Genomic DNA, 139,913 nt, shown 5'->3' with positions numbered 1-139,913 from the left:
AGGGTTACGGCGAGTTAAACGTTACCGCTGGGGAGCGTGGCTCTCCACGCGAGGGTGTGCGATTAGGGGTTGTTGGTTTGTTGAGAGTGACTGTGGGTACATGCTGTGTACGTCTGAGGTCTGTGCTGGTCCTCAAGGGAGGACTGCTGGTGGGTAAGAGCAGAAATTTTTTTGTTGTTGTTGTTTCACGTGTAAATAATATTGTTGTTAAAATGTAAATACTGGGGCGTCCATCGCGGTTATTTGGGTAATTATTGGGGTTTCTTAAGCGGCCCGGAATTACATCATCTCTATCCTGGGGCCGGGGGGCTGTCGTTTACGACATGCGGATGCGCGTTGTTGTGCTTTGTGCTGTTGTTGTTCTTGTTGTTATATTATATGCTTAGTGTCCTTTAGGGGGGGAAGCTCGGTTCGCCGCATTACGATTTGCTATTGTTCAGCCGAGGTCGGCTGGGTTTTTTCTATGGGGGAGGGTGGTGTAATGCGGGCGTAAGCGACCTTCCGGATGTGACGTCACGAGGAGGCGGAGCCAGGTGACGTGGGTGAAAGGTAGGGGGTCCTTAAGCGGGTAAACCGGAAGGAGAAGGCAGTCGGGTTGTGAATGGAAAAGGGTGAGGCCACGAGGGCGAACGAGAGGAGGGAGGCACCGCCGGCGAGCGGGGGCCGACCCCAGAGTACAGCCAGGAAGGCTGTGTGTTAGAGGCAGCGGTGTGGCTGCAGAGAGTCGCAGGAGCGACGAAGAGAGAGGAGAGTACAGCCAGGAAGGCTGTGTGTTAGAGGCAGCGGTGTGGCTGCCAGGAGGAGCTGCGGAGAGAGAGAGAGAGAGCAAGAAGCTGTGAGAGCTGCGGAGGGAGAAGAGCAGCAGAGAGTACAGCCAAGGGGGGCTGTGTGAGAGAAACAGCAGCGGAGCTGCTGTTGTGGATCGGGCTGACATTGGAGTCAGCACCGTGGAGAAGCTACCGAGTCAAGACAGCCGTGTGGGTGTACAGCACGAACCGAATATTAAAGGACACTGAGCCAGACATTGTGGTCCAGAGTCGTTTATTACACATGTATAGCCTTAAATGGCTGTTGGGGCAAGTGCTGTTAGCGAGCACCTATGAAGGCCGGCACGGTACACGAGGTGGTGGGTGGCCAGCACCACGCCTGACCACTTTTGCCTCCCCAGTGGCGACGATATTACACACCGCACCAGGTATTCATTTGAGGCTCAGTCGACCTAGGGAAGGACCAGGACAGGTTCAGATAATCGTCACTGGTATTGGCCGGGAGCGGGAATTGAACTCGGGTCGTTGGTTTTGTAGCACAGTGCGCTAACCACTACACTACCGCAGACACATACACACACAGACATATGTAGTTCTGCCTGCCAAGAGTCCCAATCAAGCTCACAGTGTCCCCGTGGGGATCATGCATGGCAGCACAAGGCGGCAAATGTGGGCACGGGAAGGCATGGTGTCTGTGAAGATTGTCCCGCGAGCCGACGGGCAATTTCCATTTCCATGCACATTGGCGTTGTGAAATAGCAGATTTAGCAGCTGCACACTTGTACCAGTGAGTTGTGCAAGAGATTTTACAGCTGATGTACAATAACATTGTGGTTGCCGCTTTTAGACTATTTTTCCCATAGCTCTTGCTCTATAGCTTTGGCACAGAGCAGCATTAGTTTCGAGCAAGGCTTTATTTCATCCAGAGCGGTTCTTGTTTGTACCGTCTCGTTTATTCTGTTATTCGTTCCATTGTCCTAAATGCGGAGATTTATTTGATCTGGGGCTGTCCCAGGGCTGAGCTTTGGTGTTCGAGGAAAATATTCCATGATAAAATTAATCTCCGGATTTGGGTTCTTCACTGGTTCGGACTTAGCAGACGGATTACGGGGGGCACTAAACATATTTTTCAGCACCACAAATAACTCTTTTGATTCACGTGGATTTGACACGAGCGAGAACAACGGCTCATTAAATAATCGAAATGGGAGAAACTTGGATTTCAAAATAACGTGAGACTGATATAAGCACTTTCTGTAAAATTATGTTCTTCAGTTTTAGTTATCACGTAAACTGCAAAGTATTCCCAGGATTACTGAATCGCGGGGGCATTCCCGTGGACAATAAGCTGAGATCGCGTGCCGTACAAAGCCCACAAGCACTGTGTGTTCACGCTAATGTGTTTTGATTTTAGGAAATCCGGATTGTGTCTTGTGGATTTAAAACACATCTTCAAACGTGATTCGTCCTGCCGTTTACTGACACACATGGCGTTTCGCCTCGATGCGGCACTAATTATAAGCAAGCCAGGGAAAGACCTGAAAGTGTAGCAAAACAACAACACAACATTGTGTATTATTACGCTGCTGTATTTCATCATCACCATCAGCCGTCGTCAATCCACTGCTAAGTGAAGGCCACCCCAAGCCACCACCACCACCTATCATGTTCATGCGATGTAACCAATCCAGATAGTACTTGAACACGAGCTGATTTCCTCACTCCATCTCCTAGGTGTACATTCTCTCATACCCATTCTATTCCCTTGCTGCCACTCCATTATTGCTATTATTGACTGCCGACCATAATCCCTTTGAATACCACCTGCTTTAGTTATAGAGGTACATTGTGAATCCTTGTTTACGTAAGATTGTAGGGGCAGAAAATATTATTGGGCAAGGAAAGGCAAATGCCGCTGCTATGGTTACACACGATCTGCCTTCCGACGTATGTGACCCACCCATTGCCTCTTACTCCAAGGGTGGATTTGGATTATGCTTTGCATTACTCATTTGCACCGTTCCATGGCATGCACAGTACTCTAACAATCGAAATAGATGGCATGTTAAAAGATAAGGTGTTCAGATAAAGTGTTCACTTTATGAGAAATAAATTATCGTGCAGCATTATGGAGATCACAGATTTATTTTGCAAGGGATAATATGCATCAGCACCCAAGTTATCTGGCCTCTCTAAGTGCTGTGAAGAAGGACCATTGCCTGAAACGCTGCCTATTCTATATTTGAAAAAATCAAGCAGTGTTATTGACCAATGTATTGAGTTGTTTTGCTATTTATATGAATACCAACTGTTAAACAAATGTTTTTCACGTAACTTGTTGGCAAATGTACTCGATAATATGGCAAATGGATTGGTTGCAAATTACATGGAATAATTTTGATGTAGAAATGTGCAGACATAACTTTTCATTTGCATATTTCAGAACGTACATTCCGAGTGCGGTTTGTTTATTCTCATTATTTGTGAACTCTACCACGCCAGTGCGCTTGATGTTTTATTTCACATTTCACATCATCATCAGCCATAGTCAATGCTGGGAGAAGGCCTCCACAATCCTCCACCATCTCTCATGGTGCTGCGATATAATCATCCACCGAGCACCTGCACGCGAACTGATTTCATCGTCCCATCTCACATATCAGCTGATATCTGGACACTGGGTGAGCAGTGATGGCTGGAGGTTTTAAAACTGCCAGCGCATTGAGTGTGTTTTTCAGTGTCAGTTGGGACTGAGCTGGAGTGGGTTTAAACTTTCAACAGTGCCAAAACCAGCCACGGCTTGCTAAGTGCCAGGTCCTGACTATTTTATAATTTTGACACATTCAGTACCAATAAATGTCAGCATGCTTTAGAAATGTAAAGTTAAATCCATAAAATTAGATAATCTTGTGGTCAATGCAATTTATTACAGTCATATGCATGAGCATTTGTCTGTATCCAGACACCAAAATGGCTTGATTCATTTTGACTTAATGGCTCCGGTTGACATGCAATGTGCAGTAGTAGCAATCGTTTATGTTTACTCGTTGAATGCATATTAAAATATATACTTATATAAATAGTTTTTAAACCCAAAGTTGGAGAAATTACACACATTTTAATGTGCAGCGTTCTATAATAAAAAAAAATCCACCCACTGATGCAGAAGACAGCTGACTCAAGATTGCCCCTGCGCTGTATTTTATCTCAACGGATCAGTTAAATATTTTTCCATTATAAGATTGCTGAAAATGAACCAAAAGCCACATAAATGCACGGGGAGATACAAATCAGAGCAATTATCCTCGTTTGTGGTATTATTTCCCCGCATACTGTACTGCATTTTCTGTTGTTGTTTCAGCCAATATGTAAGCTCACTTGGACACTGGGCAATGTGAAAAGCATCTCCGAGTGCTTTGCCAAAGGCAAGAAGACCACAGTGTGTCAGGATCGATTTAATCAAGGTTCAGGCCATGTGGAAATGCCCCAGGGCTTTCACTCCAGAATTTAATCCATTTTCCGCTACGAAAAGGCACTATATAAATTCGTGCAGAGGCTGTCTGTGCCTCTGTATGTGTGGGGGGGGGGGGGAGCGCAAGTGTAGCGGTTAGCACGCTGCGCTACAAATCCGGCAACCTGAGTTCGATTCCCGCTCGCGGTCAACACCAGTTACGATTATTTGAACTGGTCTTGGGCCTCCCCTAGGTCGACTCAGCCTCAAATGAGTACCTGGTGCGATGTGTAAGCATCACCACTGGGGAGACAAAGGTGGCCGGGCGTGCCTTCATAGGTGCACGATAACAGCACTTGCCCTAGTAGTCTATCAAAGGCTATATGGGGAATCTTTGTTTTTGTTTCGTGGGATTCGTAGCACAATGGTCAACTTACTGTGCGACGAATGTGATGAATGGAGGTTTGATTCCCGGACATTGCTTGCATCAGTGGTGAGCGATATCTTAGCCGGTTATTTTTCTCCCCTAGGTCGACTCAGCCTTACACGAGTATCTTGTGCAGTGTGTAAACATCCGGACTGGGAAGACAAAGGTGACCCGGGCATGATGATGTTTACACAACACCCTCACTCCCTCTCGTACACTGTATTCATAAGTGCCCGCTAGCAACACTAGCCCCAACAGCCAGTTGCATTTGTCCTTTTGCACGTGGTTCTGTGCGTGCACGGGCATAGATGGTGATGTGACTCGTTTGACTCGGAGAAAACACGGCATGCTGTTGCGTGCGTTTGGCACAAACGACACGATCAGCATTGCGTCATGTGAGGTGATTTGAAGAATGGGGGAAATGTCATTTGAAGGGCTCGTAAAATGCGTTTCTTTTTTATTCCCCACAGTTTTTGAGCATTAATGCAGAGATCACCCGCACATGCAACCGGGAAAACACTTCTTAGCAGAATTTGTAATAAGTAATCTCAAAAGATGCACTGATTAAACGGTCACGTGAAACTAAATATTGCCACCTTCCCATAACTATCTGTCCCATAGGAGGGGGGTTGGGGGCACGGGGGGAGGGGGGGGCATGCACCCATAAACTGGGCACCTTTAGTAATTTATTTGAAATAGTTTACAATTAAGATTAAACGTAAATTAGTGAATTAATTATGCACCCGCGATTTCTAATGTGAGGGACAAAACGAACTCCTGCCCCCACCCCCCCAAATATAGAAGTCAAACTCCATATGAAACATTTAGTATAATTTACACAACTCCTTGGTGGTGCGTCCTTCTGGGAGATGCACCTCTAGCAGCATTGATTAAATTCAAGCATATTCTGGAATGATTGCGACATTCAGTGTCTCATTAGCAGGGTCAGATATGCTTGAACCAATGCTGGTGATATGCCTGGATTTCATGCGTATAACTTTCACGATCAATATAATGATTCATAATTGGTGTATTTTGGGTTAGATCGTAAGACAAAATAAACCAAATGGGAGGCAAAACTGCCCAAAGCTTATAGGCGAGGACTATTTCTAAAAAAGAATGGGCCCAAGTTCGACACACAACGACATAACATATCCCACAACGTATACAATTTTCGTTGTAGAGAACGATGACAACAGCACTAGCCCCAACAGTTAGTTCATGTGTCACATGAAAGTTAATTCGATTGTTACGTACCGATGTCGCCCGACTCAAATTGTGTACGCACGTCAATAAAAGAAAACAATCAGACTTGAAGTCCAATATCGAAGTGACAGTATTATTATTATCATCATCATTTCAAATTGGACACCGATAAATTGTGATGAGCATAAAACTACTCAAGAGCATTTGTGCGTGAATATACCGAGCCTATACAAGCGAGCATTGTTCAGGACTAAACATTTTAATATTGCGTAAATAGGTAATAAAAGGAACTACCATTAAGAACCAAGCACCAAGGCTGTATTTACAATCTACACTGCTGTAGATTTGAGTTGCGCTACAAAAACGTGGAAACAAAGCCTCGGTGTGATTGAAAGGAGGTTTAATGGAATACATTTTTCCCCGACTGAATTGACCATTACAGCTGAATGCTGAACAAACCCACGACAAAATGAAGACGGACCGTAGGCACGTGTCACACACACACACACACAGTCGTTATTCGTGAAGGCACAAAGGACCTCATTTCCAGAGGACAGGTGATCAAGCTGCCTTTGCCACAGACATCAAAGCGCGCGTATTTTTTTTTCAGACAAGATGCTTCTCCAGGCAATGTGCATTTATTATAAACCGCTCCTTTTGAAGGAATCAATGAATATCTCATGCATATTTATAACGGCACAAATTAACTTTGTTCTGGTATAATTGAACGGCTCGCTGTAGGAGGCTTTTGAGGAACAAATGAGATCCTGCACCTTTTTGGTGCCTATTTCATATTCTGAGATCGCTCATCACACGTGAATGTCATACTATAATAACTATTATCTTGAAACTTTTTTTTTGTGACATTAGCGAAATGTACATTGTTCAAACAGGAGAAAATGTATGTAATAATGTTAACAGCGTATGGCCCTTTGTCAATCCACTGCTCGATGAAGGCCTTACCACGCCGTGTGGGTCTTGGGGGTTGTCTGACCATACATGGCCACACCGGTCAGTGCGGCTGGGTAAAGGGGATGCCAAAGACCGGGTTCAGATGTTGCCCACCACTGATATTCGCTGTGGCTGGGAATCGAACTCCCCTCCCCCACCCCCACCCCCCTCCACCAGAACATGTATACGGTCTAAAATAAATTGCAGATTCGTCATAGATGTGCTTAATACCATGTAAATTAAATACTTCAACTATTAAATAAAAACTCGGCAAAACAAACGGGCCTTCATAAGGAAATCACGATGAAAGTCAGTCGCCCAAAAAGAAGAACCATTTATTGCTTCATGAAAAAAAAATGTGTATTCTATTCCTCATACATACACACTCACATTGCATACACACATGTATAATAATGCAAATGTAGTTAGACTATTAATCATAACAATTATATGCCCAGGAATGCCTCACTGAGATAAATAAAATGTTCAAGGGATGCACTAGAGCACACACACATGCACACTCTGGTTGATAATGATACAGTATTGTCAATCATTTATCCAGGAGATTCTCACTAAATATCAAGACTCTTTTTCAGATGGTTCCTGCATTGGAATGTTCACCAAATTCCATTCTTAACGTGCATTCGAAACGATAATTTAAAATGCGGTCTAAAATGTTATCGAGAAACCTTTGGGCATATGCCAAGCAGACAATTGCTCATCTCAGGCTTAAAAGGTCCTTCCAAACATGCGTTTACTCGCTGACACACTAAGTAGTGTCTTCGCAGCTTTCGTCAGGGTTGTTCTAGAAGGTATATATCTCGGGCATAGATTGTTTACATTGACACCGATGAAAAATTATGAGTTATGCTGCACATATATATCTGAACCACAAAAAAGTACAACGATGTGATATTAAACATCGCCATGTTTAACGGGAATGACTTGATATGCCCTCGATCCAAATCCCCTTCGTGAAGATATGGCGCGCATCGGATGACTCCAGGTTTCAAGCCCATCGACTCTCCTCTGACGTGCATCCCCTAGCGTCTTTTTATTATTTCCCTTCTACGTGACTTTACCGAAAGAACCCAGAAGATGAATCCCTGCAGTCACGAAAGCTTTAAATCGAAATTGCATGTGCTTGTCTTTCCGACAGACATGTTCTTCACCTGAGGACGGCTGCTTGCATTGTGGCCGAAACGTCGCGAGAATTGTATTTTATTATGTTATATTTTTATTATTTTATTATTTCCCTTCTACGTGACTTTACCGAAAGAACCAAGAAGAAGCACCTGCAAGTAAACGAGCACCTGCAACCACGGACCACGTGGGTGCAGGTGCTCGTTTGCTCATTGTTCGCGTCACGAAGCGTTATCACCGCCGCCGATGAGAGACTCACAGCAAGTTTGAGAACAGCCACTGAGCACCTTCACTGCGGGCCACAGCGGGGCATTGGCGAATGCAATGGCACTCTAAAAAATGATTATTTCCTTCCACTGCCACTCTTCGTCGTATCCATGGTCGTTGTTTTATTTTTTACCTATGCAGGACACTCTAGCTCTGATGACTTCCCAGGGGAAGGGTATTCGCGCCGTTCTACTTCTAAGTTGGGCTCGGCTGCTCTGGTATTTGTCCTCTGCGTTTTATGTGCCTTCTTCTTTAATCACATCCACTAGCCTCATAGCTCGTCACGCCGCTTCCTCCCATCGCACCCTCAGTCTCGTCTCGTGCTGCCCTGCACCAGTGACATCTCCGTCGGCCTTTAATTGTCTTTTTTGTCTCTTCTCAACGCACACCCCAACCATCGAATTATCTCTTCGTCCCTTACCTTCTCAAGAATATTATTAACCGCTGCCTAGGCTCTCACTTTTTAATTCCACCTCGTTTCCTCCCGAGATTTTCCCAACATCATTGTAGCACGATCATCTCTGACTTTGCAAAGTGCCTTTCTTTCTTCTCGCTTCCTTAGTGTGCCCAGGTCTCTGCACCGCATTACAGCACCGGTCGTGTCACGCGGGACTCTTGGATGAAGGAATTGCCTTACGAGCGAGGATAATTTAAATCATTAATTTAACCAAACAGCAGCCACACGCGGGAGATGGTGTCGCTTGCGAAAAAAAAGACACGGGTTGAAAGCGGCGGGAAAACGACATCCTTCATCCTCAAAGCCTTTAATCATCTCGATGTGTATTTGGTGTCTTGTTAAAAAAATGAGACAATTTTATAATATTTATATCTATGATTGCATTTACATTTACACATTATAAACTATAAACTAAATTATAAATATATATAGTTTATTTTACAAGGGAAGGCCCCACTGAGCTACATAGCTCTTTTTCAGAAGCGACATGGCCCCAAATGATAGCTCATCGAAGTGGCTTATCATGTGGACAAAACCGTAAGACCTGGAGGATATGGAAATTCCCAATATACAGGTATCAGGGTCGGGATAAAACCCACGACCTCCTGTGTACCAGGCGAGGTAGTTAACATCTCGCCACCGTGGCACCCAAAGGCGGGTTGTAAAGGAAATAAGGGATTAACAAAACCACGCTCTCGATTTCAGCATTGTCTTCATTAATAGCCCACGTTGAGATTATCATGTGGTCGAGTGGTGTTGCAGCAGCGTGCTTAACTAGCAACATTAAAGGTCTTGTGAGTTTGAACGTCAGGATTCAACCTACTGCTTGTGCCTCTAGGGTTGCTGAAATGAGTGCTGCTTTGTGCAAAGGTCAACAGTGTTTTGCCCTATGGAGAGAAGTGGTCACTGCCACCAAAACGTGGACGTTCGATCATCGACACAGCGTCACTAAGAGAGAGAGGAGCATTACTTCTAGATTTGAAGCTTTCGTGACTGCAAGAATTCATATTCTTAGGTTTTTTTTTCGGTAAAGTCACGTACCGAAAAAACATAAGAATAGAGAGAGGAGCACCAATAAGTATTCGACTCTCGCTTGAGCACGGTGACACTGGCTTTTGCTCGAATTCAACCCGGTCGTGTCGTCTCAACATTAGCGAACGAAAGACACGGAGACCAAAGTCCCGTGACGCGCGACGTGTAAACAGACACGCAAGGGGCATTGTGGGCTGACGCGAGCGAGGGAGCGAGCCTGCGTGTTGAGACTGATTGAGGCCATCGGGCAAAGGAGCGGCGGAGAATGGATTCCTCAGCTGTCACTCACAGGCTCCGCTTCGTTCACGGACAGTCTCCCATCCTTGTCCCGTTCGTTACCCGCGACGGCTGCTTTGTTCAACGGCGCGCCAGACACGAAGATCACATCGCGGCCTCCACCGCTGCCTGCGCGGTCACAAACAGCGGCGGCATAAATTCTCACGTTTAGCAGTGCATCAGAAGCAGTGTCGACTGGAGATGTCAATCATCATCATCATCATCAAAGCAGCATAAGCCATGATCGATTCACTGTCGGATGGAGGCCTAGAGAGTGATTATGAACGTTCTTCTTCAAGCACATTGGTGATGATGGCACATGTAGACATATGTATGTATGTACAATGCAAAACTGGGTGGAGCAGTGGGGCACGCTACTAATGAAGAAATAGGCAGAGAACCAGGGGTTAAAGCAAAGCAATTGGGGAGGACACACGTCGTGAGGACAGCTAACGAGATATGAGAGAGAAAACATCAGCTTTTGAGTGGAGGCAGAGAAGTCTATGCACTTTCAAATCTAGTTTGAAAACTAATTTCTTTAGAAGTGCTATTTGTGTTGAGTTTGTTGGCCTTCCCCCGCACCTCTCATTAGTACGGTTAGTTACGTATGGTGCGAAAGAAGTTCAACATGCATACGCAAAAGAAGCAGCACAAGACAGTGGAAGAGATAGCAGCAGCGAAACAACGTCACAGAGTTCAGAGGTCACTACTGGACAGGAGCAGCCAACGAAAGGAAGGAATGGAAAACAAAATGGGCCAGGCAGTGGGAAGTTACAGTACAAGCTGATACACGGCACAAAAACAAGCAGATAATATTCACAGCGATAGCGAAGTTGGTATTCTCTACATGAACAATTTCACATTTATACGGACCGAAGAACAAAAGACAATCAACATTTCGACTGACAACGCCACAGCACATTTGGTGACTCTGTAACCTTCCTTGCCATGATTTGCCTCATGAAAATGTTGCTTTATAACGTGCACATTTGAACGATGTCTAGCTGACTCTAAAAGCAAACAATTCTAGTGTCACGCAAAGCATCTGGCAGGCTAACATCTCCATCAGCGAGCAAGATTAGCGATGTGTCATTTTCACGGCGCGTGAAACGATTTAATAGGTGAGCGTGCAGGGAGGGAAATGTGAGCAGAAATATCCCCGGGTTCTTTTCATCATTCTTTGGTGTCATGTCTGACGTGTCCTCATTCCAGCTTAACTTGTCAGACTCAGGATTCACAGGGTAAGTGGATGGGGCAATGATAAGTGCGGGTTGGGGGCCTGGGGTGGAGGAGTGTAATGCTACAGACAACTGCATTCACTTTTAGTTCTTTCGGTAAAGTCACGTAGGTAAAAAATGAAATTAAAATTAATAAAAATAAAACAATAAAATCACGACGTTTCGGAGGCAACACAAGTCTCCCTCATCAGGTGGGACCGTCACAGCCAGATTTGCTGCATCAAGACTTGTGTTGCCTCCGAAACGTCGTGATTTTATTATTTTATTTTTATTATTAATTTTAATTTCATTTTTTACCTACGTGACTTTACCGAAAGAACTAAGAGTATGAATCCTTGCAGTCACGAAAGCTTCAAATCTAGAATGCATTCACTTTATGTTGGAGCCTGTTACGGTCACGCTGCAGAATGGCCCGTTTTATTCCGTGAATGTTGTTGCTGTTGTGGAGCCTTGCGTGATTTTCGTTTCATTTTAATATGGTACCGTGCGCTGTGTGATTTGCATACATTTATTTAAATACCTCACATCTCGTTAAAAAATACTAATCAGAAAGCGCCGCATTGATTTATGTTCGTGTTTCTTTTTGAAGTCACGGTGCGGATGCTGACCCTGGAGGTCATCGTCATTGTGATTTGAACCCCTGTGTGTATGTTTTTTTTTCTCTCTCACAATAATAATACTAACATCTTCACAGAAGAAGCACATCTTCTTGGTTTTTTCGGTAAAGTCACGTAGAAGGGAAGTAATAAAATAATAAAAATAAAACATAATAAAATTAAATTCTCACGACGTTTCGGCCACAATGCAAGCAGCCGTCCTCAGGTGAAGAACAGGTCTGTCGAAAAGACAAGCACCTGCAATTTCGATTTAAAGCTTTCGTGACTGCAGGGATTCATCTTCTGGGTTTTTTCGGTAAAGTCACGTAGAAGGGAAATAATAAAAAGACCCTGTCTTTCCGACAGACCTGTTCTTCACCTGAGGACGGCTGCTTGCATTGTGGCCGAAACGTCGTGGGAATTTTATTTTATTATGTTTTATTTTTATTATTTTATTACTTCCCTTCTACGTGATTTTGCCCGAAAAAAACCAAGAAGATGAATCCCTGCAGCCACGAAAGCTTTAAATCGAAGCAGAAGCACAGATAAGAACTTTACATAAGCTGCCATCGGCAAAGACATCGTGAACTCTATGAGATTCTAACACCAAACCTGAACATCTCTCATGTAAATAAAATATGTCCTCACATCCCACAATTACAGGGCGTAAATTAAAAATGCCTTGTGCACATTTCTCACGTGCGTACACAATATAAATACAATACCAGTAACTTTGGCGGAGCGTTCAGAGCTAGACTGTGCAAATTGCGATCAAATCTCTCGTGGCAAGACAGTTGCGAGACATTTATTTTCATTCCAACAAAGCGCGCCAATAAAGGTAATTAAGAGTGCATCGGTAAACTACCCAGCGATGTCATGCTCATCGTTGCATTGATGGAGCACGAAACATTCACCGCCGTGCGAGCCACCGGTTGCTCGTTATGTCGCCCCGCAGTAGCGTTCACGGGCAGCTAATAACTTAAATGCGCCGCACCAATGCGTTCAGGAAGCCACTTTAATTTGGATTTTAACGACATCTTAGGTAGCACTTGCACCCCCCCCCCCCCCGAAAAAAAAGGATGGACACGCGTTTGTATCTCAGATGGTGCTGCCAGAGGTGGGACAAAGTCATTGTTATGCAAGTCCAAGTCGAGTCGCAAGTCATCAAATTCATGACTCGAGTCTGACTCGAGTCCAAGTCACATGACTCGAGTCCACATCTCAGAGGTGGGACAAAGTCATTGTTATGCAAGTCCAAGTCGAGTCGCAAGTCATCAAATTCATGACTCGAGTCTGACTCGAGTCCAAGTCACATGACTCGAGTCCACATCTCATAGGTGGGACAAAGTCATTGTTATGCAAGTCCAAGTCGAGTCGCAAGTCATCAAATTCATGACTCGAGTCTGACTCGAGTCCAAGTCACATGACTCGAGTCCACATCTCAGAGGTGGGACAAAGTCATTGTTATGCAAGTCCAAGTCGAGTCGCAAGTCATCAAATTCATGACTCGAGTCTGACTCGAGTCCAAGTCACATGACTCGAGTCCACATCTCAGAGGTGGGACAAAGTCATTGTTATGCAAGTCCAAGTCGAGTCGCAAGTCATCAAATTCATGACTCGAGTCTGACTCGAGTCCAAGTCACATGACTCGAGTCCACATCTCAGAGGTGGGACAAAGTCATTGTTATGCAAGTCCAAGTCGAGTCGCAAGTCATCAAATTCATGACTCGAGTCTGACTCGAGTCCAAGTCACATGACTCGAGTCCACATCTCATAGGTGGGACAAAGTCATTGTTATGCAAGTCCAAGTCGAGTCGCAAGTCATCAAATTCATGACTCGAGTCTGACTCGAGTCCAAGTCACATGACTCGAGTCCACATCTCAGAGGTGGGACAAAGTCATTGTTATGCAAGTCCAAGTCGAGTCGCAAGTCATCAAATTCATGACTCGAGTCTGACTCGAGTCCAAGTCACATGACTCGAGTCCACATCTCAGAGGTGGGACAAAGTCATTGTTATGCAAGTCCAAGTCGAGTCGCAAGTCATCAAATTCATGACTCGAGTCTGACTCGAGTCCAAGTCACATGACTCGAGTCCACATCTCAGAGGTGGGACAAAGTCATTGTTATGCAAGTCCAAGTCGAGTCGCAAGTCATCAAATTCATGACTCGAGTCTGACTCGAGTCCAAGTCACATGACTCGAGTCCACATCTCAGAGGTGGGACAAAGTCATTGTTATGCAAGTCCAAGTCGAGTCGCAAGTCATCAAATTCATGACTCGAGTCTGACTCGAGTCCAAGTCACATGACTCGAGTCCACATCTCATAGGTGGGACAAAGTCATTGTTATGCAAGTCCAAGTCGAGTCGCAAGTCATCAAATTCATGACTCGAGTCTGACTCGAGTCCAAGTCACATGACTCGAGTCCACATCTCAGAGGTGGGACAAAGTCATTGTTATGCAAGTCCAAGTCGAGTCGCAAGTCATCAAATTCATGACTCGAGTCTGACTCGAGTCCAAGTCACATGACTCGAGTCCACATCTCAGAGGTGGGACAAAGTCATTGTTATGCAAGTCCAAGTCGAGTCGCAAGTCATCAAATTCATGACTCGAGTCTGACTCGAGTCCAAGTCACATGACTCGAGTCCACATCTCAGAGGTGGGACAAAGTCATTGTTATGCAAGTCCAAGTCGAGTCGCAAGTCATCAAATTCATGACTCGAGTCTGACTCGAGTCCAAGTCACATGACTCGAGTCCACATCTCAGAGGTGGGACAAAGTCATTGTTATGCAAGTCCAAGTCGAGTCGCAAGTCATCAAATTCATGACTCGAGTCTGACTCGAGTCCAAGTCACATGACTCGAGTCCACATCTCAGAGGTGGGACAAAGTCATTGTTATGCAAGTCCAAGTCGAGTCGCAAGTCATCAAATTCATGACTCGAGTCTGACTCGAGTCCAAGTCACATGACTCGAGTCCACACCTCTGGGTGCTGCATTCGACGTGGTTCGGAGCGTGTCGGAGCAGACTGAGCGACGCGTCTGTGACGAGCGACTCTGGGGAAACGGGCAGCACGATCTCGCGCGACGGCTATGACAAACCGGCCGCCCGGACAATCGCGGCACTGATAATCGCCCATGGGAACCCGTGCCCTTGCCCAGGTGACCCGGACTCGGGACAAACACTGAAGCGCCGTGTTCATGGCAGATAAACAGTTGTTGTTGTTGTTTTATTTTTTAGATACCTCGCAGCAATATCGTAAGATTGAGTTTGTTATGACAAAAAATGCCTCTACACATTAAATGCCTTGTCGATGTGCGTGTGTGCACGGTTGATTACGTGGAATACAAATAACATGAATAGGAAAAAAAATGTCGGAGCAGAGATTGTAATGTCTGAGCAGAAAGTACGATTTTATAACATGGTAAGAAACGTTTTTTTCTTCGCATATTCACCGGAGTTCGCGTTGTCCATGAACGCAAAAAAAAAACCAAGGGATTAAATCGGAATTAATGTAATGCTCTGCTGAAAGGAGCTATGAATGCACCAGCTTTTTGTTTAACCGATGAGTCAATGAAGCGTGGCCTTCATGTGCTCTGGCTTGCAAAAGGAGGGAGCTCGGGTTCCGTGTGAGCAATGCCTTGCACACGTGAGGAATATGAAGGACGAATGGTTTTCAACGACCAGTGGTCACTAAAAATGTATCAGAGAATATGCTGAAGTGAATTATCCATTTCATGGTTTGCAAAGACAAGGCGAATAGTAAGTAGACCTTGGGATGCAATATACATGTGTAAATTTAAATGGAAGTATATTTCTTACAACCAATTATGGCGAGAGATAATGTACATTTTAAGTATTAGCTCATCTCTTAAGACTTGTCATGACATTCAGAAGATTTGTTAGCATCCAGAATAAAATCTCCACTAAGCGAGTGACATTAATAAATTAAATACATTCATTATTCATCAGACAAGTGCAGGCTTGGAATAGAACCTCATCGCCGCATCTTTCACTGCACGGGAAGTGTGTTATTTGCTGAACAATCGGATCATTTACTGCGACTACTGAATGCTCCTGTCGGCCTTAGCTCTCCAGATCGCAAACCCCAGCCACTGTGGAACCCTAAATCAGGTACAGGTGTAACGGATGATCTGCCTGTCCTTTGCATAATCAATGACCACTCCACAGAAGACAACTCATCTTGTTCACCCCCAGATTCCTATCCCGAAGGCGGAGCGGAATGAGGTGCGAAACGCCTCCGGTTTAATACCGCCCCCTGTGACCAAGGCTGAAATATGGTGCGGCCACATCACTCCGACAACGTTCTGATTCAGCATGACTTGGTGAACTCCCCACTGGCCAAACATCAAGCAAGCAATTACAGGAGTGCAGCGTTACTCTAATGGGGTTCATGCTGGAGGTGTGGCACATTTGGACATGTGTTAAAAGACAAAAAAACGCGTGGCAATAATTGCCATATTAATGAAATGCATGAGAATCAAATTAATGGTTTGTGGGTCACTGCATGAGCACGTGATGCCAGGCCGGTGTACACATTCTAAATTCCCACTGTGATCCTGCGTGTTGCCATAGCCAGGCTGGATTCAAACATTTGTCTTTTAAAACCCTCATCCATCATGCTTTCTAGTATCCCTACTGTCCATTTGTCTGGATAGAAATCAGGATACAAATAGGATAACGTGATTCTCTTACTGAAGATGATCATTATTCATAATACTCTTGAAACCAGAGATAATTAAACATTTAAGTGCCATTCCCGAAAAGGAAAACTGTTCTCTTCTGTGGATATAATATGAACCTTATGGCGGAACCCGGGGGTCCCGAATCAACGGAAGTCAAAATCGTAATTAGTTCATGTATTTTTTGCGACTCCGTCCCACCGCGCAAATAAACGCCGCGACCCGCCTAGCGCAGATCGTTCTGTTGTCATGTCGTGTTCAAGCGCAGCAGCAGCGAGGACGAATGCGTAGAAGAGCTGAACAAGCGAATGCACTCCATGCTCGGGTATGGGCAGGATCATAAGTCTTATCCAAAGCTGCTCAAACTGCCTACACGACTTAAGTCCTTTATTTGTCATCACGGTATGCATAATACAGTGAAACTGCTCTCTTGTCTTCATTATTATTTGTGCCCCACCAATGTTTGCAGCCAGGATAAATCGATGACAATCCCATTCCCTGCAGATGTTTAACAGATGAGATGCGTTGCACCGTTAATACCTCCTGTTTGATTATAATACTTCTCTTGTCCGTATGCATCTGTGCAGATAGGTTTTTTTGCGGTTAGTCCCCACATACCAATCGTATCAATGTGGATAAGAGGAGCGGCGACCCACTACTATGTAGAGTAACATTGGTATAAACGCTTGTTACAATATGAACAGCGCATTGAAAACGCGTACTATTATTACACGCTTTCATTTAACTCACTCAGTCTGTTGTTGTCGTTGTTGTATCCTCAAATCTTGTAACTCAATTTTAACCCAATTCCCAATGTGGTATCGACTGCAAACTTGGTATACTTATGTCGTACTGATGACAATACTATATTCTATAATACAAATGTATATATATATATATATTTAAACAATATTTTTTACATGTTATGTTTCGGCTTGGGTCTAATTGTCCACGGTAAACTGACGCTGTCTTTCCGACAGCCCTGTTCTTCACCTGAGGACGGCTGCTTGCGTTGTGGCCGAAACGTCGTGAGAATTGTTTTTTATTTTATTATGTTTTATATTTGTATTATTTTATTATTTCCCTTCTACGTGACTTTACCGAAAGAACCAAGAAGATAGTGGATGTTACTAGAGAATAGGCACATGGTAGAAGTAAACAGCAAAAAGGAAATTCAACCACGTGAAATGTAATTTTTTGTCTTTTAAGAAGATGAAGGGTCTTGCCACATCTACATTTTGTTTTAACATGCACTGATGTCGGATGATCGAGCATTACACCTCTTCATAAGCAGATGTGTGTGTGTGTGTTCTCTGGTTAAACGTCTGGGAGGAGAACGCGGTTTGTGGATATTTTCAGAGACACAACGATTGAATTATAATAAATGCGAGCTCCCGTTAATCGATTAGATCAGTCAGTCAATAAATAAATAAAAGCAAGGCAATCAAGTCAATCTTTCACGTTAATCAACTGAAATGGATATAATAGCTGTCCTGCGAGTCAAACCGAGGGGTAACCAATACAGAAACGAAGAGACGCTAAACCGGACGTAAAAACATTGATATAATCACTTAAATACAATCTAAATCTCTGGTAGGCAATGCCTGCCATATAGCGCTCCACATTAATGCAAACATGATGCATATCTTTAGGAAATGAAAATAAATAAACTGAAGAATAAACACCTTGAGCAATGACATATATATTTACAAGTTACCACCTTTTCAATAAATTATAGCAATCTAGAAGCGTCTACAAGCGATGATAAATACAGCTGTCATACATTATTTGTTATCACTGCGGTGGCATTTAAGTCATCCAGGCCTTGCTTATAAAAGATTGAATCTCATGAAAGGTTTACCTGATTAAATAAAAGGCACATCATTTCTATGAAAAGAAAATTGATCTAACAGGAATGGCATTTTCATGTAAATTTAGCAATTGTTAATTATTTTTGAGGAAAAAAAAAGCGAGCATTATAAAATGATTATTAGCATCCTAAGGCAATGCAGTTGTTTATAAAACGTTGCCTTAGTTGTGTGCAATGTGCAGCAGAGACACTTGCTTCTCACAAAATAAATAAATAAAACGTCACTTCATATGTGACCTCGAGTCCCCCACCTATGCCATGGACTCGGTCTAGCAGACTGATCCTTTCGCTAAATATGCAAATTGGGTCTCTGGGCCCGTGCTCTGCAACCGTTATTCACAGCAACAAAAAAGACATGCTGAAGCGGTTTTGTTAATAATGTACATATGTTTGGCTCCTCTAAAGCACACAATTACAATGTAACCCGTGACAGCCACAATGAGCATCAGGGCCAATACTCCTCCACCCGCTCCTGTGATGGAGTGTAGCTCCACACGGTCACGTTCCAACACAACAAAAAGACAAATATCCCCCTAGAGTCTTTACCAGACTTGGGGCAAATACTGTTATCGAGCACCAATGAAGGTCAGAACGGCACACGAAGGATGGATGGCCAGCACTACGCCCAGCCGTCTTTGTCTCCCTAGTGGCGATGTTTTCAGGCACCACACCAGTTACTCATTTGAGGCTGAGTCGACCTAGAGGAGGCTCAGGACCGGTTCAAATAATCGTCACTGATGTTGGCCGTGAGCGGGAATCGAACTACCGCTCCCCACACGCACACACACGCATGCAGACGTGGCCTTTTGCATTTTGCTTGACCATCAGCAGAGGCATCCCCTGGGTGACATTGTCCCTAGCAGTGAAATAAGGAGCAACATCTGCCCGGAGCTAAGCAGTGCGCAGAGACCTCACAATTGAAGCTAACATCAGCAATAATGGCATATTTTTTTTTGTCAAAGGCACTTTCCCCACTTCCCGACCGATCTGTCCCTCCCAATCGCACCATTTCAAACGTCCTCCGACTTCCAATGGCGCGCCTCACAATAGCACATCTGAGCCACTCCTTTGAATGGACCTTCCCCGCGTCTCACCCCCTCACCTCATCACACCACGCTTCCTCCTCCTCCTCCCACCCCCCTCTAGTTTTAATTGACGTTGCCACAGTGACTCGCACCTGCGGTAAGACTGCGTCCCCTCTGCCCCGTCATTAGTTATGCTTCTGCTTCCAATCTTACTCTGGGCATAAAGGTGGGTTATTAGCCACATGGGTTTGGGTCAGTGCTGTGAAGTACAGTAACTCACTGATTGTTCCCAGAAGGGCTGCTATAACACGATAGAGCGACGTGTTTTAGCCACCTTGTATATATAAAAAAGAAAGGTGTGCCTTTATTTTTTTTTGTTATAGCGGAGCTTTTAGATGTCCCTTGCCGGAGCCAACCCCTTTAATCCTCAAGTGCTTCGCAATTATATAAACGGGAGCACGGGCAATTATAAAGTGTCCCCCTTTCACTCCTCGGTAAAATGCGTGCGTTTCTCTGCAAATATCTTTAAAAAAGTAAAAAAAAAACCTTCACGGTCAAAACACAAAGCGACGTCGCACCTGTTTAGAATTTCACAAAAAATAATTGCAGCAGAGAAGTGAACAATTCAGAACGGGCCTTTTAAAAAGTTTCTTTTTAATTAGAGTATTTTACCAGAAGGGGGCTTTTCAATCTGACAAGCGACTGTCACGCACGCTTTTTCTCACGCGCTGTTCTAAACGCAATACTTTAAACTAATGACATTCACCCACTGTCTGTAGAGTGTGTAATACAGTATGTGAAATTGAGCAATCTGTCAGGCCTGTCGGCTAAAAAGTGCCCCTCTCTGCACCGCTGATTCATATTGGGCCAGGGGGAAAATGCATTTCAGTGCATATGCATTATTTTAAAATCACTGTGATTGCTTTTATATGATTCTCTGTAGGACACACTCCGTAATTAACCTTCGCGAAAGCAATGTGTGCATGCGTGTATCGCTACGTGAAGGCAGAACGACCAGTGGCCTCGGGGTTGTACCCCAAGTGACCTCAATCAAGTTCTTACTGACCCAGAGTATTTGTCCAATCAGCCAATTCCTATACAGTACATACGGGATATATTATAGAATGCAACACAATTGAAGCAAATCGCGGCCTCTTTCATCAACTACCTCTGCCATAAATTCACAAAGGTTGTTAATCCATAATTTTGCAATGATTCGCTTTAAAATAACATCAACTTCTCTACTTTTGGATGTGAAGTTTCCGTGACTGCGAGGAATCATACTCTTTGTTTTTTTCGGTAAATTCACGTAGGTACATTTTTTTAAATAAATTAAATCACGACGTTTCGGGCGCAACACAAGCGTCCTTCTTAAGCGGTTGTGCTTTCGCTACGTTGTCCCCACCTGAAGAAGGACGCTTGTGTTGCGCCCGAAACGTCGTGATTTAATTTATTTTACATTTTTTACCTACGTGACTTTACCGACAAAACCAAAGAGTATGAGTATTATATATATTTTTTTCGTGAAACCAAACGGTGGGTGGGTGTATTTGCGCTGCTGTGCCCATGTCACTGGTAGAGATTGGTGCATCCATTTGCTGTTTCTAAACAATGTGATAACTGTCGCTTGTGCAAAGAGACTCTGGGTTGCCTCTGCAAGAATCTGAGCAGAAGTAGCAGGAGAGGTGAAGCAGCCCAGCTAAACACCATTCGTCACCATTGCTGAATTTCTGGTCGTCTTCGCGAAGATAAGGAATGTAAAGACGCAAAAGTCAAACTGATCTATTGCTCAAATGAGCATTGAAGAGGCCGTGCTCATCTTCTATTTACAGCCCTGAGCCAGTGAAGGAAAATTCCAAATTCCTCTGGTCGGGACGAAAATATAAACAGGACAACCACTGTTGACATCGCCACAAAGTGATACACCAATTTTATCAACCCGGAGAGGATGATGAAAATATCGAAACCCAAACAGAATTTTTATTTGCAACCCACCGATTTTGAACCGTTTGCTCCACCGCCGATTCACCGGGGTCAGCCGTAACTGCCGCTGGTGATGACAACACTCCTTGTTCCCTAAAGAAGCTCTCCTCGGGCACGTGGAGAGACATATCGAACAACTCAGAGTACAGCCCAAAAACACATCACAGAGCTATACAGCTCAACCGCGAAAACCGATGCAGTTAGGACACCTTCTCGCTGCTCGTCAGAATAGATCCGGTTGACTTCAGAATTTTTAAGTGAAAATCTATTTCTAAAAAGGTCCACCCAACCCACAGAGCTAAGAAGCCATTTATCAGATGTATAATTTTAGACGTCTGATCGTTGGCAGATAATACACAGCAGGTATTGGGCTATTAGGGAAATGTGAATTCCCACTGGTTAGTTGTTATAGCAACCAGTCCTGTAATTACTGTGTTTGCTCATTCCGTTACCAGGTTACCGTACCTTTAATAATTGTAATAATTTCGTACATTCGGTAATTACGCCCTTCTTATAGCGCAAGGCTATCACGAAGATGCGATGTTGCACAGACGGGTATGGTCTGCTAGTCAGGGGCGTCGCTGCTATGCGATTTCACCCATTAGGTAATAAGCAGGTACATTTTAAATTGGTCACATTTGGACGGTGATTACAGTCACACAGGATCCCACTCTCTTTCGAATTGCGTCACGGGATCTTTAACCTCCACTGTAAATCAAACGCCACGTATTTTATATTAATAGCACCTGCCGGGCTCAAACCCGCAAGCCTCTGCAACAACTGCGACGGGCGGTAATCGTCCTACGGCTCGGCAATGTCAAAGTGTTTCATGAGGGATGGGGCTGGGGGGGGGGCTATGATGCAGTGGGGAGCTGCAGTGGGTTAATGGTTAGTCCACTGCACTTGCAAACCAGAGGTCGCAGGCTTGATTATATCTTCCCGCGTGGGAAACTTTCTCCAATCCCCCGCACCACCTTTGTCCACTGAGCAGTCCAGCAGTAGATATGGGTACGCCACAGAGAGTCACTCGGCAGGTCACGTGTGGTGGCCTAATGTGTGGGTGCGTCCACCTCTCCACCACACATCTGGTCAACGTGAAAGCAAGGGTGGCACAGTCGGGTTTTTTACAATCGGGGTTAATTGTCTTTTTATATTAAACCCGATCATCTGAGATTGGGAGAAATCCGGTTTAATTGGTTCTAATTGCAGAACCGCACTTCGCCAACTTCTCAACGATGGGCTTCATCCATTCCAAGCTTAGGAACTCACTGGCGCCCACGATTGTGGAGGAGGAGCTCGTGTTCATCAAGACCAACCTGCCCGCCGCATTCTACGACTACCCCGTGCCCGATGGCCCCCCGAGTACGATAGCAGCACCGACGAGGAAGCAGCCTAAGCCTTGGATCAGAGTTTCGTATTCATTAAACCAGGTTATAACTCCCCGAAATCGGGTTTAATTGTATTAAAGAAAAAACCCGATGCTTGCCGCTGGAAAAATCGGGTTTTTTTCCACCCATGCGTGAAAGAGTAGGCCAAATACCTGCTGAGCGTTCGGTCCAGTGGAGGCCCGTCCGCCGGCTGTTGCGTGGGCAAGCTATTACAGGGCTGTGCCTTCACCATGTATTTTGGACACTATACGTCGATTATGACATGCAGCAATTCTGTGTACTCGGCAGCTTGCGGGGCACTTAGCGGTGGGATTCCAGGCGACTTGGAGTGTGTGGCAAAATGGGCACGTGAAGAATAGTCCCTTACATTTGCAGAATTACATCACGGATGGCGTAACGTAGAACGTGTATGGTGAATACACAATGGGTGGTCGAGAGGTAGAGGATTATGAATGCTCACGAAAACGTTGAGGCACACCTGCCCTGTAAGTCTAACGTTTGGACCATAGCAGGGATATCACCGGCAGCAAGGACATTGCTCTAAAATGTCCCCAGTTGTGGTATTAATGCAAATAACCCATCGAGGGGAAGGGGTGAAACAAAGGCATGTTATGGGTCACCGTGTAAGGACGATAGGATTTGGCATTTTACATTCAAATTAGATACCATCTAATTCATCGTCATTGTAAATAACCTTTATCATTATTATTAGCCGTTATCCACTGCTGGATGAAGCCTCCCCCTTACTGTTCTACAACCCCATAATCAATCGCAATGCTAAGTTTGAGCCGATCGCATTGGTCCATCTCCATGGAGGGACATCCTTTCCTGTGGTTGCCATTTCGTAAATGTTTTCCAAAAGCCTTTGTTCAAACTTGACTGGTCTCAACGTTACGAGTCTCGTCAGCAGAGTGTAGCCTATTAAATGCTGCCGGGTGTTCTCATATTACAGACAAGAGTTTGGAGGCCTCTTTACCCACAAGCCACCACAATGCAAAGCCACTGTGCTGCAGGTTTTCTGCACTGCGATAAATGGGCCCGACGATGTCCTAAGAGTGCACCTGCCAACAACATCATTCACCTTCCCGGAAACGATTAGACAAAAACTACTGAGTTGGGTAGGACGTGTTTTCAGCATGGGGGATGACTGGTTATGGAAATTGGCACTTGGATGCATGTATGTACGTGTGTATTGAATTTATTTCGCACCGTACGTAGCCAACCGTGCTGATCGGAGGTGTGGATGACTGGATGGTCTCCATGAGTCTGGCAAACAACGGGGAAGACCTAAGAGCAGACGGTGGGAAACTGTTAGTCCACATCTTGGATTTTGCATCTCTCCTATGTGGCAGCTGTAGGAACTGTGTGGTGGCATCGACGGCTTTGGCCATGATGACATCTTGATGTTGACCTAAGCAGCATTTGTTCAATAGGTCAGACTCTGCTGATGAGACTCAGAAAGTCAAAACCAGTCTGTGCTGCAAGATAACGTTGGTCCAAAAGAACCCTATGGGCTGATGGACAAAAACGTGTTTTTTTTATTTTCCCGAAGTGAAAAGTATCCTTGTTTATTATTTTATTATAGTGCATAATTTCAATAAAAAAATACATTTAAATATTTAGCTTTCACGCATAAAAGGGTTGTAAGGGTATGGTCACGAAGCATTTCCACCTCACGTGGTATAGTTAGACTCCAGACGTTTATCTATAATGGATCATTTCTGACAGTTGGAATGAAGCTGGCGATTCATGTGAAGTGTTGAATCGTCTGTTGCGAAAATAAATAACAGCTGTAATGTTTTTCTTTCTTTCTTTCAGGAAATTGCAAAGCGTTCCCAGATTTTGCATCAACTGCTGCGTGATAACAATATTACTCATTTGAACGTGCTCTGAGATGAGTTGTGCATGATATTAATGATGATGATGTAGATAATTTATTCTTCATTATAGACGAGATATGAGTGCATCAGGAATGGGGACAGCTTTGCCCACTCTTCCCCTTGCAATCGGTAAGGATAAGGATTTCCATTTACAGTGCACTTAAATGCCTCAGCAATTCTTCGCATCTCGTATCAACCATTACAATGCACTGCTGCAGTCTCGTCAAGGGGACCTCAAATGACAGCTTTCTCTGTACTACACAAAATGTATGCAGCACCATGTGCATGTCGGAAAGTAGGGACAAATGTTGCTCTGCGTGTTTTTCACAATGGCGTAAACGTGTGAGTTATTAATAACATTTGACAAATTAATGTGGACTAAGACACCAGGGAAAAAAAACGTCGCAGGATCTTTAAGTTCCTCTGTGGAGTAGACGACACGTATCAATGGTCGACACACCCGTGGTATTAACCAGGGGTTGAACCGAGAGCCTCTGCAACATGCGGCAAACATGCTACCGCTCGGCCATGAAAAAGGATTCAAATGGATTCAGTGTCTAAAGTGTGAGCTACGCCAATGCTTACCACCACCGTCACCCGTGCGACTGGATAATCCACAACTGACAGGTAATTTAAGGGTTCAATCCACATCTGATGCTCCAAATGACACTGACCTACTAATACAAAACATCGCCATGAGTCTTGCACTGGAGGCATTTCAAACAGCTCTCAATTAATTTTTCTTTAATATCAGCATTGCTTGCATTGCACAACAAGCTTGGATTGCCGGCAATTTCCTAAATACGAATAATAACAAGCTGCAAAAAGACAGCTTCCTGAGCAAGCCTTGTGAACTTATGAAAATATTCCATGCAGCCGCTTGGTCGAGAAGACAATTTTGCTGGATTTGTGCACAATCCGGCATATAGGAACTCAATGTGGATTCCTCAAATGAAGGTTGACTAGGTCACAGGTTATGATCAAGGGTTCAGCTAAAGGATAACAGCAAAACTGGATAAATATGAATTCTAAACTCAAATAAAAATGTCCATGGGAGGACATGCTCATAGTGGAATCCACGACCGGTAATTCTGCTTGGAAAATTGTCATTTGTGAATTTCAAACACTGCATCAGCTCCGTGATTATCGCTCTACTTCCATAAAAATGTCAGATAACGTTTCACGCGAAAGCAATGAAAGTGTGAGAACATTTCAATAAACGTGTTCCCAAAACAAAGACCAGAAACAGAAAAAAAACGCGCAGCTGCGTGATGACGCGCAATGCCATCTATAATCCGGTATTGTTTTAAGTCTGGTGGAGATTGTACTGCATCATATAGTTTACAAAAGAGACAAACATCTTACCGTCCGAACACGTTTTGAAGTCTGTGTACTCACTGACTGATAGTCACAGCCATAGTGAAAGGTATATTGAATGTGGCGTACCAGGGGCGGAAATATATTTAGCGGATCGCTGACACGGACAGGCCCGATTGAAATTAAGAGCTGCCTTACTCACCTTGTCCTATGCATTCAAGCATCGTGCTTAAAAAAAAAACTTGGAACAACTTCAAAGCTTCGCTTAGTTATGCAAACATGGTTGAGGTAGCCGGGCATGTGTGCCCCGTTACAAGGCCGTAGCCATGGAGTCAACATTGGGGGGACGAAATCTTACAGGCGGTCTGGGGGACTCCCCCCAGAAAAAAAATCTAAATTTGAAAACTAATTTCCTGCCTAAAATATTAAAACATTCACTAACACACAGGATGGATTTTTTTTTTACAAGAATGTCTAATAGTGTATTGTATTACATTGCTCTGTTTTTTCATTTTTACCTTTTCTTGTTTCATTGTATGTAATGGCAGAGATTAGGGATTAAACCAGAAACGGGCATTAGTGGCCAGAGCATCATGTTAACTGATAGTTTTGGACTTACATTTTTTTTATTATTTACATGAACATTTCATGGAGATGGAGCGGCGAAAATCGGTTCGTGTACATGTGACAGTCGGAGTGTTGCACGGCAGGATTGTGGAAGATGATGGTAGCTTATCGAAGCCTTCATTCAGTGTTGGATTAACCAAGGCTGATGCTGATGATGCTGAAGACCGAAATATAATGTAATATAGTAACAATAAACACACCCTTAAGTGTAAATTGCATATAGTGTAATTGGCTTCTAGGAATAAACGTATTTGCAAAGACACTTTCACATGTTGGCAATATTTTTTAAGCTGAGCTTTACAATCTGAAAACACTTAATCAGCAACAGCAATTATCAATTTATTGCTGGATGAAGTCTGCTCCACACTGTCGCCATTGCTCTGTGGTCTCACGATTGCAAAATACCATTCCCTCCCCACAAATCAGCTGATCACGTCACTCCATCTATTCGGTGAATGCGTAGATGAAATTTCACTAAATACACTAAAAAGAAAAAGTATGGCTTTCATCACCTAGGCGTTGGCAGGATTACAACGAGAACCTGTAATAGGGTGTGATTTTGGTGTGTGTGTGTATTTATGTGTATATATATTTCTGCTGTCCTCCAGTTTAGTTATTGCAAGAGCTACGAATGACATCACTGAGCTTGGAAACCACAAACCGCCATCATAGCTCGCACAGACGATTGTCATTATGTGAGTGTAACAAAGCAATAATGTGTTAAGCCACAAAAATGCGTGGGAGAGGTTGGAACAGCAAAGGGTAAAGAGAGGGAGGTTTTTATCTCCATAAAATGACCTGAAATGACATGAAACAACAATTGAAACATCAGATCAGAGCAGAACAAATTCGCAAACAGAGGTCTGGCAGTATGCAACCAAATACCCTTACTGCATGAGAATAGGTTTTCCCCTTTTGTCTGGCAACAAAACAGGTGTTTAGATGTTTAAACACCAAACTGAAACCTTTTACAAGGAATCATGTCTGCATTAACCACAATACTTGTGGTCAGAATGCAAACAAAAAACATACTCTGATAATATATGCATTGTCTTTGAAACTGATTGGTCCACTGGTCTAACACCGTTTTGAGACTCGGCTCAAAAGACAGCTGTCTATGGTGTGGGCCAATCCGTTTAAAAAACAATGTATATATTATCAGAGTACGTCTTTTGTTTGCATTCTGACCACAAGTATTGTGGTTAATGCAGACATGATTCCTTGTAAAAGGTTTCAGTTTGGATTTTAACATCTTAACACCTGTTTTGTTGCCAGAAAAAAGGGGAAAACCTATTCTCATATTTTGGTACTGGCAAAAGGAGGTCCCATGATGTACCCTTACTGGATGTTAACTGTGATTAGGTGGAATATTTCTCATTTTTATTTAACGTTTGTTTATATTAAGCATAAACTGCAAATTAAATAAATGCCTCGAATGTCCAAATTGATGGCATTTTTGGCCTTGTACCCCCAATAAATAAACAAACAGCTCCTTGTCAATCCACTGCTGTAAGAACGACTTCCCACTGTGCGTGTTGGTTATGGGGCTTTTGAGACTGTACGTCACCACACTGGTCTGTATGGGTCAGTGAAGAGGAGGCTAGGACTGGTTCAGACAATGCTTGCCACTGATGTCAGCCATGGCTGGGAATTGAACCCAGATCGCCGGGTTCATGGTACAATGCTCTAACCACGACAGCACTGCACCACCCCAAAATAAATCATTATAATCAATGTCGATGCATGATAAATTGGTATTAAACCATTTTTTTTGTAAAATTCCTTGAGGATCAAAATTCGACACCAGTTAATTTATTATAAGATAACAGAATTGATGTGTTATGGTTGGGGCTCTAAAATAATCGGAATTTTATGCCGGTGCTGTAGATTTTAACATCTTGCTGTCAACGCGGTCTGATAAACTTGATTGGTTTTCACCAACATGCGATTAAACACTTACAATCATAGCGCATACAGCTAAAGTTCTGGCAGTAAACGTTTTCAACTGAAACATGAGCACACAGTGACAGAGACACCAGCACATAAAATGACACACTGCATGCTTCGAGGGCGTAAAACTCACGACGCTTACTTTTCTGATACTAATTAAACGTTATGCCCCGTTAGAACTGTTTGTTTATTAAGCGGCAGACATACACGGACTCGTCTGTTATCCCCATCCTAAATTAAAGTGACGAAATTCCAGAGAAATCTCGCTTTGACAATCCCTTATGGAAGCCATCTCATGGCAGGATTTGTGCAGAAACATGATTGAATAATACAGTATGTACACATTTAAAGGTTAAACATTGGACATTATTCCAGACACAAACGGCATTTCTTTACAGTACGCTTAAGTTTTGAATTCAATCAGTGTGTTGTATGTTATAATAAAGGGGATGAGCAATGCAATGTTTCATTTCTTAATTTAGATTCTTAAGCCCACAAGCACGAAGCGAGTGTTAATGCTTATCAAAGGTTGAACTAATTTCGCAGTTGTGGGTCATTGTTTCCTGGTGTCAGGGTCCAAAACTGCCAAATTCCCAAATTACTCGCAAATTACTCAATTGGCATTTACATAGCAATCATCATCTCCTGCCGTGAAAACTTGGCAGGCTCCCCCTCAAAAGGTGGCACGAGACTCAATGAGGCTTCCCTAGGTAAACAATAAGGACAAAATGCATTAACCTCTGTCCATCTGTCTGTATGGGGCATGATACCACTGATGAAGATGATCCAGAAGACTGAACACACAAATCAGTTGTCTCGATATCCCAGCCCTGCCAGCCAATGTGTGTGGCACCCTCTCCAGCAGAGACAAGCAAGCCCTGCGGTCTCGAACCAAGCCCTCCGGTCTCATCATGGCTCATGAACATACCGTTTCCTTTTTCGATTTAAAGCTTTCGTGACTGCAGGGATTCATATTCTTGGTTCTTTTGGTAAAGTCACGTAGAAGGGAAATAATTAAAAACTAAAAATAAAACAATAAAATTCTCACTATTTTATAGTTAAATTTTATTATTTTTCTTCTACGTGACTTTACCGAAAGAACCAAGAATATAAATCTACCGTTTCCTGGCTACTACTGTTATAGCCGATTAGTACTTATTAGGGAAAATACGTGAAAGAATTCATGCGTGTGCATTAATTTTTATTGCAAATTTTTGTATCCATTTTAATATTGCCATCACATGGCTCCCGTAACCACTGAAGGTGCTACAATTTGCCGCAATGAAAAAATTACGTATTTATTTTTACTTGAATCGTAGTATGGAATAGTGAAAATGCATTACGGGCAGGAGCGTAAGTGGGGGTGAATCATTCCACCTTTACTATAAGAATGCATATGTACACAGACAATACAACGTTATTTGCTAGTGCCTGTCTGAATTCGCTGATAAGGCTCAGGTGCATTCTACTTATTGTGGAATGTCAAGGTAAAGGTGTGTTATGATTTTTGTCCTCGTGCCACTGCATAAGTGACACACCCTTCTGACAAGTCACACGAGCCACGTCGGGAGAGCTGAGGGTTTCCACATTTTACTCCACCTCTGGGACTCGCCACATTGACTCCCTGCAGTGCTCATTAAAAAAATGACACCGAACGATTGAGCGATACATTTCAGCGTGCCTCGGAGTTTGATCACCCAGCCACGTGATGCACGCGGTGAGCGGAGCAGGGCAGCCATAAACCAGAGGCGGTGAACGCCGTTGTTGACGAGGAACACACATTATTTCCTGGCACTGATTTCCGAGACAGAAGACGTAAATTAGCGAGATTAAAGCAATAATTGAGTGAGTGGATTTTTTAATTGCAAATTTTATTCTAAGAACACAATATATAACAGGTCCCTGCGGGGTGGGCTGGTAGGAACGAACAAATGAATGGCTATACTAAAATGAAATGGCGGGGGTACGATACGAAGGGAGAGTTTGAGGCCTAGTTCTAGGCTTTATGCCTAGCTGTAGGCTTTAGGCCTCTGTGAGTTAATTTTTAATTTGAATGTTTTTATTAAAAACTATCTCAGGGAATTATAAGGGAATGTTACACTTGTTTAGCCAGGAAAGCCTCACTGAGTCTAAAGGTTATTGTAGGGTCCTGCCAAGTGTTTGCAGTAGGGGGCGATGTTGCTACACCTAATCGGACATCAGACGGACGGACGGACGATATAATCTATTGTAGGCTGGTTCACTTCGTTCCTACCAGTAAAAGTCATATTCACTGAGACGATAAACGATTTGCTCTCACATAATTAAGCGTTATTGTTATTATCAAAATACTGAAATAATAAGCACCGTTTGAGACGAGGCTCAAAAGAAAGCTGTCTCTTGTGTGGACCAATCAGTTTCAAAGACAATGCATATATGATCAGAGTATGTTTTTTGTTTGCATTCTGACCACAAGCATTGTGGTTAATGCAGACATGATTCCTTGTAAAAGGTTTAAGTTTGGATTTTAACATCTTAACACTTGTTTTGTTGCCAGAAAAAAAGGGAAAAACCTGTTATCAGTAGCACTATGGTTACAGCGATTCACTCGGATCTGAAGGCTGGGAGTTCAAATTACGGTTGTCTATTTGGCATCACCCCTACGCTATCGTCGGAACATGGGGTTTTCCACTATTGGCTTATGCTCAACAGAAGACATGAGCACCACCTCATGCTCGTTAGTGCAAGAGCTACAGTAACTCTTTTTGAGTAAGACTCTAAAGTGCCCATTGTAGAAACCAAATCACGATGCTCATTACCACCTACTGAACAAAACACTTTTTTTATTCTACCATGTAAGGCCCACTGAGTTATACCGCTGAACAAAATGGCTTATCATGTGGAAATGTAAAGCAGCTAAATACTCTAAACGAGTGTTTATAAATGTGGAGGGGAAAACCGGAGGACCCAGAGAAAATCACAGCGACCACGGGGAGAGAGACACACACAAACTCCAAATATACAGGTGCAAAGGTCGGGATTAGGATCGAACCCACGACCATCCTGTATACCAGGTGAGGTAGTTAACATCTCACCACTGCGGCACCCGCACATCCACATCTCGCCTACTTTACACGTATTAAATCAAATTTCCTCTCATCGCTCCATCCACCCGATACAAACTAATGCTTTCATTCAGCTCTGCCACGGACACGGTGCAACACTTGTCACCGCAGAGTTAAACATCGTTGCGTGTTCACAATTCTAATGTTTACACTTAATGGGGCTCGCGTACAAAAAAAATCGTTTGTCGCATTTAAAATTAATGTCAAGGCACAACCCTCGCTACTGCATCGCGTTATGTTGTATAATTGTATAATTGTTTAATAGCTCATTGCCTGTGTATGAGTTTCATTCGAGCCGCAGCCAGAGCAATACTTAAATTTCGATTTAAAGCTTTCGTGACTGCAGGGATTGGTTCTTCTTATTATTGGTTCTTTCGGTAAAGTCACGTAGAAGGGAAATAATAAAATAGTAAAAATAAAAATAATAAAATAATTCTCTATTTTATTATGTTTTATTTGTATTATTTTATTATTTCCCTTCTACGTGACTTTACCGAAAGAACCAAGAAGAGCAATACTTGTTCATGCAAATCTGTTCGGCAGGCCTTATCGCCCAAGCTCACAACCAGCCTCGCTCTGTCGCGTCGTCTCCAGGCATTGTGTCTGCTGCACACAGCACATAATTACAAATGTACTCAAGCAGTTAAATTTAATTATGTTCCTAAAGAGAACCATGGCAACCAAACCGCTAACCATAAACGCCTTTTACCGACAAAAGGACTCCACGGGTGTGCGATGATGGGAAAGGTGCCAAAGGCTCCCCTACATTATCTGACCTTCCCATTGCTTGTTTTGTGCATGTGGGGTTTTTTTTTGCCTTCCTTGTTTATGATAATCAAAATCCGGATGTGAAATGCTGGCCAATGTGTAATGGTGCAACAGCACAAAGGGAAATGTAGAATTATTTAAATTCACCAGCAATTGTACACGACCGCGATATTGTTCATTTGAACATTGCTTGCCGGCAGCAAGAACACACCAATGTCATTGTGCTCTGTCCCACGTATTTTGTCCATTGTAACTATAAATATCAAGTTCATCAGTGAACAAAAAACACCCTTGACGTTGCTTGTTACTAAAAGCGTGGCTGCAACAACAACATAACTGATCGCGTGGAGTCGACGGTGGATTCTCGTCAGTAGCGACTGCGAGACGAAAGTAAACGGGGGGGGGGGGGGGGCAGCCAAATATGGGGGGGGGGCATGGGTGGTGTTTACGAGGGGGCACTGACCCCCCTCCCCCCACAAACTGGACATCTTCATAAATTTACTTTCAGTAGTTTACAATTAAGATTAAAAATAAAGAATGTCATTATATGCACCCGCGATTCATAATTCGAGGGACAAAGCGAAACTCTGCCCCCCCCTCCCCCCCGAAATATAAAAGTAAAACTCCGCCTATAGGGGGGCGGCACGCATCCACACTCTTCATACGCGGAATACTGTGACAGCAACCTTTTGAAGGTCAGTAAACTGAGGTCAACCGTTCACTAACTAGCCACCCAGATGTCAACTGTGCAGTTGCTGCAAGATCTAGGAGGAAGACACCGACGGTGAGGTGGTATCAACAACCGATACCACCTTTCACTTCATTGCCCGCCCCCCCCAAAAAAAACGCCAAGCGGCCAGCAACAAACGAGCGGTCAGCAATCACATTTTGGATTCTAGCACCATGTGCACCTTTTAGCCCCGCCTCCCCCCCCAATACGTTCCATTCATTGGCTACCACACTCAGATAAGCTCCTCCCCCCTCCTCCCCCCCTTCACTTGTATTTAAGAACTTGTATCTTGGACTATTTCTCTCACTTGATACAGTAAATCTAGCTGTGACGGTCCCACCTGATGACGGAGACTTGTGTTGCCTCCGAAACGTCGTGATTTATTTTTTTAAGTTTATTTCTATTATTACTTTTATTAATTTTTAATTTTATTTTTTACCTACGTGACTTTACCGAAACAACCTAAGAGTATGAATCCTTGCAGTCACGAAAGCTTCAAATCTAGAACATTTGGGAGAGATGAGACTGAACACGTTTCTTCAATTGAGGAGGGTTATCAGAACCTTGGAAAGTAAAGATTGGGAGGGAAGACGCAGAAAGAGAAAGCGTCTGACCTGCAGTGCGGCGGTTGAAAACAACGTGGGTGAGACGAAGCAGTCTGGGAGACGGAGTCCTCAACGCGGGAGGAAGAATCTGAGTGAAGTTTACAGGAAAAGTAACCATGGCAGGAGCGATTAGCACGGTTGGCTCTGTACGGTGCGAAAGAAGTTCTATATACATACATAAAAGGGGGCACTGCTGCTTGTGGGCGGGGGGGGGGGTCGGATCCGGCCCCCCGATTGGCATTGGGTGGATGTGTGCGCACTTGTCATCCACAGACAGAGCCCAGCGACAATCACTTCACGTCAAATCAGGCCCAGCCTCCTCCTTTTGACCTCACACTCACGGGTCCATTCGTTCCAGCTGAGTTTCAAAGTAAAACAGAACTGACGCGGATTATCAGTGAGTGCTTAAAGTGCTATCCAAAAAACAATCACGCTACAGACTTTGGCAAGCCTCCTTAGCTTATGAAATAAAATAAAAAAAACAGCGAGCGTTTTACATAACACACTATATGTGCACGAATAATAACGCTACTCGACGAAGCAACACGTATATATAATTAACTAATCATTAATGTTTTGGGAAATGGGCATTGTTATATTGCAACGCACTATAATAACATCTTTCGTGAACAGCATCTGCATGGATTATATGACAATTTGCTCAAGCGGAAACCGATCATTATGGTGGGCAAATTGAGATGCGTGTGCCATAGAGACACGATGAGGTAGACGGGGGAAGCTCCTGATGCATAGATTTATCGTTTGCATTATATGTACGGCACATAATTTCGGCTATAATGGTGGGCACAAAACTATACGCGTAAAAAAATACGAGCAATAACAATGAAAACGATACGAATATTTTTGAAGAGAATCGCAAATCCTCCTGTGGTGTGGCCCAGCGGCAGCGTTTCGCGGTTCGATTTCCGGCAGGCCGCCCTGGTCATAACTGCGGGTGTACCAGCAGTGAGATACGTGCCGTCAGCTTCCCAGTGGACGCGAAAGATGCCCTGGATGCCATTCGAAACGAGTGGGCCATTATGTGCCAGCGCCATGGTCCAGATTAATAGAATTCGACAAGTGACCCGCAAATTACTCAATTGGTATTATACACACAGATTAATGTTTGAATGTGCTGAAGTCAGCTTGTGCCCACAGGGGAATGGCGTTTCAAACGTTTGAGATTTGGTTCACGTCGCTTACCACGTGATAAGCGCTCTCGGGCGCCTTCGCTTAAAGGGCGCTACAGTATATCAAAAACAAATTAATATTCTAATCAGATGTAGCGAGATCTAAGAGATAGGAATACAAAAACATTGCATTGTGAGACGGGAGAAGAACGATGCAGACAAAGACATAATTTTGCATTTGAATGTAAATTAACTCGTCGTTTCTGATAAATTGAGCTGATATTTAATGCGTCCCTGTGTTTTAACTTGCTCTGCTTATGGCTGGCGGTGCCCAAGTTCCGATGAAATCTCCTCGGTTTTTTTCTGTAAATTCCCACTCCTGTGACCAAATTAACCACAAAACCTCCGAGAGTATTTATAGAGTGTCAGGTAATTTTCCACAGTGTTTATTTATTCAAATAAACTTTCCTTTCCGAGACGTGCCAATGTGCCAGATTTAACTTAGGCGAAAGAAGAAAAAAACATTCCATGATATTTTGACGAGAGGCAACTAGATTTTATTGTATTAATGAAACAGGCAGTCACAGTGCTAAGCGGTAAACCGTTGTCGAGTTACAGACACTGCTGTTTCATTCGTGCATTATTTTACAATACATTTACAGCCCTTTATCAATCCACTGCTGGATGCCGTATTGGTTGAGGCGTTGTTTCACCATACTTCACCTCGCTGGTCAGTGAGGGTTGGAAATCAGAGAATGGTCTCAGACTAATATTATTGTAATGTTGTTTTCGCCTTGTGAATGATATTCAAGCGCCATCTGCCGGGGTATCGTTTAAATGCTCCCCCCGTGTTTTTGCTGGATTTGGCTAAATATCCTCTTGGGCCTTTTGGTAAAGTCACGTAAATAAAAAATAATAGATCACGACGTTTCGATCGCAACACAAGCAATCGTCTTCAGGTGAGAGTGAAGAAATACATCAAAAGCATGGTCATGAATCATGCTAGAGTCCTGGTACTGTATTCTCCAGATTATAAGACCCTCCCCACTTATTTTAAATAAAAAAAATTGGGAGCGCATATTATAATCCGGTAGGTACGTGTGTGTGTGTGACCAGGTTTGTACATAAAGAGTTATTGACACTGGGCGTTTACGGGTTGCGTCTTACTTTCCGGAACGAATTCTCTAAGTACATTGCTGTACGGTAACTGTGTTCGATGTGACTGCAGAGCTTAATATCTGTTGGATCTGTTACCCAGAAAATATGAATTCACACGGCACATCACATCGAGCATCCATCGCGCGTGGCTACCAGTCGCACGCCGACTCCAGGCTACAAGCGACACGGAAGATAATCGTTGAAAAATGTAACCCTGCTATTTCGGTAAACCACGTCTAGCAGTACAAATGTGTAGACCAACCAGTTAGTTCCCGTGTGGTGCGGTAAAGTGTGGGAACTCGCGCCTATTCCAGGAAGTCGGACCAGCGTGGTAGAGTAGACCAACATACTCTGAAGAGCGGTTCTCTAGTCTCGAGAAGCCCGCAGTTGGAGGCCTTTCGCGTGCATCTGCGTGAAGCAAACTATTGTCGCGTGGTTGCACCATTGCCTTTTAATTTGCCTGTGCCATTGTACGCATGTATGCTGGACTTCTTTCGCACCGTACGTAGCCAACCGCGCTAATTGGTGGTGCGGGGGAAGGACGACAAACTAATGAACACGAGCCCGTAGATGCAACGTTGTTGTTTTTTCTTCTTGGTTCTTTCGGTAAAGTCACGTAGAATGGAAATAATAAAATAATCAAAATAAAACATAATAAAATAATTCTCACGACGTTTCGGCCACAACGCAAGCAGCCGTCCTCAGGTGAAGAACAGGTCTGTCGAGAAGATAGAGTCTGAATGTTGTTGTTGTTGCCGATGTGTAGCCGTTAGGGGTTCGTGGTTTGGGATCAGCGAAGAGCAACAAAATACTTTCTGGGGATCAACGGAGCGGTTCCCAGAGCAAGAGAGGGGGGGAGGTGAATTCCACTGACTGGATTCCCGGAATCTCCCGTTCCAGTCCGACACGGGACCCACGTGTCTCCCCAGCCCGATTCACGTTCCTCCTCCACTTGGCGGGCAGACGGGGTCAGATTCCACGGAGTCTTCAGCCTCCCCGCGCCCTAAGCCCCGCAGCTGACATCCCGTGCAGTTGTGGTGCAGGCGCCCGGAATTTTCCCGTGGGTAGAATTTTCCTGTTTTGAAGATTTTTTTTTATTCTTTCCACAAGCGCCACCATCCACCTCCCACACGCACTCACACACAGCAGAACGCGCATGCTCCTCTCTTCCTACGCGCCAACTCACCCATGCAGGCACACCGACGCATTTCTCGTCAGCCCCTCCTCACCTCAATATTCTAAGAGCAAGTGTTGGATGAGTGTTGGCAACTACTAAAAGTTGAAAGTCGCCAAACAAACTTTAAACAGACGCGAGGGAAACCTTTTAAAGTCGTCAAACGTCACTAGACAATTTATCAAATATTAAACTGATACTGAATCCTTAATGCGTCCATGGAATCGCTCCTAAATCTGCATCATGTGATCGCCCAAGACATTCGCTAGATTTGTGGATAGTCGCTTTGAGAAATGTTAGACGCAACGGAAATCCAAAAAGTTGTTAAATACAGAGACAAACTCGCTTGAGTTGGCAACATGAGTGCTGTTGGCGAGCACATAATAAACCTCGAGATATGACCATCACACACGCCTTTGCTCATTGTGATGTTGAAACACCGCAACCCAGCATACATCTTGGCATGCGTTAATGTAGGAGGCCAGGAACAGGTTGAGGAGACAAGGATACGTGATCTCTCATGAACGCATGCAATCGACATTCCCAATCTACCGTTCGTGTATCATCAACCGTGGTCAATCGACTGCTGGATGAATGCATCCCCATGCCGCAAGCCATCTGTCACGATCCTGTCACCTTACTGATCCGTCCATATTGGACATCTGTGAAGAAAAGTTTCGTACCTCGTCGGATTCCTCCAGGATAAATAAACATTCAGATTTTTTTTTATGTCAGCTAGCACGTGCACACGAGCTGATTTCATCGTTCCTATTCCTGCAGCCCAAATCCTGGGCTGCCATTAATTAAACCTAGGTCTGCTGCTGGTAGAAAGTTATTCGAAACGATGGAATTATTTTTTTGCATAACACAGTCAAATAATGCGTTTATTTGGGCTAGATCGCGTAAATTTAAATGTGTCGTTAAACCCGCCACCACCCGACACAGCTAATTAGTAAGGTTTGTCACGTAAACAGAACATGCCAATTCGTTACCAGTACAACACACCGGTGTGTTGGAGAGCAAATCCACAACATTTACAATCTGAGTACGACGTTTCGCCAGTAATTACAACTAGCATCATCAGGCGGACAGCCGGATTTGTAAAATAGTAATGTAAAAAAAGTGTCTCACGTGCCAGACTACAGCAGTGAGTAGCACGTGTGGACACCACGTGGATTTATAGGGGCGTGTGTATTCATTGAGCGTGATCAAAGCTACCGCCCATCCGCGATCACAGCCACCACGATTCGCGCTCTCGACAACAGTTTAACAATTTTAACAAACAATTTGGTGACGCTGCGTTAGCAGTAGATGCACGGGCACAAATAACAAACAAAAATCTCAACACATTTTTCAATAACGCTCAATTCAAAAGTAGTTAATAGGCGACGTGTCAGGCAATGTTCAAGTTTTACCCAGCCTGCAATTGAGAGTGAGACAAGAGTCGCCCAGGCAGAGTTTAAAGCGTAACTTATTTATTCCAAGTTCAACATCCCACCCAGTGCAGGAGGGAGTAAGAGGCCGTACGCTTTGCTCAAGCGCAGTTCCCAGCTGTGATTCGTAAATTATGGCGATCGGGACAAGGCCTGTGATTTCTAGAGGACAAGTCGTACTATTGGCATCTGGGAGTGAACCACATTATTCCCGATTATCTGTGGTGTGGAGTGTTTGGTTTCGTGTCGCGTGTTTTTGGTTGGGTCTCGTTGCGTTCTTAAATTTTTTGTGGTTGCGAAATTAGGAGTGCCCCCCTCCCCCTCTTTGTGGGATTGGGGTTTGCCTGAGTGGGATGGTTCGGCTTACGGGGTCTGATGAGTGGCCGGCCCCCATTTGAAGGACGAGTTTGCGGGCTCAGACGGACCCTCCGTCACAGATGGATAACATACAAAGCTACACCAACTCAGGCAGTCTGTCATCCACTGCAGAGGTGAACATATCAAACGACATTTGGATCTCTGTAACGTCCCTATACAAGTTTTCCCATCTCATCATGTTCAGTGAGATTGACAAACAAAACATATTTCCCATTAAATCCCTCTCCCTCTCTCTCTGTCAGAAATTGTTCCCGTCTCATTCAGTCCAGTCCGGTCAGAATGTTCCCGTCCCGTGCGTGAGCTTTTTAGAATGCGCGTGCAGAGTGAGATTGAGATAGGCTCCAGCAAAGCAATAATAATTAATGATTCAATAAAATGTCAGAGCAGATTTTGACATTGAACAAAATATTTGTGTCGAAGAGGAAATCAAGCACGAAGGATCTGCGTTGGCAATGTTGTAGAAGCACAACTCAAAACCTAAGAACATTTCTTAACATTGCGGAGTAACAGAGAATATGATACAGATTGACTTTTCGGACAATGGTCATTTTTCGGATGGGCTCACTTATAATTTATTATTGACATTTGGAAATGTATTTCCATTGGTAGTTACGTTCCTTCAGTTCTAATTTACTAACTCTTTCCAATTAAAGAACATCGGCCTTGTGTCAAAGGGTTGTTTAAACTTGGAGAGGAAAACAGGCACTAAAAGGTAATATGCCCCACCCCTTTCCCTCCAGATGAGGTCATTACGTGGTACGTAATCTTGGGATTTCGTTTGTCTCGCCATGTGACGTCATCTCATGCGGTTTGAAACGTACCATCACTAAATATATACGACGAAACACATTGAAAAGCTTTACAGAACCCATGCATACGCATAATATTTCTCCTTTGTATGCACGTTTAAGTTTTGTTGGCTTTGGTTGTTAATCAATATAATCATTGAAAGTTTAATTATCTCGCAACTTTGAAATATGCAAGTTTTATCTAAGCCACAGTGTAAACTTTAATCGCCGGTCTGTAATTCAGCCCATCTCCTTGAAAATAGTCATTGACCTAAACGTTAGACTATCATCTATTTTTTAAAACTTATAAGCCAGTGTCAATCGTAATTTTCTTCCTTGCGTTCCCATTGGCTCAATTTCCATACTTTGGCTCCTAAAACGTACGTATTTAAAGGTCCCGTTCATGTGAACAACTTTTCATTCCCTTCCGTTCCAATGTCTGTTTATTACCATTCCTCGAGGATTCCCACAGGGTCGGCGGGTTGTTCCGTGATAATATCCCTAACCTCCATACTTCACCACTGCCTGTCCACCCTCTGGAGCAGTCATTAGCTCCCACACCCACGTACCTCCCCCGCCCCTTAAGTAGTTGAATGGGCCGTTAGGTATGTAATGATTTTTAAATCTCGAGGATCTCCATTCCATTAGTTTCTACCTCGTTTATTCTCTATTTTGTTGGTTTAACGGTTTATTTGATTTGTTACACGGATGATTCCGTTTCGCCAGTTTTTCTCGGATATTTTAGAAGGGAGATCCATGGTGCTGAGTACAGCATCAACAAAAACAAAACCATCAATACTGTATTCCAAAGAGCGAATGCAGCACCCATAAAAAAAAAATATTGCGCAACTAACCAATGAGGCGCAATATTTAACGGTCGTAAACGAAACACACGCGAATATTAAAATAGACAGCGCCAGATACAAAAAGTTAGGTGCATGTGAAAGTGAACTAGGTGTTTTGGTGTAACAGGGACATACATCGGGGGAGTGAAGGGAGGGAACCAAGCTGGAGATAAGCGGTAATGGTATTTCAGAAACGTTGAGCACCCAAGTTTTATGGTTATAAATAAGGAATAACTTCTGAGGCTTTGGCAGGGAGTTACCAAGCCACCAATTGGTCCGTCCAATGGCAATTGGGGACTTGTTGAGGATCTTTAGAATGAAGATAGCTCAGTGATGGTCTCTCCGGATATCTTGTCTTGGTGTGGTCTGGGACTGTTTTGTTGTTTTGCTGCCTTGCCCAAGCTTGCATTTGGTGTAAAAAAAATTGGGAGTAATGTATGCAATTTGTTCATTATTGATAATTTCCTTATTTATTTGAGTGACTTGCTTACCTTATCTCTATTTTGCAATCCTATCGTTGTTTTGTATTGTTCGTTGTAACTTGTCGATCTGCCCCTACTGGATCTGCGAAAAAGAGCTTCATAGCTTATCGGATTCCTCCAGGATAAAGATTCTGATTCTGAGTTAATATAAGGTTGCAATGACGAGTGATATAGTGTGCGACATGCAGATCTGTCTAGAGCTGAGCTCCGGAAAACGTTTCCTTATCTCAGAGTTGGAAGGGGGGGCGGCGGTGCCCCGAAAATATTCCATAATAAATGAATTATTTCCTAAATGAATTTTGTATCATCTTCATCGTCGGTAATTGTCTATCCAATTCTGGCCATACATTTCATTGATATATATTCATAATATATCCATAAGTAATCGATTCTCACGATACACTTCTAATCGTGTACGGTATAAGTACTGTACCGCATCGCGTTGAGTTGTGATCGATGTGAGTGTAATTATAAAGCGACAAATCAGTCATTGCCGAGTAGCAGAAAGCGAGCTTGGAGCCACGCCCCGCCCAGTGTCTGACCACGCCCCCTCCGTGTCGACGCCACGCCCCCATACCCACTCTGCCCGCCCCCATCCCCACTCTGCCCCGCCCCCTTCCCCACTCTGCCCCGCCCCCATCCGACTCTGCCCCGCCCCCATCCCACTCTGCCCCGCCCCCCTTCCCACTCTGCCCCCCCCATCCCCACTCTGCCCCGCCCCATCTCCACTCTGCCCCGCCCCATCTCCACTCTGCCCCGCCCCTATCCCACTCTGCCCCGCCCCCCTTCCCACTCTGCCCCGCCCCCATCTCCATTCTGACCAATACAACTTCTCGCCCCGCCCCTATACGCTTATTGACGCCTCGTGCTGCCCCCCCACCCGCCACCCCTCCCCCCGTCCAGACACGCCACCCCCAAGCTCCCACACTGGCCCCTCCCCTCCAAACCCCCACTCTGTCTGGCCCCGCCCCATCTAGCAAAGCCTGATGCACCTCAACAACACAATAAGCAGACCGATGTTGTCGCCTTATTCAACGTGAAAAAAAAACAAACCCAACAAACAAACCACACTATTCTTTACCACACAGCCCATCGGCGACCACGGCCTTTCGGGGAGTGAACAATTTCAGCGGCGTTCTTAATTTCACCATTCGCAAACCCTGAAACCCGTTTCGACAAACGGCGCCTCATCAGCAGTTCAGTGTCGCTGGAATCTCCACCCCGTAGAGCCCCTCCCCCCGCCCCGCCCCCTTCCACCCTCACCCCGCCCCCCGCCTCTCGTGCAGTCCCCCGCCACGCAATCCCCTTGTGCTGAGCTTCAACGACCCCCCCACCTCGCACTCCACTTGCTCCGCCCCCTCCCCCTTTGCCACCCCACCCCCCGCGGGCCCCCCCCCCCGCTGCGCGCGCGCGGCTCGCGCTGAGCTCGGCGCCTCGGCGCGTGCGACGACGGCGGCGGCCGCCTCGGGGGTGAGCTCGGCTCGACTCGGGTCGGACTCGGGCTCAGGGGTCGGACTCGGCGCTCGGGGCTCGGGTTCGGACTCGGGGCTCGGGTCGGGGGGGGGGATTTCGCACGTTCGTTCCCCTGACGACCCAATGGGTCACCGTTATCATCCTCACCCATTGCCACTACCATCAACCATCCATCGGCATCGTCGCCGTTGTTGATAGCGTGCAATGAGTGCGTTTGTTGCCGTGGTTGTTTATGAGGCCGGGTTTGTCTCGTACGTGGTTGTTGGTTGGTTGGTCAGTGGTTGGTTGGTTGTGGGTGGGGGGATGAAGAAAGGCAACGCGGGGCTGGCGAGGCGAGGTGGCGGCGCCGCTCTTTGCGATGCGAGAGCCGTCGCGACGTGGTTATGTAACGTGGAGCGAGATTGAGGCCCCGTCGATTATTTGCAACGAGGTTTTGTGTGTGTGTGTGCGTGTGTTTTAGTGCTGAGCGTCCGTCGGCGTTTCTCGTTATTGTTTATGTATAGAAAGATTGACTTGCCGATGACTTGGAACGTATTTCCGGCGCTGTTGATTGCGTTCGCCGATTAATGTAAAGACGCCGATGAGGAAGGTGAGCACTGTACATGTGTAGTAGTATCTCTGCAGAGCAGGTCGGATTGAAGTGAGCAGAGGCCCGTTGAATGTAACACCAAAAGTGGACTTGTTTGTAATTGTTTTGTCGTTTAAACTCGTGTAAGTTAAAGAAGAGGTGGTGTCTTATTGACTTGTTTCTGTGTGAAAACCGGCTTCTGAGTAACGGACTTTAATCAAATGCCGGAATTGACAGCGTTCTTGAAGCCGTCCACTTGTGTAAACAGCAGGCGTTTTCGCCTTGTAAGTATTGGAGGGGGTCGCGTTAATTAATTGATGAAGTAGTGTAGAGCGATACGATAACTGCACACCGATAAGCGCAATGAGAAATAACAACACGGCCGAGGGCAGGAGGGGGGAGTCGAAACGCTCCGAACTTGGGTCACCACCACCACCCCCCACCACCACCCCCCCCCACCACCACCCCCCACCACCACCACCCCCCACCACCACCACCCCCCACCACCACCACCCCCCCACCACCCCCCACCACAAACCGCCACCCACCACCACCACCCCCCCCCCCACAACCACCCCCCCCACCACCACTCACCATCACCCCCCCCAACACCACCCCCCCCACCACCAACACCACCCCCCCACCACCCCCACCCACCCCCACCTCACCACCAATGCACACGTGTAGAGTACAGCAGAGCAAGTCGTTAGTACTTCATACTGGGGCACGTGAACGGTGCACGTGTATGTATATGTGTGTATGTATGTGTGTGTATGTATATGTGTGTGTGTAAATATAAGTTGGTACAGTGTTGTCGGGAATACTCTTTCGCAGTACAGTCTCGAGGCCAACAAGCTCGGGCTGGAGGGTTTGTTTCGGTGGCAATGCGATACGGCGATGCTTGTGATGTGTGGTGTTTTAAAAGCAACGCAAATAAGATAGTGTGGAAGGATTATGCATGTGTTTAAACGATGGGCTGTGTTGTATTATGCACCATGTACAGTGCTATAAAGTATACTGCACAGTACTGTGTTGCTATAGGCACACTGCATACAGTGCTGGAACTACTATAAATACCACGGGAACCTTGAATTATTTTAATCTGGCGGAGCAGCAAAACAAACTACTGTACAGTATAATCAGAATACTTAATGTAGTTCAACACAGACCTTATGTAGTGCATAACAGTGTTTAACTTTTATCGTAATTCTTCACCTTTAGAATGTTTCCAAACGCATTTCAACATTGCATTGGCTAATGCACTTATCCGAATGCATGCGTGCATTACCATCCCTTTAAACATCTCGCTATCGGTGTACCGTATACAGCGGTATATTCGTAGATAATGTATAGCAATTATGCACGTTTATATCCTGTGGCTATTCTAACGGTGGTCGGAGGGAGAGCCCCTGTGTGCCTTGCGATTGTGTAAGTCAGCTTTAATCATAGCCGCCGCTCCCTCGCCACGCGAATCTTCTTGGCTTTCCAATGGCTGAGCCTGCAGGGATTGATCGTGGTAACAGCGTGGTGGTTACTGTACTCGGTTGGAAGCCCACTTGTGTTGGTCTCTCGGCTCTCTCTTATCTGTTCTCATTTAATCTAAGGCTTCCCAGTTTTATCTGTCGTCTCTTTTTCGTATTATCCCGGCCGCTGCAGTCGTGTGCAGCAGTTGTGAATGCCTTTTGTGTGATAGTGTGTGTCGTAATAACAGGGGCTTGCTTGTCTGTTGCACAGAATGGCACTGATATGTTGAATATTTCCAGTTTTTTAAGATAGTCTCTCCTCTTTCACTGTAATCGCAACCTGATTCTTTTGTGTCTGAAATATTACAGTACGGTATCTAAGACCGCTATTTAATGGTAACAATTGAGGGCATTTAATGTTTATTAAACATACTTTTGCATTATACCTCGTTTTATGCTTCAGTTTGTATTTTTTTTTATTAAAACCCGATTAAAAAAAATATTTTTCACTAAAATCACCTCTGAATGTATTCATGTAGTTATATGGCGTGCAACCATATAAATATGCCCTTGATATTTGAAAGTAAGAGGAGAGGGTAGTACTGCAAGATAAGGCTTCTCATTCCACAATGAATATATTTTGATAACGGGCCAGGATAATTTAAAACTAGTTTAAATAACTGGGTAAAGTATATTACAATTTTTATGATTACCCAGTAAAGCCCCACTGAGTCTTAGTGATCTTTTTCAGGAGGATTCTGCATTGGGATGTATGGCCAATTTCCAGTATTTGGCATGTGAGAGTAAACCAGAGTGTTTCTTGAGAAAATCCTTGTATAGAAGGGGATAACATTCAAATGCTCTGCACAGATGAGTTCCAGAATCCATTTGCAGCCTACCATCACCTATCAATTTCGCAGTTCAAAGCCACAGCAACTCGGGCACTCTCTCATCCAAGAACTAACAAGGCTGAATCCTGCTTTTGAAATCTGATAAGATGGGGTGACTCAGTGTGGTTTGTTCGTAGACATATATTGCAGAGTTTTCAAAGTTGTGGCTGAAATAAAAATAATAAGTCCGATACATTATGCATGCAAAAGTCATGCAGAGAATTGCAAACACAAAATTAGTCAAGTCTTGGTTATCTTGTTTTAAAAAAATGGGATTTCATTACACCAAGTAAATATGAGTTTGAATTTTCTGCAATATTACATTCAGTAGACCTTATAAAAAATGATGTAAGGCACAATTTACTACAGGTTCTACTTTTAGGGAATTTGAAATTCTGACATTAACAATTTATGTTGGGTGATTGTTTTATTGCCTCAGACATATGCACAGAAACAGTCTATGAATGCAGCATGAAGGTAGAATTGACCATGGGTACACATACTTCTGATCAACTGACTCGCGAGATAACAAGTTCAATGTTATCGGCAGCATTGCAGTTGAGATGTTAATGTGTCCATTTCAATAGGTTGCTGTCTACTCTGTTTCATTCCACTGTCTTGTCTACTAAAGGCAAACACTATGCATCTTGCATGAAATGTTTACCTTTTTCCAGAAAGAAAACATACCTTCTATTATAAATACATGTGTTGTTCCAAGGTCTGTAAAACTGCTTGGTCATAGAAAGCAATGAGATGAGTGATTCGCAATAATTTTTTAAAATGCAACTTAAAATCTTGATTTGTCAACTACGAGTAACTCGGGATAAAATGCCCTGTTAGCCACTGTCTAGCTACCACCGCTCTTTGTGGTCATTCTTTTGGAATTGGTTGCTATTCTTATTTTCCCGTTGATTTCTGTTATGTACATTCAGGTCGTTGTCATCAATTTTCAGTGTGTCCCCTGAAAAGCAAAGCATGCTCAAGAGCCAAGCTAGACAGTTTCCAGGTTTTAATCACAGTGGCTGGTGTAAAACATTCAGGTTTTTTTGCTGTCTGTAAAAAAAACTGGTTTGCAAGACCTGGAATTCATTTAAGGCATTCCCATCTCTTTTCCCTTACATTCCTGACCTGAAGCCAGTTGTGCTTTTTTCTTACCCAAACCTTGAACTTTGCTCATGCACTCTCAGTTACTTTGAATAACACTGTGTAACAAAAAAAAATGTTCCTAGTTAGTAAGTGTAATTTCCTAATTGCTTATGTCTCAAAAGTACAGAAAATGGCTATTGTTCCTCACAAACTTTGCTTTTGTGACCAGGACAGTGATATTTTTAAATTTACCTATTTTCAATGAGAAAACGTGTGCATTTGTGTCTTTCGTTCAGGTAAAGTCCTGGTCACAAAAGCAAAGTTTGTGAGGAATAATAGCAATTTTATATACTTTATAGGCATAAGCAATTAAAAAATAACACTTAGTACCTAGGAACAAAAATTGTGTTACATAGTGTAATGTATACTAATTTGTCTTAATCATCATCAGGATTACCTGTCTACTGCTGGATGAAGCATCATGTCATCATCATCCTCATGGTATTGTGATGCCATAATCTGCATTGCTCCTGCACATGAACTGATCTAATCGCTCTTTCTCCATAGTGGTAATCTCGGGCATGTCTGTGTTGGCATCTTTACTCTTGGCACCAATTCCATCACCAGTCTTTTCTATCAACCATCATCCTTCTAGCAGTGTGCCTTAAATCCACTTTTCTTAATAGTCCATTTATATCTGATTTGCATTTGTTCTCTAATCCATGTATTCCTCTTTTTGTCACTCAATTTAATTCCCAGAATGCACTTTACATGCTTTGGATTAGTTTTCAGTTTTTATTTCTCTGATTCATGCGACAGTATGCACTTTTTAAAAACCTTCCTCTTTAGACACATTGGTATGTTACTCTTTTTATTATTAAATTAATTTTCCAAAAGCACTTCAGCCTACCTCTTTATTTTTACCTCTTTATTTCATAATTGTGATCCTAGTCCACCTTCAATAATCGCCTGAGATATACATGCACTGTTGTATTTTCATTTGTGTGTTATACCTTGGTTTCTCCAATTCAACTTTCGGAAATTACCTTGTCACTGTGAATAGCCTTTGTGAGAGTATATCGCCTTACCTGCCGCATCTTCTGAGACACTGCAGGACGACATGCAATACATCATCATAAAATAAGAATATAATTTAGGTGTGATCAGGACCACTCGTAAGTTGATTGTGAAAGGAAAACAAATTCAAATATCTCGTAATATTACATAAATCACTTCATTAATATGAATGTAACTTAATAATGTGAATTGCTAATTCACATGAAACAAAAATATGATTAGGTCAACCACAGACTGGCTGTAGTGCACGTTATGATGATCTGAAGCCAGCTGATGGGCTTGGTGCAGTGAGCGTTATGTAATCCTTTTCCAACCACTGTCACTCCCCAAACATTGTGATCTTATGTATACTTTCTTTGATTTTTTTCACACATTCTCTTATGGAATTTCAAATCCTACTATAATCTCAGCCTGCCGGATTTTACGAACATTTCCTGTACTCGAGCCCATAATTTGTATAAATTATATGTTGCCTTATTTGATTTAACAGCAACTGTATAGTGCAATAGCCTACCATCTGTTAGTTATGAAGGACAGATGGTAAAGTTGGGTTTCAATTGACAGGCCATGACCTGCAGCTTTCAGAAAACCTACCAGTGTTTAAAAAAAATATTAATAAAATATGATGAATGTTAACTCTGAGTTAGTGGAAAAGAGAAGCGGAGAGGGGGGGAGAGAAGTGACATGAAGAAGGGCAAGATATGTGGGGGGAATAGATGCTCGTGGGATGGCATACTTCCTGTTAATAAAGGAGAATATTTTAGAAGAGTAATATTTAAGGATAATGAAAATAATTGTATAACAGTTTAGAATTTTAGTAGTTTTCTGTAAATGTTACTTCATTTTACATGACAACACGTTGTGGCTAGAAAATCAATTGAAATCCATATTTTCATTGCATATCCACATGCTACAACTCTAAAAATGTCACTAAAGGAAAAAACATTTTTAGAGTGGTTATGAAAGCAATATTCAAATTTTATTATTGTCATTATTGGTTCAGATGAATAATGGCATTTCTTGATCATTTGTAAATGGTACATCTATATAGCTAAATGAAAATTAGATTTTTAGGGTACATTACATCAAGTTTTCCCTGTCGATTTGTGCTTTGCATGTAGGATTACCTGAGTTTAAATGCCATAATGTCTTGCAAAAGAGTTGAGTTTTGTCTCGAATTATTGCAAATCTTAATAATAAAAACAAAATTGTAATTTTTTGTTCAGAATCGTTTGTTTCTCGCCTCCCTCGACCCGAGGGTTGGCTGCGACGGGCTATCCTACACTACAGAGAACTTTCTTCGGTAATATTTGGGAGTTGAAATTAGACCTTTTCTCAAGCATGGACTTACATTTTAATTGAAATTCACGCATTTAAAGTATGTTTTACCACACAGCACATCTAATTGGAATGTAGTTAAAAGACCATCAGAAAATATAGTTACCAACCATCACTCGACATTTTCCACAGATTTTCCACATTTAATGAGAATTCTGTCTTGAGTATATTATAATTGTTTTTTCATCAGTGACTGAATGCTTTAAGAAGTGTTCATTTCTATTAAAAAACGATTAACTTTTCCATAAGTGTTACAACGTGTAGGTGCTATTTCTATTTAGTTCATATATAAAATGTTGCTGAATAATAAACTGAATGTACTCCAAAACACTAGATAGCAATAATAAAATGTACTCCAAAACACTACATATAAATGCTAATTACTACAACCAGGGATTGCTTAATGCAGATGAGTTTGCCAAATGTTTTTTAGCTTATACTGCACAGCCATTTTAATGTTAAAAGAAATAAATTATATTTTTAATGGAGGTTTATATTTTTTATTTTTATGCGTGTTTTTAAAGGCCTTCAACTTTGTGCCTTAACAATGGAAGTTGAAGGGACCAATGGACATGCACAACTTTCAGGTACTAGTCTAAAATTGCACTTTTATTGCCATCAGCAATTAAGAGTGGTCAGATTTGCAATTATAAAATCACTTTAGAAATCAACTAATTGGAATTAAGGATGTTAAAAGGGTATGATTGCCAAATATAGCTGGGATGCTATTGATTTGAAGCTTTCGTGACTGCAGGAATCCATGCTCTGGTTATTTCGGTTAAGTCATGATTTATTTTATACCTACGTGACGTAACCGAAAGAACCAAAGAGTATGGGATGCTATTCTTTGATTCACCATGGCTTCATAGCTGGGATGCTGCTCTTTGCTATTGCATCGTCCAATCTAAAGGCTCATGGGGTAGTTTTGTTAACTTGTAACAGATACATCTGCAGAGAAGCTTTGTTCTCATTTGGAATCAGTTATGTACAATCAGAACTGTTTGGTGTTGGCAGAATGAAAACGGTACACTTGTCTTTCTCTGCTGCCTTATATGATGGCCACATTTTCTTAACTATTGGAGTTGGTGATCTGAATGATAAAATGGCCACAAATTATATTATTTTTATTTGTCTTTTGTACATGCAATGCACATGTTTGTTATTACATCTACACTTGCATATATATATTTATATGGAAGTCAAATTTGGCTAAAAACTATTTACACACCAACCATTTTTCTAGTAAAATATTTTTTGAGAAAATAAGTTACTATAATTGGTAAAGTTTACTCCGGAGTCTTGTCAATGTCTCAGTCTAAATTATGTATACAGTTGGTAGGACAGTATTATATCACATTAATGCATAGAAAACCATAATGTAATGTTTTAAATATTGTAACCAGGACTAATACATGGTTCCATAGTTGGCATGCCAAAATAAAACCATTATTGATGCTGTGGAAAGTTACTCATTGCCAGATAGGATTCACACATAACCTTCCATTTTTATGGATTCATGGGGACTTTTGGTGACTAAATGCCACGTAAAATGACAGCAACAAATACACAATGTCCAACTAAAAAAAACGCATCAAAAAGAAGAATCACAATGATGTTTGGCATTCCGACATTCATAACGGTACTCCTGTATGCTAAGCACATGAAGTACAACCCACAACTAGGAAATGCAGCTTCCAAGAATACCTTACAACTTAGATACCATAGTCTAGACTCGGCTTCAAGCCACAGTTATTTTGTGGGTATATTTCTTATTGTTAAAAAAGTTATAATTAATTAGTTTATACAGTGCAACCAAGTGGAAGAGGGACATTGAAATAATAGGAAATATTTTGAGAAATAGTGAAAGTTCAATAAAACATGCACATTACTATTATAGCATTTCGTGTATGCTCATGCAAAAATTATATTGCTCAGGTTCGAAAGTGAGTGTTTTATGCTAATAGTGACAAGCACACCGAGTACAAATATGCAGCTTAAGTAAATGCTTCTAAATATAGAAATATTGTACAAGCGGTATTTCTGTTCATTTAGGCTCACATGGGAGATTTTGTTTGTGTGTTATATACAACCCTACGCATGATTTCCTTATTTGAGCATCTCAGAGAACTTATACAATCAAAATGCAGTCTATTTAATACGCCGACTTTTTTTTGTTTAGGTTCTGATTTACATGTGCAATTTTTGACTTCTGAGAACTTGTTGGGTATTTTTACAGGGAGCGGGGCATCGTCTCCAGATAAAAGTTGTCTGGAATCTGGCATGGGGACTCATGCCAGCGGTCCCATCAGCCCCAGATCATCTCCAGGACATGCCGTTCACGGTAAGAGGGCTGAGTAATGGTGGTGGCCAGTGTACTTACTACTCTTGGAATGATTACTGAATGTATGAGAATATTCCAACATTCATTACTTCTCTGTGATCATGATCAAAGCATTTTTTGGTTGATCCTGTTGCCTATTTTATGTCACACTGTTATGCAAAGTATTTTCCAAAATACTCATATGGCATCTTAGAAAAAAAACTTTATCTTTCCATTCTGGTGCTACGTTCCTTTGCTGTTCTAAGGCAATGTGAACATTTTCTATTCCTGTGGCAGTGAATACTAATTCCATAAGATAAGCTCTGACTTCAGACCAAGAGGTGGTACAGTAGTTACCAGTCCCCGAGGTATAATAGTTGAATCGACCATGACAAGGAATTGGATTGTTTGCCTTAAGAATAGGCTTCCTAATCTTTACTCGGTGAGTTTTTTCGAGACTTAATGATACAATAAATATTGATATCATAATTAATATGTTTCTGAAAAACATAAAATGCATACAATTTTCCTGATTGTCAATATAAGCACAATATAAATAAGCGGACAATGTATCCTGCCTTCCACATAAATGTAACATTATTTTTTACAAAGCTTGGAGTGTATAATTTCATCAGTATTGTTTCAGTACAAGCAAACTGGACCAGTTTTGGGATTGTATCATCAGCAAAAACCAGTTCAGAGTTGCTTGTATTGAAATAATGCTGATAAAATTAAGCACTCCCAGAAGGCCCTGTGGCTGATGTGATGTGTATAAATACTTGATATCTTACATGGAGGGATAGATATATTAAGGAGACGTATTGTCTGCTTATTTATTTTGTTATTAATGTAAACACGTGTACTGGAAAATCCTCATCAAAATAATATCTACAATTACTGCGTAATAAATATTACCCAAATTGTAATGCTTTAAGACAATACCCCGAGGTATGTGGTTGCTATGGTGCTATGTACCATATAACAAAAACAAATGTTCCCATGCCCTTTTGTGGTTTGGAGATGTCGTGTATAACACATTCTACATTTGAGTATATATGTCCCAGCAGCTGGGTGATTTGTGGGCAGATATAATTGTATAGGCATACATCTATCATGGTTAAGGATGCAAATGGAGAAGATGACTTGGTCACTAATCTGGGCGACACCATCAACTTTCAGAGGCTTGAAAAAAGTTGCTTAGACGTGTAGGTTGTATTTAAAGGTTCTCTGTATGCTAACATGTCAAATATTTTTAAGTGATTTCGATATACAGACAACCATATCCCAATAACATTTTATATAATTTAAAACGTATTCATATTCTCATAAGCAATTTAGAGAATTACAATATTGTTATAAAATCAAATTCTGCCAGGAATGGTATAATGTTGGTGTTCTTTAGCTATACAGTACATTTAACACATGGGATTATGTGGGTGCTATGTTAAGGGAATACATTTAAAGCAGCTTACCACAGTAGTTTTTACGCATAATGTTGTTTTCTTTAGCCTTCTCGTCCACTTTAAGATGCATTCCCGCAAACCGTTTCCACTTTCCCTGCAGCTCAAACTCGCTCCTCTTTTTGCTGGCACTGCGGGTTTTTTTTTCTCCAGATGGCTGGTTGTACTATTTTTGCGCACTCATGGTTTACTGTGACATGGAATAAATATCAATGTTAAATAATAGTATAGATAACTATTAGTAACATAGCCAATGCAGTTACTGATATTTGTTCTTTTGTAATGATAGAAAGTTTGAAAAGAGGAAAGAAATTTAGCTGAACTTTGTAATTATTTTAAGAATATTTTTAAACTTTCCTTTATAACCTGTCAACAAGGCATAATTGAGTCCTATGTTGTGCTAGAATTATATTTAGCTGTTGTGTAGAAAATGAGACAGTTGTCTGCAGAAACGGGTAAACATTTTTAAGAAGTCTCCATAAAATTGATTTTCACAAGGTTTGTCGTAGAAGGGCAAGTATACATTTACTAATGGATTTTTTGGTCTAAATGTGAAGATATAATGTTCTGTCTGAACCATCCTATTGCTAAAAATGTCATCAGCTCCTTTTTTTTCGAAAAAAACTAATTTTAAAGGTCCATAAAAGGGCCAATTCAGTGTTTCCTTTTGGTGAAATTTCTCTTCACTAGGGCTGTGCAGTTTATGAGTACAATCATTTTGATGCACTGCATTTATCTCAAGGCCCTAGTAAACACTAAAATATTGCTGTGAGTTTACATTTCATCCGGTGGTTATTGTTGTTAGTGGCCATAACATTTTCTGTAAAATGGTCCAGTTCTAAATAAATAACAGGCCAAAAGTTTAGGACACAAGAAGCATATCTTTCACTCTTGACCTGCCCTTAATTGGCATGCGAAGCATGATCATGGACATAAAGCACTAGTGGTGTTTCTGTGGATACTGCAGTATTTTGTGGGTTTTTGCTTGCACAGGTACTGAGATTTAGCACTTATCCAAAGGTATTGTATTTTGTAAGCAGGATGAACTTTAGTTTCTATAAAACATGTTGAGTAATAATTGTATAGTGAACCCTCAAGGTGCTGCACTTGTGTATATTGAACATAACATTTCTCAAAGTGGACACTATTAACTTGAAGATTATAAAGTAAAAAAAATCCCTTTGTCTAGCCAAGCAAGTGTACTTTTTTTAAAAATAGGCATTGCTATCATCCTTGTCCAGGAAGCTCGGTGAAAACAGAAGTTATCAGCAGTGGTGGGGAAGAGGAGGAGGAAGAAGAAGTGGAGGGTGTGCATGCGCAGGATGAACTGACCAATGGGATGGAGGATGCGGGCTGCCATGAGGATGGAAAGCCAGATGGCTACGGGTCCATGTTGGGCTGTGGCGCATTAGATGAAGGCAGCGAGGAGAGAGGGCACTTTGGGTCACCAGGGGAAACGAGACGATTTTCAAGTGGCAATGGCAGCAGCAAGTTGGCATGCGATGTGTGCGGCATGGTGTGCATTGGCCCCAATGTTCTTATGGTGCACAAGCGCAGCCACACTGGTGAGAATGGCTGAATGTGAATATGTTACACAACTTAATCATAAGCAACTGACAAGTTTTGTTTTGATTGTATGTATAGTAAAACATTTCAAAATAGAGCAATGGAAAATTTGACTTTCATGAAAATTTTATCATTGTTTGTATTCGCACAAAAACCATGTACATGCATAACCCTTTTGTAAGCCATTGCTGGACGAGCGGCCTCCCCATGCCATGCAGGTCATATTTTAACGTATTGGCGGTATATCAGTGCGCTTTATAAAATAAAATAAAATCGCTATAATTATTTATTTTCCTGCGATTCGCCACCCCGGTCAGAAAATATTATGGGGTGCGGCAAAATCAGTTGTCGTGATGTCAATGCAGTCGAAGACAAATGTTATGAGCAGCTGAACATGAAGCTTCACAGTCTGTTGGCACATAGCACTCAGCCTGATGACGATTGTCTCCGTGTTCAAAAGGCATATTTGACTCATGCTCGAGGCTTGGTCGGACGATTCCTGGATTAATTTCCGGAATAATTTCTTGGCAGACAGTGGTATCTTAAAGATTGACTCATGTCGCACATTTTAATGGGAAAGGCGCTGCTGAATCTAAGGCAACTTCTGATGCAGAGTCAGCAACTCAGTAAAGGGCAGCAGTGGCATTGTCAGACTTTTATGAGGATCGGTGTGTCACGCTGCACCGGTGTACCGCCAATTCGTCAATTTGACAATACTTTACTATAATAGTGCAGGTTGGTGAAGGCAGGGAACATAAATATTGGAGTATGGTACAATACAACAATTAATTTACCTGCACTGCCTGCAGCTGACAACATGGCCTTTAATGGTGGTCACTCAGCCAAGCACTACCCAGGCTCGACCCTACTTAGCTCCCTAGATCTGCAAGGAATAAAAACATCGAAGCAAGTATTTCATGTTAGTAGTGGTCTCATTGGAAAAAAAAAAATCTTGATTTATAATGTGGGGATGAATCGTGATCTGCATGCAGGTGAGCGTCCTTTCCAGTGCAGCCAATGTGGTGCCTCATTTACACAAAAAGGGAACCTGCTGCGCCACATCAAGCTTCATACTGACGAGAAGCCGTTCAAGTGCCACTTGTGTAGCTATGCCTGCCGTCGAAGAGATGCTCTGATGGGCCACCTTCGTACGCACTCAGGTATGACGACATATCCTTTCTTTATATATTCGCGTGTACTTTACACTCATTTCACGTCCGTTGAAGCTAATAAAGTGATATCTGAAATTTGTTTGGAAACAATATGTTTAACCATGTAATGAAAAAGGATTTGTTGAAAATTTGGTTTCAGTGAGTCTTTATCCACCCGTCATTTTAAACCTTTTTCTCCATCGTAATTTATTAAAAATTTTAGACTTATAGTTCACGAAAAAAAACGTCATCTTCATGGATGTACGTTTAACTTTCTCACCGTCCATAGCTAACGGTGCTAATCGGAAATGCGGGAACATTTTTCTGTAGTGCAGTTTTATACGTTATGGTAATTTCATGTTTATACTTTAACTAGCTTTATTACCTGACTTCGCCCGAGACTTGGTGGGGGGGGGGAGGATGTGTGACGTCAGCAGGCACACACTGCGTGACGTTGCTGTATGCGGGTGACATCACAGATGTGACGTCACCGCTCACTTGCCGTGCAAAATATATTCATTATTGCACGCCCCCCACATTGTGTCCAGTCTGGAAGCTACCCACGTGCCAAATTTCAAGTTTGTTGCATGTTGGGAAGTATGCTAAACATTTCGAACAGACACATTCACAAATTTCCCTTTTTTATATATATAGATGACACCTCAAGGTTATTTGTAATGAAACGATGCAATGGATTTTACAGGGACATTAAAAGAGGGTTGGATGTGTTTTCTCCAAAAAGATTAACCAAGTAACAAATTATATATATATTACTATAGTTTCCGTAGAATCTTGACACCTATATTCGTTCCTATATAAAGTTACTGGAAGTACTAGAAGACACCATACTGCCCCTTTTTCTCTCCACAGTTGGAAAGCCATACAAGTGCAGCCACTGTTCACGCTGCTATAAGCAGCGCAGCTCACTAGAAGAACACCTGGAGCGTTGCCCTGCATACCAGCAGCAGCTTTCTACCAGAAATCAAGAAGGTACACGATTTTACTTGGATGTGTAAATGTTTAATATTAAAGCGACAATAATTCCACGATGCCTATGCCATTTGAGTTGTATAAAGTCATTGTTAGTGACGAAATGATTTTACAAAACTGACCTATGACACTTTTGTTAACGGTCAGTTTTGTGATCTGGTTCAGCAGACGCAGACATTAGGGTCCATTTGGATCAGCCGGTTGCTGACGGGTTACTGGAGGCTGGTTCAGACAGAATACCCCTACCGGACCAGCTGCCAGGCAGCTTCTTGGCAAAACGCAAAAGCTCCACCCCACAGAAGCTCTTTAGTAAGCATGATTTTGTTTTTACTTAACATGCAATACTTGAAGTTTATATTATACATAGTGATTTGTTTACTTATGTAATAATGATTTGAGTTAAAAGCATATTCCTATTTAAAGATTTTTCTTGATGTTTATTTGCAGACCAGAAGCGTCATAATTTGGATTTATCTGATATTCGCTGTGAACAAATGGTAAGCTCGGATCAAAATGAGGCACCTCATTGTGTGGAACAAGCAATGTCTACATATCTCGGAGTCAGGCCACTGTTGTCGCAGTCACCTTCACTGCAGCCTTTGGTCTTACACAGCAGTGAAAGCAATCGCATTCAGCCTCCATCTCCAAGCCTCGCCATCCCGAACCCTCCCAACTCAATAGAAGACTATGCACCAGTAATTGGTGCGGTCTATTCTCATACAGTGGGCCAGCCAAGCCCTAGGAGCCAAGGATCACCCCTTCCAGGGCATGGGTTCCAGTCGTCCGGCAGACAGAAGGGCACATCGGAGCAACGATTGCCAAGAGACAGAGCATCTCTGGGGTTTCACGGTAGAGCAACAGCAGCAGTGGCGTCTTCGCCCAGCAATAGTTGCCCCGATTCCACAGACACTGAGAGCAGCCACGACGAGAGAGGCCGACGTCTGTTCCAAGGCCGAGCTAATTGCAGCACAGGTCAGTCAAGAACCGGAAACTCCAGTGCCACGCAAGATGCAGCAAGTACACCAGCGAGGGAAGATGTGCCCCAGCTACAAGAAGGGGGAGGACAGCCAAGGCCACCTGCCTCGGAAGGAGGGTTGGCCTATCGGGTAATGGGGCCTGATGGGGAATACATGAGGGCATACAATTGTCTGCACTGTCAGGTGATCTTTCTTGACCACGTGATGTACACTCTACACATGGGCTGCCATGGCTTCCGTGACCCTTTCGAGTGTAACGTGTGCGGCCACCGCAGTCGAGATCGATACGAGTTTTCTTCACACATTATCCGTGGAGAACATATTCGTACGATTGAGTAAGCAAGAATGGGAAATTGCACTAATATGACAAAGTGTGCACCAAGGAAAGGGTCTGGGGATTGCTCAAAGAGCATGGTGAACCTGTTTACACAGGGAATGGAGAAGTTATTGCTTTCACCCTCATGACATTTATTAAAATGCAAATTTTGGATAGCTGCTTTGTTTTGAAAGACATCTTAAGCACTTTGAAGCAGTTTCTAATGGATTGGAACTGAGATAATGTTTTTGTAAGATTTATGTGAACTTATATGGATTGTATTTGAAAACAATGGTTTAGTTGATATAATGATCAAGATTAAGAGTTTCATGAAGCTTCAATAGAAGATGTACTTTTACGTTGCAAATATAGCCTAGTTTTTAAAGTGATTATTAAGTAAAAGAAAAAAATACCACAGTAAAATCAAAATATCCCATTGTATTTGTTACCATTCTAATAATGAAACATAGTAGACTATGTCGCTTAAAGTGAGCCAAATTTTGTGTTGTATACAAAAATACTTTTAAATCCGAAGAATGAAGTGATTATTGTTATGCACATCTTTGTGGACAAACCTTTGGAGCACATTTTAAAACCTGTTTCATTGAAATTGTATTCCTTGATATATTGAGGGCAAAATGTACTTCTACTAAACATTTCGCCACTGTTTGGTTTCTAAATATTTCAGCAATGACGTGGGGCTCCATTTCTGCTTGTAATCATGTGCACATTTTGTATTCAAATACTGTACTTTGAACCATTATTTTTCTGGTTGCTCTGACAATGCTAAACTGTTAAGTTTAGCCACTGCATAAATGGTTTTGGTTTGCCACTAAAATATAATACAGTACATCCTGCTAAGAGTGATCTAAAGCATGGTGACCGTAAAAAAAAAAAAATCTTTATTTTGATTGTGAAAATGGGGATCAAACATGCCAGTCATAAACTACCAAAATATTGTGATTGGAACTGTTGTAGTTGCTGACTGGCAACAGTTGGTGCTATGACATGAATTATTGACATTTCTATAATGCCTTTGCTAACCTCTGCTGGCCTTTAAATATTGAGTAGTACCTTTCAGTGAAATGGCTGCTTAGTAAATCGCTAGCTTGCATTTTTACTTGCATGTCAACTATTTCTGGGCTGTAAGACAGTGCTATTGAAAATTAATGGTAATAAAACTGCAAAAATGCACTTTTTAGGTTCAGTAACTAAGTGTTTGTTTATTAGTTGGCTAGTGATAGCTGGCGCTTTGAATGTTGAATAGTTATTTTTACATAAAAAAGATTTCTAAGTAAAATCATCAGTTATGTTTAAAAAATGTTGATGTATCTACACACCTATTTGGGAGTTATATTCTGGCATAACATTTGCAGCAATGATGGGGGTACTTTAGACTCGTTTTGTTGACCAAAAGTACTGTGTGATTTGAAGGCACTTTATGATATTTTGAACGTTTGATGCATTCTTATGGAACATTTCCCCTTTAAAATATTGAAGTCAATACCGAATGAAGGCTCTCTATGTATGTTGTATACTGTATTTCAAACTATATTGTGCTGGGATTCTTGATTGTAGGCCTGAACGTTTTTACAGTTGTATTTTAAGTGATGTATTTAGTGAAGCTGAACGAATGATGGGGTTGTATACGATTGATTTCTACAATGCAAAAGGCTTTAGTAGAGACGTTGACTTTAAGGCGTTTTGACGGTCTTTGCTTTCCCGCCAAACATACTGCTCCAGTTCTCGCTGCTGTCGCTTGTTTTTATTATTGCAGATTTTGGTTATTTATAGGAAACATATTTTTTCAAAAAAGGCTGAAAGTGTGGTCGACTAATTATGCTAATAAACAAATCGTTGAAAAACATGTGAAAATGCCCGAAATAATGTTTGACGTTTATTGGCAATGCCAGTTTGTGCGCGGTAGGTGGCGCTGTTTAGTTTTGTAAGCGGTCGATTCAGTTGCCATTTGTGCGTACCTATCATGGTTTAACTAATAAATTTCAACGCAATCTTACATCATAAAGCACACAACTAGCTAGCAGTGGATACCTATACTTATATAAGTGTCTTTCAAAGTGCTAAATGTAAGAATCTGGAGACCTCTCAATACCTCCATGAGTGCTGATTAGTACCCCCCCCCTACTAAAGCGGTGCTTTTGGCACAAATAGTAACACTATGTAACACCATTTTTGCTCCTGGGTAGTAAGTGTTATTTTGTAATTGCTTATACCAAAAAAGTATAAAAAATGGCTATTATTCCCCACAAACTTTGCTTTTGTGACCAGGACGGTGATATTTTGAAATTTAGCTATTTTTAATGAGAACATGGGCGAATTTGTGTCTTTTCGTTCACATAAAGTCAGAAAAAACCCAACATGAATCAAAATTAACATTGATTTATACTAAAGTAATGCAAAAATGTATACAAAATATTTAGAAGTGAGTAGTTTTAAATCCTTTATATTAAGTTCACTTGCTTGCTTGCGTGCTTACGACCGTGCAAATCTTTCGGTCGTTTTTTAACCCATTTCCCGTGATCCAATCGAGCTGACATTTTGCACACAGACTCGTTGTGCGTGACAATTTCTTTTCGTGACATTTTTTTCCCCAAATTTTACACTTTTTAGGTAAAAAACAATTATATTTAATTACAAATTGCTTAATGGTGGCAGGCAATAATCTGACCCATAGGTGGCAGCCATCTCAAGCCAGAGGACGAGAGGACTCTAGCCGCCCGTTTCAAAGACCAATGTGGGCTGGGTTGTGGCCCATTGAACACGCATATAAAGGATTTATAGTGAAAAACTTTGTTTTTACGGGTTAATTTTTCGAGATTTACGATGACACTAAATCACTTTCACGAATCAGCCCCCCAAATGTAGTCTCCCATCATGTTCTGGTTATACTGTCCTTGGTAGTGGCGTTCAAAGTCCAGTATATCCTGGTGGAAGCCCTCCCTTTGCTCCTCCGAGTACGCTCCCATGTTCTCTTTGAATTTATCAAGATGAACATCAAGGATATGGACTTTGAGGGCAATCCCAGAGCCCATTGTGCCGTAGATCTTCACCAGTCTCAACCAGTTCCACATAGTTTTCGACCTTGTGATTGCCCAAGAAGCCACACATCTTAGCAGATGCTTCCACAGACATAGCAAAATGCGTCTACTGAATGCTTGCAGCCTCTCGATGCCATCTCAGAAAAATGCAGATATATATCCACGTAGGCAGCTGGAATTAAACTGAACTGGTGGGCTTAAGGCCCCTGTATTTATACTACTATTTATATTATTGGAAAGTTCTAGAAGTTACTCCAAGTTTACTCAGCACTGAATCTATCTGGAATTTTCTGGAAAATAGGGAAATTTCTAAATATCACTGTCCTGGTCACAAAAGCTAAAGTTTGTGGGGAATAATAGCCATTTTCTGTACTTTTAAGACGTAAGCAATTAGGAAATAACACTTACTCCCCAGGGACAAAAATTTAAAATAAATTGTTACACTGTCATTTATTTCCGCAAATCGTGAATGTAAATCAATGGGACACGCTTAAGTCGGCTTGTACAAAGAACGTCCAACACTCGTGACTTGTTGAGTAGCCAGAGATGAATTTCTGACTCGACGTTTCTCGGAACGCTGCGTTACCTGCTTGGTGTAGGGTATAGGGCATTACGACTTCGATACAAGCCTCCAAGGTGCGCGTATCCACAACCATCTTAAATTATGTGAACCCTATATTCGTACAATCCTATGCACAGGTTCATGTTTAGCATGTAACCAGCACTGCCCATGCACGTGCGCACAGTGACGTCATCGCGCTCAGGTGTGCGCGATGACGTCCCCACCAGTCAGCCACCAGCCAGCAAAACTAAAAATGTTTTCATCATAGGAAAGGATAAATAAAGCGAGATGGATGTGGCGTGCCATTTTCCCATGACAGCGTTCAAGACTTTGCCGGCTGAAATGAGGCAAAGTCGGTAACAATCGCCGAATCGCGACACGGTACAGTTTAGCGGGCTGCATTTTGCACATCCTATCTGATTTCATGCTCTGCTCAACGCGTGCACCATAGCGGGGCAATGGAAAGAATGCAGCCACTAATCGCCACTATCGTTCAGAAATATGCGAGGTCTCCCGTGAAATGCGCGTCGCACTTTCTCGACACAAACGGCTCCTCGTGCAGTCAGACCAACACTCCCCCCCCCCCGACTGGACATCTGCGAAAAAGGAGCTTTATAGCTCATCGGATTCCTCCATCATAAATATTGCACACCTGAGCACGTGCGCCGTAAAGGGATAGCATAAAGGTCCCACTGTGGCGTCGCCTTCCCATTGGCTGCATGACCCTCATGCATGAATAATCCCTCAATATTTCACGAAGTCTCGCGACACAGCGCCAAGTTGTGAACAACAACTTTACCACGGATTAAAATCTCACTTACGTTGTTTTTCTGGATTGCTGGTAGACGAGTAAACAGTAGCCACAGCCTTCGCGAAATGTATACCAGGTCTGGAAATGGGAATACATTCAGAGCATTATTCAGAATCAGAATATTTATTGTTGAGGAATCCGATGAGCTGTGAAGGTCTTTTTTCCGCAGAACTCGTAGATGATTCCCCCCACCACCACTCGATCTGAGGAAGAGGATGTCTGTGCGTGTCTGTGGGTCGATATAAAGCTGCTGCAAGAGGGTATTTGGCCTACTCTTCCACGTTGGCCAGGCATCTTGGAAGAGGTGGGTATTCTCGTACCCAAACTTTACCCCACTCCAAGGGAACCTGCCGAGTGCCGGATCGACTGTGGCGCTTCAATGGTGTTAATGATGGGTGGACACAGGCGAGATGGATGTCATACATGTGTCATTTTTTTCGGTTGCCGCGCCAGGAGATCGAAACGGCGAATGTCTGGATTGCAAGATTAGTGTTTCTTCCCATCACACCACGGGAAATCGTCGATTTAAATCGCGCACACGTGCATATGCAGTACGCATATCCAACGCGGTTTAAATGTTGCAATTAACTTTGAGGCCACTGCTTTGGGGGGGGAGAGCGAAGCTCCCAAGAGGTTGGGGGGCAACTCAGCACGTGGGCGTTCCTCTCCTCCGCTCGCTCGCTCCCTCTCTCTGGCGTTGGTGTTTGCCAAAGAGCGCCTCCACCACAGTTTTAACACTGACGTGCGGAGGTGGGGGGGTTGTTACGAACCCCGCAGCCTATTGGCCACGGCGCCTGGGAGCGACCGAACGTCGCTTTTCTCGCTGCAGCCTCCGAAACACAACGTACTCCTCCCCCTCTGCGTGTCCCGGCGGGGACCCTCTCTAACTTTCCACAACGCCCCCCTTCATTTCGGAGTTGCTGTTGCTCGTGTTGCCATCAGTGGTTTTGTTGCTTAACCTCGACCCTTGCGTTAACCCGGAGGATAAGTTAAACCGTCTTAACTGGTGTGTGGTCGGTGATTTATGCTGGTGTGCAACCGTCGACGAACGAAATGCGGTCGATGCTCTGGAGAATGGGAGTGCTGCATCTGGTCTGTGCATTGGCGTCTGTCGGAAAGGTGCACTCGCAGATAGGTGAGTGAGCGCGAAGTCGAGCTTGTTTTTTGTTTGTTAAAAACTTCTGCTTGTTGTGAGACTTCGCAGAAGGAAGAGCTGTCGGTTCTTCCCCATACGACGTGCGTGTACGTGTGCGTTCCCCCTCTCCTACCACACACCGCACGCAGTGTCGTGTGAAGGAGCCGAGTTGAAAGTCCGTGCAACATTCACGTATGCTGGCAGTAAGCATAGACCGCACGAGGGCTTCGTAGAGCGCTTGCGTAAATTCCACTGCGTAGGTTTGTGCCCAGAATCACGTCAAATTGGATGGCTCGCGTCAATGATTTACGAAAGAAAATCGTTCGAAACAGCGGGGTCTTATTTCTGTAAAATGTCAGGTCAGAAGAAGCCTCCTGTGTGTGATTGGTAATTGATTATTAAACCCTTAAGACAGGTACTTGCCTTGTACACCATTGACGTGATATTCTGAAGGATCATTGCCCGAAACGTCGCCTGTGTGTGCTACATGTGCTTCCCTTCCAGGCCAGTGGTATTACTACTATGTGGAGTTTTTTGTGACATGGTGAGATATTAACTACCTCGCCTGGTATACACGAGGTCATGGGTTCGATTCCGATCCTGACTGACACCTGCATATTTGGAGTTTGCATGTTCTCCCCGTTGTTGCGTGGCTTTTTCTCCCAAGTCCTGCGGGTTTTCCCTTAACATTTAGAATCAAATGCGTTTAAATTAGTATTTGGCTGCTATACATTTCCACACAGTTATTATTTGTGATAGTCAGGTATCTTCTTACAAAAAGAGCTACATGGCTCAGTGGGCCTTACCTTGTAAAATAAAATACGAACAAAAAATGTTTCATTTGTTCTGCTGCAGTATCCCTACACAACGTTATGCATCCTTCCTGTGTGTACACCTGTTGCGGTAAGCGTAACGATGGCGTGCAAACCTCTTTACCTTTGCCGTGCAAAGGTGTCAAAAAAATAAAACCCTGTCGCGTGCCCTTTTTTTGACACCGCATTCGCCTCCCTGTTGGTGTGAGACTAAAAGGGCTTGTTGTGTTGCGAGCGAGCGAACCACGTTGAAGGGAGAAGACGTGTTGTGTGGGTGGCGTAACTCTTTGGTTCTTTCACGTAGGTATGAAATAAATTAAATCACGGAGTTTCGATTGCAACACAAGCAACAACATTTTCTTGCTGTGGTTTTACCACCTGATGATGATTGCTTGTGTTGCAATCGACACGTCGTGATTTTATTTATTTTATGCCTACGTGACTTTACCGAAAGAACCAAAGAGTATATGGATCCCTGCAGTCACGAAAACTTCAAATCAAGATTGGGTGGCGTTCGTGTCACGCCTAGCGCAGGTATGGGGGCCCACTCCAGGCAAGGACTGTGACCCCCCCCCCCCCACCAGTTCTCTCAATTTGCCGGTCACGTTGACTTGCTTGGGTTACCATTACTCTTTCTCTGGAGTAAAACACGTGTGTGTGTGTGTGAATGTGATCGATTTGTATTAATTTATTGAGACCTGGTACGCGTTTCGGGGCGGGGGGGAGGGTTGCGTTTTACTTTCTGGAGCGTCTTATAATTCGGATAATATTGTCAAGCATAAACAGGCGAATCCTTTCTTCTCACGACTTTGCATGCGTGCACATTCGGTTCCCCAAAACAAAAATAACACCGGGTGTACTCAATCCTTACCGTGCGTGCGTGATGCTGGTAAAATATTTTTCGAGTGAGCTTTGGAGCTCAAATTCAAAATTCCGAACTGCGCTAGACACAGTGTCTCTCTCACTACGCCGCCGCCTATTCCTCTCTCGGAGTCTCTCCCTCTCTCTACGCCGCCTCCTCTTCCTCTCTCAGAGTAATCTCGGCTGCCTGACTAAGCGAGTCGGTTCAGTTTTTTTTATATGAGGGAACAACTTGTACGAAACCACGCCGTACCACATTCCGCTGCTGAAACGCGGCCCCGCGACGCGACTGCGGGGCCAGACAAGTTGTCATAAAGCTTTGGACGCCTCTGAACAGTGGGCATCCATTAGCCGTCTTTATTTCGACTGAGTTCCACCTGCAGTGAATGGGCGAGGGCGTGTGGGAGAGGAGGGGGGAGTGGTGACTGGGAAGGAATAATCTGTATTCACGTGAACATGTTACAGCTTTTTTGTTGTCAATCCACTATTGGATGAGGGCCGCCCCATGCCGTGCGTTATTTTGACCATTACATTGCACTTCACCAAGTCGTTCAGTGCGGGTTGGTGAAGGTGGGCAGATCTGAGGTGGGAGCATACAAGTCGAGTCCAATAAAACCATGGACATTCTGCATTCATCTCTGCTGCCCACCACGTACACCCTCCCACCCCCCGCAAGCCCCTTAACGACCTGTTTGTACAATTATTAAAAATATAATCGAATAATGGTCCAAGCATTTTTCAGGCTCAACCTGCTTAACTTCTGAGATCAGACGAGATAGGTCATATGCCTGCGAGGTGTGTACAGTGCTAGATGTAATCAAAGGCTTTGATGAGTAATTGTACTGTGTTATTACACAACGCGTTGCCTCTTGTGTCGGACAAAAAGCACGCGTATCTTTTGCCGAGGGATGTTCATGATGCAAGACTGCACGCACCTGCCCTTCATGCTTTTAATCAGAGCGGATATTGAAAATATAGTGAGGGATATTGTTTACTTTCCTTTTCTGTAACCAAATGAATCACTATCAAAGTCTCCGATGTCAGCTGCGTTCGTCCAATTTCAGTATGCTGTATTAACCGAAAAACTGAAAGTGCGCAAAGAAGCGTGGAGAGATGATTGCCTGGGATCACATTGGGAGATGGCACATGGATTAGAGCGCTGAAGCAGGTTAAATACATAACTCAAGCCGTTCAGAACAGTAAGAGGGCTTGGACATGACACATCACCACTGGAAGCGATTATGGCGGATGGGCAAGAATAATGGTGGATTGGCAGCCAATGAATGTGACGAGTCTGAGAGGATGTCTAGTTGTGAGATTGAGCCTTCATGGAATCAGCTTGTGTGCAAGTGCTCGGTGGATTATTACATTAGAGGATCATGGTAGATGGTAGCAGCTTGGGAAGGCCTTCATCCAGCAGTGGATTGGCCATCGCTGCTGATGATAACGATGACTACAGCTTTGACAATGAACTGCCTGTACATATCTAGGGAGAGAAGTAGTGTCTGTATGCGTGCATGGAATTGGTAGTGACGAAGCAGCTGTTCTTATTTAAAGTGATTAAGGAATACAGTACGGCGTCTGTTAATAATGTGCCAAGGAATTGCTGGACACTTTCCACCAATCTAATGAAAAAGAGCAGTTATTTTAGCTACGTAAACTGTTAATCTGTGAGGTAATATTGTTCCACAGGGCAGACAGCACAAACTGAACTCTCACCACAATCCCCACTTCCAGTTGCCCTCTGCTCATAGCCACGTAAACACATCCCAGTATCTCCAAGCTGTCACGTGCCATGTGCTAACCCAGCCAGTCAGAATATTGTTTGTAAAATGTTGACGACACAGGGCCGATGTCTGCCAATGTGAAAACTGCAGTGGCGAGTTTTTCTATGTTTAGTGTGTTGCCCTTAGCACGGTTGGGTACGTGCGGTGCGAAAGAGGTTCTACATACATACACACACATCAGTGTTTGTGTCAACAATACACTCATCCACAGCAATTTCAGTGACTTACACTGGGACTGCCGTGAGACTGCTACAAATGGGATGACATCGGAGTGATTAGATCATTCAAACGCCGCAGAACCGCAGGTGTTGCACTGACATCTGTTAGATTAAGCGACGTTACATTGCATAACTGTCAGAGATGGCGATGGCATGGGTAGGTCTTCATCCAGCGGTGGATTGATCAATTGCTGCTTATGATGATGATGATGATGAAGTTGACATTAGCTAGGCGAATGTCAATGGTTTTGAAAATGCAATTTAAAATCAACACGCTTTCCCAGTACTTTAACAAGAATGTTCGTAGAGTGTGAGGTGAGAATGTGACCCTTGTATAGGTAAACGAATTTGTTATAGTCATTGTTAACGTGAGCATTGTATGCAAACGGATGGAATACTGTATTTGTAAAATAGTGGACTAAGCTGTTAAATATACTAAATAAATCATGCATATTTGTTTAGCTTATTAATTCGAGGAAACAAATACCACTCTTGCTTGGTTAATGTTTGCACGTGAAAAGCTTTCTAGTATATATAATACTCAAACGGTTTGGCTTAGAAATTGAACACAATGTAGCAGTATACTATGGAATAATAGCCTGTGATAGCAGTGTACGTGCGGGGGGTTACACAGGTGTGTCCCTTCCATTCAGCTGAGTGGCACAGGTAAACAACAGCCGACCTGGAAATACCGTGATGTGATTAAACCAATAATGGGTGGTGGGGGTGAGGGTGTCTGTGTTCCGTTCCTGAGCATCGGGGGTCATTTGTTACTTTTCTGGGGTCGCACAAACGGGTTTCTGTTTGGCTGTATTTACCTGTGTTGACCCCAGACTGACCCCCGGCATGAGATGTAATGTTCCCAGCTGAAAAGCCCACAACCGTCGGCGCTGCGGAGCTGAAACGAGTCGCTGGGAGGAGAAGCTTCGTGTGTGGGGGGAAAAGGCACTCGTTTTGACAGTTTGGTTAGTCGCGTGGTATTAATGAACGCTGCTTTTTCAATGATTGATTTGAACGCACCATATTCGTGGGGCACAAAGGTGTCACAAGCAGGAGTGAGGAGGCAAACGAATGCATGGATAACTAGACGAGAACGATGTTTAATCGGTAATCATCTTGCTGACGCAATTCATTTTGCCTTCACTGCTTTATCGATAGATATGTGCTGTGAATAAGAAATATAGAACTGGTATTCGCTTTAGATACTTTCTGACTGCATAATACTGTACATTTTTATTTTTAAACATGCTCCATCACTATTAAGCCAGAAAACGACACAAGGTTGAAGATGCAGAAATGCCCATATATAAACAAAATAATTCATGGCTGTTGTAAAAATATCCCAAAAATAATAAAGCTTAATATTGGGAAGAGGAATCCATGGCCTGGTGACTAGTCACACGAAACATAATGTCTGGCTTGCAAGCATTATGTAACAATGCATCAATCCATCATGATTGATGTATCTAATTGTGTTTGTATGAATTAATGATTCATAACCTAAGCATATTAAATGCGATTGGTGTACTTGGACAGAAGGAGGCGACGAATCCCGTACAAATTGGAGAAAAAAAACAAGTAACAATATAAAGAATATAGTAAACACAGGAAAAAATAGATGTTTTTCTTAAATAGAATTGCAACCGCGAATTGTGACAATTCGTTTAAATGCTGGAAGGGTGGCGAATAAATTGTTGCACACTGCAGTCCACAAATAAGTTTAGTAACACTTAGAAGCATAGCAAAGTTAATCCGTTTATTCTATGTTTCATAGTCTTATCTGGGAAACTTGCAGCAATACTGACAATGTGATGTGTGACCCTTGACAAGTTGTATTACTGCACTTCTCTGAGTTCTGTCTAGATAAAGCCATTTCCATTATTGAGCTACACTCCAAAAAGAGCAAAGAGCAAACACAAAAAGTCAATTTATATACCACAAGTTCTCGGTAGTAAATGTCATGGCATTTTTGGAACTTGCACAAGCGTCAAACCAACACTTGCCTGAACTGTGAAACATTAAACACGCTGTAATGCAATTAAGTTTTCTTCTGAAACATGTTTCCTCGTAATTAATGATACAGATTTTTTTGCCCTATTTCAAATGAATGTAAGCACGACAGGGTTTTGGGCACCGCGCTAAGGACCTATTTATTAGATTTCGAGTCCCAGCCATAGCTTAACTCCGTGGTGCGTGATTTTCTGATATGAATCCGGGAAACTCCTTCACCAACCCGCACTGAACATCATGCCGAAGTATGGCCAATTAAACCCCATGGTTGATGTGGTGTGGGGGGAGGCTTTCATCCCGCAGTGGATTGACAAAGCCCTGTAATTGTTTTGTAATATTAAACATAGTGCACCCCCGTATTTATCTCGAAGGAAATGAGGTAATTGGAAGGTTAAGCCAAAAGGGTCTGTCTGCTCTTTTGGAAGATAACGATGGATCTGGCACGGCTTTCGGCTGTGCCTTCGCAATTCTAAAAGTGAAACGTGCCATGTGCTGTTGCTTTCCTGCTCACAATACTGCACTGTGCCCCCCTGCAAAACTTCAGTCGTAATCGACCGGTTTTGCGCACACACGAAAGTTAGGCAAGATAAAAAAAATGTTTTCATGTTTTTATGTCGAATTGGTGTGGGTGTATTAAATGAACAAGTTGCAGTTTCAGTACTGTACTTATGAAGCGCTGTGATACCTTGAAAAATAGAACACTAATTTCTTTAGAGCTACTTTTTGTGTTTAGTTTGTTGTTCTTCACCCGCACCTCCGATTGGCACGGTTGGATACGTATGGTGCGAAAGACGTTCAGCATACATACAACATACGCAGGTTAATGATGTAATTCAATCTGTTGAGAAAAGTAAAAGGATATGTCACAAAAAAGGACATGTCACAAAAAAGGACATGTCACAAAAAAGGATATTAGCTGGAAAGGAAAGGAACGCATACGAGAGGGGGTGAAGTGATTAACTCAGCTCTCATGTTCAGGTGCTGGGGTTGATTTTTAACATCGCAGGGTTGGCTTGGGGAGGAGGCCTTCATCGAGCAGTGGATTGATCATGGCTGATGATAATAATGATGACTGTTGAAGCGTTATAGAGAACATTCGGTACGTTACTACTGTGCGGCAAAGTTTGCTTGGACTTTTGTACACACAATGAGCATGTCACTTGTGTTGTTAAGGTGTTGGCGAGTTGGCCCATAAAACTGCGTGTCACGTGGCAGGATTTAACCTTTGCTCTGTACAACTTCGCAGGTATAAACTATTGCCAGTACAGTACAGTCCTCTAGTGTTCCCGTTTGTAATTTGCGTGAAAAAATAGTTTGCCCGCTTTCAGCAAAGTGAGATATATTCAGACGTCGTTGAGATATTTGTGAAAAGGTTCCTGGTTTGTTATACGGGGTAAGGTAAAACTCCTCCCTTTTGTCTTGCTGTTGCTGAGCCCAGCGGTTTATTTGTCAGTGGGTTGTGTCTTGGCATGCCCGAGATTTACGAAGCCACCAAGAATTGAGGATGTCAAATGATAACCTAGCAGCACTTGTCTTTAAGCTGGGTGACCCAGAAACAGTCTTTTTGAGGTACACACAACACTCATAACAAATGCATAAGTATGTAGTTCTCCGCACATATGGCATTGTAAGATGTTTTTCTGACTCTGATATGTCCTGTTTTTTTGTTGTACCTCAGAGGTCGCAATCCTACTTGCCCTGCCTGGGCTGAGCCCAGATGTCGTCAAGTTAAAGTAGCTACAAGCAGTTTATTTTGCAACCTGATCGATCAACGTTTATGAAAAAAGGCCATTGTCCAAAAAACGTCACCTTGTACACGTTTCATGATTTCAGGACGGCGTTCTTGATGAACGTGTTGGATACATTTACGACTTCTGCTTGCTCGCCACTGCCAACGCAGTATAACGACACATTTTTGTCGTGTAATAAAACTTGGTTTTACCCCCACGTTCATTGTTAACCTTTTGACGTGCACGGCCACATGCCTGTGCAGAGAACCAGTTTGGGTGTGAAGAAGCAGCGAACTTCCTTCTCAGTGAGTTCCTCCTGTTGGAGAGATGAGCTGGCTGACCGAAAAGCATGAGCGAGGCTGATCCTTATCAGAACTACCTCAGTTCTTTTGTGATTGAAAAATGTAGTTGAGAAACGCTTTGAGGCAATTGCCTATTTGTTTTGTTTAGAAAAAAGTCCATTGCCTGAAGGGTTAGCCTGCTATATATATCTGTTGTATGGCGGTGTTAATGACGGTGGTGGAAAGGTATATTTTGCCCAGACTGATGTGCAATAGCCAACATGGGTCACGAATGTTGACCTTTACAATCGGGGTCAGCCATTGTGGGCACAGAAAAATGTGACCCTCTTTTCTCATTGACCACTTTGCATGAGCGCAGGATTGCTTTGCGAGGTTTGCCAGCAAAGCATAACCTTGGAGAAAAACAAACCGGCATTGGAATTACACAGCTGCTGTAAAAAGAATGTCGTAAAGAAGCCACGCTTTACTGCACCACGGCAAGGTCTGTGTTTGATGGTAGTGCAGTCTGAAAGATAAAACTTCCCATAATCTAGCTTCACAGCAATCTTACATGTTTAACGGCTCAGTGCACAAAGATCGAATGCAGTGAATATGAGAGCTGAATCCTTTATTGTTCAACCTCCATTGCTGTTTTACACCGAGATACAGACAGACCGATGGTTTCTCAGGGCACTGCGCTGCACTTTACTGCGCTTCACTGGGGTCAACAGTCCAATTGAAGCCATTGGAATTTAGGGCCACATAGCCAGAGGTTGTGTGGTCATGCCACCTTGCTGTGGAACATACAAGCCTACACGGGCTAGTTATAAATAAGCCTTGTGCTGTGCACCCTGCTCTGCTCGGCTCTCAGGCGACGGCACGGAAGCTGGCGCTGGAGAGGCTGACGAAGGGGAAGAATTTAGGGTGACCTGTGACCGGTGTCGAGGAGGTGTGTGAACGCTCCTGCCCGTATCTCTGCCTGCCCCCCCCCCCTACCCGGTCGGTGCCAACCGGTGTGTCCAAGCTCCTTCTGTGTGATGAGCGCTGTGGGGCTGAGCCGACAGTGCCCTGCGAAATGCCGCATCCTCCACATGTGTTTCAAGTTTCATTTATTCGGTATAGCCCTGTGTGCCAGCGCTCACCCTCCGTGACATCATGGCATTTCACCCGAGACCTTTAATTATTATTTGTGTTACTCTGTCCTCATGTGTTGCTGCGTGGAGTGGCTGGTAAATTCCTCACTAAGTGCAGGACGCTGTCAATTGTAATTTATGGATGAGCACTGAAATTAATTTGCACTTCATGTTCATAACTGAATGAAAACTTTCATCGTGCTTGCATACCATCAATTTGTTTCTTCTTTTTACACTTTGAAATGAGACGTACTACTGGGTGCGTTAAACAAGTGTGCAGTGCACTGAAGGCATCAATAACCTCCGTGGGGACAAACGTGTAGGCAAGTGCAGGGGAACATTTAACAGGTCATTAATTTGCAATAAAGCGGCCTACAAAGTGTGTGTTTGTGTGGACTAATTTAAAGCCTCTTGTCAATCAATTATTAGGGGAAGACCTCCCCCATACCATGTCAGTCATAGAGATTTCATTTGACCCTACTTCACCACGTTGGTCAGTGCGGGTAAGTCTAAATAAAGTCGTGATATTCTTTGGTTCTAGACTCTGGAGTCACGTAGATAGAATAATAATAATAAAAGTAAATAAAATCAAAACTACGACGTTTTGATCACAACACAAGCGATTTTTTCCTCCTGAAGACGGTCGCTTGTGTTGTGATCGAAACGTCGTAGTTTTTATTTTATTTACTTTTATTACTTTTTTTTCTACGTGACTTTATCGAAAGAACAAATAATATGAATTCCTGCAGTCAAGCAAGTTTTAAGCCAAAATGTAAAGTCGTGATGTTTGAGAGTGGTAGGATATATTTCTGTGTGGTCTGTCGTTACATTTTTCTTTTGCTTTTATAAGTTTGCACGAAGAAAAGAAGTGCCAAATCTGGTCTGCGTCCTAACATAAACAGTCGGATGGAGGTGCATTCTGTAGACTCTGGAGAGCAGTGGGAGCCAATTCTCATCTGCGTTTTACATCCCGCAAACTCATTCAAGGCATACAGTGTCGAGAATAAGGAAAATAATTCAGTAAGATTGCTTGATGCGTGAAGATAAACTGAATTTGAGTCGGAGAGCTTTAATCTGCAAGCTCCTGCTTTATGAATATCTGTTTCAGGGTTATCCACGAGGTATGATGTAAAACTGCATGGGTTGATGGTGTCACCTTAAAAAAAACACACTTGAGGAAGGCATGAGGAAGCCATTTCCAAGGGTTTTATAACCTTGCTCAGTTCAAGAAATATATAAACTCTTTATCTACTGAGAGGAATAGGGGTTTTCCCCTTTTTATCTGGCAACAAAACTGAAACATTTTTAAAGGAATCATGTCTGCATTAACTACAATAGTTGTGGTCAAAATACAAAAAAAAACCAGTGATAATATATGCATTGTGCTTGAAACTGATTGGTCAACACCAGAGACGGCTTTCTTTTGAGCCTGGTCTCAATTGGTGCTAGACCAGATGACGCCAAAAGGCATACAGCTTAACGACAATGCAATATTAAAGTAATGAGGGCTCGGGGTAAGCATCTACATCATTAGACCTCCTTTGCCAGTAGCAATATATAAGAATAGGGTTTTTCCCCTTTTTTCTGGCAACAAAACTGAAACCTTTTTACAAGGAATCATGTCTGCAATATTTGTGGTCAAAATGCAAACAAAAACCAAAGTGATAATATATTAGATAATATATTAGAAAATATAATAGATAATATATTAGATAATATATTATCACTGTGTTTGTAAAAAAATGATTCCTTGTAAAAAGGTTTCAGTTTTGTGGCCAGAAAAAAGGGGAAAAACCCTATTCATATATATTGCTACTGGCAAAGGAGGTCTAATGATGTAGATCTTTATCTATTACAGATTCAAGAGTGTAGTTAAATATTGCCCACTAGTTATGGCTCAAGAACTCTGATGCAGTATTTTGAGAGATGGGGGAAGTGGGAATGGATGGGATGGAGGGAGCTTGAGTCATGGAACTGCCCTTGAACTGATAACTTGAGACAGACATTCCAGGGTAAGGGAACACACCATGCCAGACACCACGACGTGCATCTTGTTTGACAGGTACATGCATTGACTAGCTTTATTCAATTCGTCAATCGGCAGGTCGCATACAGTGGGCTAAAGTGTGGGTACTCCCATGTATTCCAAGATGCTTGGCCAGTGTTGAAGAGGAGGCGAAATTTTCCACTAGAAGGGCTTTCTCTCGTGGAGACAGTTCTGCTGGCAGTGGCATTGGCAACAAATTGCACTGCTGCACATTTACTTTGCTAAATTAAATGTGTTGAATAATTGGTGAAAGAGCATGGAGGAGGCTGCTTGTGATGAAATGGCCATGGCATTGCACACACGGTACATTCCATTTGAGAAAGACTCCCTGCCTAGCTTTGTGCCAGGCGGTGGTGTAAAATGTTACACAATTATTTATTTAATGTGCCCGATGACTTTTTGTAGCCTTCTTCTCACAGAGCAGCATTGGTTTGTGTAGCATGCTGCACTTTTGCACGTTTTTTTCACCCTGGCCTGATGATATTCCAACGGCTTTCTTTGTTAGCTACTTTCAAAAAGCCTTCTGCTATAAATCAAATATCATGACATTGTAAAATAAGTTCCACTGATAATTATTGGACGAAAACCTTTGCTTCAGTACTCTATTGTGACCTGTCTGTGCTTTGTGAATAATTTACCAACAGAAAATAAAAAAAATGTAGTTATAGTGCATTTTTATGAGATACGTTTTAATACTGTTATGTCATTGAATATCATGTATGCACTTACTCTATATTACTGGTAGGAACCTCCTGGTTACACCAGCCCACAGGGGATTATTGTGCCCGTCCGTCGTGCAGGATGGGGCTGGGTGGGGAGGGGAGGGGCTGGGTGGGGAGGGGAGGGGCCGGGTGGGGAGGGGAGGGTGGGGAGGGGCTGGGTGTGGAGGGTGGGGAGGGGCTGGGTGGGGGGTGGGAGGGGTGGGGCTGGGTGGGGAGGGGCTGGTCACCCCATGGTGCCCTTATAAAACTCAACGTTTAACCTACTCACGCCGGCTTGTGCCCGCCCTCACAGTCGGGCATATTTGCGGAATACATCACGCTGCCGTTGACCCTGGCCATTGACCGAGCAACCCAACGTTCCTACCAGCTCCTTCCGCAGAAATGTGTTCATTTAATAAGAAAAAAATTGGTTTAGACTGCTTAAATATGTTTGCAGCTATGATTTATGAATTATATGCCGGTTTCTGCTGGGGGGTGATCCATCGGCATTAATGTCGATAATCCCAGATTTGTTGTTGTGGTCTTAAATCACAATTTAACAAATGCATAATCACATTCATATCTTAATTTTAATAAATTACTCGCAATGACTTATGCATTTTTAAAAATGTTAAACAAAAAAAAAATCGGTGCAGTAAATGGAAGTTCGATACTTAATTCTCGCAAAGAAGTTGAAAGTATTTGTTTGTTTGAGCAGAATTTGTTATGTATACAATCTAAGATGTTTTTTTATTATTAAAAAAATATGATCATTATTTTAGCCAAGTTGAGTCAGGACTGGTATGTAGTACTGTAGGAGGAGGCGTTGTGGGTTGCTCTGAGTTACACGCCGAGTCCTCCCCTCATCGCTGTACTCGCTTCACCCTGCTCAGCAGATAACAGCAAGGATTGAAATGGCATCAACTTGTTTTAATTTCAAATGCGGTTACGCGGCAAATTTTTCACCCATTACATGCTGGCACATCTTGACGGACGGAAGTTGTTCCCAGAATATAATTTCTTTTGGTTATGTTTGCACAATTTTCCATGCTTTTTTGAGCATATTTAACTGCAACCAACCAAACAAATAAATAAATCCCAAAGCATGTCTATGAACAGATTAAGTACCACCATTAACTGGGAAAAAAGGAATGTTCGATTGTACAGTGTGTTTTAGCAGTTCTGGTTATTTCCTGTTCTCTCTCTTGGGGTCGATGTCAAGTAGTTTTTCAACAATTCTAAACGTTTTTACTCGGCACACCACTGAAGAGCAAAGTGCGAAACGAGTGAGAATCGTGGAAAGATAAAAAAAAATCATGCAAAACTTAATTGGAAATTTCGTACGACTTGATGGACACTCGTAAGCTTTTAAAAAATCAATCTCAGAATAATAAAAATTCCCTCTGTCAATGAAGCTCATGACAGGTAGGTATCTTGTAAAGCTAATCTGGGTTACTACTACGATGTGCGATCTCACGATTGCGCTACAACTCTGAAGTGTTTTCGTATTGTGCTCCGTGTACAATAACACATTCCTGCGGAGGGAGCTGGTAGGAACGTTGGGTTGCTCGGTCAATGGCCAGGGTCAACGGCGGCGTGGTGTATTCCGCAAATATGGCCGACTGTGAGGGCGGGCACAAGCCGGCGTGAGTAGGTTAAACGTTGAGTTTTTTAAGGGCACCACGGGGTGACCAGCCCCTCCCCACCCAGCCCCACCCTCCCCACCCAGCCCCTCTACACCCTCCCCTCCCCACCCAGCCCCTCCCCACCCTCCCCACCCAGCCCCTCCCCACTCTCTCCTCTCCACCCAGCCCCACCCCTCCCATTTTTGGATTCACGACGGACGGACGGACACAATAATCCCCTGTGGGTTGGTGGAACCAGGTGGTTCCTACCAATATTAATGTCATGAAGAAGCTTTAAGCACGTCATGCAAAGCGTCGGACAGCATGCCTCACAACACGCAGAACTACCTGAAAACACATCAGAAAGCTGGACAGCACAACCGCAAACGCATCCGTGTAGTAACTCTTTGGCGGATGTTATTTAGTATTTTATGTACCGTGCATGTTGTTACCTGAACACTTACTTGACTCAGCAAGGGGAATTTTTTTTAAAGGCAAACGGTGTCTATCAAGTAACCGCAATATTTACGCGATCGAAAACAACCTCATATGGATAATATTGGTCGCGAAAGGCCGACGTGTTAAACCAGGTATCTCTCAGCTTCTACCAACAAGTGTTTGTGTCTAACACCAGGATTGCACACAGGTCACGGTTAAAGGTGGAATTCACAAGGTGAGTCAAGTCTGATCGCTTCACCGTGTCTGGCTGCATTTCCTGTCGTCATAGCAGATGACGAATATCGGGGAGTAATTTACCAATTGACGCACGACGCTCGCTGCGAGGTGGGGCAGATCGCCCCGTGGCCCGCGGCTGCGGTGGCAGTACAGCAAAGGTGTTCGTGTGTTCAAGATAAACATCCGGCGTGACGTCGGCAGCCGTATGAACACATTTTTTTTGCCCAGATGCACTTATTTATTTGCTTAAACAAACGGAAATACCGTTGTCACAAGCATAATTGTCTATTCGGCAACAGATATGTTTCATTTTCAATTTTTTTTGCCCGCCACCCTCCCCCATTGAATCACTGATGTGTCCATTTTTGAATGTTTATTTGTCCAATCGTTAATGTTTATACGCTTATCTATGCTCATGGATTATTTTCAAAGATGGAATGCAAAGCCTCAGGCAATGCATAAATGTGTAATAGAGACAGTGCACGACGGTTTATTGCTGCGAGGGGCATTTCAGTTGGAGGCATTTGCTGCTATCTGCACATCCTTTTCCAGATTGTCGGACCTGGGTAGCTACTAACTTGACACCAAGACACATTGCCAGAAATTGAACCTTCCTCAAGATATGGTTCATGGCGGCACGTAAAAAAAGAAACCCACTGCAAATATATCAAGGCTTTGTCATAAAATGCGTGGTAAAATAAACCATGCACGTCCATATCGGAAAGTATTACCTATCGTCGATTAAATGTTTTCTAAGGAACTAGGAACTTCATAGTGGCATAAGCATGAAGCTTTTTGCTAAAGCCGGATCCTTGGTGCCACACATGCGAAGTACAGATAGTCCACTCCATTACCTCACCGCTCCGTTAAGACCTTTCACGACTGTGAAACAACTTGTGTTAAAAGATTATCTCCAAATATCATATCCACATGTTTCACAAGGGACGCAGGTATGAGCTTAATTAATTTAAAAAATATCAAACATTAATATCCTCGTTTAAGGTCACGAACATGGTAAAAGCTCGCAGATCAACGGCAAGATATATTCATTGTAATGAATAAGGCACAGGTAGCCTTTCTGACATGCTTTATTGCGCATTTAGCGTTAAAGAAGCAGTCCGTTTCTCTTGGCTGATACCTGGCTGGAACTGTACATGTGATGTACGTGCCTCTTTATGCTTTGCTAATTGTTTTGCCACCTGCCACCACCTGTTCCAAATGACGTGTAATTTCCTGAAATTTTGCGAATGTTGATCTAAACCAAGCACCTGACCTTTAAGTGTATCTGTGGCAGCCTAACGCCACGTGATAGTTTAAACAAACATGCGCTATAGACTTCCCATTAGTATTCGTTAACATTCCCTGCTTGCAGGCTTAGTGTAGTCAACACGGTTCCCGTGCTCATTGACCTGTAACATTTATTATTAAACAAAATAAATAAGCGGACAATACGCCTCATTGTCATATTTGTCTTTCCGCTCGAATATATATTGTTTTTAAAAGTATGTTTACACATCCAATTGGCTTCACGGCCTTCTGTGAGATCGTTTTTGTTAGCAGCCATTGGGTTCGTTACGAGAAAAGTCTTGACCGATTTTGGCTTTCTTCTGCTCATCAGCTGAGGCAGGGCTTGCTTAAGCCCGTGGCGTGCCTGGTGTGTCTCGGAGCGGACTATTTTTGTTAGTTTTACACAAGACTATAAACAAAAAGGCAGTCCAGTACTGTAAATAAAGGTTACTTTTATTGGTTCTGTCAATGCAAAGTGTTGAGATTCATGGCTCTAGTGTCTCTTTGATTCAGTCTGCTGGTGGTCAGAGGCATAAGGTGTGCATTTTCTTTAGTGTAGAGCATTTTTGAAAGTAATTATTGTGCGGTCTGTAAGCCTGCATGCCCTTCTGCACAATGAAGTCCATTTTGCTACGGAGTCAGCTTGGGTGACTAATTAACAGACGTATGCACCATGCTTTAAAGGCGAAATTCAGCTGAGAGATTAAACTGTGTGCAGGCCATTAGGTATGCCTTTTTGAACACAAAGAATACAAATGATAAACACCGTTTCACTGGCATTTGTGTGTTTGGAACGAACTATGATTGTTGTTGTTGGGCAAAGCTAGTTGCTTTTTTTGGCGTACCCTCTCCAGTATTTGGCGTTGGGACTGTACTTGTGGGTTTTTCTGGCTTCAGTTCATCAAAAATTCGTCCGCATGTGGTGGCCTAAAATCCTCTTCTGGCCTTCATTGGCCCCAAGAGGTGATGTCACCTAAATGTGGTGTTCCATTCACGAGGAGGCACACCCAGGGATGATTAAAATATTTCGATGCTATGACTTCATTCGACACTTATCTGCTGCTAAAGGTACGCTGTTATATGGACAAATGTAATTATATCTTACAATTAAAGGTCCACCATTGTTCTACATTCTATATTCCCCTCCCGGTCACAAACTATACGCCGCGCTCATGTGCTCTGTCACCGCCATTAAGCCATTACACTTTTCTCAGATGCAATTTTGTGGGCGCACGGATTAGCGGACACGCATCGTTATACGCATGAGAGGGAGGTGCAAGAGGCACCTTCTCCGCACGTGTTCTGTAACGATCCACTGATAAATTTGTGTTTGAAGCTGTTGGCGCAACCGTCGCGTTGGCGGTGACGCGACTAAGATGCCCGTAACGCAGCCCCGTGAGCACATCTGCAAACACCCACCAGGGCGACTTTTATTACGGGAAGCGGGGTTTTATCCTTAGTCTATTAAGCACAAATGACCCACGTAAATTCTTTGTGTTAAACCCTGCTGTGGGAGACACGCATTTATATGACACGGTGAATCAGATTTCGCTGAATAGAGTTTCACCAACTTAAATTAAGTAAACGAGCTTAGCAATGCACATCGTACCGCAATGCAATCAGAAATTGTATTTCTCCATTGACCTATTGCTCGTGGATTAAGATTTAACATTTTCAACAACCGAGAGTTATGTATTTTTACTTTGTCTCCCTAGGGGAGGGGGACTAATACAATACTACTCTTTAGACAGCCAATTACAAATAATCTTTCGTATTTTGGTCTTACGTAACATGTTGTGTTCAACCACCACACTGTAGGTCGAAACACTCATTCTGCTTGTTTCCTCCCACTGCTTGACTTTGGACTTCCCTCCCATCGTCTCCTTTCCCGAGTTCTCACAACAACCTTTGCTCAATTCAAGAAACGAGCGAATTCTCGTCCATTGCAACTTCAATGTTGCTGCTGTTCGTTGTTGGCCGCTTCTTTCGCACCGTACGTAACCAACCGTGCTAATCGGAGGTGCGTGCAAGGGGTGGGGGGGGGGACTACAAGCTAAAATCAAAAAGTAGTTTCATGAAGAAATTAGTTTTCATTCTCGACACAGAGGGAGAGAAAAAGCAGTGACGTGTGTGCAAGCCCTACCTGGAAGTCTCGCTCGCGTGTACGCCTTCACGTTCCATCAGACTATGTACTTGAGTACCGTGTACTGGGTGTGACTTTGTTTGCATTTTGCGGGCAGCATTAAAAAAAATACTCCTCTCCACAATTTCATCGTTGCTCTGTTGTTCATAACAGGTAATGCCATCTGTCTGCATGAGCATGCCAATGAAGTGTCATCGAGCACTGTTTACTTTGTGGCTTTCTAACCAAATGCATGCCTTGATTAGCAACGTAGAGGTGTTTTGGAAGATATGTGTACATGCACCATACCTGTCAGCAAACTGGTTGAAGGGTCAGTCCCCTCTTCTTCTGAATCCTAGAGTCAATTTTAAAAAATCGTAAAATATTCTAACATTTTAACGGCTGCTCGCACACACGGACTGGTCCGCTGCAAATGTTTTTTTTTTAATTTGCGAGCTTTGTTTGATAATATACAAACCGAGAGCAAAGTTGGAGGTGGCTGGACAAAATACAAATGCGTGATTGGTGATGCAGCCTCTCTCCACGTGCACAGAGGGCGGCCGCGAAAGCAGAACGCACGATAGACAAAGCAGATTGTACCCATGCTGTTTAGCGTGTCACGTAAATGCTTTTGTTTTACAGTGACTATTTCATGCCTTAAACGAGATGAAACTAAAGGGTTGCATACACATGCAGGCAGCAGATGCTTATGTGCGTCGAGAAGCACTCGTGCAGCAGCAGCAGCACTCACTCTAGCTCAAGGTGCTTACTCGGGACTTAACACAACACCCAACGCCGTAACACAACACCCAACGCACCCTCCCTAACTCGAACGTATCCCCACTAGCTCCCCAGGCCCTCTCAGTCAGCCCTCTTGACAGCTTGACCCGTCCCCCCTGTCCATCATGGGCTGTCTCTTGCCTTCTGTCTTCAATGGCAGGACTTTTGACTTTGTCCATTACAATGACGAGGATGCACTAATTAAAACAAAAACAAACTTCTCGTGTTCATACACAGTATCGATGCAAGAGCTTAATGCATGACCTCGGCAACACAACTCCCAGCTAATGTAATGCTTCCCGTGAACATTTAATACAATGATACTAATTATAAATGTAATAATGTAACCCTTTGTCAATCCACTGCTGGATGAAGGCCTTCCCACGCCGTGTTGGTTATGGGGGTTAATTTACCCGAGGGAGTATCTCATATTAAAAGCATACTCCCTAAGGTAAATTATGTGACAATCACAGACTCAAAGCTCTCGGTCCACTGCGATTTTCTCAATTACAGCATAATATATTGTTGAGCCGTAATGTGTCTGCTGATCCATAATGAGTCTGCTTGTTCAGTGCAGTAATGCGACAATTGGCATAGGTGGTAATAATTGTATATCAGCGCTGAGATTAATGGTACAGGATATATGTATACGTTCATACATTGCGACAGATAGGTTGATAGCGAATGTGTGCCACTTAAGCAGGTTGTGCAGTCAATTTTCATCCGTTTAAAAAAACAAAAAAGAACCTCACGTGTATATGACAAAATAACTCAAACGTTACTTTGATGTTTGTTTTGCGGTACTTTTTAGCTGGATGTGAGTTGACACAATAAAGAATAGGCGAACAGAGTGATGTTGACGAGCCTTTTGTAAGGGTGAGAACTGCGGCCATGGTGTAGGTTTCATGACGACGCGTGGGTTTGGGCTTTGGCCGGAGAGGGCCTGCCTGGGCAGAAGGCGGAATGTTGGGATCTTGGCCCAATACCCGGTGGGTGAATATAGGGGTCCTCACAGACTCTGGAGATGCCTGCCTTTCAGTGTTATGCTCCATTTCATAAGCCGGAGCAATGGATTTGTTGTCATGCCTAAAACTAAACCGTTTTTTTTTTTACATTTTACCAGGTAAGGGCCACTGTAGCTATACAGCTCTTTTTCAGAAACGACCTGGCCACAAATTGATAGCTCAACGAAATATGTATGTATGTTGAACTTATTTCGCACCGTACGTAGCCAACTATACTAATTGGAGATGCGGGGGAACGACGAAAATTTAAACACAAAAAGCATTTTCCACATGATAACCATACGTGGCTTATCATGTGGACATTTTTACCAGCCAAATACTCTAAACGCATGTTTCTAAATCAGGAGGGAATAACCAGAGGACCCGGAGAAAAATCCACGCAACCACGGGGAGAAGATACAAAACTTCACATATATGGGTGTCCGGGTTGGTATCGTAACCCACGAACCCCTGTACACCAGGCGAGGTAGTTAACATTTCGCCACCACGGGGCCCCATGCCTACACGTTCTATGTGGTAAAAATTTGTGTGTATTGGCACAGTGGGGTGGAAAAATAAATACCGCATGCTCAAACAAAGCCAAAAATCCTGCTGCTTGATGCGATATCGCCGTTTGTTATTAAACTGTGCACGTGAACAAATGACTACGTGCAACCTCCTGCCCTGCTCTACAGCCTTGAGTAATCGTCCTTGCCATTCATTGTGAGGCTGCAATGACTGTGCATTGCAGCACCATTACTGACTGCCTAGACACACGGTAGTTGTAAAAATGCAAATAGCGAACACCCACCACACATGCAGGCATCCAAGTCAAACATGAGAAAGCAGAGCGGCGGGACTTCCACAATGTGACAATACGAAGTTCTCAATGACGCAATTTCCATTTGGGAGGAAATTATTGCGATTTTATAATGCCTCAGTGTCTCGTTAAATATGCGCGTTGTTGAATCATTAATGATGGGATAGAAAAGAACGCGCTTTATATTACACTTGGGTTCACCATTAGCCCCATTGTTCCATGGAATAACATAAGCTACTAGAAAAACACATGTGTGCTGATGAATGGAACTGTCCCGTTTAAGCAAATTCAAATACAGTTCTTAAAAAAAAAAGTTACCATCTAATGATGCAGATGCACATGTAACATAAAAAATGTTTTAACACTAAGGTACAAAAGGCTATGCTGATTGTAAAGCTGTACGTTTTCAAATCGATGAATGCGCTTTCAAAAAGGTAATGTGCCATGGCGGAATGTTTCAAATGATACACAACTACACGTACAGCTTCATACCTTTGGAAAACCCATCAACTGTTCCTGAAGAACTGCATTGTTTTCCTCTTGTCGTAGGTCACCATCAAATAACATTTGAGCAAATGTGTCCGACTGACAGGCAGCAGTGAGACACAACTTTAAACCGGTTTTGTTATAATTAGGACTCATCAGCAGTGAGTATTATCACGAAAGTTCGCTGCTGAAAAGTCTGGTGTAATGGTCAGCACACTGAACTTGCAATCCAGAGATTAACCGGGTCATCCTCCCGGTGAGGCAGTTGAAGCAATCGGCAAGTTTCTTAAAACCCCGAGCCTCTCTCTTCCCAGCAGTACAGCATAAATGGGTACATCACATGTGGTTGGGGTTGAAGTGTGGATATTCACTTCCTCTACTAAGATGTCTGGCCAATCGAGAAGAGTCAGTCTAATGCCCTCTAGAGGGGTTCTTTCTCTAGCAGAGGCCCTTCGGCCAGCAGTAGTTTGAGCACCTCCGATTAGCACGGTTGGCTATGTACGGTGCTAAAGAAGGTCATGCTTACGGCAAAGCAATTGCAGGACTGCACCTTTACCTTTAACGGCCGAGAGTGGAGCTGTTCGGTAAAGAAGAGCCAGCAGCGCCTCTGTCGTCAAATGACAGTGACTTCACGAAGCTGCTTGGCTTGGTGTCCAAGAACAGTACAGACTCGCCCAATAATCACGGCATGTGCTCCATCGCCTAAGTAGAGCACAAAAAGGAGGTATGCAGGTGAACATGGGGGCCCTGTAATTGCTGGCAAATGGAAGGGCCTCAATTAGGGGCTATTGGGCTTACTCTTCAACGCTGACCAGATGTCTTTTTGCAAGGCGTGTTAGAAACCTCACACTTCACCGCACCACCTCCTGCCGATCGACTCTCTGTGGTTGTTGCCCATTTATACTGCCGGGTCAACGGAGGCGGTCGGGGCGGTGGATTCAGGAACCTGGGCACCGTTGTTTTGGCTGCCGCGCTGGGAGGTCGGAATTCTAGGCGACGACCTCTGGATCGCGAGTCGTTTGGGCATTGCTGGGTTGGCGGTGGTGCACAATACAAAATCAACGACGACAACAACAAAAACCTCAACGCATTCTTGAGTAGCAGTACCTTAAAAGAAAAAAAATATATAACATTCACGATACTTAAATGTATCTATCTGTCTGGCCTCTATGTATGTGCTATGAAAAAGGGCCATTACCTGAAATGTCACATTACAGGACATATATGTTTTACTAGCTTCTTTGCTCGTCCTAGGACGGAAGCTGTAATATTTACGAAAAAAATTGAGCAAAGTATAATTGTATCTTGTGTAAATTTAATGGCAGTGAATTTTGCACTGTATTAATGGCAGTGATTCTTGCACAAAACGAAGTCCTAAAACACCCCACTTCATATTCTGTAGCACTGTATATAACTGACCTTCAATTTGTTCAAATTCACTGCTCTAATACTTTATTTTCTTCTGCTTTCGGTCGCTGGAGTTGAAATAAATTGGAAATCGATACAATATCTGGAAAATCACCGAGAAATTTCTATTTTACCATAATGTAGAAGCATAAATTACACTTACCTTTTGTCTCAAGTGCTAAGGAAATAAATAAAGACACCAACTCCACTTTGTTGCTGCGTAGCATTATTTATTAGATTCACTTTCAATAAAGAAACGTCAAACTTAAAGCGAATTTGCGATTTTTTAAAATTTCCGCTCAACCTTCTGCGTGAGTGTAAAAATCCACCCGCTCATGAATATTAATGACGAGGGGGTGCGGCATGTGGAGTGACGTCACACGCGGGACACACAAACATACATTCTCTTGGCTCATTATAGTAGTAAATTTAAGGCAGTGTTATACTGGTAGGAACCTCTTGGTTACACCAGCCCACAGGGGATTGTTGTGTCCGTCCGTCCTGCATCCAAAAATGGGAGGGGTGGGGCTGGGTGAAGAGGGGAGGGTGGGGAGGGGCTGGGTGGGGAGGGGAGGGTGGGGAGGGGCTGGTCACCCCGTGGTGCTCTTATAACCTACTCACGCCGGCTTGTGCCCACCCTCACAGTCGGGCATATTTGCGGAATACACCACGCCGCCGTTGACCCTGGCCATTGACCGAGCAACCCAACGTTCCTACCAGCTCCCTCCGCAGGAATGTGTTTGACGCACGTGTTGAGTTTTTCAAGATTGCACGACCAGTGTGCTAAACCATTGCACCATGGCAGCATCCATAGGGATTAAACTCCGTGGTGAATAATGACAAACAGCGAATTTATCTCTCAGGGCTCCCATCCCGACGATATCAGTCAGTTGGAGTGTCCTAAACATTGGACTGTGACGAACTCATGCAAATGTAAAAAAACAAATTTCTTAACGCCATGCCTTTGGGCATCATACATACTGTTTGGATCTTTGTGCTGTATATTTTATATACTGCCTTACACAATTGTGTGCATATCCCGTAACGGAATGGCAATCTGATTGGAGAGCGATGTGGCAACGTTTCTTGCTTCACAGGAGGTTGTGATTGAAATCCCAGTCGAGAGAGCACTGAGCTTATTCTCCTGCCAGGGTCAATAAATACATGACCACTGTGTTGTCGGTCAGCAGCAGTCATCCGATAGACAGACTGGCTCCTGTTATAGAATATCTGAGCATGGAGACACTTTGATTAGACTCATGCATTCTTCATCCATTGTTGGTGAATGCTGTATTTGGATGAGTCGAGCCATTCGCAATGGGGAATAACAAATATAAACAAATCTCAGTCCTTATCTCCACGTAAACATATACAATGTGTTTTATTCCACCAGCTTATGGGATTTCCAGAATAACAGTACTATCCAGCAGGTAGGTGAATGGGATGACCCAGTACCGGTTCAGATATCACTCAATCACTGATGTTAGACCTTCAGTGCGGTTCACTATCCTGCATCGACCAGTGTGGCGAAGCCTGGTCAAACAACCCGGATAACTGACATAGTATGAGGCTTTTATTCAGCAGTGGATTGGCTAAGGGATGTGAATATTTTATTATAATTCTCGACAATCGATGAGTTTTTCACGTACTGGGAGATGTATTGGTCCACGTGGTTTTCTCTTCGTGCATCCTCTTGATGTTTCACGCAGAACCCATCGTGCATGGCACATGGAGACAGAAACTGAGCCTCGAGGGATGTCTGCGTCTCTGCGTCTCTGGCCCCTGAACTCCACCTGGTTGTCCTCGCCAGTCCCTATGCGCTCACGATCACAATGAGGCAGAGGTGGGACAAAGTCATTGTTATGCAAGTCCAAGTCGAGTCGCAAGTCATCAAATTCATGACTCGAGTCTGACTCGAGTCCAAGTCACATGACTCGAGTCCACATCTCATAGGTGGGACAAAGTCATTGTTATGCAAGTCCAAGTCGAGTCGCAAGTCATCAAATTCATGACTCGAGTCTGACTCGAGTCCAAGTCACATGACTCGAGTCCACACCTCTGCAATGAGGCATACAATATATAAAACAATCGTTGAAAATTTAAAATTGGGTTTATCCTATTCTGGCAATAAAACAGGAGTTAAGATGTTCAAACACCAAACATGTAACGTTCTCAAGGTATCAAGTCTGCAAAACACGCAAACAAACATGCGCTGATAAGATATAACATACGCAACTGTGTGGTTAATGCAGACATGATGCCTTGCAAAATGTATCTATTTGGTGTTTAAACACCTGTTTTATTGCCGCAAATGGTCAAACCTATTCTTATTTTTCATCATTTTTAAAATAAAATTTGATACTGGCAAACTAGGTCCACAAAGATAAAAACAAATCTTGTTTCTTATCAGAACATAAAAAAAATGTAACGTGTTTTTTTGTTAGTTCACCTGCGTATGGGTGATTTCATTACGCAAGGCTCCTGCGCTGCCGGTCAAAGCAGCCGTGCGGCAGCGAGGTTTATCTGTGGCTATGGATTGTGCCAACCACGTGCTCGTGAACCTCCCCTAACAACCCCCGGGGCCACTTTAATCGAGTGTCACAGTGGACTAAGCACACAAGTGCGCCTGAAAATATTCCTCTTGGAGGTTTCTAAGATACATGAAGGGAATTACTTTTGTGTAAAGGCGAAGAGCGCTCACTTGCCTTAGATTTATTTTTTAAAAACTGAATGCAGCTTTAATAAACCCACAAAAGTGCACGTTGAGTAATGAGCAGTTGACGGCAATGTGACTTGTATTGAAGATGTTTTTGAAATGTTTATTTAAATGGTGTTGGTCCTTGGGTTTTGTGTTAAAAAAAAAAAAACATTGAGCAGACCCGTAGATGCTTACAGAGGGGAGGGGAGTATTAATTGTATATGAATTCCTACTTTAGGAATTGCAGCACGAAACAAAACAATACATTTTAGAGCAATATTTCAGTGATTTCAGTTGAATAAATCATAGCCTTGAGGGCAGAATACGAGACTCTGCATGAAAAGTTCTTCAAGAGGCGTCTCACGCAAGCTACGGCAGTAATGAGCTATTTGAGCAACGTGAAGGATGTTTTGTTGTTGTAATGGAGGCATTGCATTCAGAGAGTGTTGAACGACAGTAGCTTCGTATGAAAGCTCTCCGATGTGTTTCTGGGTTGTACCGGGTGTGTTGTTCGGAGTGATGTCTGACGTTTCGCGCGTGGAGCAATGCGTCGGAAATCGTGCCGTACAACACGCAGCACAACCCAGACTACACATCGGAGTGCTATACAGCACAATCGCGAAAACCTACGCAGTGAGATTTCATGTGAAAAGGACACAGGAAAGGGTAGTGGGGGATTGGAGGTGTGGGTATGTGCGTGCAGTCACGAAAAAGGCTGTACGGTTGAGCCTTTGTGTGCGTGAGGTTGCATTTTATATATTTAAAAAAATCTCTCGTTGGTGTTGGCAACCGCCGGTGAAACGTTAACGCCACTTTAGTGCTCAAATTGGCAGCTGCGCGTTGGGAAATGTTGTTCGTGCAAAACGCGACCTGTCTCGAATTACTGCGGCTGTTGGAAGCACCACCACATTCACGCCTACAGACATTTGCGCACCGATTGCGCACCGAGTCACGAGTCAGTGTGCACGCAGGCACATCACGACTCTGGCGCTGCAGAGGGGAGGGGGGGGCAGTGTGAAAAACGGCTCGGCGCAAGCACATTAGGCAGACGAGGAAGGTCCCTGTACACCACGCTGGAATGCTGCTTGCTGAAACAGCAATAAAACTGACTTATAAAAGGACCACCCAGGCATTTTAGTTGTGAAAATACGACCACTAGGTCCGGGCACCATTGTGATGCCCATACGTGTACATTGGCAGAGCACACGAAGGGGATCGGTAACCAGTCTTGCCAACTCCTTGAAGCAGAAAGTCTGCCGAGAGAGCCTCAAAACGTCGTGAGGTATTTGTAGATAGGCTTTCTAAAGTCGTCAAAATATCACTAAATTTACCCGGCATTAAACGTAGTGAACTGATACAGGATCATTAGTACGCACCTCGCATTACTCCCAAAAACCTGTATCATGTCCTCTTGCCAGAAATTCGCTGCATTTGTCACCAGTCGCCTCGATCAAATGTTGTCTCTAGGGGAAGTCCAAAAAGTCGCTGGATCAAGCGCCAAAATCACTTAAGTGGTCAACAGTATTGGTAACGTGTTTTCCAACACTTGTGCAGTGCCCATTTTCCAGTTACTTGGCATGTACCTCATGCATAGAGTGATAGGAATTTATATAAACTTTTGTGCTTACAGTTTAAGCGCCGACTCATGAAAATCACACCCGTAAGAATGCACATGCAAATAAGGAGGAAATATTTCATTCAGGCCAATAGCACGATTGGGGTGGAGCAGAGACAGACCACGGGACACCAAAAAATACAAACAGAACAAACTAAACGAATGAAAGCATGACCTCACATCGGCGACATGTCATTGAATCAATCTTGATTCAAAGCTTTCGTGACTGCAGGAACGCATCCTCTTTGGTTCTTCAGGTAAAGTCACGTGGGTAAAAAAATAATAATAGATCACAACGCTTCGATCGCAACACAAGCAATCGTCATCAGGTGGGACAACCACCACAGCAAGAAACAAACTGCTGAAGTAGGCGAGATATCTGCTGTGTGGCACGAGGTTATATTGGCCTCGGCAGTAGCCGCGGTGGTCCACTTTACTCCAGTGACCCGGGTGCTGCTGCGGGGTCCACTTTCTGCCCCCCCCCCCTTCTCTCTCCCCCCCCCCCTACTGCCGAGGCCTATATAACCTCGTGCCACGGCAGATCTCTCGTCTACTTCAGCAGTTTTTTCTTGCTCTGGTTGTCCCACCTGATGACGATTGCTTGTGTTGCGATCGAAACTTCGCGATCTATTATTTTTCTACCTACGTGACTTTTCCGAAAGAACCAAAGAGTATGTCATTGAATCATTTGCAGGAGGTGGATTGTGCAGATAAATCATTGAATGGCCACGTTTTACTTATGGGGCAGTGGCGTGTCGTGGTTGTCACGGACCCTGGTGTTAGGAATGAAATGAGCCCCCCCCCCCGACCACTGTCCAATTCCCCCCTCTTCATAACCTGGTGGTGCCGGGGCCCCTTCGGCCCGTGCGACCTGAGAGCGGTGGCACTGCATGCGCAGTGGATAGACGCGCTCATTCGGTCTCTGCTTACTGGAACAGGACTAATGGTAACATTACGTTAAGTATCAGATTCTGAATCTTAATTTACACTGGAGGAATCCGATGAGCTATAAAGCTCTTTTCACAGAAATCCGGTAAGGGCGGGTAAGAACGTGACATCGACAAACAGTAAAAAAAAACATGACAGTAATGCAAATTACAACAAAGGTAAACAAATCACCCAAAAAACACACAAATAAAACGTAACCATCCGCATTAAAACGAAACCATCCCCATAAGTATACATTTGTCATAGTCCCAACCGTAGATGGTTTTTACACAGGGTTGTTAATGCCATGGAATGACCTTGTGATTGCATTGGCAAGGTCATTGGCTTATGATTTATAGCGTTACACCATTTGTTTACACAGTAACTCCCTGCAACTCCTCTGCCCGGCAGTGGTGAGTGGTCCAGGCCACTTGGTTAACTGATGAGCTCCAATATCGCCAACTCCTTAACGCTGAAAGTTGCCAACCAACCTCAAAGATTGTCTACTTGTTGCTAGATAGACCTCTGAAAGTCATCAAAAATGTCAATCGGATACCCACCGTGTATTGCGCATCGTAAAACGATACATCGCCCTTAATGCATGGCTTCTAAATCTGCAATCGCTTCTAAATCTGCATCGTGTCCTCGTTTCACAAATCTGCGAGCTTTGTGAAAAAGTCGCTTTCAGGTAAACATAAAAATTTGCCAGGTGTAACGACAAAAATCGCTAAGTTGGCAACACGGAGGTGGGGTGTGTGGGGGCGTCTGTACATCCTGACGAGCGGCATGTCATCGCAGCTCGTCAGCAGGGCACCTCTGCGGTGGCGAGAGCCTGGCGGGGAGATGGGGGCGGGGGGCACTGCCGCACTTGCACAACAACGTCGCCACGCGACGTTTACAATCGCGGCCACAGGCTCGAAAGGGCCCCACTGAAACATTTTATTTTACTTTTATTAATTTTAATTTTATTTTAATTTTACTTTTATTAATTTTAATTTTATTTTTTTACCTACGTGACTTTACCCAAAAAAACCCCTAAGAATATTAATGCCACTGAAACATTTTGTTCACAAAGTGCGAAGAAAATCATAACGGAGCGTGAAATCACTTTGCTTTTACAAAGTAGCGCAATGTCCGTCACTTTCCAGGCTGAGTACTCAATCATGGCCACAGGAATGCAAACTGCCTCGTCTCTTTGGTTTTTAGATTCAAATGAAATCTATCACACACACACACTGGAAATGTTGACGTGGAAAACTGTAAGGTTTACAATAAAGGAAAGGATTAAGGACTGTACAATTTGTAAGAAGAAAAGCGCGTGAAGGATGGGGGGGGGTGTTAATTCCAGTAAACATGGAACTTTGGGCCAAGATTTGGCCAACTTTGGCCTAATGTTGCATGTTTACTGGAATAGATGTGACCTTGATTTTAAGAAATGCAGCCAACTTTCAGATGAGAAGGGGGCATCCAAGAGTTGTTTTTCATGACCCTTTTAGATATGACAACAATTTCCGATCTGGACCATAGTCACATGATCGCAAACGACATAAAAGTGCAATTCACAGTCTTCAATTGGATTGAAAATCTTGATTTGAAGCTTTCGTGACTGCAGGAACCCATACTAAATGGTTCTTTCGGTAAAGTCACGTTGGTAAAAAAACAAGACTACTTCAGCAGTTTTTCTTGCTGTGGTTGTCCCACCTGATGACGATTGCTTGTGTTGCGAACGAAACGTCGGGATCTTTCATTTTTCTACCTTACGTGACTTCACCGCAAGAACCAAAGAGTATGGATTGAAAATGTTCCCCGTGTCGTTATATATACACACACCGTGGTTTTTTCCCCCGTCTCACAGCCTATGTTTTATGCATCCGCATGGAGGGGAATTCCAAGTGAAGGAATGGAGGGGAAGCCAAGCTTTCACTGCCGTCACGTGGAATAAATGAGCGTACAGTCGTTGTGTTCTGTCGACATAAGACCGTGTGCACAACTACTGTACATGCTTTGTAATGGTCACCACACTGGACTTGCAAGTTCAGAGGTCGACGGTTCCGATTTGATCTCCCGGCGCGTCAATTAAAACAACGGGAACGTTTCTGGGAGTCCCACCGGCCTGTACCTCCCTCGGCAGTATAAATGTGTAAAGGCGCAGCCCTGCAACTGCAGCAGAGGCCCTTCTGCTGCTGGTGGAAGGGCCTCCACTGGAGGGAGCTCCAGAGGGCCCCTGTAGAGTGAAAATCCACCTGCTCTTCCACGCCGGCTGGACGTCTTGTAAGAGGTTAGGGGCCGTGCATAAATGACGTCACGCGATTTTGGACGATTTTTGACCCCCCCCCCCTCGTCACAAAAAGTCAGACCCCCCCCCCTCAAATATGACGTCACAAAGCTCTGCTCCCCCCCAAACCATATTTCCATTTTGAAAATAAAACATGCTTCAAATCGCGTTAAACTATTGTCATTGTAGTGCGTATTTAATGTGGCGCTGCACTCTGATGTTGTAGGAGAAAACATTTATTAAAAAGTCTATTTAATTAAGTAGAATGTGTTGTCTATATTTATTTAAGGTTGCGCATTTTGATTTGACACATTTCTCAAACCCCCCCCCACCTCGTCACACATCGTCACAAATGTCTGACCACCCACCCACCCCCCCAGATGCGTGACGTCATTTATGGACGGCCCCTTAGAGTACCCACACTTTACCCCACCACTCACGACCTGCCGATAGACTCGCTGTGGTGGACTCAATTGCACTGCTCCGGTGATTTTAAGAAACTTGGCCAACAGGCAGCAAGCGGTTTCAACAGCCTCACTGTGAGATTGGAACAACAACCTCTGCATTGCAAGTCCAACGATGCTAACCGTTTACTGGGTTATTAATTAACTTATTTACTTGCTTACATTTATATGTAGAGAACATTTAAACCACCCCCCCCCGCCCAACTCTCTTCACGCCTGCTTGGGTTTCGCCGTGAACTGTTGTGCGTTGCGGCTTGGCTTTTCTTCTCGGCCGGTGATGGAGAGGCAGACGGTTTGGCAACAGCTCTTCGCTCGCTCTGCCGTCACCTGCGTGATAATTCGTGTTGCGCCATGACGTTAGGGGCCGTCCATAAATGACGTCACGCACCTAGGGGGGGGGGCGGGGTCAGACATTTGTGACGATGTGTGACGAGGAGGGGGGGGGTGAGAAATGTGACGTCACATCAAAATATAGACAACACGATCTATTTACACCATTGGAACCTCATTTGCCAGTAAAAATATGATAATTGGGTTTTTACCCTTCTATCTGGCAACAAAACTGACACCTTTTTTTTACAAGGAGTCATGTTTACATAGACCACAATACCTGCAGTCATAATGCAAACAAAAAACATAACTCTGGTAATGTGCACTGTCCTTGAAGTTGATTGGGTAAAAATATGATAATTGATTTTTTACCCTTCTATCTGGCAACAAAACTGACACCTTTTTTTACAAGGAGTCATGTTTACATAGACCACAATACCTGCAGTCATAATGCAAAAAAAAATGCAAACAAAAAACATAACTCTGGTAATGTGCACTGTCCTTGAAGGACAGTGCACATTATCAGAGTTATGTTTTTTGTTTGCATTATGACTGCAGGTATTGTGGTCTATGTACACATGACTCCTTGTAAAAAAGGTGTCAATTTTGTTGCCAGATAGAAGGGTAAAAAAACAATTATCATATTTTTATTGGCAAATGAGGTTCCAATGGTGTAAATGCTTACCCCGAGCTCTCACTCTGATGGTGCATTGTCTTTGAGTTGTGCGCCTTTTGGCGTCATCTGGTCCAACCCATGTGAGACTAGGCTTTAAGGAAAGCTGTCTCGGGTGTGGACCAATCAACTTCAAGGACAGTGCACATTATCAGAGTTATGTTTTTTGTTTGCATTATGACTGCAGGTATTGTGGTCTATGTAAACATGACTCCATGTAAAAAAGGTGTCAGTTTTGTTGCCAAATAGAAGGGTAAAAAAACAATTATCACGATCTATTTAATTAAATAGACTTTTTAATACATGTTTTCTCCTATAACATCAAAGTGCAGCGGCACATTAAATACGCACTACAATGACAATAGTTGAAAGCGATTTTAAGCATGTTTTATTTTTTTTGGGGGGGTGGGGCAGAGCTTTGTGACGTCATATTTGAGGGGGGGGTCTGACTTTTTGTGACGCCGTGTGACGAGGGGGGGGGGTCAAAAATCGTCAAAAATCGCGTGACGTAATTTATGGACGGCCCCTTACGCGGTGCCATAACGTACCGAGGAGGAGCTTTGCATCTGTCCTCACCGTCGAGTGAGAGGCATGCGGGTTACAAAAAAAAAACCACACTGCCCACGCCTAAAATGGAGCCCCTCTAAACAGAATTGCAGTCATAAATTGTTGCAATAATGCATCTGACGATGTTGGCGCACTTTCAACGATACAGTGTTTAAAATCAGCTTGATCTATGGCCCCTCTTGTCGAGAAAGAATTCGAGTTTTCATTCATGGATTTTTTTTTTTAGATTCCGCAGATTCGTGAGGATTAAAGAAACGCAATTTTTCGTGCGTCACGGTGATGATTAAAAGCTGGTTCGTATGATCTTTTAACACAACCCAGGATCAGCAATCGTGAGGAAATAAAACAATTTCGGGCGAGGCAAGTGAGTTTCTACTCATCAGTAGTAACTCTTTATTTCCAAGAGAGACACATTGAGGCTGATTATGGGTGAATGTCACCGTCCTTCAAGAGTAGCCTGATGATTATCTGGAATGATGCCCCCAGCAAATGATCGAAGTGGGCATTGGTGCACCACTGGTCCGTGGTGTGAGATATTGACCACGTGGAGATTCATAGCCTCACATAGAGACCCAGAGGCTCTGATATAATGGTGGCACAATCATGGTTATGATAATGACCAATCAGTAATAATAATGGCTTGGCCTTATTCTTGTCCATACACGTTTGTTGTATTGCTCATGTACCTGCGCCAGTTGGCTTGTGCAATAATTAACAAATCAAGTGATAATTTCCACGCCCTTGACCAAACCGCTACAGGTTGAAGGCCTCCCCACAGCCTTTCACGTAGGTTTTTGTAACCAAACTACACCACACTGACCAGTGTAGGTTGGTTAAGAGGGTGGGGGAGGTAGGGGGACTGGGAGAGCGGGGAGAGCAGGCAGTTCGGTGTACATATTATTTGTCACCAAATGAACATTATGGCGGAACCCCGGGGTCCCATAAGCCCCCGGCTCTCGCATAAACTGCGTTGCGACGTCATTTTATGTCGGTTGAAAGCGAATGGTGCGGCAGTCTATTCCTCTCGACGAGCTCTACATGATGCGCCAATCAAAGTTAAAACGTTTTCTTTCTTCTGCGCATTCGTCCTCACTGCGCTTGGACGACGTGACAACAGAATGATCCGCGCCAGGTGGATCGCGGCGTTTATGTGCGCGGTGGGACGGAGTCGCCAAAAATGTATTCATTAATTACGATTTTGACTTCCGTTTATTCGGTACCCCGAGGTCCCGCCATAAGGTTCATATGTTATTTTAATGTTGATCGTGTCCATGAATCAAACTCTGGTCACCTGGGTTGATAAACCAGTATGATAACCACTGTGCCACCACTCTTCCACCCTGGCTTGTATACATAAGTCAATTAACAATGTCTGTACCTGAGGTTTACGAATACCCTCCCGTTGGGTTTCAGAAGTGCTCAGTATTTGCCATATGCCCTCTTCCGTGCTGGTAGATTGTGTTTGTGTTTATGCCTGTACAGAACGTATCCTACACTTGTTGCTGGCTTTAAACGTGCATTTTCTTCATCGCAATTGAAGTATTAGAAATAGTGGGCGGTAGAAAGCATTGTGCCAACCTCACCTGGTTAATGTGCATTTCAATTCCGTGAATATTTCCAGACGGCACGGAGTGGGAAGCTGTGCAAAATATCTCCACTATTTACTCAGTTCTCCGAGTCGGTTATACATTTACTCAGTCAAATTAAAAGTACAATGCGTCATAAAATGTGGCTGTAAAGGCCTGCGCTGTTTGGAATTGTGGAAAATGAAACGCTCAGCTTTCTGTTGATGAGTTTCCATGACAAACGAGAACCAGGCTGTGCCGGCCCCAGGAGTGGATTGTTAAGTTGATCAACTGCAGCCACAAACCAGGTACATATCACCACGATCAATGTGTCATGAGCCTCTGTGAGCTCGGCCCTTTCCCTTTGCTCTCCCCTCATAGGCCCCTCTCCCCGTGTACGGTGAAGGTCAGGAGGCAATCTTTAAACGAGTTAAAATTATCACTTAATGCAGGCATAGGATGGTGTTGCGTGCGTTCACCGTATGCGTTCACCTTCCACCAGGGGTCGGTCCTCTTGGCTCGACTCTCGAAGGGAAATTAAATCGTTAAGATGAGATGTGATATAAGTTACTTTGAGTTGCCAAGGCATATAAGTGGCCTGATAAATAAAAATATCTCTTATCCGTATAGGCTATGTTAGACTTCTGCACTGCTGCTGTAATGTGACAACTGGTTCTGACTTTGACCCAGCTCAACGAACCGAGTGTCACCGTGTGCTCGTCTCACGTCTGCGTTCACCCCGTAACGTCACGACTGCATCTTTGGCTTGTGTCGAAAAGTGACAGCGAGGGCGGCTCAGATCTGCAACATCCAGGGGCTCGGCTGGGCCAGGCTGGGCTGCCATAGGAACTTGTGCTATCGATCTTCTTGGTTTTTTCGGTAAAGTCACGTAGAATTGAAATAATAAAATAATAAAATAAAACATAATAAAATAATTCTCACGACGTTTCGGCCACAACGCAATCAGCCGTCCTCATGTGGAGAGCAGGTCTGTCGAGTAGACAGAGTCTGCTTATGTTTTATTTTTATTATTTTATTATTTCCATTCTACGTGACTTTACCGAAAGAACCAAGAAGATGAATCCCTGCAGTCACGAAAGCTTTAAATCGAAATTGTGCTATCGAGTCCAGCTTCGGTGGGAGCACTGAGCCAGTGCAGTTCCCACTGCCAGGGAAACGAGGCACGTGACCGAGGTGGAAGGGCAGCAAGGGTTGTTGGGCGTTACTGTGCGGCGAAAGAAAACCTAACATGCCGCTACTTGGGAGTAGTCTGTATACCCTTGAGAGACGCTCGTTGTCCTTTCGCAGCCAATAACACTTGGTCTGCGCTGCTGTACGTGTGTACGTGTGCTCGCGATTGTGCGATAAATGTTTGTACATTTTTTTCCAACAATTCTGAATAACGCGAATTAAAGTAGCCATTGATGGCTCAGCGTGACATTCCAAGTTGTCCTCTAAGACAGAAGGGGTGTACACCAAGTGTGTTTTGTGCAAGACATCCATTTTAATAAAAACAAAAACACGCCATCCTAGTCACATAAAGGCTGCAGGGACCTTCCAGCATCCATCAACATGACTCTCGTGCAAATATTGTTTTCCAATATTTGGACAGGGAATGCAACTTAATTGCAGTCAGACAGCAGATGGCCCCTTCAAAAGCAGGTGGTAAAAGGCCAGTTCCACACATTAATGAGCAATTTATGGGCAGCTTATATTACATGCGGGATGCACAGAATTGTGCATTATTAGCCGTAAACACATCTCATTCGCAATATAAATAACAGATAAAAAGGTGTCCCTCGCTGCGGTTGTTTATTTTTACAATGGGACGTCCGGCTTTTAGGTGCTTCATTCGTGCAGCATATGTCCTGATAGTGTTTTAAGTGGCGTGGCCGAATTATTGCCAATCACCGTGAGCAGTGTGGAGAGAGCACACAGTGTGGAACTGCCACCTTGCAATATGCCAACCATTTCAGTCGCACCCCACACCCCGCCCCCCATACCATATTTCCCCATTCGTGTGTCTCCCAGACCAACTCAAGTCTTCACTGAGCAATGTACATGGAATGATGCATCGGTTAAAATGTATTTTCATGATCACGATACATCTGTCCTGCGATAATTGACTGCGTATGATCGTTCAGGATTCATTTATGATTTTTTTTTATTCTATGCAAATGTACGGCACCAATTGGTGCACTGATTCATGCACTGTGCTCTGAATCCAGTGACATGAGTTTGATTCCTAGCCATGGCTAACATAAGTCGACAGTGATATCCTTCACCAACCCGTACTGATCAGTGCCTGTGAAGTATGATCAAACAACACCCAAGACCTAACATAGCGTGATGAGGCCTTCATCTAGCAGTGGATTGGTCTGTATTTTTTTTTAAATACACAAATGCTACGCTAATGTTGCATTTGGGCAAATGCAGAAAATAAAAATCCCACAAGTCTGAGAGAGAAAAAACCCAACAAAACAAATAAAAAAAATGCATTCATGGAAGCATCACGCCGAATCATGACTTCACCAAATCATCGCACTCCATGCCGCGGATAGGTGGCAGAGATGTCCACCCACCGTGTTTTCACCTAGTCAGGAGCACGCTGCAATATTTACAGAGACAATATCGCAGCCTTGATAGCTATCGTGATTGGGGCCCTTTGTTTACCTTTCACTCAGTGCCTGAGGTAGAGATGATTGTCCACAGAGAACACAGGTGCAGCTGTGTCTTCAAAATCTATTCTCGAACAAAAGTAAACACAAGCAAAAATGAAATCTGAAGGTGTTCAAACAAAACGTACAGACGTGTGAAGTGCTGTATTCGTAGAATCTCGCTGTTAACTAAAAGCAATCATGCCAGGAGAGCCCTGTGGCTTCTGTAACTGTCATCAAAATGTACATTGTGCTGTTTACAATTTGTATTTTATTTTTGCGATTGTGCATTGTGTTTCTTAAGAGCCCCCCTATATCATGTCCATGCATGCAATTGTAGCCTTTTAAAGAAGTGGCTTGAGTGTGCACTTATGGAATGCGTTGACCATTGTGAAACACATTTCCTCGTTCTTAAGGTGTCTGCCCTTTTGGGGTGTGTCCCGAGTGATGAGGCTTAAGCTGAGAACACTAATGATTCCATTTTGACCAAACATGCCAAGAGTAATGCTGAAAAAAAATGTGACATTCACAAAAGTGTCTTTTTTTTTCTAAAGCACATACCTCCTGCTGGTATAGTTTTATTGTTTTTACAAGCAATGCGTGCGGTCTCCTCTCGAGCCGTGCTCTTGGTAACAACACACAACTAAGAATATTTCGCGGTTGTCACTGTTGACAAACGAGTGTTCTTGTCTGAATTGAGATTGACGTACTGCGGTGTACGAAGTTCGGTCGTTTGTTTCTCAATCCACTTGTCCCGGCGTGGGTCGTGGCAGCAGCATGTTAAGCAGGGCGGTCCAGACCTCCCTTTCCTTGGCCACAGACTCTAGCTCTTGTATACGAAGTTAAGGTCAGTATTTCGTGGGTGGTGTTTTTTTTCTTCGACACGCGTTATTGCTTTTCTTGTATTTGTAGCTCAAGTTTAAAGTTTTGAAGATTATTTTGTTCGACCGGCTGAGTGTTCAGGAGAGGCAGGTTAGAAGTCTCCTTTGCAAGAGTGACATGGGTCACCAGCATGGCAGATGCAATAAGATAAAATAAGGTACAATAACGAAGGAAATATAAAGCATTGCTGAAAAGATTTAGAAATCAGAGCAAATCGGCAACAGCTACATTACATAGGGAATTGAAAATACCGCCACAAACATAATTAAGTATTCATTCAAATACATTTCCTGTCACGCGAGTTGGCTTGGTAAAAATTACTTTTTAAAACCGTTCCGAGTACAATTCAGTTAAAACAAAGATAAAAGTAGAATGATTGTGATTATTGCACTCGTGTGTAAACAGACAAGGATATTGTCAGATAGAATTACAAGTGAAGATATCCAGAACATACATCTTACCATCAAATTATAATTCTTGGTTCTTTCGGTAAAGTCACGTAGAAGGGAAATAATAAAATAAAATAAATATAAAACGAAAGCTTTAAATCAAAATAGAATTATAAATTAGATGGAGGACTAGCCAAGGATGTCAAACTGGACTCAAGCCCACTCTCGCTTATGCAATGGCTTGGAAAACAGCATTTCCACAGGGGTCATTTTTCCCAACATCTTTTATCAGTCGCAACAAAAATATTTTCTTTGCAAGCGGCATCTCAAATGATGGTAATACCAAAATGGGACCTTTTTTTGCCAGTATCAAGGTATGAAACATCTTAGCACCTGTTTTATTAGCAGAAAGGGTAAAACATATTCTTATCTTTCATATGGAAATACCGCACTAAAGTTTAACAGGTGACAATTTTTGTTCAACACCATTCCGGACCATTCCCCAAAATCGTTCAAGAATACAATATCAAATATTCACAGAATGGGCTGTTTGTATGTTAATGTCATGCCGTCATGCGCTTTATTTGCAGACTGTGCTGGGACAACGAACAAGTTAAATCTGCTGAGTAACAAGGAGAAGCAGTACGAGATCCTGCGTGAAATGTACACCAACTGTGAGATCGTCATGGGGAACCTGGAGATCACCAACATCCTCAATGGGAGCGACCTCTCCTTCCTGCGGGTGTGTGACGACACTGTGCCGATAGTTCACGAGCCTCAACCGCATCTTTACGAGGCCATAATGGTGAATTTTGCCACAACCGTTTGCAATTCGTGGCTTATCAAGGAGTTCACGCTTATTCGCTGCTTAAATAAATGGGTACTAATAAACGTGGTGCTACCAATGCATTCCTTAAATAACGCACAGGCCCCCTACTCAGTGCCACAGCAGTAAAAATAAGGAGGGAATGACCCCAAGAGGACTATGCGCCAAAGAGATGGAGCAACAACATTGCAGGACCATGGATGGACAGTGCCTGATGATAGTGATGCTTGTCAAGAAACTGCCAAGGTGGTCCCTGAACGTTTATTTTGTACCTCCATCTGAGCTCCCGTCTCATGGAAGCACTCTTAGAGATCCCTCCAGCGGAGCCCTCCCCCCAGCAACGCTATGAGCAAGCAATTGCTGGGCTGCACCTTTACAGTTTTTGAAACAGGCATTTGGAGTATTTGGCTGCTAGAAATGTCCACATGATCAGCCGCCACCTCGTTGAGCTATCATTTGTGGGACAGGTCGCTTCTGAAAAAGAGCTTAATAGCTTGGTGAGCGTTACCTAGTAAAGTAAAAAAAAATAGCTTATTTTACTTTTCACCTTTCACCTAAACTCTTCATTCACTCTCCCATCCCGCTCGCCTCCATGCTGTTTGCCAGTCGATCCGGGAGGTGTCTGGGTACGTGCTGATCGCCCTCAACGAGGTGGACTACGTGCCCCTGGAGAACCTGCGTCTCATCCGCGGCAACACGCTCTACGACAATAAGTACGCGCTCAGCGTGCTGCTCAACTACAACAAGGAGCAGCCTGAGTCGCAGCAGGGTATTCGACGGCTCCACCTGATGGGCCTCTTGGGTACGCACATCCATTGCACGCTCATGGGAGTGCCGCCCCAATCGCTCGCACACCCCACTGCTTAAATGGCCTCCCCCAAGAGGGAGCTCTAGAGAGCCCTTGTGGGTGGTAGCTTACTCTGCCATCCTGGTCAAACATCTCTGAACAGGCATGGGATGTCTATAATTTACCCCGGCACACGCAACCTTGTCAGTCGACAAACTGTGGTACAGTGGTACCCCGGAGATTGAACTTAATTTGTTCTAGACGGCCATTCGAACACCGAATTGTTTGAACACCGAATTAATTTTCCCCATAAGAATTAATGAAAATGACATTAATTGGTTGCAGACACAAGAAATCTCTCATTATAAAGCATTTTTACACGAAGTTTACAGTAATTACATGCATAAAATCATACAAAAAACAAGAAACACAATAAGTAAATGGAATAAGTGAATACATATATGGAATAAATGAAATAAATGAACATTGAACTTCATTTTACCTGTAGTAGGGAGAGTTGATGGCTTGAGTGGAAGGTGGTGAGGAGGAGGAGGTGGTGGTGTCATTGTTTGGAAGGGGAGTCCCATTTGTCTGGGCAAGCGTCATGCACGCTGGCCAAACGCATCTCAGCCGTACAGGTTCTTTCAAGTCGCGATTGCCCGTTCGACCTCCGAATTTCGTTCAGTTTCCGGGGCAAAAAATCTTCAGAAATATCGTTCGAACATCGATTTGTTCGAGTTCTGGTGCGTTCGATCTCCGAGGTTCTACCGTGTCCCCATTTAAACTGCTAGATGTCACAGAGGCGGAGGTGTTTAATAAACTTGCACCATTGCTTCAACTGGTCCCCCAGGGAGGTTGAACTGGTGAAGATGTTGATAGCAAGTCCAGTGTGCTAACCATTACACCACGAAATAAGTTTCAATTCAGAGTGGATCCATTTGTTGTGTCTCAATCGCGCAGAAATCCTTAAAGGAGCTGTCTACTTCGATTCCAATGAGTACCTCTGCTTCGCTGATACCATCAACTGGGCTGACCTCAAGAGCAAGGGGTCCCCTGAAAACGTGACCAACAAGCTGGACTTCTTCAAATCAACATGTGAGTGGCGTAATGTGCATCAGAATACAGTTAAAGGCGTAAATAACATTGAATGTGCGTACAAATAATATTCGTGGCAGTAGAGTCATTTGCATGACCAAAGTTAAAAAATAAATCTATCAGAATTATTAATTATTTAGCATCCCCATGGAGGTGAACATCAAACAGCAATAATGTAACATATTTCTTAGCTCTCCGATGTCTTTTCGGCTTCCTGAAAAAACTCCCAGCACATGGAGGCGAAACTTTGGACACTGTGCCGAACGACTCGTGGTGCAACCTGGGAACACATTGGAGAAGCTGCACAGCACAACCACTAAAACCTATGCAGAAGGATTATTTAAGACAACTTATGTTAGGGCAGGCTGGTGATCCTTGGGGAAAGAACCAATGTGACAGCGTAAATAGCCCTCCAGTTCAACCCGGGTCAGTTTGAAACTTAGTCCTGGCAGTCAAGCGGAGAGGCTATCGAGGACAAGAGCTCTGAGCCCTAAAGCCGAGAGAAAATGGTTGCGATGTTCACTATTCAGATGTTAAAAATGTGCCGTTTCAATTGTGTAGTGGAACAGTGGCAGTTAGCTTGGACGTCTCGTGCTCAAACGTCGAGTGCGAGAGGCGGGCGCTGTAACGGTTGTGTTTGTGGGAAGCTCGCATCTCGTTCTGTTGTTCTCCTAAATGGGCTTCGCCGCTCTGTTCTGGCAGGCAAGCCCTGCCATCCGTCCTGCAATGGCCACTGCTGGGATGAAGGTGCAAATTACTGCCAGAAGTGTAAGTCGAACGCCCTCATACCATCCTGCCCATCCTTACCCATCACGGTAAAAGCCCTCTGCTTTTTTGCGTATTCAGCACTTGAGTTCAACGGTTCGTTTACAGAAAACGTTTACATTTCTTTATTCATTTTATTTGTATCTACTAAAAAAAAGTGAAAGAAATGAATGTTACAATTTATAAAGGGATCAATCTTTGTCAATGGTTGCATCCGGATAGAATAATAACAAGCAGTAAGTATAAAACCATTATAGGAAGCAGAAATATATATACAGTAGAACCCCTAAATTTCGATTTAAAGCTTTCGTGACTGCAGGGATTCATCTTCTTGGTTCTTTCGGTAAAGTCACGTAGAAGGGAAGTAATAAAATAATAAAAATAAAACATAATAAAACAATTCTCACGACGTTTCGGCTACAACGCAAGCAGCCGTCTTCAGGTGAAGAATGAGACACTGCCAAGCTAGGAGCTTATATATAAGCTGAGTTGGAGGTGGAAGAAGAAGAGAGCCTTAACAAAAGAATGTGCATATCAAGAGGAATTTAGCATATTCATGGGAAATGCGTAGGAGGTGGGCGGGGGGGTTTCAAAGTCATATTATGCCCATGCATTATGCAGGATCAGCAGCACAAAAGGGAGGGGGGGTAGCATTAACAAAGGGAGGGCATGTTAATAGTATGTAGAAGCAATGAAACATGTGAATGGGAAAACGGTGGCAGGAGATCCGCAGCGGAGCAAATAATGCATTCCCTGTGGAGAACACAAGATACACAGTTAATGCCAGTGAGTGGACTGCGGTCTGAAAGTCACCATAAACGTGAACAACAATCAGTTAAGATCCGAAGTGGTTTATTACGTCCTTCCAATGATTGCTGAGCCAGAATCCATCTTCTCGGTTGAAATTGTCTCTGTGTTTGTATATGTGGATCGCCTCATGAACGAATCTCTCATGGTAGCCATATGGCTGTTAGCAGTTACATTGGAGAAACCAAACGACACGTCTCAGACTGCATCCGTGAACATAAAGCTGACCTGAAACACGGTAGGACAAACACCTCAGCCGTGGCAGATCACTGTTACAATTCAGTGGGTTCACATGACATTGACTTCTCCAAGACAGAGGTTCTCTGCAAGCCATCTGGCTACCATGAGAGATTCGTTCATGAGGCGATCCACATATACAAACACAGAGACAATTTCAATCGAGAAGATGGATTCTGGCTCAGCAATCATTGGAAGGACGTAATAAACCACTTCGGATCTTAACTGATTGTTGTTCACGTTTATGGTGACTTTCAGACCGCAGTCCACTCACTGGCATTAACTGTGTATCTTGTGTTCTCCACAGGGAATGCATTATTTGCTCCGCTGCGGATCTCCTGCCACCGTTTTCCCATTCACATGTTTCATTGCTTCTACATACTATTAACATGCCCTCCCTTTGTTAATGCTACCCCCCCTCCCTTTGGTGCTGCTGATCCTGCATAATGCATGGGCATAATGACTTTGAAACCCCCCCGCCTATCTCCTACGCATTTCCCATGAATATGCTAAATTCCTCTTGATATGCACATTCTTTTGTTAAGGCTCTCTTCTTCTTCCACCTCCAACTCAGCTTATATATAAGCTCCTAGCTTGGCAGTGTCTCATTCTTCACCTGAAGACGGCTGCTTGCGTTGTAGCCGAAACGTCGTGAGAATTGTTTTATTATGTTTTATTTTTATTATTTTATTACTTCCCTTCTACGTGACTTTACCGAAAGAACCAAGAAGATGAGTAGAACCCCTCTTAATGGCGGTGATTGTTTTCACGAAACCTGTCGTTAAGTGATTTGGTCGTTAAGTGATTTGGTCGTTAAGTGATTTGGTCGTTAAGCGAGTATAGGAAAAACACGTTAAAGGTTTAATTCGTTCTGATAGCATCGAAAGTTACCCCCTTTTTCACCCAAAAACGTACTTTATAATATTTAAACATTGGATATTAACACATAAACTTACTAACACCATTATACACACATACTATTAAAAGAAAGACGGTTAATCAATGCATTAATTAATATTTACTGTACCTACAAAAGCCCGTCGTTAACAGGGGAATGGTTGGTAAGCGAACACATGGGGCTCTATGGAGGCAGTACACTACTATACACTACACTATACACTACACTATACACTACACTACTATACACTACACTACTATACACCACTACTATCCACTACACTATACACTACACTACTATACACTACACTACTATACACTACACTATACACTACACTACTATACACTACATTACTATACACTACACTATACACTACACTATACACTACACTACTATCCACTACACTACACTACTATACACTACTACTATACACTACACTACTATACACTATACTATACACTACACTACTATACACTACACTATACACTACACATGGGGCTCTACGGAGGCCCGTCGTTAAGCGATTAATGATTCACAGGGGTGGTCGTTAAGAGGGGTTCTACTGTATATACTTAATATTAAAAGCAGTTTAAGCTAATACAATATCAGGGTGTGAACGCCATATCTAAAAAAAACATGTATTTTCAGTCTTATATTAATATAAGAATAACAGACGTAACCTCCCTGCTGATCATGGCCGCTCATTCCACAGTTTAGGAGCGCTCCAGGCGAATCCTCTGCCACGTGCATTTTCTCAACACAATTGGGTTATTTTACAAGTCTGGATCGTGTAACCCAAGAGACCGACTCGGTACATATGGGGTCAAACGTTCTTCTCGGTATAGAGGGACCACGGTTATTTAAAGCAGTGGTTCTTCTTAACCTGGGGTGCAAGCACCCCCTGGGGGTGCGAGATGCCCTTTCTGGGGCGGTGAGACATGCCAGATGATATTAGAAGGTAAATCATGGAAACACAAATTAAGCACATAAGTACAACTAATTAGTTTCGTCAAACCAATGCATTGATTAACATTATTTATATTTTTTACCATTGAGAGCCAAAGGGGTGCAAGGCTGCAGTAAAGCTTAAAAAAACACTGATTTAGAGCTTAATATTTCATGAGCAGGACATTAGAATCGAACCTGAACTGAACAGGAAGCCAGTGCTCGTGTGCCTATAGGGGTAATACAAAATTACTCAAATGGAACTATAGTATTACAGTGATTGCCTAATGCCCCAGGTACCTCTTGTAAATGAGACTATCCCCTGGGTCTATTGAGTTATCACCTGGTTAAACAAAATAGACTTGAAACTTGATATTGTCACCTTGATCAATTATCGTCAATATTTGATGTTGTGCCTCTTTGCAGTTGGTGTCGCTGTGTTTTATATGCAAGCGTGTACATACGTAGGTGTGCATGCGGTATTGTGGGTGCACTAACTGTGTCCGTCTGCCTTTAGTCACGAGTCTGCATTGCGCCAAGCAGTGCGACTCACGCTGCAACGGTCCCGACTCCAACAACTGTTGCCACCGGCAGTGCGCCAGTGGATGTACAGGCCCCTTGGATACCGACTGCTTCGTGAGTGGCACACAAAAAGACAAAGATACCCCGTATAGCCTGCACAGGCTGTTGGAGCAAACGGTTGTTAGCGAGCACCTATGAAGGCCGACACAGGACACGAGTTAGTGGTTGTGGCGAGGACCACCCCCGGCCACCTATGTCATCCCATTGCTAATGTTTGCACACTGCACTGGGTACTCATTTAAGATGACCTAGGGGAGGCCCCAGGACTGCTTCGAATAATTGCCACGGATGTTCTTTGTGGCCGGGAATCGAATTGGGGCAGCTGGATTTGTCGCCCTGTGCAGTAACCACGACGTCCGCTCGCCCACCTGCACGAGCCAGCCACTTGCACAGCATGTGCCCGCGGCCCCCGTGACTCCTCCACGTGGGCACGATGGCTTTGGTGGCGTGAAGGGCGTAATGGCCTAGACCGTTTCGCTACAGCGCAAAAATCGCCCGATGAAGCTGGTTGCAATCACCAGCGAAACGTCACGGTGCTCAAATTGTGAACGTCGTGGGTTCACTCTCCAGCACACACCGTGGTGTGGTACTACTACTAGTAATTTACTCGCACATTTTGTTGACGGGACAAACCTCACTAAGTTGGCTGTGTCAGGTGGTGGTGGTGGCGGCAGGGTTTAATGACGCATTTATATTCACGTAATCTAAGACGCGCAAGAAAATAATCATTATTATCAGGGACGGGAATGGTTCCCGTCGAGATGCGACCCACCTTTTGTCTCGCGGAATAACAGGCGTGCAGGCGCTTCAACGACAGCGGGGCGTGCATACAACTCTGCCCGTCGCCCGAGGTCTACAGCCCAATCACATTCAAGCAGGAGCCTAACCCATATGGCAAGTACAGCTACGGGGCCACCTGCCTGGAGAAGTGCCCAAGTGAGTGTCTCTACAGGGTGATTCAAAAAAATGTTAACACTTCCGAGAATTTGCAACAATACCACAAGACAACCCAGGGCTTTGGTTAATGTCCGTCATTTGTAGTTAAAAAAATATTTGATGTGTGTGTGGAGACGAAGAAAGAAAGTCTGCTAATACTTTTTGTTTCCCATATTAGGTCATTTTGTGGTGGACGGAAATGCATGTGTTCGCGCGTGCTCCGCAAATAAAATGGAAGTAGAAAACAGCAGTGGGGTTAAGCACTGCACCGCCTGCGGTGACATCTGTCCCAAAGGTACCTCTCACCCATCATGCTCTTTTACAACCTGGTTTCTACACACACAGAAGAATCTTTATTTTCGAATGTGCTGGAGACTAGAACACAGCACAGCTCCTTAATCGTGAATTTCTTAACTGTGCACTCACACACTGGGTGCCATGTGATAATTTCCGGACATAAACATGTCCGGAAATAGTTTTTCACAAGGTACATAAATTCCAACTTTTTTAACAACATTCTGCTTAAGGTCACTGATTGCTCTCGACGTAAGCAGTCGCTATATGACGAACACCATTCTTTCTGCAAAGTGGATTATTTGTTTGGTCTACATTACTAATTAATGGTTTCTTGATTCATTATCATATTTTACGAGTGTTTAAAACATTACATTTCCAAGCAACAACTTTCACTTGTTTTGCAAGGATATAAAACACCAAAGTATGATTCTGCAGTGCACAGTACAATATTGACAACAGTAAAACTTCTTGATGAAGCTTAAATCAAAGGTAAATATTTGCAAGTTTTTTTACACGAGGTTGTTTATGATTATGATTATTATTATCTAACGTGTGGTATCTTTGTGCTAGTGTGTGACGGAATAGGGTCCGGGAGCCTGAAGGAAAGTCAGACGATCAACTCTGCCAATATCCACCTCTTTCAAAACTGCACAAAAATTACAGGAAACCTCGTCATTCAGAAGCCGGGCATCAACGGGTAAGCTTGGCCTCCATCTCACAGGCATTATCAAGCTGCTCTCCCCCCTCCCCCTCCTCCTTGTAGATGTAGATTACAGAGCAACAACTTAAAATTTCACATTCAGGTGCTCGAGCCAGATAACTGCGTCAGGAGCAGCGAAGTGTCATCACCCTCACTATGAGACCTCCTTTACCAGTGGCAAAATATAGTAGTAGGTTTTTACCCTTTAAACTGGTACAAAACTGACACCTTTATACAAGGCATCATGTTTGCAATAACTGCAACACAAGCAGTCAAAATGCATACAAAAAGAAACAACTCTGATAATGGTAATGATATGCACTGTCCTTGAAGTCCTTGAAGTTGATTGGTCCACACCCGACACAGCTTTCCTTAGAGCCTAGTCTCCATTGGTGTTGGACCAGATGACGCCTTTTGGCCTTTTGATTAATTACGATTGCGACATACTCGGACCTCGGCCCTCGCAGAGAGTCCCTCAATGTTCAGTTGGAGGATCCTTGTCCCAGGGCCCATCTGGCGCGTTGTTTTGCCCCGAAGAGGGCTGTTGGCGTGGCTTGTGTTGTTGAGCTGGAGACCGGGAGATTGATGATCGATGTTTGGTCTCCGCATTGATAGCATTCGTCGTGATTTGTCACTCAACAGAGTGGGGCTGCGTGAAGGCTGCCATCTTCCACTGTAAAGCAGTGATGCGCACGGCGTGAACTCAGGAACTCTTATTCATGGTTCTTTCGGTAAAGTCACGTAGAAGGGAAATTATAAATTATTATTGTTATTTCCCTTCTACATGACTTAAATAAATTATTATTTATTATTTCCCTTCTACGTGACTTTACCGAAAGAACCAAGAATATGAATCTCTGCAGTCACGAAAGCTTTAAATCGAAATTCCGGAACTCTTCTTTAACGCAGGGACTGCATGTTGGGTCTCTCAATCGGCAATTCACGTGTTTTTTCTGTTGTTCTCGTTTTGTTTCAGGGATCCTTATTTAAAAATAGAACGCATGGATCCAGAGCATCTGAACAATTTCAGAACCGTGCAGGAAATAACAGGTGTGGTTGGGCATCTGACATTCAAGACACCTTTTGCAATGTGAAGCACAACCGTTTCTAAAGTACTCTGTTAAATGTCATTTTTATAAGATAGGTGCATCTTAACATCATCATTATCAGCCACGGTCAATCGACTGGGTGCATTTTGCAACGGCCGCTAAACCAGCTATGCCCTGGAAGGCGGAATATTTTTTTGTGAAAGAGATGACATATAGGGTGCTGTGTACTGAGTGGTATATTTGATCAATGGCACTGTACAGCCAGTGTTTTATAATTATCAGTCGGTATCTACTGTCGATATTTACCCGATAACAATTCCATTAATTGTCCCTCTTTGGGGTCATAATTGAATGCGATCAACTATTCGTCTTTATCTCGTTTATTCTGTGTAATTTATATGGCCTCCTCTAATTTGTTCTATCGATACATGCCTAATGATGAGCTGTGTGTTAGCAATGCTGCGGTGCATTGACTGAGAGAATGTATACCACAGGATACTTCAACATCGAGGGATGGCCCGAAGAGTTACCGCATCTTGGGGTCTTCGAAAACCTCAGGGTCGTGCAAGGCAGAGAATTGAGAAGGTGATGTTTAAGCTACAAAAAATATACATTGAACGAATACATACCCTTTATAATTGCATGACAGCACTCAACATGGAATGCTGTCTATGTTGTTTAGCAAACGTAAACACAACTGTTGGGTTTTGCTTTATTGATTAAATATAAAATCTGTAGTGAGACTATGCTTAAAGGGGGCCTTAATAAATCTAAAAGCCTTGGGGAACAGGGGGCTCGACATGGCCAGTGTTAAACAAACTGGAAGCACATGTTACCGCAGGACAAAATGATGGACGGATGATCTGTCGATGTCGCTTGGGCATGCAGCGCAAGCTCTCAGCCCTGGTGTAAATGAGGAAAGGCTGCTATGCCCATCGCCAGATCGTTGTAACTTTTTGTACCAACATTATTTTGAGTGTGTTTCTGTTGGTTCTCTTTACAGCTCTAAAGAGTATTCTTTCTTAATTTCTAACCTGAACAATATCACATCTCTGAATCTGCAATCTCTGCAAGAGATCAGCAACGGCAACATCTTAATTCAGCAGAACAAAAAGCTGTGCTTCTACACCTCTGTGAATTGGACCCTTCTGACTGGGTCAACATCTACCAAGCTTAAAAATATGGGCAACAACAAAAACTGTGGTATGCTGCAAACTGCATGAGCACATGGATCTGTGACCTGATATTGGATGTTGTTTGTAGAGAATGTGTTTTTTTGTCGCGAGAGTTTTCACACGGTTAAAAAAAAACAAGCACCGTGCCCGTGTGGCTACGGATTGGCAGCACTGCTTAATTTTTCGCTGACCATTTCAGAATGTTATTGTCTGTTATCTCATGTAAGGGAGGTACATTTTGTCGTATGCTCCGCCCCATAGTTATTTGTCACGTGACGGTCAAACCGTAACTGTTTTACTGACGGAGCTGGAATTGTTATCAAATTAAGTCAAAACCAAATTTTACAAAATGGGTTTTTTAGGCAGTCATCGGTGGCCAGGCTGAGACCCCTCAAGTCGCTACATATGAGAAACGGTTTGAAGCTGGGTGATTGCAGAATTTAACCCGGTATTTCAACAGTGGCTTCTCAGTGCTCTGCCCTCTGAACTGTTGTACAGTCTTCCCTCGTCATTCACAAACTTGCTATCTGCGATTTTGGCTACACGAGAATCGCATCTGGAACTCTACATGACTGCATGGAGATAGGAGTGATGAGATGAAGTGAAGAGATACTCTTTTTCGAATAACGTCCCACTGCCAAATAGACTTACCATATTTTTGGATAATCTACCCGCAATATTAACTAGGGTGGCCGTTGGTCCGAACCACGAATCTCTGCAACAAACGTGTTACCGCTCAGCGATGTCACCACCCCAACCGCAAAGTGCGTGTCGGTGTCCCTGTTAGCTTGATGATTCCGTGTGTTCCCCAAATTCCCCAGACAAGCAGTGCGATGTACTGTGCTCTACCGATGGCTGCTGGGGCCCCGGGCCTTCGCAGTGCCTCGCCTGTAAACACTTCAAGAGAGACCGCACGTGCGTGGAAGCCTGCAACCTCATGCACGGGTGAGCACTGCACGTCGCCCCACTGAGACCTGCCACCAGTAGCATCTGTGTGCCAAGGGCCGGTGCACCGTGTTTGTGTTGTGTGTAAAGCCACGACATTTCTTGGAGGCTCAACGTATAGTGAGCTGGCAGCCCCTTCCTCTGTCAGCCCAACCTCACCTGGGTAAAGAAAATAAATGTAAAAATTTGATGGCCTCACTCTTTTTGATGTTTGCCCCCACCTACTGGCTCAGAGGCCTCACCCACTTCTTTGCCAACCTCACTCACTGCTCCGGTGACCCTGCCCAAGCATGAAGTTGAAACTAGGACACAAAAAAAAATCGGATTTCCACATATGCTTCAAGAGTACCCAGGAAATGTTCAGCTGTATGTGCACAGCATATAACCCTCGTATAAATCTAGTTTGCATTAAACCTGCATCACATCAAGGGAATCCCCAACGTTTTGTTTGTACACATAGAGATCCACACCACGATTGCTTAAGCAAGTGTTGTACCTTCTTGCATTCCATTTGGCTGGGGCTTGCTTTAAAACTTAAGATCTTAGCCCTCTAGTTTCATGCAATGAAGATATTCGACATCATTATCGGTCATGGTTAATCCACTATAGAGTGAAGGCCTCTACACAATCTGGTGGTATCTATCTGTGATATAAGAATCTACATATCACCTGCAATCGAACTGGTTTAGTCACTACATGTCCTTGGTGGATGTCCTCTCAGACACATTCCGTTCCTTGGCTACCACACCCTCATTGTTCTTGACCATCTGCCATCATTCTATTTAGCGACGTGTCCTTCCAAAGCCCCCAGACTTTTTTTTTATTATTATGAATGGTCTCAATGCCGTCATTAACCTGTACATGCATTGTAATCCACGCGTTCATATTTATGTCTCTCAATGTAATTCCAGCACGCATATCTCCACGCTTCAGAATTTCCACCGGGGTTCAATTGGCCTGTTAAATATTGCAAACGAAAACTAATAAAAAAAAAACATTCAGGCCAATTTCGGTCTGTGGTATGTGTAGTCCAACAGTGCTGCATTCTTATAGGTAATAGATGCCTTTATAATAATAAATCAAACAAGTTAACGTTTAATATGATCATGTGGAAACTCACAGTCCCACTGATTGCCTCTATAGATATACAATGTAATCCCTTTGAGATGGCTAGGGATGGTGGCCCTAATGGTGGCAGTGTGCGTGTGACAGGGAGGTGCGGGAGTTCGCCGATGGGAACGTGTGCAAGCCGTGCAATCCGGAGTGCCTTCCTGTGAACAACAATCTCACCTGCAACGGCCCGGTCTGTACTGCTCACATGCACAGCCACCTTCGCTCCAATGCATGGGGATTTTTATTCATCTCGGTTATTATGGTGTTGTCGTCAGGAAATGACGGTGGCCGTAAATCCAAACTTCTCTGTACACGAAAGGGCCTGAGGTACTACTGCCTAGGTTTTCACACTCATGCTGTATTGCTGCTGTCTTATGTGTTCTCGGGTTGCGCCGCGTGTTGCTTGACACAATGTCCAAGGATGCCGGGACATTAATCAGGAATTAATTTCTTAAAGAAGCTCCCAGCAGTGGAGTGAAACTTCAGACATAATGCTGAATAACACACGCTACATTGCGATAACGCATAACAGATTGAACGCATTATCGCTCAAATAACCGTGGAATTCCAAATCCAAAGATCTTTAGCGCAGCAGAGTATGAAACTATGTGAAACTAGTACACAGCAGCAAGTTATTTCGCTCCTGCAAATATATGGTGCTGGTTCCACCTGTGTTGACCTCATGAAGGGGGAATTGACCTCATATGCAGAAAGGACACTGTGGAGTTGGTGTTGGAATCCCATGCTTGCTCATGGCCTTTTGTGCAGACCCTCTCACGCGCACACCATTTCCATTCATTAGAAGTGCAACAGCAAATTGTAAACTTCAAATCAGCCAAGTATAGCATCATTTAATTTACTTCCTTTGCTGCCCTGCTTAAGCAGTGAATATCAAAAATCAATGACCACTTTCAAGTGCTTCTGTTGTTCAATGTGGATGCTGTCAACTTTTCTTACATCTGCCATAAATTGCTGATCAGCAAAGGACAATAGTTCTAGGAGGTTTTTGTTTTAACTGACGGCCGTGCCGGTGCTTGCTGCAGGGATCAGAAAATTGCTCCGCGTGTCGTAACTTCAAGGAGGGACCACTGTGCGTCTCGAAATGCCCCAGCGGCATCCAGGGAGAGAACAACACGGTCATTTACAAGTATCCAAACGCGTTCAACATCTGCATGCCTTGCCACACCAGCTGCATCCACAGGTGAGCAGCGGAGCATTTGTCTACGTCTCTTGTCGTGTGCATGAATTTGTGCATGTGTTAAACTGTTGTGGCGCTCCACATTTATAATGAAGTCACTTATTGTAACTTTCATTCCCTACCTCACCACACCCCCGCCCCCAAACCCGATGTTTTCAGCTGCACAGGACCAAACGCAGAAGACTGCAGTGGAATGGCCAAAAATAGGTGAAGATCGCACCATGCATGTCCAATATGAATTTTGTGTTTCTGCGTGTGCATTTATGATGATGTGTCAATTGTGCTTGTCTGTGTGTGTAACCTAATGGAGAAATTGTCTGCTCCCCATTACTCGCAAAACCTCATGTAAACTTACGGTCACCCTTTTGTGCATAAGCTGTTCGGTACTTGGGCCCCTGGATGCTAAATAAGCAGCTTGAAACTAAGTTTCTGGCATTTGAACACAGGTGTCTGAGACAGATGATTGGAATTTTATGGTAAGACAGGATAAGCAATTCAAAGGTCTGGAAGATAACGTGGCAGTTAAGTGTTGTAGATACGAGAAGGCAAAAATAGTTACGCTGGGTGAGACCTGTGCAGGATGGGGGAGGGCCGATTCATGAGGCAGGCACTGGAGTGGTCTCTATGAATTTGGTGACCAAGGCGAAGATCTCAGGCCAGATGGTGGGATCTGGTGGAGGGTAGAATGATTTGGCGAGGAGTGGTGGCATCAATGTATGTGTAATAAAAGACTCAGTCAGGCGATGCTGGTCTCCGTTTGTCTTTTATTTAGATTCTTCTCCGCACCCCCCCACTGGCCTCCTCTCGGACCAGTGTCGTCTCGCGCGCGCCCCGCGCACGCTCCCTCTCGCGTACCACGCACGCTCTTTCTCACATGCCCCGCACGCTCCTCCGTTAGCTCCTCTATTCCCGCATTCCGCACACCGCTGGCCGACGGCGTGCAGAGGTCCTTCGGCCACGTGGCCGATGGCGCGGCTCTTTCCTCACCACCCAACGTGGCTCAGCCTCTTATCTTCCCCGACTGCCCCGATCTCTTCCGGGCTCCCACTTATATACATTCTGGCCTTCCCATACTACCCCGCTGGCTCCGCCCCCATTCACCTCGCCTCCCATTGGAGCCGAGGTGAACGGTGGCCCCTCCCACACGCCCTGCAGACCAGGCTCCGCCCCCCAATACCCCGGGCCGTGTGATTGGACCCGAGCCCAGCAACAACCCCATTTACGCTTGCATTACATATGTATCAAAGTGCTAATTCATATTTTATTGTTTTGTAGCGTGAAGCTTGTGGCGATATTATCGGGCCTGAGCATCATGTTTGTCATCGTCGTACTTGTACTGGGCATCTTTATCTTCAAGAGGCAGCAGACAAAACGCCGTAAGAAAACCCTCCGAAAGTACATCGAAAATGAGGTGAAGGAGCGGTCTATTGCATGCACCATCCCCATCCACCCTATAATGGTGGCATTGCACACGTGTCTACAAACATAATGTTTGTTGTGTCACAAGATCCAAGGAATAAAAATAATCTTTTATAACTCTCGAATTGAGAAATTGGCTCATTTGACTGTGGATGGTGGTGGTACGTTTCTAAAGCTTTTGTATTTGAAGGGAAATGGTAACAGGTGTTTGTTCTGTCTGTTTTCCTGTTTCAGCTGGTGCAGCCTTTAACGCCAAGCGGTGCCGTTCCGAACCAATCAAAGCTACGGATTATCAAGGAGACACACCTGAAAAAGGGAAAAGTCTTGGGCTCAGGGGCCTTTGGAACAGTGTACAAGGTTTGCATATGAAACTAACAAGACTATGATAAACAGGAAAAGTGCAAATTTTTTTAATCTGTGAGATCTAATCGGGCTTGTGAAGTATGAATTTAGAAAATGTCCTATTTACTATGTGTAGTGGGTCCAACTGAGTCACAGATGTTGTTCCTTTTAGAGGCAACACTTTTATTGTAACACGTAACACAAAGGGGTAACTGCCCCTTCACCAGATACAGCCTAGGGTGGGGACCATCCAGCTAACTACCCTATACAGAGGAGTTACTGCTACGAAGGGTCGGGCCCTCACTCGGGTCCGCAACCACGTGGTTGCCTCATAGGACTTAGAGCTTCCAGCTTGAGACTTAGAGCTTCCCACTTGTAGATGTTGAGCTTCCAGCTTGTAGATGTTGAGCTTCCAGCTTGAGACGTAGAGCTTCCCACTTGTAGATGTTGAGCTTCCAGCTTGTAGATGTTGAGCTTCCAGCTTGAGACGTAGAGCTTCCAACTTGTAGAATGCAGCGACCCCGGTCCCTCTCAGGGACCCGACTTATATCCCCCCACAGGTCGGGGCCGCTCCGCCCCTGGCCCCTGGCCCTGCCCACCTTCTGGAGCCTTCTAGCCCCCCCTCGATCCCTCACGAGAGCTCTCGCCGGACACGTGATCACCCCCTAGTCCCCCCACCTGGGGGCCTCTCTTTGGACATTCTAGATCAGGGGTCCCCAACCCCCGGGCCATGGACCGGTACCGGTACCGGTCCGTGGCCTGTTAGGAACTGGGCCGCACAGTGGTGAGTCCGCGCGTGGCCCATTATTTGATTTACCACTTCCATCCGCGCCTCTTTCCCGCACTGCGCACTTGTCTCAGTCACAGTTTTGGAAAGACCCAATGATGAACCCCCCCCCCTCCCCCCGGTCCGTGAAAGAAATGTCTTCCACGGAACCAGTCCCTGGTGCCAAAAAGATTGGGGACCGCTGCTCTATATCACGTGTCTGCAGAGTCAACCAGAGTGCCATGACACGGGGCAACCCTGTCCTTGGGCTGACACTCTGCCGCTACCCCTCATGGGAGACCGCACTGCACACTATGCGTGGTGTCCGCGCTATCCCCGCGCTCACCAAGCCCCGCTAGGGCTGGTACTACACCCACCACGGGGTGTACGCGATGACGGTGCATCGCACGCCACGGCTCTTCCGGGCCGGCACCATACAATGACATCCCTGTTGTCACTACATATGTATAGAGGACCTGTACTCAAGGTGATTAGCACAGTGTAAAACATTTAACATAAAATAATGATTTAGATGGCAGGGACGTTGCAGGGGCTGAGGAATAGGTGACCGTGGCAGATGGTGCTTATTGGTCATGAAGAGGGAGTGAAGGGATGGGAAACAGTGGAGGGGAGAGGAAGAGAATGGGCAATGGAGAAGAGGTGGAATTTTAAGAGGTGGAGCTTTAAGAGGTGGAGCTTTAAGAGGTGGAGCTTTAAGATGTGGAGCTTTAAGAGAGGGATGGAAGAAGGTTAAGGAGGGGCACCGATTCATTTACGGGGGAACTTTATTCAAGTGGAGGGGTGCACGGAGGGAGGACGAATGTATTTAAATTCTTACAGACATATTTCATACTCTTTAGGTCTTTCGATAAAGTCACGTGACTTTACCGAAAGACCCAAAGAGTATGAATTCCTGCAGTCACGAAAGCTTAAAATCAAGACATATTTCAGTTTCCCTCAGTATCCGTGCTCCCGACATCCCATACACTTTGGAAATATGAATGCTCATGGGCCCACTATGCGTTAATTCATGCAAGATGAATACTGCACGTTGGTGTTTGCCAAGCATAAAAAATATTTTGGGGAAAACTGTACCAAAACATCTGACAATGGACAGCCTGGATCCATTAATGGGAGGGACCGTGTGTGAGAGGAGTGCTCTGACCACTGAGCCATCCGGCCGCCTGTCTGATTAATGTCACTGACAGCAGTGACCTCATGTTGTTGTGTCCTTCACAGGGGGTATGGATACCCGAGGGAGAATCGGTCAAGATCTCCGTTGCCATCAAAGTTTTGAGAGAAGCCACATCCCCGAAGGCCAACAAGGAGATTCTGGATGCAAGTATCACATTCCACGCAGCGGATTGGCGCAAGATTAAAACCATGCAGTGCTGCTTTACACAACGGCAACTGATGTGCCACACATATGTTGTGGGTATAAACGTGGAGCGAGACTTCTCTTTCGGAGGCAACGTGTTTATTACGATAAACGATAACAATACCAATAGCGATAGCCGTAACACTCAGGCCTATCGCTCCTGTAACACTACGGGGTACGCCCCCATTACCCGATAACCTAAGGGAGGTACAGCCTCCCTTCTAGCGGGCCCTACAGACTCCGGGCTACGCTCTCATGGGTCCTCCGCTACGGGAGCTAGGGGAGGCTAGGCTGACCCTACCTAGCCAGGGTACGGGTCCCACCGCTGGTTCGCTACAACCCGGCTCTTACAAGAGCCTCGGTTGAGGGTCCCAGGGTGCTGGCCTAGTCTTCAGACGTCTTCGGGTCTTGAGGAGATGAACACTGTCGGTCCCGTTGAGAGGACCGGCTTTTATACACAAGTAGGGGCTTACCCCGCCCCTAACCACACCTTCTCCAGAACTTTCCAGAAGTCTCTGGAAAGGTCGGGAATTAATCGTTGGCCCCTAGCCCCCAGCCCCACCCCTTGGGGGTCTGGGGTCTCTACCTCCGGTCACGTGGTACCCAGGAGGGGGGGGGGGGTTACCCCAGGTCAACCACCTCACCTCCCGCTCATTTTCTCGGCCGCCCCCTATCGGCCTGTGGGGGTGGTGACCATAAGAAGAACCACAGCGCCTTGGTATGGCGCAACACATACACTACACTATAGATCAAGACTCCTGTGTAATAAAATAACAATTACAGCCTTTATCAAGCCACTGCTGGATGAAGGCCTCCCATACAATGCCGTTCGTGGGGGTTTGTTACACCATACTTAGCCATACTGGTCAGTGCGGCTTGAGGAAGCGGAGTTGTGATATCAAGAGACAGGAAAGATATGAAATTCCAATGATGTTAGCCATGGATGGGAATCGAACTCAGTTTGCTGGGATCTTAGTGCATTGTACGAATCACTGCATAACCATGTCCCCTCTATATATAATTCCATATTTGGAAAATCATCTGCAATTGTTTTTATATTGCACCGATGCTGTCTGTAACCGAATGCCTTTTGAGGCTGGATGCAAGGCTGTAGTTATTCATCTGCACAGAAACTGCTGTGAAAGAACACTTGATGTGTCGGATGATGATAATTGAGATGTTTATTATGGTAGATCCAAGTGTAATGCTGAGCACTACATGCAGGCATTGTATCCATCCTCATCATCATTATTAATCAATAATTACATTATGATAATCTTCATTGTCCTCAATCATCATTATCAGCACATCCTTTATTTATAACCAAGTAAGATAATGGAACACCAAGGGAGTGCCGATATCACCTCGTATTTCTCAATACCCTGTAGAGTTTCATATACGGAACAACATAATTGTAATGTTCTATAAATAATAACCCTGTATCAGCACCATATTTACAGCACTTAAACAAAAAGCACCATATCACTCTGTCGCTATATGAATGGGGCTTTGATTTCACATGGCCGCCTGTATTACATATACAACTATTTGTGAAGGGTTGATCTTGATTGGATCATGCCAGTGGGGCACAGTGGCATAATCAGCCGGTGTCACCCTTCCGTCGCGTGGGGATGTCGTGTCTGTTGATGAATATTTATTTTCTCGAACACAATTTCTTATTCAGGGGTAGAGGGAGTCGCGCTCGTATCGTTAGGTAGCCTGTCCCAAAAGTTGCCAATCTCGTGCGCACGCGTGCAGGAGGCGTACCTGATGGCGCGCGTGGAACACCCGTACTTGGTGCAGCTACTGGGCATCTGCCTGACCTCCACGACGCAACTCGTGACACAGCTCATGCCGCACGGCTGCCTCCTCGACTACGTGCGCGAGCACGTACACAAGCTCAACTCGCAGATCCTGCTCAACTGGTGTGTCCAGATCGCCAAGGTACGTACCACCGTGGTACTCCACCGTCTCGATCAGAATCAGAATATTTATTTTCAACAGATGTCCGGTAGTTTCACAGATGTCCAGTAGACTTGTCTCCATGGGTTTCGTTTGTTCCATTGCTCTTCTTCCTTTGCCCCCATTCTATTCCCTTCCAGTCATTGTAATTATCGTTGTCATCAGTGACCCACTTATTGACATTTTGGAGCCACGGGGGGGGGTGGGGCAATGTGGTATCCTCACTCCTAGCGGCCCCATTTTACCTTCCGGGCACTAGAATGTGGGCATGCACCATCACACACTGGTGTATGACACCAAAAGGTTAAGAACTCAGCTGAGATATGTCCAGTAGTAACAGTGTTTGTTATCCCTTTCCGCATTCCGTTCCTTTTGCGCCAGTGATGCTCGCACGAGCTAGCCTTGCCACCTCGCGGGGTCACAGGAGGAATATTTCAATGTCACAGTAGTGTAACGCATTACCGTGTGTTGAGTGGTGTAATATTAAACAGCTGAAAAAACCGGTACTTTTTTATGTCCTGGTAAAACTGAAACAGATTTCCCAGGACAGCTATGTCAAAAATATACGAACCAGGACAGACGACAACCCTGGTGTGTGAAGCTGAGCGGCATGGTACCTACTGCCCCCCCCCCCACCACCATTTGCTCCTTCGACCCCACTTCCTTGCCCCCCCCCCCTCCCCCCGCACAGGGCATGCTCTACCTGGAAGACCAGCGGCTGGTGCACCGCGACCTCGCCGCACGCAACATCCTCGTCAAGGCCGTCAACCACGTCAAGATCACCGACTTTGGGCTGGCGCGGCTGCTCGACGGCGACGAGCAGGAGTACCACGCCGAGGGGGGCAAGGTGACGATCGCCGCCACCGGCGCCGGGATCCAATCGCAGCACAGAGCCTTCGCCAGTCGTGTGCGGCAAGGCCTGCGGAAGTACTGTAGGAGTAGGATTATGGGTTCTTCAACTAGCAAACCAGCAGGTCCGTGTTAGCCGCTGAGGTCGTGACTGGTTTTCTTTTTTTTTCATTCATCTTGCTCTATGCCCCCGTACCGCTGGAGTTGTGCACTTTGATATCTAAATTGAAAATCCGTTTCTTTAGAACTGCTTTTTGTGTTTAGTTTGTTTTCATTCTCCCGCACCTCTGTTTAGCACGGTTGGCTACGTACGGTGCAAAAGACGCTCAACATGCATGCACTGATGCCTACTTTATTGAGGGCGATATTGGCACGTAAAATAAAGACTGATTGGTTGATGTTGGCATCTGAAGAAAACACCTTAATTAACTCGAATGGCTCTGTGGTGTTATAAATAGTCCTTGAACTCCATTTTACGAATGAAAGCAACAACTGGCTTCAAGTGCATTGCTATCTTTGTGATTTATCAACGTCATCGTGCCCTAACGAGCAGCGCTCATAGTTGTCAGCAGTCTATCTCAGCTGGACCCAGAACTCGAGGCACGTCTGCGACGAAGAGCAGACGATGGCTCGCTCAACTGCTTCAGTGTCATCTGTTAGGGGAGCCGTGCCCGGCTGATGATTGACGTGCCACTATTGGCCGGGCACACAAATGATCGCCATTGATCTGACTAAGTTGCGATGATGGACGTGAAATTAATGAAGCAATATTGAGCCTTGGGTGGAAACTTCCCATTCCTTTATCAGATATTTGTATACATTGAACGGTGACGTCCTACAGTGGCACTTATTTTATTGACCCAAGAAGGACATTTAATTTTAAAAATGGTCATGAATGGCTATTAGACAACATTCGAGTATGCTTTGGCAATTGTACAAATAGCTGTGCCCTGCTTAAGATTCTCATAAATAGCAAAACCAGCATATGTTTAGAATACATCGCTTGGAGTTATGCATTTTAAAAGTCCTGCTTTTTACACGCTTTTATTTAACTCACTTCGTCTGTTGTATCCTCAAAAAATAAATCTTGTAACTAAATTTTTACACACTTCCCAATGTGCTGTCGACTGCAAACTTCGTATAGGTATGTCATACTGATGACAATACGATATTCTATCATAAAAAAATAAAAAATAAATATTTGTAAACAATATTTTTTACGCCTCTAATTGTCCACGCTCAACTCACGTTGGCTGTAAAACACCACGTGGTCCCTTACGTCACGGCAAGCCTCGGGGAGCCACGCCGAGGGGTGGGGGATGTGGAAGGAGGGGAGGGGCGATGGGGGAAGGGGGCAGGGGGAGGGGCAGCTCGGACAGTACATTTCATTAAAGCGTGTTTGAAAAAATAAGTATTTTTTTTTCTCAGATGCCCATCAAGTGGATGGCATTGGAATCCATACAGTACAGAAAATTCACTCACCAGAGCGACGTGTGGAGTTTTGGTAAGAATACGATCTGTTTTGTTGAATGAAAGTTGTTTATTTTCAAAGTGCTCTAGAGAAAGTTGTTTGAACCACACGTGGACTTCAAAGTAGAATAAGAGTTTGCTGTTGCTTGTGGTCCCTGCAGGAGTCACCGTATGGGAGCTGATGATGTTTGGAGGAAAACCGTATGATGGAATTCCAGCCCGAGAAATACCAGATCTTCTGGAGAAGGGGGAGAGGCTGCCTCAGCCTTCTATCTGCACCATTGATGTGTACATGGTCATGGTCAAATGTAAGCCATATGTGCCCACTCCATCTTGAGGTTCTTCTATAATGTCTAAGTCCACACATGGAAATTTAACCGGACCCTATGTTAACTTTATTTCTTATTCATTTTAAGGTTGGATGATCGATGCCGAGGCACGCCCAAGGTTCAGCGAGCTTATTTCGGACTTCTCTAAGATGGCCCGAGATCCAAAGAGGTTCTTGGTCATCCAGGTGAGTGCAGGTCAACGTGCCTACAAATGTACACAGCTCGCAGCTGACTTTAATCACCAAAAAGTATGAGCATATATTTAAGCCACTGAACAGAGAGTCCACTGGATGTAGAGTGAGCGCTGGGAAATAGTGGGGCTCTGTTGACTGCACTGACTTTTCTGCTGCAGGGAGATGGACTGCATGACCAGCACAGCCCCTTGGACAGCAAGTTCTACAAGAACCTGCTGGAGGACGATGAGTTTAAGGACTTTGTGGATGGAGAAGAGTACCTCAATACTAAGCCCTTTACACTGCAGCCTCCTCCTACAGGCCGGAGAAGGGGGGCATCTGCAGTGGTGAGACCGTCGAGATGAAGTCAGCACATGAGGTCACCACGGTGACGCCGCAATGCCCTCTCGCCAATAAATATCCATAACCACGTGCTAAGCCATTTTGGCTTCAGAGCGCCTGGTGATTGATTATGCTCATTTTCCGGAGCATTTTAAAGAGAGTCTGTCGACTGCTCGGTTTCCTGTTCATAATTCACTTGGGTTTTTAAAAATAATTTCCTGACCGGTTCTGGCACATTCTAGTTTGCACTAAAGCTGCATTTTGTTATGTTTTGTATCTCCACTAAATGCTAAGAAATATTTTACTTCCAAGGTATGTAATATTTTGTAGAGCTAGTCCTGTGGCTCGTAGTCTAGAGACTGATGCATTTACATTGCCGTTCAAGGTGGTTGAGACCTTGGGTAAGTTGGTAAGTTGCTTTATCTGATAGTCTTCCGTGTATGCTATGTAGTGAACCATTTCTGGATTGTTTAAATTGTGAATATGATGATTCGGTTTACTAAACACCTAAGAAGCATATACAGAATAGTTTGTTAAAAGTTTTTGTTTTCCAAGCTGTTAAAACGCATCGTCATGAGAGAAGCAGCCTTTAAGGGATTCTCACACAGCAGTGCAAAAACATTGCATTATAAAACGGCCCACGGAAGGAGATATCACATAACTACTTCTGAGATTCCGTCTGTAACATCTTTGATTGACAATGTGGGACTCTAAACCTTTCCAACATGCCCTGCTACAGAGAAAAACAACTCGTACTACGTTTGAGAACACGGTGTAATCATGGGTGGTTAGGATCCAGAATTGAACCCGGGATTCTCGGTGGTGCCGGCTTAGTCCACTGACCCACGGGCCACCTGGTTACCGACTACGATTGAATATTTTAACAACACCGATCGTTGTTTTTCTTCCAGACCAACGGAGACAGTTCGGCTGCTCCAACGTCACCAACAAACAGTGTAAGTTTAGTTTCACCGTTTAATGCGCATGCAAGTGACATTATCTGCAGCATATTTGAAGTACAACGTAATTTACGTTCAAGTCCAGGAAACCGAGGGAAACAAATATTTTTTTTTTGCCCCCCGGAAATCCAATGTCACACAAACGATGCGATGTTCATAATTGTAATGATAGGTAACGTGTTATAGTGATTGTTTTTGTTCTATCTCGGATCAAATCAATGTTTGATTGAAGAAAATCTGACTGGATGACAGACAAAAAAAAACAAGTGACTGTGTTGGCAGTAGAAATAAAAAAAATCTCACGACATTCATCATGAACACTGCCTTATAAAAGTTTTTGTTAAGCCCGCGGCCTTGTGGCAGATTGACTGTGCAAATTCGGGCTGAGGGAGAGAAGGCATTCGTTACCCAAGGTGTGCCTGGGTAATTGGCTCAGCTCCTGCTATATAGAGGGACTATAGAAGCCAGAGAAAGGAGAGGAGGGCAGGAAGCGGCGGCTCCATACTGCTAATGGCGACAGTGGTGATGCAAAGTGTGATGACGATGCTGCGAAAAGCCTGTGAGTGATGCACAAGAAGTACACCGTGAACCCTGTTACTGAGTTCCACCGAACAGCGCTAGAAAGACCCTTTGGCAAGGCTACTATGTAATGCAACGGCCCTTATTCTTTTGGACATGCACTTCAATCAAAGGACCATGCCAGAAATGTTGGCCTCGGCCAGGGGTCAGCAAACAAAATAAAAAGAAGAGACATTTTTTTCGAATTCGGTAAAAAAAACTCAATATTTCAAGAGCCGCAATGCCATGTCACTATGAGACGGTGGCTCCTGAATAAATGACATCACGAATCAGTCCTTAAATAGCCGCAGGTTGCCGACCCCTGGCCTATGCGGTAATAATCACCAACTTGAGTATTTTTTATTGTGCAAGGTGACAGGCAGATAACTTTCAAACCATCTCACTTGGTGGACAGCATTGTTGTGTTGTTGTACTGTACATCTATGCTTTCACGTATATGCTGCCTGCCCTTACCAACCCACATGGTGAAGCATAATCAAATAACCTCCTCGGCCTACATTGCACAGAGAGGCCCTCATCCAACGGTGGAATGACATGTACTTGTATGTCAGCCTCACACAACTGATGGTAGCTTACGCGAGCCAACAGCGCGGGCTAAACACGGAGTGTGGTCGCGTGTTTGCGTGCGTGTTTGCGTGCAGCAAGCGCCGCTGCTCGCGGACAGACGCTCGTCGTCACGTTCCGCCTCCGGCCGGGCTCACGGGCAGGCCGCCTCCTTCGAGGGCCCCGTGCGGGATGGGGGCCACGGCGCCCGTGTCCCCGTGACCCCGCACCCTCGGCTCGGCCGCAGCGTGCACCACAACGGGGTCGAGCAGGGGGCCAAGGGCATGGACGGTGCCGCCGCCGCGGCCGCCGCCACCACCGCCAAGTGCGGAATTGTCCCCAGGGTTAACAGCCTGCGCTACCTCAAGTCGCCCGGCGCACAGCCCCCGACGGAAGAAGAGTCGGATGTCCTACCGGACCCTGGTTGGCCCCAATCTGGTGCGTGCCACGTTTATATTCACACTCACTTTGAATTCTTCATCATCATCATCAGCCATGATCAATCCCCCGCTGCTCGATACACTATCCAGGGGCAACCCTTGCCTGGCTTTTGAGATCTGATGAGATCAGATCCATTACAGGTTATTTGTTCATTATTATCATCATCAACCATGATTAATCCACTACTGGATGAAGCCCCCCCCCCTCCTTCCTCCCAAGCTGTCAGCCAACTCTGAAGGCCCTGTGACATAACCATCTGTCTATCTGCTGCGCACGAGCCAATTTCATTGATCAGTCTCTGTGGTGGATGTATTCTCGGGCGCAACGCCATTATATTGTTTTATCATTCTTCATTTTTGCAAAACGGATAAGCAGATTATATTCCTCATTTTAACATATACCTGTGTCTCCACGTAAAAAATATGATTTTTTTTGTTACACAATCCATCGGCCCCCATGGCCTTCTGGGAATGCATAATTCCAGCAGTATTTATTCAGTAGAAGCCAACTGTGGACTGACATATAGTGTATCATCAACAGTAGTCAGGATTGCTTGAATCAATGCTGCTGAACTGCTAGGTGCTACAGATATGGGTCCTAGAATCTTGATTTTAAGTAAAGTTAAATTTAATCTTACACACGTATTGAACTCTGTCTTGTATTTTATGCACGTACAGCCCTTTTTGTCAATACATTGCTGAATAAAGAGCCTCCCCACACAGTACAGGTCATGACCATACTTCGCCACGTTGATTAGTGTGCTACGATGAAGGTGGGGAGAGTGGCTATTGAGCACAAAAGCACAGCACAATAATGGATGTTGCAGCATTGCTCTCTGCTGTCCGCCTTGTAGCCCTGCGGCAGTCGAAAACAAATTGCTGTGCATAGTGGTCACCCATCTAGACACTATCCAGATCCAACCCTGTTAAGTTTGCGAGATCTGAAAAGATCGAATGCATTCCGGGTGATTTTAGGCATCCTAATCATCATCGGCCACGATCAATCCATTGATTTATGAATGTCTCCCGAAGCCATCGCTATCGTTAATGATCCAGCGCGGCAATATATTTAGTCACAATGTATTTAATTTCCCCCAGGTTATCTTTGCAAAAGAGAGATTTGTCTCAATAGGCTGTCATTTCAATCTAACAAATTGATGATAATAATGATCGCCATTAGACCTCCTTTGCCAATCAGTTTCAAGGACAATGCATATATTATCAGTGTGTTTTTATTTGCATTTTGACTGCAAGTATTGTGGTTGATGCAGACATGAATCCTCGTAAAAAGGTTTCAGTTTTGTTGCCAGAAAAAGTGGGAAACCCCTATTATGATGACAATGATAACAATGTAGTCATCCAAGATAAAAAAACAACTGTTTTCCGACTGATGCAACATTTTAAGGGCTCATTCTGACCTAAGTATTTCCATGCCATCCCTTGTCCGACACACGTGAACCCGATCGCAGGTGACCCCTCATTGATGCTGGAGAACCCGGATTACCTGGAAAGCCCGACGGCCGTCACGCACGGCCCCCGAGGCGATCAGCAGATCTACGTCAACGACTTTCCCAGCCCAATGGAAAACCCAGAATACATGGAGCAGGAGAAGACACCGTCGACAGGAGAACCCGACTGCCCCTTGATATGTGACGAGCGGCCAGCGCCCGGCTCCGGTGCGACGAGTGAGAGAAACCAGGAATACTTGAACATGCAGCCGGCCAAAAGCAGGCCCAGGCAGAATGGCGGCGTGATGCTCAGCACCGCAGAGAACGTGGAATACTTGGGGGACTTTGCCGAGACGCCTGCAGCGGTTACGCTGCACAACTCTCTATCAACTCACACCACTGTTTGACACTCAGGGACACTTGTGTGTGCCTCCGCAGTAGTATAAAACTATCAACAGCGGCACCAGTATCATTAGTAGTAGTAGCAGCAGTGACAGCGGCAACGTTATCATTTCTAAGCTGCAGCACAATGCACTATCACCCATACCAATATGTCACACCAGGACACAGTGAGTGCAGTAGTGGCGGCGGCAGGAAAGTCACTACCCTCTGTGCGCAGCACGAATCGTACATTTGCGCACTCGTTTGATCATGTTGACACATCACTGATGAATGGGATTTCTGTGGAAATATCCACATCCTTCACGAAAGACATAGTCATGCCCTTCTCGACAGATAGCAACTCATGGCTAAATGGTTAAGCATTTCTGCAGTATATCATTAATATCAAATTTGCAATAATTTATTAATTTACAAGGTACGTAGCTGTGATTTGTAACTTTCCAAAGCAAATGTAAATCTGTGCACATTTTAAATTGGTTAAAATACACAATTATTTATATTTACTCTCGTTTGCTTACCCCTTCGGCATTTATTCACAATTACATCTTAAGTGGCACATAGAGTGGGGGATAAAAGGACTGTACATTTATATTTTATTTTTGTAAATGATGATTTGGAAGAACGGGAGAGTAGGGTGTGAAATTGAACGCAACTTTGCTCAAGGTGACCACTTTTAAATTTGCACAGAGAAACTTTTTAGATATATAGATTTGCTTATTTTGATATGTCGACATGCAAAAATAAATGATAGATATGAAAACTGCAACTGTAGAGCACATTAGTATTTGTGTGGAGTCCTATGGTAAGAGTATGGTTTTGGTTTGACTGGAAATGTATTTGTGTCGTCTATGCTACGTATTATCATTTGTTTGCAGTATAAATAAGTTTTTTTTAATGCTAGGTTTAAGATATATATTTTGTTCAGATGAGGGTGCTTGTTGCATAATGGAACACTGCCGGGTGAATACCTTTAGTTTGTTAATCAAGTTATTATCCCGCTTCAAAACAACAACTTCAGGATCATGCAGCTAAGCATAGTGTATTCTTCTTCTTGGTTCTTTCGGTAAAGTCACGTAAAAGGGAAGTAATAAAATAATAAAAATAAAACATAATAAAATTATTCTCACGACGTTTCGGCCTGTCGCCTCGACAGACCTGGTTTTCACCTGAGGACGGCTACTTGCGTTGTGGCCGAAACGTCGTGAGAATTATTTTATTATGTTTTATTTTTATTATTTTATTTCTTCCCTTCTACGTGACTTTACCGAAAGAACCAAGAAGATGAATCCCTGCAGTGACGAAAGCTTTAAATCGAAATAGTGTACTCTGTTTTGCATGATTTTATGGTGACTTTGTGCTGGTATATGTATATTTTGTATTATAATTTTTAACAATGATTACTGCTGAAGCCTACAATAATTGAAACCACTGAAATATACAGCACACATTTGTGTATTGCAGTTTTCGTTTTTCAGTTGACAACACTGCAGTGAAGATGATTTGGTAGCCCGATGTAATTTTAAATGTATTATAATTTTATCAGACTTTTACGGTAATCGTCACACATTACACTTTTCTATATTTGTAGCTCTTGGTTGTGAACACAGTTTTTATACCAGAAACATATAAATAAAAGTTTGCTTAACCTAGCAGAATGCCGAGTGAGTCTGCTGTGTTAATTATAGCATTGCGATCAGATTTCACCTTTTCACAATGTCGTTAGAAAGTAATATATTACTTTCCAGATGTTAAACCGTTTGCATGCTTTCACACCTGTGCACAGTCACACGCACAACTGAACGGGTACACACAGGGACTGGCCCACACACATACACACACGTCGACCAAAAGTCAAGTTTAAAAAAATATCTCGACCAAACAGCGTAGCAGTTGGCAAGGACCTGTGGCCTTTATTTGCACAGGTGTTGACCAAGAAACCCAGCGTTAACCCTCAGGAGGATTTTGCAAGCGAGTTGGCATAAACAGGGCTCCATTCATAGCAGATTATTTTAAATATATATTGTAGTGGCATTTATGATTTCGGCTGCAGTACAACCTGTAACCCTGCGCCTGACGGGCTGATGTGACATGTGTTTGGTACACCGCCAAGGTACATGCCAGGGTGCCGTGTTCAGGATTCTGTGAGCCAATGTGGGTTGCAGCCCAGAAAGCCAGTCTAGCAAGTGTCTGCGCCGTCTGCTCTGCCAGACCCGATGTAGAAGGGTGGAAAAAAACCCAGCATAGACGCTGGGTTTAAAAGCAACTTACTCTCCAGCCAAGGTCTCAAGGGATGTACGAGGTGACGAGATGTTAACGACCCTGACGCCTATCTATTTGGAGTTTTCCTGTTCTCTCCGTGGTCGCGTGGATTTTTCTCCGGGTCCTCCGGTTTCCCCCTCCACATTTAGCATGAACATGCGTTTAGAGTATTTGGCTGCTGTAAATTTCCACACGATACGTCACTTCGTCGGGCTATAATTTGTGGCCAAGTCGCTTCTGAAACACATTCCTGCGGAGGGAGCTGGTAGGAACGTTGGGTTGCTCGATCAATGGCCAGGGTCAACGGCGGCGTGGTGTATCCCGCAAATATGCCCGACTGTGAGGGCTTGCACAAGCCGGCGTGAGTAGGTTAAACATTGCGTTTTATAAGGGCACCACGGGGTGACCAGCCCCTCTCCACCCAGCTCCACCCCTCCCACCCCCCACCCAGCCCCACCCTCCCCACCCAGCCCCTCCCCACCCTCCCCAGCCATCCCCTCCCCTCCCCACCCAGCCCCACCCTCCCCACCCTCCCCTCCCCACGCAGCCCCTCCCTCCCCACCCAGCCCCTTCCTGCACGACGGACGGACGGACACAATAATCCCCTGTGGGCTGGTGTAACCAGGAGGTTCCTACCAGTAAAATAGCTGTCTAGCTTAGTGGGCCTTATCTGGTCAAATAAAAAGTTAAGTTTAGTCAAAGATGGTTCAACGTCATGAGAATACTACTACGACTTCGACGTATGTTGTTGCAGTTGTGCTGCATTGCTCTCCGATGTGTTTTCTGGTTCCTAAAGAAGCTTCCCGAGATTTCCCAGCATGCGGAACAAACAAATCGTTGGACATGCCTAGCAACAAGCGGTTCAACTCGAAAACATCGGAGAGCTATCCAATAAGATAGTCTAGAACTGGGAATTACACGAGCAGAAGCCAATAGAACTAGTTGGAGATAGACACAGCTCAAAATTTTCCATGAGTTGGGCTGAATTGTTTTATTTCCTGAGTTTCATGGCTCTCTTTCATAATCCCAATTGATTAAATTGCGGGTAATTTTTCAAATGATCACGACGCTGGCATACAACGGCCGACTCTTGCGAGCGACGTCACGGGATCTTTAACGTTGGAAACGGACGGCGCATATTTTGACAGCTAATACACCCGCGGTATTTATCAGGGCGGTCACTCTATTCGAAACGTGAACCTCTGCAAAAAAGGAGCGAACGCGCCAGCACAGGTGCCGCGTCACTGCCCCACGTTGCTGAACGCGAGGCATTTGGCCCAAAATGTTCAACTGCGACCGTGGGAGCTGAGCTGGTTGTAAACGCATGGTGCTCTTGTACGCGTGGCTCGGACATCGGCCTCGTGCAAGTAGAGGCGTTGAGGTTCCCATCAAAGTCGCCACTTTACACTCAAGAGCCGCACTGTACCCTGGATGAGCCTTGGTGAAGCGGGTATACACTTGGCATCCTCGCAAGGCTTGGTACAGTCCGAGGATCATTGAAAACGTGCTGAAATATTCCTTTCACCACCGTGGACGTTGACCCAACACTGTTCTTTTCATTGATAAGCACAGTAATGGTCCTTTGCGAAAAATAACGAGCACTGGGAAAATGTTCATTACATATTGTTCGGTCGCAAGGAATTTTTCTTCTTTTTTGTTTGCGAATGACAATGGTGGTGAAGCATTCGCAAGCCATTGTTCGTCATGCACAGCAGCCAAACGAAGTCTGAAATGTGTAACTAAGAAACATTGCGCGTTGCCATCAACGGCTGTTGTTCCGTTGCGGGCGTTGTGCCCGGCTTACACATTGTATCTGCGTTAATTGGTGGCGAGGGGGGGGGGTAATTATGTCGTGGGTGTACACAGTTGTTGACCCCACTGGCATTTACCGTAAATCCCGAGGTCGACGGTTCATTCTCGGCAGTTGAATCAACGGGCAAGTTTCTTGACCATCTTCAACGCCCACCACCACCACCACACCACTACCACCACACCACCAACTCCCGGCTTCTGTCGCCCCAACAGGGCGCCACGGTGGCTAGGAGATGTTAACTGCCTCGCCTTGTGTACAGGATGTCATGGGGTTCGATCCCGACGCTGACGCCTGCTGTATATTTGGAGCTTGCATGCATCTCTCCCCGTGGTCGCGTGGATTTTTCTCCGGGTCCTCCGGTTTTTTCCCCCCACATTTAGGATCGACATCACGGCGTTTCGAGTATTTGCCTGCTGCACATTTCCACGTGATGAGCCACTTCGTTGATTTGTTGGCCAGGTCGCTTTTGAAAAAAGAGCTACGTCACTCCGTGGGCCTTTACCTGGTAAAATAAAATAAAAAAGATTACATAGTTTAACAGTTACAATTAGTACACCGGAGTCGATCGCCAGGTCCCACGTGGTGGGGTAAAACGTGGGTACTCGCACATCTCTCAAGATGAAAAAACAACCCATCAGGAGTGGCGTGAGTAAGAAATTGCAGGGCTGAACTTGTACCTAAACACATTTGGCCTTGAACCACTTATGATAACAAGTGTGCAGCAGGAATGCGCTTTTGTGGCTGTTGAGCCAGCACTGTAATGCATCTCAAGGCACGAGAGGACTACATTTATTTTACACGCATTCCTTTACAGTGTTTTTTTTTCTGTATAAGGGGCACAGTCTCTGAACAAAACTACCACACTCGGGTTTAAAAAAAAACCGCGATGCGATACAGCTTTAAAAGGACGATTTACAGAGCGCGTTAAACAAACAGCTTCAACTCTTATTTAACGCCTTGACAGATAGATTATTAAACTTGTGGGTTTTTTTTCAAAGCTGCTCATCCTTCAATGCTCGAGTAAGTCAGATTTTTTTTGTGTGTGGTATCCATTTATTCGCCCCAGATTCTCAGCAGAAGTCACTGCAGGTGCCGGAACATTTGGTCATAAAAAGAAGCCAGGATTTTGGATTTAGATCGTCTGGGAAGAAATGTTTTAATTTTATGTCTTCCTAATGAAGTAAAATGTTAAAGGATTTAGAGACGTGCATACTATTATTGGGCTACCATACTTGTAATGTTTTTCTTTTTTGATTATTGAATTACAATTCTGAAATGATATTGCAGGAGCCCTCCAACACGATAGTATGAATTAGCTAAAGGGTTCCCCATCACCAGGGTTATCCTCATGCACCAGAATGAATACTGTAAATTACTATATTGTAATCACAGTCTGGTTGAAAACGCCACTCATGCGGACAAAAAGGTAAATGTGCTTCCCTGAAATGTCTTGCTCACCCCACTGATTATGGAAGGGCTTCCACAAGAGGGAGCTATGGATGGCCCCAATAGATGGCATTTGGCCTACTGATCCCCGCTGGCCAAACGCCTAGGAATAAACTGAACTAAACAATTTTTTTTATTTCACCAGGTAAGGCCCACTGAGCTGTATAGCTCTTTTTCAGAAGCGACCTGGCCACAAATGATAGCTCAAGAAAGTCGATTATCATGCAGACATTTATAGCAGCCAAAACACTCTAAACGCATGTCTCTAAATGTGGAGGGAAATCCCGGAGAAAAGTCCACGTGACCACGGGGAGAACGTGAAAACTCCAAATATACAGGAGTCCCACGACCACCTGTATACCAGGCGAGGTAGTTAACATCCAGAGGTGGGATTACCCGCACTTTACCCCACTATTCGCAACCCGTCGATGAACTGTGGCGTAACCCAATTATACTGCTGGCTGGGCAGAGGCTGGGCAGTGGGGGGGGATTAAGAAGCTTACTAATTGTTTCAACCACCATGTCCAGCGTATCGAACCGGTGACTTATGCTATAAAGATCAAACTTAAAATATTAAATGTATCCTATCTGCCATATTAGATCACACACCTGAAATTAAACATAATGAATCCATGAGTACTCTACCACGAATATGCCAGGTCTACAAGCTATATTTCCCTGCATCAGTTTGACTCGCAGAGGATGTTTTACAGGTTGCTAGACCCGATAACCATCTCCAATTGGTCAGAAATTCTAGCCTAGAATTTAGCGAAAGTACGGGAACCTCTACAAAACAGAAGAACACTTTCCATGCCCACCCTATATATTGCATTCTATAGACATCACCAGCATCCAAACTAAAGTAAATAGCTGAATTATGATAGCCACCAATATTACAAACGCCAAACCATCCGCATTAATTTGACCAAATGAGAATACTTTTATTTTATTTCATGCAAATATCCAGTCCTTGGCAGAGGAGCGACAGCAAAGGCGTTTTGCACACTATGCTGAGAAACCCGGTGACCTGGGTTCGTTTCCCAGCCACGGCTAATTTCAGTCGCGAATGTTATTTGAACCAGCCTTGGAGCTAGCTCCTTGCCTTCAACCTTTATCAATCGCTCCTGACCAGCATAGCCACTCAAACCCCATGACTTACAGTAAAACAATGATTATGCCGCTTATATGAACTAATGTCTGATATGGATATTGTTCACAATTGCACCCAGTTAAAAAAGACTGACACAGCATGGTGGAAGCCTTCATCGAACAGCGGATTGACAAAGGAGTATGTATCCTATGCATTATACGTTCCTAATCTACACGACTAATTCATTTCCTCTACGAGATTTTGCAACAGTGGGTGTACTTGTGATTCACGAGGGGGTGTTTAGTGAGTGAATGGTAACAATGAGGTCATGGTAGCCAATGTTTCAGCATCAGCATGACATTTGTTTAAACAGATGCGCGTCTTTTAGAGAAAAAAAGATTTGCAGGAAAGCCACGACACAGTAGGTTTGCCAAGACGACATTTTTAAGGGAATACGTGAAGTGGTTTTTGCCGATGTTATTTTTTTCAAGTTTTCTCTTCCTTAAAACTGTTTAAATCTCAACGTACTTGTAACACCTCAAGAAACATAGCAGTCGAACCACATTTGCATTCGTGTACAAACCTGTGACCAAATCACCCGCAACGCAACTTATCTCGTCAGATCGCAGAAGCTAAAAAAGAACGAGCCTGGATACTACTGGGATGGGTGACCATCCGTGCACAACATGTTTATAAGCTGCTGATCTATGTGGTGGGAAGCAGAGGGTTAAGTGTCGAAAGGCAATTGTTGCTCTGTACTTCTATGGCTCCAATATTAATGCTCTTTTTACCTTCACTAACTTGCACTGACCAGCGTAGTGAAGTATGGTTAAACAACCCCCACGGCATGGGGAGGGCCCTTATCCAACAATGGATCAAGATGGATATATATATAAATACTCTACCAACATCTGTACAAACACTTAAATAAAATATAAAAATGTTACTTGTATTTTTGTAAAAATTAGTTGGGAGGGGGATGAGAAGCAACGAAAAAAGTTTGCATTACAAATGATGAATTATCCAAGCTGCGTGGGTTGACTTTTTTCGTATGAAATATTGGGACATTGAAGCATTGTGGTTTGTGCTGGATATCAATTAACGTGCAGTCACTGGTTGTTAAAGCGCTGGTCATTCATCACCATTCACAGCACGGGTTCCACAGTTCACCTGTTATGAGCTTGGCAGCAGAACGTGCGCTCCACAAACACACAGCAATGAAGCAATGCGTGTGCGTGGTATTGGCGACACGCACAAACCTAGGCAGGCAAACATTCCCTTTGGCGCACTGGACCTGCAACCCAGAGTTTGCTGGTTCGATTCATTTCCCGGCGTGGCAGTTGAAACCAGTGGTCAAGTTTCTTAAACTTGCCCGCTTCTGCTCACCGTTACAACATGGGTACACCGAAGTTAAGTTGATCGGCAGGACACGTGTGGTGGGAAAAAAAATAGCGTGAGCGCTCTTACTTATTTCAAGGTGTCTCGCCAGCGTGGAAGAGTAGGCCAAAGAAAAACCTGACAGAGGGGGCATTATAGAGCTCGCTTTCTAGGCCCCCCTCTAGTAGAGGCCGTTCGGTCAGGCGTACAGGGCTGCACGGTTCACCTTCAAGTAAAAGTGTGCGACTCAACAACATTTTGCTCAATAAACTTGGATGAAAACAAGTGCCTGTTCGATGATGCAATGTGTATAGAAATACATTTTTGAATATGGAGCTGTCAACATGTTTACCGTCCCCAATACTTGCAGGCAAAACGATGCGCACGTTCAAAAACAAGTCTACATGCTTGTGCTTGCGCGTGTTTTCATTGCCGAAGTGCTACACTGGCGCGTGCTAAGGGGATCAAAGTTCAAACGCAATCATCCATCGGGCCCTCAAATACCGCGGCATTTCCTTTGGCCACCACACATGGCAAATATTGAAAAAGTAAACTAAGCTCCAGTACGTTGTGGTTTATTTTTTAATTTAAGGGGAAAAAACACACACTATGTCCATTGTTCTGCAGTTAGTCAAACGCGATTTTAAGTGCAAGATTTATCTGAAATGTGCTCCTTGAGGGGTAGTGTACATGCTGGAAGCAATGGCGGCACGGAATTCGGTGGGGCCATGAGAGAGAGAAAGAGAGCGAGGAAGAAGCATCAGCTGTGGGAACTGTGGTGGCTGAAAATGAATGTTTTGATCTCATCTCTGCTGCTCGTGCATTGTCTATGCAGCAGTGAGCAGAGCGCGCCTTGAACCGAGGCTGTTGGATGGTGTAGGGGCTTGGCTTCAGATCATATATTAAATAACCGGTTAGGTGACCTGAAAGGATTTCTTTGTGTGCATTATTGTAATGTCGGACAGGGTTGTGCAATGATGCGTACGGCATTTTTTTTTATAACGAATTTTAATTAAAACAATCAGTGTTAAATACGCTTCAGTTTAGATGTATGCACATGTTGTATGAGCATTACTATACGTTCATATACATGGCAAAGCAAATGCACTATACTTAAACACTGTTTTGTAGCTCAAGGTTTTTAAATTATGATTATTATTCTTATTGGCGAGGACTGTGCTGTAGGTGGCAGCTGTCAAGATGAATGTTAAGAACCATCAAGACGTAGAATCAGAAAGTTAGTCTTGGCGTGTGCGCCAGAACCCTTTGGCAAATGCTCAATTTGACTTCTGTGAAACATGTTTATTACTCTATAAATACTGTAGACTTAAATAATGCGCAGAATTGCTTTTTTACCTCTAAAGCAACACAACAATGCACAGAATTGCCTTTTACCTCTAAAGCAACATCTGCACAGAACGAAAATAACGAAGCCGCCAGTCATCTTTACATCAGTTTAACACCTGGCCTGTGTCGGGTGGTAGTGGGTTTAACGACACATTTATATGTACGCGATCTAACCCCCAAAAAAAACGATATTATGGATATTAATGTAATTTTGCTGCAGGATAAGGGGTCTTCTCCACACCTTGCAAGTCGCAGGGAGTTATTTGGTCATACTTCACCTTGATAGTCAGTGCGGGCTGGTGAAGGCAAAGAGGGCCAAGCAATGTCTTCTTGGTTCTTTCGGTAAAGTCACGTAGAAGGAAAATAATAAAATAATAAAAATAAAACATAATAAAATAATTCTCACGACGTTTCGGCCACAACGCAAGCAGCCGTCCTCAGGTGGAGAATAGGTCTGTCAAGTAGACAGACTCTGTCTATTAATTTATTATTTTCCTTCTACGTGACTTTACCGAAAGAACCAAGAAGATGAACCCCTGCAGTCACGAAAGCTTTAAATCGAAAGGCCAAGGATTGGTTCAGACATCACTCACCGCTGTCAGCCGTGGCCAGGAATTCAACTCAACTTGCTTGGTTCCTAGCGCGGTGCGCTAACCATGTATGCATGAACCAAGCACACTTTAGTTTTACATAAAATGAACACCTACCTTCAATGGTCACCTAACAAAACATACAAAACATGCAATCTGAATAGTATTGACCAAACATTCCAATGCTGAGAAAAACCCTGCATATTAACCATGTGGGTTTACACGAAGCAATCATCGCCCCCGACTGTGAAACATTGCCAGAACCCTACTGAAAAGTATTGAGACTCAGTGAGGATTTTTAAATGCAATAAAAACGTACCGATGCCTGATAGCATGATATTTGTTTGTGCTCTGCACCGTGCCCTCCTTTCAAGTGAAATGAGTTCTCGTTTGATTCTAAACATAGGTTTTAGTCAGCAAAGCAGCGCATAATGAAGTCTTGTGCAAGATGAAGGAAACTGAACAGGCTTATTGTGAGCCTGATGGGTTGAACAGAACCCTTCCACATTCCTCGCATCGCTATCTACCTGCAGCTATTATTACCAGGTGGCCTGCGGGCTTTTCAATACAGAACTTTCCTGTGACGTGGGTCATGTTTAAGCCTCCATTTAGATATCCACCGATTATGTCGGCACGGCATCAAAAAAAGTCGTCTACGCAAGTTAAATACCCTCTCAGACGTTTTAATAACGAGCCTTTGTGCCAGTTGCTGTACGCATAAACCACACGTCACACACGCGGTCTCTTTAACAGACCGCCTCTAAATGGCTATAACAATCGCCAGATAAGAATATTGCCATGGGATATGATCATGCTGCAATTGGCTGAAACCATATTAGAAGTTTCAATCACGACTTTTCACTTATTAGCAGTGATGGATAAACGGCTAAAATACTACACGTCGACAAAACCCCCGTAAGGGTTCACGCTTGCCGTCGAAATGAAAAGGCAAGTGACGTGGGGCCCTCTAGCGGCAGTAAATGGTCACTGCGCGGCCCCGCGAGCGCAAACTGTGACCTCAGGAAACGTCACCAGGGAGCGGTATTGTGACACGTGGAGTACGCAGATTGAACGGGCAGGGAGGGGTTTGTCCGCATCATCAGTCAGTGGTCCTCACGTTATGGATTCCGGAGGGTTGATGGGCTGAGGCAACTCCCCTCCCAAAGAGGATTGGAATTCGCAATATTGTTGTTGTATTGGTGCTCTCCTGCTCATAGCCACCTGGTCTGGTTCTTAAAACATATACCTGTCAACCCCTTATCGGTGCCCTACCGTATTACAGACCAATTCAGACCTTATTGGTTACCCCGTGCCCTTATAAATCTCAACGTTCATCCTACAAAGTCCCATCACAAGGGAAAAACAATAAAATAGGCAAAAACATGTTTTTGCCCGTATTGAAACGGCTGTATGTCGTATGCACCTGAAAACTCAATTTCCTTGTACAAGAATACGGGTAAACGGTATGGGTTGACACGGTATGTTATAATCAAGTCAAACAATGTTGTACGAATGTTGAAATTCTTTCGCGCCATACATAGCCAACCGCACTAATCGGAGGTGTTGTCACAGTACAATACTTGTATTTAACAACAGTGCCAGGTTTTTTTCAGACTTCGCCAGTTTGGCGAACACACGTAACAAGAAGAACATTTAATGAACGTTTAACATTTGACTATTTCTTTGCTAAAAATGATTAGACGTGTATGCTAACCGGTGCAATGGTTAAATAGAACGTGTTTTCTTGGAAAAAAACACAATTTACTCATTTATACGTCCCTCTATATAATGTGTTGTGCATCTCAGGCTATGGAAGAAGAAAAATAACTTTCAAGTGAATTGAAGCCTGCTTCGTTGACGTCACTGAAATGTCACTCTCTGCAGGTCACACGCAGTGATCTCTCCACGGAGCTATTTGCGAGTTTAAAGTCTCGCTGTCTCTCGTTACGACGAAGCTCCAACCCCGTGCCAGACTGCCCGAGACGCGGCCTGGGTGTGCATGACTGGCGAACACGGTTT

The 139,913-nt window shown here is 43.9% G+C and overlaps 2 protein-coding genes across 7 annotated transcripts; both read left to right on the top strand.

Annotated features, from left to right (window-relative positions):
• The first annotated feature begins 42,537 nt into the window (after nucleotides 1-42,537).
• Nucleotides 42,538-59,705, top strand: LOC144726223 (ikaros family zinc finger protein-like). Of its 5 annotated transcripts, XM_078604756.1 has the most exons (10): nucleotides 42,564-42,616; nucleotides 47,078-47,127; nucleotides 48,930-49,006; nucleotides 49,566-49,628; nucleotides 51,278-51,382; nucleotides 54,063-54,386; nucleotides 55,380-55,547; nucleotides 56,409-56,528; nucleotides 56,694-56,837; nucleotides 56,976-59,705. In XM_078604756.1, exons 4-10 carry the CDS (start codon nucleotides 49,589-49,591, stop codon nucleotides 57,842-57,844), a joined length of 1,770 nt encoding a protein of 589 aa, XP_078460882.1. In that variant the 5' UTR covers nucleotides 42,564-42,616; nucleotides 47,078-47,127; nucleotides 48,930-49,006; nucleotides 49,566-49,588; the 3' UTR covers nucleotides 57,845-59,705. The 5 variants fall into 5 exon arrangements, with proteins under 5 accessions (XP_078460891.1, XP_078460873.1, XP_078460882.1 ...); XM_078604747.1 differs by lacking the exon at nucleotides 48,930-49,006 and having other exon boundaries at nucleotides 42,561-42,616; XM_078604765.1 differs by lacking the exons at nucleotides 47,078-47,127; nucleotides 48,930-49,006 and having other exon boundaries at nucleotides 42,538-42,616.
• A 3,340-nt stretch (nucleotides 59,706-63,045) lies between these two features.
• LOC144726210 (receptor tyrosine-protein kinase erbB-4-like) lies at nucleotides 63,046-129,621 on the top strand. Of its 2 annotated transcripts, XM_078604729.1 has the most exons (29): nucleotides 63,046-63,388; nucleotides 100,807-100,958; nucleotides 101,649-101,844; nucleotides 102,790-102,924; nucleotides 103,627-103,692; nucleotides 107,094-107,212; nucleotides 107,953-108,094; nucleotides 108,273-108,389; nucleotides 108,962-109,088; nucleotides 110,068-110,141; nucleotides 110,635-110,725; nucleotides 111,144-111,343; nucleotides 112,137-112,260; nucleotides 113,473-113,563; nucleotides 114,417-114,574; nucleotides 114,731-114,778; nucleotides 115,847-115,982; nucleotides 116,225-116,347; nucleotides 117,325-117,585; nucleotides 118,338-118,436; nucleotides 120,235-120,420; nucleotides 121,130-121,285; nucleotides 122,716-122,791; nucleotides 122,919-123,065; nucleotides 123,174-123,271; nucleotides 123,439-123,606; nucleotides 124,513-124,557; nucleotides 125,781-126,120; nucleotides 127,592-129,621. In XM_078604729.1, the coding sequence occupies exons 1-29, from the start codon at nucleotides 63,307-63,309 to the stop codon at nucleotides 127,975-127,977; spliced, it is 4,143 nt and encodes a 1,380-aa protein (XP_078460855.1). In that variant the 5' UTR covers nucleotides 63,046-63,306; the 3' UTR covers nucleotides 127,978-129,621. The 2 variants fall into 2 exon arrangements, with proteins under 2 accessions (XP_078460855.1, XP_078460864.1); XM_078604738.1 differs by lacking the exon at nucleotides 117,325-117,585 and having other exon boundaries at nucleotides 63,050-63,388.
• The last annotated feature ends 10,292 nt before the right edge of the window (nucleotides 129,622-139,913 follow it).

This window comes from Lampetra planeri, chromosome 2 (genome assembly GCF_965212315.1).
Source record: "Lampetra planeri chromosome 2, kcLamPlan1.2.h2, whole genome shotgun sequence".
NCBI lineage: Eukaryota > Metazoa > Chordata > Hyperoartia > Petromyzontiformes > Petromyzontidae > Lampetra > Lampetra planeri.
Note: the sequence above shows the minus strand (reverse complement) of the source record. Positions and strands in the feature narration are given on the sequence as shown.

Coding starts and splice junctions, on each gene's coding strand:
- LOC144726210 (XM_078604729.1), top strand. CDS start 63,307: ATGCGGTCGATGCTCTGGAGAATGGGAGTGCTGCATCTGGTCTGTGCA. Junction 123,066..123,173: donor GTACATGGTCATGGTCAAAT/GTAAGCCATATG, acceptor ATTCATTTTAAG/GTTGGATGATCGATGCCGAG. Junction 123,272..123,438: donor AGAGGTTCTTGGTCATCCAG/GTGAGTGCAGGT, acceptor TTTCTGCTGCAG/GGAGATGGACTGCATGACCA.
- LOC144726223 (XM_078604765.1), top strand. CDS start 49,589: ATGGAAGTTGAAGGGACCAATGGACATGCACAACTTTCAG. Junction 54,387..55,379: donor GCACAAGCGCAGCCACACTG/GTGAGAATGGCT, acceptor ATCTGCATGCAG/GTGAGCGTCCTTTCCAGTGC. Junction 55,548..56,408: donor CCACCTTCGTACGCACTCAG/GTATGACGACAT, acceptor TTCTCTCCACAG/TTGGAAAGCCATACAAGTGC.